General features: G+C 39.8%; 3 protein-coding genes across 8 annotated transcripts; all 3 read right to left on the bottom strand.

Annotated features, from left to right (window-relative positions):
• Positions 1 to 1,255: 1,255 nt before the first annotated feature.
• On the bottom strand, positions 1,256 to 18,863 carry rbbp6 (retinoblastoma binding protein 6). Of its 4 annotated transcripts, none has more exons than XM_055036060.1 (20): positions 18,162 to 18,859; positions 16,202 to 16,307; positions 14,964 to 15,012; positions 13,075 to 13,119; positions 12,883 to 12,971; positions 12,643 to 12,739; positions 11,404 to 11,543; positions 11,089 to 11,261; positions 10,840 to 10,943; positions 10,548 to 10,706; positions 10,250 to 10,404; positions 9,595 to 9,697; positions 9,447 to 9,513; positions 9,293 to 9,335; positions 8,899 to 9,216; positions 7,390 to 7,506; positions 6,670 to 7,005; positions 4,975 to 6,585; positions 4,061 to 4,199; positions 1,256 to 2,855 (listed from the first exon to the last, which is right to left on the bottom strand). In XM_055036060.1, the coding sequence occupies exons 1-20, from the start codon at positions 18,325 to 18,327 to the stop codon at positions 2,028 to 2,030; spliced, it is 4,845 nt and encodes a 1,614-aa protein (XP_054892035.1). In that variant the 5' UTR covers positions 18,328 to 18,859; the 3' UTR covers positions 1,256 to 2,027. The 4 variants fall into 4 exon arrangements, with proteins under 4 accessions (XP_054892035.1, XP_054892031.1, XP_054892034.1 ...); XM_055036061.1 differs by adding an exon at positions 3,587 to 3,681 and having other exon boundaries at positions 2,697 to 2,855; positions 4,975 to 7,005; positions 18,162 to 18,863; XM_055036056.1 differs by having other exon boundaries at positions 4,975 to 7,005.
• A 4,661-nt stretch (positions 18,864 to 23,524) lies between these two features.
• On the bottom strand, positions 23,525 to 55,076 carry cacng3b (calcium channel, voltage-dependent, gamma subunit 3b). Its single transcript, XM_055035707.1, has 4 exons — positions 54,017 to 55,076; positions 38,711 to 38,794; positions 35,668 to 35,808; positions 23,525 to 33,973 (listed from the first exon to the last, which is right to left on the bottom strand). The coding sequence occupies exons 1-4, from the start codon at positions 54,231 to 54,233 to the stop codon at positions 33,462 to 33,464; spliced, it is 954 nt and encodes a 317-aa protein (XP_054891682.1). The 5' UTR covers positions 54,234 to 55,076; the 3' UTR covers positions 23,525 to 33,461.
• Positions 55,077 to 58,585: 3,509 nt separating this feature from the next.
• On the bottom strand, positions 58,586 to 138,927 carry prkcbb (protein kinase C, beta b). 3 transcript variants are annotated; one of them, XM_055035176.1, is made up of 18 exons: positions 138,478 to 138,927; positions 136,684 to 136,715; positions 102,171 to 102,253; positions 96,264 to 96,375; positions 95,962 to 96,090; positions 91,092 to 91,248; positions 89,994 to 90,128; positions 88,764 to 88,860; positions 87,083 to 87,226; positions 81,792 to 81,965; positions 79,206 to 79,297; positions 78,267 to 78,329; positions 77,731 to 77,869; positions 77,489 to 77,569; positions 76,971 to 77,078; positions 74,780 to 74,920; positions 61,656 to 61,839; positions 58,586 to 61,546 (listed from the first exon to the last, which is right to left on the bottom strand). In XM_055035176.1, the coding sequence occupies exons 1-17, from the start codon at positions 138,654 to 138,656 to the stop codon at positions 61,687 to 61,689; spliced, it is 2,019 nt and encodes a 672-aa protein (XP_054891151.1). In that variant the 5' UTR covers positions 138,657 to 138,927; the 3' UTR covers positions 58,586 to 61,546; positions 61,656 to 61,686. The 3 variants fall into 3 exon arrangements, with proteins under 3 accessions (XP_054891151.1, XP_054891150.1, XP_054891148.1); XM_055035175.1 differs by lacking the exon at positions 58,586 to 61,546 and having other exon boundaries at positions 61,609 to 61,839; XM_055035173.1 differs by lacking the exons at positions 58,586 to 61,546; positions 61,656 to 61,839 and adding an exon at positions 66,273 to 71,488.
• Between the last annotated feature and the right edge of the window lie 5,252 nt (positions 138,928 to 144,179).

Genomic DNA, 144,179 nt, shown 5'->3' with positions numbered 1-144,179 from the left:
TAGCTGATGCTGAGGATAAAAACAGCAGAGGATACCGTTTTTCTTCAAGATCTGAAGACGCCAGACTGTCCCGACTGTCCTTGCATCTCTCTGTCAAAGGGCTGGACGCCGGCCAAGTCGGGGCATCCCTCACAAGCGATTTCCCCGGTTGGGTCCAAGCGTCCCTTGGCGCTGGTTTCCTCACACAGCAACACGTCGTGGAGCACACGGAAAGGCACACAGGGGCTGGATGTTTGCCATTTTTCACGCTGCGAGTTAATGAGGCACAAAACAATTGGGATGAAATCAGCAGACAGAGGGCAGACATTTGTAAAAAATATTAACGTCCATGCATGCTTATCCTTGTTAAGGTACTAGTTCATGCATGATTTATGTGTGAATTACACACACAAAATGTCTTTAATGAGAATGTGTTTTCCTAGCTTATAGATTACCTGAAGGGCTGCTGAAGATCATTCTTATTTAGTTTTTTGCAATTTTATTATGAGGTCAATAAGTCAGCATCACTTTTCAATGTCACTGAAAGTTTAATTGAACTAAATTCACAAAGTAAAACTGAAAACCATTCATAGGTCGCCATGTTTGATGCATTTTTGTGTTTATGTAGTTATCTCGTCGCCAATGGAAATCCAAAATTCAGTGTCTCGGAAAATCGGTGTGATATGGAAGATCTGTTTCTGATGGAGAAAATAAAGGCAATGAAACCAGCAGGAGTATTAACTTGGTGCAGTCAGTCGTTTCACATGTCTGTTCTGGTTGGAAGCTTCAGGAATTTGACAGCAAGATCCTGCAAAACAAAAAAATGCAGAAAAAACTCCAGTCTTCTCTCAGGCTGTCGTGATGCACCGGTAGGTTGTTCAGGTCATTTTCTTTTACTTTTCTTGTTTTGCAAAACCTAATTTTTTAATAATGTATTTTAATGTTTTAAAGCCTTTAAGTTTTAATGTGTTTGGAATTTGCTAAAGTTGGAAAATGTATTGACCTCCCATAATTTAAGGTTATCATGGGACATTTGTGGGATTTGTTTTAAAATTAAAATGCTAAATAAAGGCTTAAAATGAGCATAATCTGGAAAGCTATTTAGACAGATGTGGACAATAATAATGAATTAACTGTAAAATGCATTTTTATTTTATAATTTTTTGTTTGTTTGATAATTTAGGTTTTAAATGTTTGATTTTGTCAGAAATGTGTTTTTATTAATTTGCTAGACTCACAAATAAAACAGGAAGGAAAAAAAAAAGTTCACCAACAATTCAAATATGGTTTCTTTATTTCCTCCAAACAGGAAATACAAGACTTTTTTTCTTTTAAATAATTAATTCAGCAGCAATTTATAACATTTACAAAATTAAAACGAAACCAAAATAAAAAAAAATAAACAGCACAGAGGGTGGAAATCATAAATATTCACAGTATCAGTTCTGAATCAGTTTCTTTTTAAGAGTCCTCTAGCGACCCCCATGTGAGGCAAATTAAATTCCTGACTCATTTCCTGTCGGAGAGGAAGATCCCCATTTCAGGTGTCACACTGCAGCAACGTAGCTGCTGGTGGTCCTCAGTGTGCCAAGCATGTGCAAATTCAAGCAACTTAAAATTGCTTGCAAACATTGTTGACATTTGATTCTGCACACGGTTTCTTTCGCGTCACGTGTAAAGTGCTTTTCCTTCACAAGCTGCCTGCGAGCGTTTGGCTTGATGCACGTCAGATTTGACAGATCTTAACGTGATACGGAAAGTACCCTGGTTATATAATAATAATAATTAAAAAAACAGTTATTGGAATAAATCCAGGCACCTCTTTGGTCAGGAAAGGAAAACATCATTCAAGTTGTTGTTTTTTTTTTTTCTTTTTTTTTCCTCTAAGAGTAAAGAAAATGTAACGGAGCAGAAACTCTCCTCCTGTTGCCTTGTCGACGTTGTGTTTGAACTTTTTCTCTGCAGCCTGTGGTTTTTCTCTCAGACTATTCGTCCCTGCTGCTCCTGCGGCTTGCTGAGGAATAGACGCTGCTGCCGCTGGACCTGCGTCACTCGTCCAGTCTCTGGGCGCTTTCCTCCCTCCGACTCCATCCTCCTCCTTCATCTCCAGCGGCTTTCCTGGCCTTTCCTGGTTTCTCTGCTTTCTGTATCCTTTCCTCATTTCTGTTTTTGCTTTGCATGAATTCCCAGGAGGTGAAGCCTCTTTGAGAGCCTGCAGGTGGCTCAAAGGAGTGCGTGCCTCTGTCCCTACAGTGGCTGTAAGCAGGTGGCGAGTGTCGAGTCCCAGGAGGTCTGTCTTTATAGCCGCAGCCTGCAGATTGACGGGGATAACTGTAGTCGCAGAAACGGTCTTTGCTTTGACTATTAATATCCGTGGACGCATCTCTGTGTCTTTTAGCTACATTTTGATCAGGCACATAGGTGGATCTGGGAGGTTTTCTGCTATGGCAAGAAGAACTCTGGTCACTCTCTCTCAGCTGGTCTCTCCGCTCCGTATCTTTTGAAACCGAGTTGAACGCGGTTCTCTTTGACGCCGGGCCATCCCCGTCTCTCCTCCTCCTGTCCTCCCTCTCTCGTGGTTTTGACCTCTCGCCCTCTCTTCGTCTTTCATTAGTTCTCTCTCTCTCGCCGCCACAAGAGGGAGCCACACTAGAGCATGACCCAGACGAGGCAGAGTTTCTCTCGTTCTCCTGGTCCCTGCCTCCCACGGTCACCCTGTTCCTGTCTCTCGCTCTCTCCGTTGATCTGAGACTCTTCTGTTCATTGTCTTCCACTGACTCGACGTTGGTCCTCGTCTCTGACGCCCGAGGCAGAGTGGCCTTAACTTCTCCTGTCGTCACATCTTTTTCAGTTTTCTCCCGCTTGGAGTGGGGTACCTGAAAAAAAAAAAAAAGTTCAATGTGACGTTTTTGTAGGTGGAAAATATCCTTATAAAAGAGAATGCAAAGATAAGGAAAGCGCAATAACAAACTGAAGATAGTTTGGCAACAAAAATTCATACAAGACATTTGTCTTCATTGTTTAAGCAGAAATATTAATTTTTAAAAAAAGATCTTGTGCAATTCAAACAAACGGCTTTACTCTCTCAAAACATTTTTCAAAAGCATTAAATAGTGAATGCTTATGGAAGCAGTGGTTTAGTCAAACGCACTAATCACAAATTTTATTCAGCTGATTTCAACCAACTTTTTTTTCTTGTAAACATATATATGCCAATTTCTTTTCCAATTTGAGAAATCAAGAAAGAAACGATCAGCAACAATAATATTAATAAATCAAATTAGCATTTTTTTTCTCATAAGAAAAGCCCTAAGCATCAGTGGAAATCTACAATTACAGTTAATTTCTTCAAGACGTGGGATGCGCAGACAACAAAAATAAAGCATTACTCCTACAGAACATCTTATAGTTACCAAGAAAATGTAATATGCAATATGTAACATGACTGCCACTTTTTTCATAAGAGGAAAAACCACCGATTTACTGTTGTGCTACACACAGCTCTGCAGTCAAACAGGCTTTCAAGAATAAAGATATTCTCACAATTCACAACTTTACATGATGAAAGAAAACAATCTGTAGAGTTTCTAGAAATGTGGACTCTCACCCCTCGCTCTGAGCTTCCCAAAAGACTGTCTGTTGCTGTAAGTTCAACCTTCCTGTTATCTGGTGAGGACTCACTCCATTTTTAAAAGTTGCAACCTGAATGAAGAGCAGACACGCCTCTGTGAAATATACAGTCTCCTGTCTAGAAACTTCTGCCTTCACTTTAAGCCTCAAAGACAGAATAAAAAGTCTAACTTTGAGTCATCTACCGACAGTTGCAGCCTTATCGGAACAACTTAAGTGCGGTGATTTATTCATTAGTGAGAATAGATAGATGCAAACTGAGGTCTGTGAGAATGAATTGATTAGACATATCTGGATGAATACCGAAGCTGTCATTTTTCACAGCTGTTTGTGTTGTAGCCGGTGTCAGGAATCACACGGCCAGATCAAATCGAGTCCTCAAACCATTTGCTGGTGCCACCATACGAACGCATCTTCGTCTGCACAGAAAAATAATAATGAGCTACGTTACCTGTAGATTCAGCTGTGTGGGTTCATTCTGTGTGACTTCGGCTCCGTCGTTTGATTTCTCTTCCGGACGTTTTCCCCCCGCCATCGTCGCTTCCTGGCTGCCTTCAGCACCGCGGCTGCTCGTTAAAGGGGCTTGACTGCTTTTACACGCACACACATAGAAAACAAGTTTTAAAAAAAAATCATGAATAATGTAGTGAAGTAACGTTTTAAAAAAAAATGTAGTGCCTTACTAAACCCTTTGAACATTTCCACATTTTGTCCACATTGTACAATACAGCATATTCCATTGCAGTGTGACAAGAGTCACTCTCAGGCCGAATCGGACTTTAGAAACACAAACCTTACTCTTGGTCCCACATTAAGGACCAAGAGTGGGGAAAAAAAAAAAAAAAAAAAAACAAAAAAAAACAAGAAGTGATTTTCTGAGAAGTGTGGCATGCATTTGAATTTAGTTTAGAAATAAAACCCAGAGAAAGCAAGCGGTGTTGGGCAACATGACCCTAAACATACAGCAACTCCTCACGCCTGAATGGTTGAGAGAAAAACATAACCGCGTGTTAGACTGATCCACTCAACGTTCAGACCAAAATGGATGACAGTAGGATTGTATTGACTGAAGTGGACTGAACAAAAAAACACAACAAACTTTTAGATATTTGGAAAAACTTTGAAAACAAAATTCTGCCATTGTTGTCAAATGACAATGATTTGCTACTTTATGTTAAATCGACGTCAGACTTTAAAATAACACACTGAAGTTTATCAAGTTAATGGGAAAAGTTGAAGGGTGTTACCATTGGTTTGTGGAAAAGCCCGCTGATTATATAACACAATTGAAAGAAAAAGCAAATAAAGCCCCTCATTAACTGTAATTCATCATGAACTTGAAATAACATTCAGAATAACTCTGACCTGCTGTGCTTTAAAGGGTCGTTCTGTCGATGGATTTTTGTTCTGCTTCTCTGAGAGCTCGATCTCACGGCGTCGTCTTCTTTCTGTGCTTTGACTCTGCTTCCTCTGCCTGCACCACCTTTCTCTAGCTGAGGTAGGATACTCTTGTGATCTCCACAGCCATCTTTTTCTCTCCCTGCCTTTTGGTCCTTTCCTGTTTTTCGCTCCCCGTCCTCCACTCCTTCAAGTGCACAGTGCCATAAATCCAAGTCGTCATCCTCTCTCTTCTTCTCCCCCCCGTCCTTTTCTTCCCGATTAGGGATTTTCGTACACACATCCTTCTTGTCAACACTAGAGGTAGCTTTGTTTCCTGACTCTCTAATATCTTTTAAAAGCGATAATATTTTCCCCTGTGACTTAACTCCAGGGCTTGATTCTCTCTTTTCTTTTGCCCCAGTGTTTGTATTGTCTTCTGTAGCCTTCTCCTCTGTAACTCCTGTCGGCTCTGTCCTCTGGCCAGTACAGATCTCCAAACCAGAAGAGTTCTGTTCAGTCTTCTCAGCCCTCCTTTTCCCGTCCAAGTTGATATTGATACTTATCTTCTTCTGAGACATTACCTTTACCCCTCCTTCCCAGATGTCTTGTTTAGCCAGAGGTGATGCTTCCCTTTCTGTCTTCTTCTCCTCAGTAGTTTGCGTTCGTCTGACAGACGACTTCAGGGATTCACTTTCAAGGCTTTTGGGTTCTTCGGCAACTTTCGGTTGGAGGCATTTGCTACTTTTAGTCTTAGTAGGAAGATCCTTGTGTTTTTTATTTCTCTCCTCATCCTGTTTCTGTCTCTTTTTGTCCTGCTCTGATTTTGAGTCAGAAGTCTTGCTGCCTTCCGGGTGCTGGTGCACTTCTGACATATTTGAATCTGTGCTGGGTTTTGTTTTGCGTTTTCGCTCTCTGTTTTGACAAGAGCTCGAACCTTTGTCCTTTCTAGGCTCTTGCTGCGTTTCTAATTTAGTTTTGTCTTTGGGTTTTTCTCTCTTTTCTTTGTATAGAGGTCGATTTGGTTTTAGAAGAGGCTGGATTGGTTTTAAGGCGTCGCTGGCAGTTCCTTTGTGCCCAAGCGGTGAGCCATCCTTGCAGCTGTTCGGTTCAGTTTTGCGCCTCCTCTTGTCTTGCCTGAGAACATTTATGGAGCAAGAAGAGTCAGAAGATGGTGACTTCTTTAGTTTTTTCTTATTCTCCTCATTTCTCAGGGTGCTGCAGTCTTCGACCTTTGTCTTTGTTTGTGGATTGTCTTCGGGTTTCGCTTTTTGTCGACTTGCTTCCTCTTTGCTCTTTGTTATAGAGTCTGGTAGACTGCTATCCCTCTCCAGGCTCTCCTTCACGTTGTCCGTCAGCTGAATCTGGACTTCTGGTGGAGTGGAGGGTCCGTCATTGGAACAACGAGAAGGTGAAGAATGGTCATCATTGACTTTAGGCGATGAACAGCTGTCACTTGAGAGGTGATATATCGGGGAGTGATGGTCATTTGAGGAATTAGAGGGAGGAGAGCCGCTGTAATTAGAGTCCTCAGATGTAGGTAAGCCGTCGCCCTTCCTCAACGTCTCTCCATCTTGTTTTAGGTAGAAAGAGTCCTGACTAAACAGTGGTGGCGGTGGAGGTGGGGGAGGGAAAGGCAGATGGTGAAACTGGCTGATGTAGTTACTGAAGTATTTATCATACCATTCTTGGTACTCCTTCTTCCACTGAAGATAGCACTGCCTCTCCAGCTCCAGGCAACTTGTGTCGCTCAAACCCTTAAGACCTGAAGACTTTCTTGCTTCCCTCATTGAGCGCTCCCCCCGCCTCTTTGAGCCGTGGCTGCTCAAACCCGACCGCTTGCCGTGGTGGCGGTCCTTCTGGCTGTGGTCCGAGGACGACTTGGATCTAGAATGGGAACTGCTTAGAGGTGAAGAAGACGAGGACGGTGTGGGAGAGCGAGGCCGTTTGTAGCCAAAAGACCTGGAGGGGTTGGAGTGGCTGTGGAAGGCTCTGTGACTTGAGTGAGGAGAGCGATGCCTGGAGGGGAAAAAAAAAACAACAAAAAAGAAATAAATGAAGTTGGACACTCTCACTCAAGGCAATACTGATGTTTCTAAATACAAAAACAAAGAACTTGAGACCAGAAGTGAGCTCAAGTCATTATTTTGTAAGTCTCAAGTTAGGCTTAAGACTTTTCTCCCAACTTCAAATCAAATCCCAAGTAAAGAGAGCAATCTACCAAGTCAAGTTCAAGATATGCAAGTTGCGTCAAACACCTAAACTTTAGATTTCAAACAAGTTATTCTGGGTCTGGCATCCTGTGCCAAATGTCCAGAAAACTGCAAGCAGATTCTTACTGCACATGAAGTAGTCTTGAGCCAGAAACAACACCCCTCAGCTAGCAGGAGGAGAAAGAAATACCTTGATCTGGAGCGGGAGCGGGATTCAGAACGACTGGATGATCCAGAGTAAGAGCGGGATGATTTGGATTTGGAGGACTTTGAAACAGAGTGAGAAAAGGACCGCTTGTGAGGCGACCTGTGTAAGAGAGATGAGAGGATGTATCCAGAAAATACTTTTTAGTGTCGATTCTTGGAGTTGATTATGTTTTCTAGAGAAATATTTTTTTTTGAGATCAAAAAAAAAAAAGAAGAAAAAAGAAAAAAAAAAGAACAGACCTGGAAAAGTCACCAATGATACTTTTCTGATGCTCTATGGACAATATTTTAATTTTACATCTCAATGAGACTGGAGACACTAAAATAAATCTTGGGTTTTTCAGCTTTTGTACTTTTTTCCCCCCCTCATGAAAATAAATTACTACAATCCTGATATTGACATAATTTCCCTCCAAATCAACAATCTACTAATTAGTAGTGAAACATTTGTGAAAAAGGTAACTTATCATAGAGGAATTGTGATAAATTATCAGTGTCAGAGGTCAAAGATGAGGTACATGAGCAATACTGCTCGTCTCGTTACAGGACAGAGTTGTAGATCAATAGCCTGATACTTTTCTAAAACGGCAGCAGCTGCTAAAGTCAGATGTCACACTGTCTGAGTTGATCACTCGACCTCTAAACTCTGAAATAAGTTCAAATGCAACCCACAGAAACCAAACGATCCATTACTGATCATTCAAATGGTTGCGGGAACGCCCACAGCCATTTTGTTCAGCCTCTCATAGACTGCAACTTTTGTTATTTTCTGCAGAAATCAAATTTCCATCCACTTTGACCTGGTTTTCAGGTGTTTTTATAGTTGCGAAATTTCCCTAAATCCACACAGCATTCTGCTGCAGTCATACAGTGAAAAAACGTGGAGAAATTTGATAAAAAAAATATATGTAGCTAAGCAAAATAAAAAAACAACAAATAAATAAAATAAAAAAACTAAAATACAATTTACTTCTCAAAATAACTGATAAGCTCACATTAACATTGGATGCTGGTTTTAAAGGGGGATATTGTAGTTAAATTGAAACTATGATTTAAAACAAAATAAAGCAAATACTGACCATGGCACTGCTGGGTAGGGAACAAACTATATCTAAATTTGAACTGATTGATTTTATAGAAAGTTTGTTGTTTTAATGCAAGTCAAAAATACTTGAATTGTTGGGGTTTGCTTTACGAAGATAGCAGACATTAAATCTAAATGGGGTAAATTTACATTTCTTATTTCCAATTCAAAACAACTAAGTTATTATATTCTCCAAGAGCAGCTTATGTTTTTGCATAACAAAGCTATTTCAAGAATTTGGACAACACATGACCCGCTGCTAGACTTTAAAAAGACGCAAAGAAGCTCAAGAAGAATTTATGAAAACTTAGTGAGTCTTAGTACTGCATCACTGAAACGCGTTAGGGATGAAAATGATAAAACCTGGATGCCTGGGATAGATGTCAAACATCTGAATATTTGCTTTACCTCTCTTTTTTCTTCCTCTGAAACCTGTACCACTCCTTCGGGATTAAAACAGGGATAGATGATGTGGTGGAGGAGCAGAGGGAGGGGAGCGGGGCTCCAGGTGGGATTGGAAGCTTCCAGGCGTGTGTGGTCGGCGGGTATCCAGGGAGGTAGCTGCTGAGGGGCTGGTGGGTTGGAACAAATGTGTGAAAGGGTGGCGAGCGAAACAGAGGCGTAGGCGTGGTCTGCAGTGAAGAGTATGATGATGAAGAGGAGCGAGCTCTGTGCTGCTCTGAGTTAGATTCAGTCAGGCTTCCAGCAGGATAAGTGGACATGGGGCTGAGGAGCAGAGCAAAAACCATCTCAGATTCAAAGAGACGCAACTAAAACCAGAAACGTTCTCACACATACATACCTGTCCCTGGAGGTCGATGACCCAGAGTGTCTAGTGGTTGACTCTGTGGATTTAAAAAAAAAAAAAAAGATTTAATCTAATTAGTAATCAAAACAAATATATACCAAAAAACAAACAGAAGAGAATATAAAATTCCAGATTAAGAGTTACTGACCTGAAGACGGTTGGCTTTGTTTGACGCATGTAGACTGAAGCTGTTCTGTTCCCTCCATAGAGTTTACCTGAAGAGACAGAAAGATAAAACAATGATTAAGAACAGACATATTATGGTTGTGTGTTTCACTGACATCGAGTCTCCTCACCAGTGGGATCAGCTGGGAGGGAGCATCAGACAAATCTTTATTAGAAGGCAGGCCAGACGGAGCAGCAGCTTCTAAGTCATCGGGTGTCTTTTCTGGTTCCTCACTGAGGAAGAAACACAAAGAATAAGCACCACATGAATACCTTCATTTTTATTACCATAGTTTATTCCGGTAGCATAACTTGTCAAGGAAAACCTTCCGAAAATCAAACCTTTAATTAGATTACGTTTTATCATTGGAGAAATGAATGACTTCAGTAGATTTCCAGGTGCCACCATTGTTGGTGAGAAAGCAAGGCATTCATGGATGTAATTGAAGAATTTCCTTAACTTATACAAATTGATGAGATTCTTATTTTTCACTGATCCTATTTGCAACTGTGCCACCAGTAAGAACTGTTGATTTGAACAATATAAAATGAACTACAGAATAAATGCAAATCATATACATAACAAAACTTTTGAGAAAAATGAAAAAGAACAAGCACTAAATCAAAACAATAATAATACTAAAGAAAACAGTCAAGTGTGTTGAAACCCTGTCAATGAAGATTGAAGCAGTAAAAATGGAAAATCCTTCACCTCCAACAAGCACTGTAAAATTACAACTCATATTATCCTTTATTGTAGATCTGTGTTTATGTGCGATTAATTACTTGTTGGATGTCACTCCCAGGCTTTGCTCAGGCTGGGTTGACGTGCTCTCTGAGGAGTTCTCAACAGGTGAAGGTTCTGGAGTTACTGGGCGACCCTCGGCGCTTTGTGATAAGAGCGGAGATTTGTCTGGTTTCGGCTTGTTCACCATCGACTCCTGAAAACAAAATAGGACGAGAAAAACTAACTCAATGCAAAAAGCCTCAAGAAAACAAACGCTTTGTATTCTAACAAACGATAATAGCTTCATAAAAGTGCTAGATGCAGACAAGAACCGTCACGTTTCGGTATATTATTTACCTGTTCAGTGTTGGGCGACTGGAGCGGTTTCTTGGTCTTGTTCTGAAGCATGGAAGCGGTCAGAGTGGGGACAGGGCTTGGTTTTGGGGTAGTGTTCTGAGACAAAGGCGTTCTCTGGACTTTGCCCGAGCCTCGTTCTTTTTTAAAGTTATTCACAGCCTGCGTTGGGTGTTATAAAAATAGTCAAATTATTGCAATGTAAGCATTTGCATACAAACGGAGGAAAATATATGGATGGTAAGCCTAGACTAAAAGAGTTGAAGTATTACATGCACAATGTCTGTTCATTTACCTGTCGAAGAAATTTATTGGCAATCAAAGTATCAGGGGAGACGTCTGATTGGCCACATGTCGGGCACACATGGGTCTCCGACTCAAGCAAGGCAGTTCGAATACCTGTACACAACAAAAATGTTCTGCTTTTCAAAACAAAGGTTTAGCAGGATTTTTATAACTTTGGGGAAGGAAACCGGTTCATACACCACGAGTAAATTTAGTCAAGATTTTAAGTGTAGGATGTGTGTGAGAGATGCAAACTCACAATCATCACAGTAGCTATTTCCACAGCAGGGTATGACCACAGCGTCACTCAGCAAGTCATGACAAATTAAACAGAGGAGTTCATCAGGTATGGGTTCTTCCTTTTCTTCACACTTAGGTTGCTCCTGTGGAATAAAAGGAGGCTTCTCCTTCTTACCAACAGCATACGCCTCACTGCAATCAGAAAAGGGGAACGCACCAGTTCTTTATGCAGATCTACTCATTAAATTATTTCATCTGACACAAAAAAAGGACAGAGGTCACATATATAAAACTATTCATACAAAATAATAGATGAACTTTGTTCTACACTCACGCATCTATGGCAGGAATTGCATAACGTCCACAATTGGTCAGCTTGACTCCCTTCATATTAGGATCGTCCACCTCCACCATGAAGGATCGAGGGATTCCTGTGCTTTTCTTTATCCTCGGAGGAGCCTCAAAATTTTTATCCTGCAGTCAAACGCTTTCTTTCAGATTTAGTGCAATACAAACTGCATTGTGAACATCGGGTCCAGTTTATTTAACCAAACTTTGGAAACCACAAAAAGAAAACAGCAGCTTAAACACATTGTTGCCTCAAAGTTGGGTATTTACACTCATTTCCTCAAAAAATCTCCATGACAAGGTGGTGCAGACAAAGAAACAAATGAGGTTTTATGTCAAAGATTCGTCATTTGAAGGACAAGGATACCAGGTAGTTGAATACATGACTCATAACCAAAGCATAATATAACAAGAATAAAGTTGAAATACTACAACAATTATTGTAATAGTACAGCTGCATACTACTAATTTTAGATATTGTTTAATTTTGTTACAGCAGCTCTGATACTCTGTCTTTCAATTCACTGTTACAAATCATATTTATTAAAAATAAACAAAGACAAATAACTACTGGTTAGTTTTAAAATGATCTGCATCTCCAAAGCAAAGTTGTTGGTGGTTGATACGACTTGGTCATTAAGCTGGAGAAGAACTGAAGGTTCACCTTGAATCCAGCGGCCTGGTGCCCTGCAGACAGTCCTCTGGGGTCAGCCTGAAACTGTTTAATTGATCTCAGGAGGTTTGGACATTTTATTGTCAGCTAAGCAACACTGCTGCCAACCGACAGACCCCTCAGGTGACACTGCTAGCCTTTTTATTTCTTCTTATAAATAAAACTAAACTATTCATGCAAATTATCAGCTTTTATAAGTAAGGTATGTTGCTACAAGCTTCATATATTTCCCCTTGACTGACCAGTAAAACTGTTGATAGAATTGTATTACTGTGCAATTTAAAGTGCTTATGATTACTTAGGACTGATTTAAGCAGCAATCCGTTAATTAAATAAAAAAAAACAAAAACATTAAAACACCACAGGTGTGTTGGAGCTGATCTAAAACTACATCAACTCAAATGTTTGCTCAAACAAAAAAGCCTCTAAAATCTCACACAAAAAAGAAACAGAAAAACTCAACATTTACATTTCATTTATCTACAAATCTGCGTGACGTAACCAGAAACTCTTGAGATGCAGGCCTGTTCAGAGAGCACGTCATGCACTTACCCCAGTCCCTGGGCAGTTCCTGATATGGTGTCCACCATTCCCACACCGATGGCAGAAATAGTTTTCTGGAAGGGTCAGGCCAAGCTTTGAGCTCATCCTACAGAATAATAAAAAAAAGGTAAGGAAGAACGTGATTTACTGCAAAGTAAAAAAAAAAAAAAAAAGTAACTTTTGAGCAATTTTCATACATTCAAAAGTGAGTTGATATATATAAAAAAATAAATATCTTGAAACACTCACTTCATCATTTCACAGCTGGACTGATTCATCATAACTCTGATCTTATCCTCCTCTGAGACATCAGCTTCAGCCAAGTTAGCCAACTGCATCTACATGATATAAACGACAAAGTTAGTCAAATTTACTGCAGTTTATTTTAAACTAGTGCAAAGAACCCCCCCTCTAAAATACACAAGATAAAAGTTGGCATACCTTGGAGAAAAATGACAAAGCTCTGGTAGAGCTGGACTCACTGATCTGTTAAAGTTGGGGAGGGGGAAAAACACAACATATAATAAATTCTCTTTAGAATTAATATTGCACTTTTGAGTTGAATGAACTGAATTAAAACCACTCTTATAAAGTGGCAAAGGAATACAACGATGGCACAATCCCCTGCCTGCTTAAGCCTACACACTCATCTCCATGTATAAAACTGTAAACTAACTTTTTTAGAGATTTTGCAGCAGCTACTTAAAGCTAATAGATAATTTCAGTGGCGTTTGCATAGATCCTTATGAAATAATAAATTCTGTGAAATGTAAAAAAAAAAAAATCTAAATTTGTAACCCCCTTTTCTGTGAGCTTTTCTAAATATATAATTCAGTCTAAATGCAAATGTTCCTTGAAGGCCTTAGAGGTTTGCTAAAGGACATTAGTAAAAGATCATCATAGACCAAGGAGTCCATTCAATCTGTAATTGAAAGTGTTTGGCCCAGACTGCTAGATTATGCAAACAGCCAAATAAGAACATTACTAGGAGAATAAGCAATGAGGTAACTGAGGAGGAGCTGCAGAAATCCATAATTCAAGCTCGGTACATTTGGGGTGCATCAATTCTCCAGCTATAGCAAACTATATTGGTGGCAGCATCATGCTTGAAGATTTCAGATTTGTAAACATGTCTGAACCCATATTGTTTTTGTTCCTTTCACATCTCAGTCTTCAATTTGTCAGTCCATCACTTAAAATACTTTGCAAAGTTGTGGATGTAATGTGACAACATGTACTAACATTTAATACGAATACTTCTGAAAGCCACTGCATCTGTACACAGATCACAGTAAAGAATTTGTCAACTTGTCCATATGCAATTTTACAGCAACATTCTTCTTTTATATATATATTTACTCAACAGAACAATGACTTAATGTCCAAAATGTGTCAGGTAATAAAACTGTAAAAAAAACACAAAAAAAAACACAAAAAACATTTCCCATATTTTTTACAAATCACTTTATTGAGAAAGCAAACACAAAAAGGTAAGCAGAGTAAGCAGTCCGTGTGAAACGTAAATTATTAAGAGGGGCAGATGCTTCACCTACTGAAAAACCAGAAAGAATATTAGGTCAGAGATCAATTCATACTGCACCATTAAAAAAAAAGAAAGAAAAAAAGGAGTAGGTTTCCCACCCTCTAATTTAAACAAAAGTGCAACTCTGAAAAGGTCAGCACTGTAATATTAAGGTTGAGTACGGTCAAATCAGACTTTTTTTATTCTTAAAGCTTAAATATTTTTTTATCTTCTTTGATCAGACATATGTTTGTAAAAAGTAAGTTTAGTGAATAATAATTATTGTTGGTTAATAATGTCTGGTAGACTAGTTTAGATGCCCATCATAAAAGCAAGCAGAAAACCCAGCTGAATTAAGAAGAGAGAAAACGTTTTTCAAAAGAAACCCATTGGAAGTGGAGTCATTTTTAAGAGCAGAGGCAGGAGGAGAAACTGCCAGCTGATGGCTGACAGCGGAGCCATTAACTTAAAACAACAGTTGGGTTTATCAGCTGTGAATAGCTGGCAGGCATGATAATGTCTGACCCACCCGTGCTGCTCTCACATCCCAAACAGAAATACTGGAAGAGCTCTGACAATGATTAGTGTCTGGTTTGAATACCAGCTGAGAGTTTAGCAGAAACTTTCCTGCTTTTCAAATTGAGTTTCGTTGCAAATAATAATAAAAAGGGATTTTTCATAGACCTATATGAACCACCCCCAAAAAATAACTTCAAGCAATTTGAAATGAAACTGAACAGTAAGATATAATAATTAGCTTGTTATATTAAAACCTATTTGCCTGTGTGTGTTGTGTTGGGTTACATACTGCTCTATGGGATCCAAAGGCTTTGGGAATCTGGACATCTGATCTTTCTCTGAAACACAGAAAAAAAATTTAACAAAAACTCTCTGAGATGGGAATAAAAAACACACACATATATATATATATATATATATATATATATATATATATATATATATATATATATATATATATATATATATATATATATATATATAGATATATATATATATATATATATATATATAAAGTAAAGAAAACATGCAGTTTCCTTTGCAGGTGGGTGAGCGGCAAGTAAATATATTTTAGGAGGAGTGTTTGTAGAGGGGCCCTGGATGACTTCCAGGGCCCCTCTACAAATACAAAGTCCAGGTAGTTGACAGAATCAAAGAGGGGACATTTGGTAACAAAGTCAACTTGGAAATAACTTTCCCAGTGAAACTGCAGGTAAATTAAAATATAACATTACATCAAACTTACCCATTACCTTTTATGTTTTTTACCCATTACAACCAGGTTTTAAATAAACAAAGTATGTTGCCACATGTGACTTATATACACCTTTGAATCCTTACAGTATTTCCTTTAAAATAACTAAATATAGATGCACAGTCAGCATAAAAACGTATTAGACTAGCCATTATCGCTGACTCAGCCTGTTCCAACTAGAACCTGACCTATGAAAACTATAAAACAGCTAGAGCTCAAAATAGCTTGGAAAAAAATAAAATAAAATCAGAGTTGTTCTATTCACCGATTCAATAACTGGTGTGCTAATTAGTGTTGAAGCAATATCCTGAGTCACTTAAGCAAAGCAGCCTAAAGAGCTGCCTCAGTGTAGTGTATAATTACCGTTTCTGCTGATGCTATCAAACGTAGCTGATCCATAAATCCTAGCAATAATCATTTAATTATCTAACTTTAAGTCTGTCGAAAAACCCCCATTTACTAAGGTGTAACTAACTAAACAAACATCTGTGGAAATCAACCAAGACACTGGAAGAGGATTTTTTTAATGAAAATGTTTAGCACATCACACAGCCTGAAGGTTGTGCTGTTTGAATTCACTCCCGACACGTCGGCTTAACCTCAACTGTTTTTAATCTTTTCTCATTCCATGCCGTCGTAAGCCCTGTTGAATCTGAGTTTTTACAGTCAACCGTTACTCATCTAGAGGCAGGTTTCACACCGCTAATGCTGGGTGTCGTCTTCTACAACAGGCATGTCAACATCAATGAGGAAAACTCAAAAAGCAAACGTACTTGTGGCTGGTCTTGCTATTTGAGCTGGACTTTACTCCAATGAGGGGAATTCTCCTGACTATGACAGAGGAGCCTTTGGGGATGTGACCACCATCTTCAGTGAACTCTAGGGGTGAAAAAGCATCAATATAAAAGGGTTAAAGAGGAAAATTTGCGACATTAAGATTTGCTTTCTGCAATTCCGAGTTTGACGTTAAAACAAATTAATTATGTAAAAACAGAATCGTTGAAAGGCAAAATGTTTCGCCCATTTGTGTTGCCTAGGGTTACTGGCACCCTCCAACCCTCTTGCACTCATTTGGATTAAACTCTAGACATCTAAATATATTAGAATATTATAAAGATAATTTATTCTACTGATTGAAGTAAATGCGAGACTCATACCAGTTCATTAAGAACAGGGATAAATTATCATTTTGATAATTATTGGCAAAAGAGTTATCTAATTTTTGCAACTTACTGAAAAGTATACATGATTGTATGTTACATGTAATCAATACTTGATTGGGTTTCCTTTATGCATGAATTAATGCAGTTTAAGGGCAAAGGAATAGCCTGGACATGTCACCAACTTAGAGTAGTTAATTAAGCTATGAACATTTTTTTTGTACTGTAGGAGAAACCTGGAGTACCCTGACAGGACCCACACATGTGCAGAGGGAGAACATGCAGAAAAGCCTCACGACTTCTTTCTGCAAGGCAGCAACGCATCATGCACTTCAACATGCATCAATATTCCATATAAATGAATTAAACTAGACAAAACAGTGGCTTTCCTTTTCTTTTAAGCGGAAATACACTGCTATTGCTTTTCACTGCCAGGTACAACATTAAACATATTTGTTGCTGTAAATCGTTTGAAATATATATATATATATTTTGAGGGGGTTATAAAATAAACATTTATCACAATTGATTAAAAAAATGAGACTCTGAAGCATTAGAGGGTTATTGTGCAAGAGTACAACTCAGAAAATATGTGGATTTGCAAGATCATGTCCTACCTTATTGTTTCCAAGTGTGTCACAAAAAAAAAGAGACGCAAGAAACACACAGAAACAATATCCCTGACCTGAAGAAACATGGGATAAGGTTTAAATCATGGGACAAAAATAGGTATTTAGGACACAAACACCCTTCATTATTCTGCCCTGCTGATTCTTGAGTGGCTTTCAAAAAGTAATCATGCCCCTTCATCTTTTTCGTAGTTTGCTCATCATAAAGCTTTTCTAAAGATAAACTTTAAAAGTGGAAGGCTGTTTTACAACTGTCACCCATTTCTTTTCCACTTTGCACTATTTTGTGTCAGTCTGTCGCACCAAATCCAAATCAACTCCCAACACTGACGACTGTAGTTGAAGGAAAGAAAATATAAAAACATAAAAGCATGCCAAATACCTCCTTGAGACAATGTGGGTCACTTTTTGTTTCCAGTTCATTTTAAATTCTCAAGTCTCTAGTTCAAGGGTGTGCCTGCCTAGTGTTCAGTCTGCTGCATTGTTTTTTTTTTTTTTAATCTTAAATCATACAGTCTGTGGCTGCAGTTTAAGCCTTATGGCCATGAGTAGTGTCTGGCTTTTCCACCCCTCGACCTTCGCTATTTTTAAACCAACATCTCCTGCAGGATGGCAGCGCTGACACCACTGATCCACCCACGTCAGGCGGTTTAATTAAGGGGCATGAGGCGTGAATGCAACAGGAATGTTTGCCCATTCATTACACCTCTTTTGTCCCGGTACGACTTTTCTGGAGCCCCCCAGTCAACCTGAAAAAGAGGTAACGGGAAGCCAGCTCCCATTAGACAGCTGTCAATGCGGGCCCACGTGTTTTCTTTCAAACTTTAAACCGTCAACCTGCTTTTTAACCGTCAGGGGAAGAGCGAGGTGATCAAAAAAAGCAACAATAAAGCATATCAAGCTTAAAATAACATGCTTTTTTTTTATTCATTTTATTTATTTACCTTCTTTGGTTTGTGCGTTTATGATCTGCAGGTCGCAGTCCCCGGCTCTGAGCTTCTCCCTGCCCATAATCTGCTTCTTCAAGTCAGTCAGCGAGATGTTCGGCCCGTCAAAAACCACCGTGTCATAGCTGAGTTTGGAGGAAAACTTATAGTGAATGTGAGCCATACTGGAAGCAAGCTAAAAGCCTGGTTCTGAGTCGCCAGGAAGCTCGATGGCTAGTGGCTTTTCTCCTCTGACAGAACACCCACCACCCCGCTCGCTTGGAGCTGTTCCGGAGGTGAGGGCGTGGGGGCTAGCCGAGGTTAGCAGCAGCGGCTCGGCAAGCAGCGTCGGTGGTCTGCCGCTAACAAGCTAGGTCGTTAATTGACTCCAACTGCCGGATTTAAAGTGGGTCTCGCAGGATGACAACTCCCGGTTTCACTCGGAACAGGTGCGCGGACTCAGCCCGGACCGCATTCGTTCGGTTTCGAGTCTAATTTGAACTTTTATTCTCGCTAATGTCGCTTTCAATCCCGAGCGGAGTTCTCTGATAGAAACCGCCAGCTGTTTCCACAAGCAACCGCTCGTCAGCAGAGTGCACGCACCAGACCGTGCTGCCTTCACGTAAACTCCGACAGTCAAGGTCTGAAACGCGTTTTCTTTCTGAAAAACGCAGAGCGGAGACCAGGGTAACGCTTACAAATTTAGACAAACATTTCCAAAAATGTTATGCTGATATTAAGTAATTGATTTTAGTTAATATTATTTCCTTAATAACTTTCTCATCATATATTTCTTTAGTTAAAATAGTAACATATCAGTCTGAACTGAAACAATGAAATATGTTGAAGTATAGGTAAAAGTTTGTCATTGTATAAAGAGTGACTGTAATGGTAGATTAACTATTAAATTGTCACAGTGTTTGCAGGCAATCACCTAATTCTATCCAGTTATTCTTTTCGGCATTTCTTAGTAGCCATCTCGACAATTTTTCTTTTTTTTACACTTGAACGCAGCATATTCCCACAACATCCGAGTGCACCTGTTTTCACTCTGGAGACAACAAGCAGCCGTAGCCGAAAAACAAACAAACAAATAAAAAAAAAACAAGACAATGGATAACTATCAAACGTGCGTCGTTAACTTGATTTAATTTGAAACAAAATTATTGGTTGGTTTGATTATTTTTAGTGACGTAAAAATTACCTTTTGGTGCTAACATAGTAGTAATCCAAAAAAAAAAAAAAAAAAAAACTGAACTTTAAAAATTGTAAATAATAATAATAAACATAAATAAAAATTCAAACTGAAAATGTCCATCAACTCCTGTCGTTCAGGGGCCGAACAATGTGCCACCTAAAGAATCCACTAGAGGGAGACAAAGTATCGTTTAGTCAAATTTCTTGATAGTTAAAATGCAGCTAATCATACTTCCTCATTAAGTTATATTCATTAAAAAAGTCTGGCAAAAAACCCTGTTATTATTACTATTGTAATTGATAGCATTTATTTTTTAAATGTTTGATTACATCCACTGTGGATTGAAATGCCATAAAAAAAATTGGGTAAATTTGGGTATAGTTACTCGCTATATTCAAATTAAGTGTACGTTTGAGCTTAAAATCATAAAGAAAGAAGCAAAAATTGTATGAGTCAGAGTTTTACTTACATCACCAGGTTGGTGGTGGAGGGGGGGACACCATATACATACACATAACAACAAAGCATGCAGCCGCTAACGGCAAGCTGGTTGGCTGGAGTGAGATAAATGAAGGGGTAGAAAGGACAGATTTGAGAAGTGTGTTCTGATCTCAGCTCTCTTCCTCCTCCTCGGTCTCTTTTTTTGTGCTTTCCCTCTGTCTTTGCTGCCTGCCTGCTCTGCTCAGAGGAGGGATTTGCCCTATCTTCTCTGGCTTAGTGCACCATCGTGAAAGCAGTGGGTGGATGGGAAGAAGCAGAAAGAAGAAGAAGAAGAAGAGGAGGGAGAGGATGAAAGGGAAACAGCTGCTGCCTTTAAACTGAGGTTCTTCTTATCATGATGTTATAGAGGACATGTTCACTGACTCAGCCATCAAAGAGCAGCTCGGAAACAATTACACCCTCGGTTTTGTGTGTGTTTTCTGAGCATGTGTGTGTGTGTGTGTGTGTGTGTGTGTGTGTGTGGTTTTCAGTCTGTAATCCCAGCAGAACATGTTTGAAGATGGGCACGGTGTTGAAAAAAAAACATTTAAACCTTTATGGATAAGTGTGGAATGACAAAAATATAAAGTTTCTGAGAGGTACGAGGGACAAAAAGGTAATCTTAAGACTTAGTATTGTTGACTTGATAACCATGTGTGGCACTTGTGTGATTGTACAGGAAATGGGTTGTGTGTATTGCAAGGAAATTGACAGTCTAAGCACAACATGACTAGTTGAGTAAAGAGAAACAGATTTGAAAATGTAACTGAAGGATTTTGGGAAAACGTCTTCGTCGATGTGTGCACAATATCAGAGGATATAGAAGCCGTAGCCACAATGTCAATGGTACATAAGTACATTTGCAACCTCAAATCAAAGTGCCACAGTGGATAAATATTGTACTTTGACTTTATTGCAAACAGCTTAGCTATTTCAAGTTGGATAAGTGAAGGAGTCGACTCTTTTCAGTCATCTAATTACAGCATAGGAAAATGAACTCAAATATGTGTTTTATGCTCTTTATCGATCCTCTCTAACTTATCTGGAATTTCCGTCTTTGACCTTTTCTCCTCCTTCCTCTTTCTCTCACTCTTCCATCTTCCCCTCCCTCAATCCCGTCTTTCTGCTTGAGCAACATTCACAGCTCTGAGGCATTTTTTTCTCCCCTTTTTTCACGCTTCAAATGGCCATAGTGTTACTCCACTGCGAGCGCACACAGACAGAGGCACTCTCACATGTGCTCATCCTTCTGAGTTTGCCCTTATCTGGAAGCTGCAGCGTCTGTTTTCCTCTTCTAGACCTATCAGGGTAGACAAAAGCTGATCTAGTGACAGATTTTGAGAAGTGATGCGAGTAATTAGTCAGGGTAAGTCTTGACTGAGTTAATTTCCTGCTTTTCAGAAATGTGCTGTTTGTTCTTGTGCTAATCCCCCGAGTGTCTTTACTGCAGTGGTTCCCCCCCAAAAATAAAATAAAATCAACTGGCGCTTGATGTCGTTCCATCAGACATAAACCTAAACACATACTTTGTTTTCCAACTCCACTGGAGTTTATCTCACACTTCAGGTTGCAACAAAACAAACTACAAACCATCTTTACAGTGAAACTCTTTTGTGTCACTGTTTCTTTTGTTTTTTTGTTTTTTTTCATTCATCCACACCCACCCTGTAATGGCACAATTTCCCCCCAGGGGGCGCGCCCCACACTTTGGGAACCACCGCTCCACTGCGACATGAGGCTATGTTAAAAAATATTAGTTCTTTAAGAAATGCTCATATTGATATCTAGTTCTATTGCACAAAAATAACTTTGTTTTTCCAATGAAGCTAATTAGAAGAAAAAAAAAACATTTTCGCCTAAGTGATAGCAAATCTTTACATCAATTCTATTCAATTCACTCAAAAAATGATTTAATAAATCCAGACAGAATTAAATATTATCAAAGTTTTTTTCTGTTTTAATTATGATTATTTTATTCCGAAGGCCTCAAGATAATATTTGATATTTTAGGGTACTTGGAGACTTCTTTTAGCGTCATACGGCCTGCTCTTGGGGTGAACTCGCTCGGACAGCCAGATGTTTCAAAGGCTCCCCATTTACAGATTCCCTCAAATATATTTACAAACCCATTAAACACACACAGGGATTCATGGGGTGTACTAATTTTCCCACACATTTATGGATCATTCGGGCCCTGCGACAGACACGATCGGTGTGTTTACCGTTTTTATTTTTAGCCTCACACAGCAACACAATGAAATCATCTTTATGTGTGTTTCCTGCTGGGGACGCTCAGTGTCTTTTATGGGCTGATAGCATACGGAAGACATTTCTCTCTCTGTCTCTTTTTTTGTTGTTGTTTTTGGGCCAATGGAGCTGAAGAAAGCAATTACCACAGCACCACGCTGCTTGATGAAAGGTTGGGGCTTCAAACCAGAACATTTTGTGGCAGAGGGGCAAAAAAAAAAGACAGAAAACGGCTAAGAGGATCATAGGGAAGACGAGTGGAAAAACACGGGCCATGACCACTGCTCAGTTGTGTGAAGGAGAGAGGAGGTGAAGGACGTGACGGATAGAGAGAACCGGCACAATCAGTTTAGAAGAACAAAAGGGGAGAGTCGCAGCACAACCAAGACCGATGGGAAGACTCCTGAAATGCCTTCCTACACCTTCATTTCCATATTCAAACGCGAGACGCTCCATCTGTGACGTCAGATTTGGGATTATTCATACGGTGAATCTGAACGCTCAGTTAAATCTTCCCACTCACGCGGCACTCTTTATGTGCCTTTCCGTGTTGGTATTTTCAGAGGATTTATATAAGGCCCAAATGTTAGCGGGGTAATTATGCAACATGTGAGGCTAAACCCAAAGCACTCTTTCAGTGTTGACACGAAATAAGAATGAGCAACTGCCTGCCAAGGCAACGTTGCTCGATTAAATCACTTGACGATTCAACAGGAACTCTGCAGAAGAATAACTAGCATGTGTCTATTTGTCACAGCGTCCTGTGTTCATAACCTCTTGACCTCTCCACATTTGAGCAGCTCACAGCCGCAAACTTTGATGTGCATTGTTGGAATCAGCCTACATAAAGGAGCGCACAAATGTGAAGTGGATGGAAAAGGACATGTGGTTTTAATCTGACCATTTTAAATGATATTCATTGCTAGGTCCCCTAAGTGGCAAATGCAAACGGCAATTCATCTGTGTGTGACTTAGTCTCATCCAAGAGCCTTTCGGTAATTCTCTAGAAGCCGCAGAGACGAACGGCTCAGGTGAGATAATCTGGTGACCGGACAACAGCTGGTCTCACACTCCACTTAAATCTTCCAAAGTATTTTTGGTCTTTTTTTCCAGTTCAAATATCTTAGAAAAGATATTTTCTAAGATATCTTTAGAAAATATCTTTTCTAAGATATCTTAGAAAAGATATCTTTTCTAAGATAAGACAAAAACTAACTCACAAGTGACTTCTCGGTAAGATATAGGATCTTGCTTTAGGTAAACAATTCCTTAATATAGATTCTGGACTCTATATTAAGGAATTATAGTTATTATTAGTTTCACTGGCAGTTTATTTCATTTATAACATTGCCAACACAACCTCGTTATAAGTGACATAATCTGTCAGTAGAACTGATACTTTTCATCCATATTAAGAAATGATTGACTTAAAATTGTGGAAAGAAAACCATAAAAACACATTTTTCAGGATTTATTTTGCGAAAACATTGGAAAACCACATGCCATTGTGATTCCGATTTACAATTGTGTGCTACGTTAAGGAGGCCGTCACATAAAGTTTCAGTAAATACCTAATGTGACAAAGCATTAGTCCTCCATTATGCGGTTGCATTTTCTCAACTTTGAGCATATCTGCTTCTCCCCTCAGCTGCCCCTCTCCTCGCTCAGCTCTCCCCTTCCACCCATCCTCTCTCTCTCTTCCTCTCTCTCCATTTTTCAGGGACCTGCGCCGGAGCTGTGGAGATAAGCAGACGTTTTTATCCATCAGATAGCTAAAGCAGAATGATACACATCTGTCTGCGATTGCAGGTTTAGTTGGAAGCGTGTGAACTCAGTGCACTTACTTCCTCCCCGTTAAAGCCCTGCATTTTGTTTCTGATGAAGACTCACCCAAAAAAGATTATTTTATGTAATTTCTATATATATAAATATATCAGACATGAGACATCAGACATGTTTTACAATAAATAGAAATCCACAACAGACATTTTGGAAAAGAGGTTTCTTTATTTTCTAATTATTATTCTGTATTCATATAGGTATTCATATTAATATAATGTAAGTAAAAGTGTGCTTTTGTTTTTACAGCATGTGTCCATGTCAGACCGCTGTTTGTTGGAGGTTCACATTGTAAAGTATACAGTGAAAGTGGCTAAGAGTTGTGTGTGTGTGGGTGTGTGTGTGTATAAGAGCCAGCATGTTTGTGCATGCATGTGTGTGCATTATATATGTTTGCAGAGGGCTACCTGTTTCTCATCAGGGCTCAGAGGTGTGAAGCAGGAATAAAAAGCTGCCCAAATATCCAACCAGACGTCTGTCACCCGTCAAAAGCGCTTTTTGGCGCATGCTTGAAAAATTTCACCCGCGTTTTTCTTATGCATTTTAAAATGGCTACTCGGGGTTTCAGCTGCACATATGACTTGAGGCTTTCATTTTCGCTGAAAGGAAACACGATGCCCAATGCGCCCCGCCCCAAAAGAAAACACGAGTAACAGTTGTTTCCTGTTTCTTCTCCTCACATTCGTCTGAGAACTGTCTGATCATCCAGCCACCTGCTACATTTCCTGCCAACACATTCTTTCCCAAAAAAAACAACACAAAACAAAACTCACAAGAGTGATGCTACTCACTAATATGCTACACTTTATCTCACACCAAAGAGCCTTCAGTCAGTAACTGTGATTTCCTGTACTCACAAAGAAAACCCCAATCTAGTTGAATAATTAATGCAAATGTCACTGAGCCTTCCCCTGAGTTTGCTCTGGCGTTTGTTTTCTAACAGTCCTCAGGTCCTTTTGAGGTGGACAGAGTCAGGTTACAGTCGTTAGCCATTTGACATGCTGAAGCTCTTATTAATGCTTGGTTAGCTACATGTGAGAAACCAGAAAACTTTTCAGGGAATACCCAGAAAGCCTGTAGAGGTAAGTCCAGATAACCTGTCATCGAGTCGGTGCAGATTTACCCCTATAAACTGGGGCAGTGTTCTTTTGAAGATCGTGCTTTAAAAACCTGCAAATACCAGTCACGTGTTTGCGGTGTGACTTCTGAAAGCTTGATTTTGTGTCTCGACCAAACAATAAGCATCTTTCCGTTTGCTACTTGTGACCAATGAGCTGTCAAAAGGTTTGATCCTACATCTGGAATGTGTTGTTTAACTCCATCCATATCATAACATGTACAACTTCACAGTTTTGGTGAGTTGACTGTTCCCTATGTGCCCAGAAGTGGAATTTCCCGAGTTCCCAGTTGGAAATAACCCAAAAAACACCACTTGAAGTTGCAATTCCAACCTGGAAAGTCAGAGGACAATAAGAGAGTCACAATCCAACATGGGCGTAAACATGGCTCTAGCAGTAGGAGGGATTACATTTAGTCACATATCTGTTTGTAGCTCAGTAAATCAGTAGCACACATAGTACTGCAAAACTTCTATTTACCAGCATACTACTATTTTGTTTGGTAACTTTACTTGACATAATACTGTTATGACACTGTCATAAACATGACATAACACCTGTTATGAACACGAAGGAGTTTTATGAATGTCTATGATTGTTGTCATAAAGTGTTGTTAGGTAAATAACAACAAGGTTGCTCTAAAAGTTGCATTGGAAGTCCATTGAAAGTGCCAACTTTGCATTAAAAGCGACATTATTTACAAAATAATACAAAGTCTGCACTTCTAGTGGATTTTTAATGCAACTTTTAAAGCAACTTTGCATCAAAAGAGTCGTTATTTACAGAATTACTTCATGATAACACTCAGACATTCATAAAGTCTCCTTCATGTTCAGGTGTTATGTCATGTTTATGACAGTCAGTCTTATGCACACCCTGTCAAATAAAGTGTTACCAAATGTTGGAATGAAAACAAAATAATAGTAATAATAATAATAATAATAATAATAATAATAATAATGATAATGAAGAAGACAAATTCATTGTTAGAAACTTGGGTTGCTAAAAGTCCCACTAATCATCCTAATTTTCAAGGTCTGAGGCAAATTGATTGCTGCATATTTATGTCACACTGATTTATACCATTTTTGCCATAAAGGTAAAGTGGAAAATGTCTGTAACAGATTCTGAGGATAGTCGCAGCCCTTTAAGGCTATCGCTAGTGGGTTTATTCCTCGCGCGCAGTGCAACTGCTAGCGAAACTCAAAGTTAGCTCTTATTGAATATTACAGACAGAGCCGTGCAGCTGCAGTTATGGAACAGAATCCTGAAACATCAATCAACTATGTCTGTGATATTCCTCATAATTAGTTGGCTGGACTTTGACATGGCCACACACAGCGAGGTAAACATGTTGGCGCCTAGTAGCAGTAAATCTTTTTGACCCGTCATGTCTCAGAAATTACATTTTTATATCGCAAGCCTGGTGAACTTGGAAATCCAGCTGAGGTAGTACTGAAAATATTTCAGAATTATTTTCATCATTAGAACCGCAACCACTAAAATTAGCTAGACTGGACGTGTCACATGTTGGAAACCATGAGGTCTGGAGTCCATATTGCAATTTCTGTGCAAGAACTTTGTGTGTCTGGCCACAAAGTAAACAAATACAAAACTCTGCAAGACACTTCAATTTTGAATTTGACTAAATTGAAATTCAACAGAGTTATCACGTTAACAGCTCCATCGCCATTTCAATCATAAATGTATTAGGTCGAAGCAGCGTTAACAGCAGAGAGGGAATCTGTTGGCTGATGAACTGAAAATGAGCAAGGAAATATAAATGCAAGCTTTCAATCAACAAGACCAAAATACGTTTTTAAATATTGGCTGCTGTATTATTGGGGACTTACGTCTCCAAAAATGTAAATCCCTACAACTGTAGAAAAAGCTAAAATGTCTTAAAATCGTTGAGCAGGTAAATCTATCATATAAAACTGCTAAAATCCCTTAAGCAGGAAGGTGTTTGTTTTATCTGGGGAGAAGTTTTGGTTACTGTAAGTTAAACCAGGTTGTTCTAATTTGATACTATGAGCATCTATCTATCAATTAATGTTGGTTTTGCATTGCTAAGGTTGAGAGCAGCCACCGCACCGCTCATTTCAGGTGGCAGAATATGGGATCTTGAGAGTCTTGATCTCTAATTAGTGACAATGGCCAAGAGTTGGAACATGGACTGACCAGTAAAATAAACAGCTTTGGCATTCAGCTTGTTTCTTCATGATAGCCGGGACACTACTGCAACCTCGCCACCTATTGCTATATTTCTTATCCCTCACGATGATAGAGCTACATCATTTTCAAGAATCAAAGACAAACATCGTCCTCTCAACCACAGTACCAAGACATGGCGTCTTCTAACACCAGAAACAAAATAAGTAACATGGAGCGGCCCTGCAAACACACTTGACTTTATGTTGAAAACCCACTGAGGTCAGCAAATATGAGAGGGTAAAGTTTGTGTCCATTATTCTACAAAATTAGTAAAAGCTCCATTGCTCCTTTTGGGCCTACGTTTTAGTAACATTGACAGTCATCAGACTTTTCCCTTTCCTGCAAGGAGCTTTCTGCTTTAATACAATTGAACAGACAGACTGAAATTTGGAAGAAAAAAACCCGTCAGGTCTGAGAAGAAGGCTGCTGCTACGAAGTCCCGTCAAACCCGGAGGGTAAAACAAAAGCTCAGACCACCAGAACTCACTGAAATCAAAGCAGCCAAATCAACTCGTATGGCTACGACTGCCTAGGAATGAGTGGGGCATTTAGCTCTGAACCAGTGTAACCATACTGTGTCATGGGAATGCAGAAAACGGTTGTCCTGGGAGCCCCGTAGCTGATGTCGGAGCTGTTTGAAGGCAGGGTAGGCAGGCACTGGGTGCATGGGTGAGGAGAGGCTAACTCCACACGTACACACAAATAAACGTCAACACACACACACGCACGTACACGCGCACAAAAACATGCACACACAAACATGCAGGCACATAAAACCACCTGGAGGCCCTCCTCACTCTGTAACCATATTCGTGTCAGTGTTTTGTGAGAGTGTGTGCTGGTAGTGAGTGTCAGTTGTGGAGTGCACATAGCGAGTCTTTTTGTATCGGAGCTACACCGTTGAATTCACATTTCAGTTCATCCGGTTGTCCATGTGTGATTAGCTGGCTCGGTTTACTCAACGCTCCACCTATCGGGTCGTTGGGAACAGTTTGTCGTTTTTTTTCCTCCCAAAGGACCACTAAACGTGACACAGTGATTTCTCATAGAGCAGTACGCACTTCTGTCCTGCACCGCACTGGGCAAAGCTGGAGTGGGTGCTGTCTCAGTGTGGGCGTCTGTGCATGTCTCTTTTCATGGTGGAATGTCTGCGTGTATGCAATTGTGATCATATATGTGTATTTATTCTCTTGCGGTTCTGTTTCTGTACTAATGAGGACAAGGATTTCAACACAATGCCTGTACCCTTTGGTTTCAGTAATATTTTTAGAGAACTAGCTACTAGGTGAGGGATTGGCCTGTGTGAGATTGGCATTGACTTTAACGGAACATTTTTTTTCTCCAACAATTTGAATGTATCTTTCTTGTAAGCAAGGGAAAAGTGTAGTAGCCATCTATCTCCCAGCTTACTGATGATGTGCAGCAACAGATAACACTGGTAACATGTTAGTACTCACACATAGCATGTTAAAACTCACAAGAATATCGGTTTGTTGTAAAAGCTTTGGTGATAATGGATGGCGTATTGTCTTCTTCAGGGGGTGTCCCATATTTTCACTTTTAGACCATATTACGCCTTTCCAAACACATTGCTGTGTCCTGTCAGTTGTCGGATGAGGATACTAGTCCAGGTTGAAAAAGGATTGCTGGGCACTGTTTCGTAGTGTCCTTGTTCTATACAAGGACACCGGCAGTTTAAGCCAGACCTCGGGCGAAGGGAAGTGTTTATAGAATCAAAATAAAGCGATGGCCTCAACTCGATTCCGGAAACATAAATGAATTAAGCCAGCTTTCCTGCAAAATTGTTTCTCCATTTGCCACAGTGTCAAATAAAGCACTAAGAAGAGCTTGACAGGCTGAGTATCCTGTTTCACTCCCTTCTGCTTTAAACATCTAGCTTGAGGATGGATATATTGTCCTCAGAAGTACAGAAACTTGTAGGTGCAGGAATCTGAAGTTTGCGTGTTAGTGTCTGCGTGTGCTGCAAGTCTCGCTGGGTAACGCAGTCTCTGGCACCAGTGAGGCGAGGTCAACGTCCACAAGCAGTCCGCCGGCTCCTCGCTCGTCTCTCCCGTCGGAGGCGTCCGATATGATTGAAACAACAAAACCTCACTGCCACGACGAAGTAGAAAAGGAAACTATAGAATAATATAATAGAAAGACTACGACTCCTGCTTCCCAACTCTGCACCCCATAATGAACCCCGCTCCCCTCAAATGAATATATTCATTATAAGTATATAGTGTGACAGAGTTGGTTCTCCTCTGCACAGTGGCACCTTTAGAATAATTCTTTACTAATAATACAATTACTTGTTGATATCAGAGTATCAAAGCTGAATGGTGGCAGGAAGAGAGTCTCAAAGAGCCCCCCGCGCTCCGTCGGGGTAAACATCCGCAGAGATTAGGCCTCGGGCGAAGCGTCCTTGACGTACCCACCGAGCGTCCCGACCGGGTGCAGAGGTCAGGGTGCTGTTTGAGGCCCGATTTAAGATACAGCATCTATAAGCACTGGAAGCGAATGGATATGGGCATGCATGGGGTTGAATGGTCGATGCTGACATGGATGGCAGTACTAAACATGGCGCCTAGCAGACCCTAAGGATCTAAGGGGCCCCTCATTATGCTGAGCTACGTAGCTACGACTGCTGAGTCTGTAAATCCTACACAGAAAACGGTTATATACAGCAGTGACTCTATGACCTAAAGCTAACCCGGACGCCGAGACACACGGGAGACATTTTGACTAATATTTGGCACTGTTTCTGAGCAGTTAGCTAGTACTCTGAATCTTAACTCCAATAACTTAGAATCATCCTATATTTCTTTAAGGCAGTATTTATTTTCTCTAGCTACTGAAAAAAGAAAAGAAAAAAAAAAGCTGGGTGGAAGAGGAACGTCTTCTACCTCTCTTTTGCTCACAGCATGTTATATTACCACTAAGCTATTCAGCTGGTTTTAAAACAGTTGTTTCTGTGCAAATGTCTTTTGCTTTTCCCACATCTCCCTTCAAGATTACACCCCTAAAAGCGACATTGCTGCAGTGCTGAGCATAAAAAACCCTTGTGTGCTCCTGTTCTTTAAAAATTAAAAGCCCTTGCTTAGAGAGAAGTGTTTTTTCCCCCTCTCTCCTCCTCATCTCGCAGCCCACAGCAGCGGCTGATTTTGCGGTTAGCTTGCAAAATTAATATTCGCAGGTGGCGGGGCAGCACGCACAGGTGCCCGTCTGTTCCCTTTATGGCGTGAAAGATGGGAGACCGAACAGCAGCTTTGTGAGTTAAGGAGTTTGACTGCGGCTCGAAGATCTTTAATCGTTGGTGACTGTCAGAGCAGAGTGCGTCGGCTCGTCTTTTAATTTGTACAAAAAGAGTGCAATGATGGCTTTGGGAGGCAAGAAACACATTTGGAAATATTTTTTGTCATAAACGAAATTAAAAAAACAAAAACAAAAAAAAAAAACCCCAACAACAACCAAGAGACTGCTGTGAAACGTTCTACTTTATGAAAAAATATTTTACCTCCTTACAGATTTCTTCTGTTTTTTCTTTTTGTTTCCAATCACTCATCGAGTTTTATTTCTAAACGATATCCCGCTTTTCCAACATATTCTTTCATTCGTTACTATGATTCATTAAGTTACAACAGCTGCCATCAAAACCTCAGAAGAGCCGTAAATCAGTCGCACTGCGGTGTGTTTAGAAATGAACGGCCTGCATAAGCATCTCAACAGGTTGTAAGTCTGAACTTTGACTAGGACAGTGCAAACCCTCTCTTTTTAGTGAGTGATTTATAAGTGGATCTGTTTCGGGTCGGTTCAGAGGAAGCAACAGGTCCAGCAGTCCCAGACCGTCACACTACCACCAATAGGGGGTCATCTGAAAACAGCATTTTGTATTTACTCAGGTGAATTTGTCAGACATAAAATATTAATAAATAAATAAATAAAACAAACAAAAAACCCCCATCAGAAATCAGTGCGTGGGATACTATTTTAACACAGCGCTGTTTGACCAAAACAAGTCTTCCCAGATTCTTCCCTATTTTTTATGGCTTCTTTTTCTTTTCACTGCTATCAGCAATAACTCTACAGACAAATCAGTAAATGCTAGAAGACAAAGAGGCAATATAAATATTGTTGTTCTTTTTAAGGACTTGAGAAAGTCTCACTGGCACAGACACGTTTTTTTTTGTTTTGTTTTTTTTTTAAAATAAGTTAGTCGCCATTATTAAACATTTTATTGACACAATCCTCCCACGGCTGCTGATCACTGAGCACACTGACATATCTGGATGAAATCAGGTAGCGGTCTTTGCATTTTCTATCACGAAAATGGTCAAATTTGCCTTTAGATGCTATTTATAGATTCTCTCTTTGGGAATGATTCAAAAACACGATTCCCAAAATGCTGGGATGTAGAATAATTTCAGTCCTTTGCAAACATTATTACTAAAACAGCCTGTTTACACGGGAGGCAGCGGGGCGACGCGTTTAAATGACAGCAGTGCGTTTTTGGACGTTGCGATGCATTACATCTGTTCGATGGGCATCCCCGGCAAAAGTATTTAAAAAAAACAAACCTTAAAATAAAATTCATCTCTAATCGCAGTAGCATAATCTAGTAACATTTAATGTTGGGCAGATTTTTCTGTTCATGATGCTCTTATGAGATGCGCAGGTTGTTGGGAAGAAAAATTGACCCAAGTCATCACAGATACTGTGGAGAGCAATTAATAATTTTATCAAAACAATAATAACAATAACATAATTTCCCCCCCCAACTGAATAAATATGCAAAAATTAAAGGTTTGGTTTTCCAAAATTTTGCAGCATGAGATTGTGCTGCTGGAATTACAGATAGATACATTTTAACTCCTTTTATATAAGACACTCCATTGGATTCAATTAAAGGAGCATTTCTGTCTCTTTTCACTTATGCAGCAGTTTTTTTTTTTTTTTTTTTGCAGTTGCTTTAGCAGAAACAACGTCGTGTTGAATTAAAGATGCTGACAGGAGAGGTAGAGGGCAGACACAAAAGGTCCTTTTCTAGTTCGGTAAGTGCATTTTTTTTTTGTTTTGTTTGTTTTTGTTTTGGCACTGCCTTAATGTATACTTCACAGCTCAGCGGTCTCCCTTACACTGACGCCATCCCTTACTCTACCCTGAAACAATAACATCCAGAAAACCTAACTACTCTACGAGGAAGACGAAAGCTAAATCTACCGTCGCTTTAAGTACAGGGAAAGCAGAGTGCGGGGAGGGTGTCAGCGAGGTGAAGTATGGGGCCACACGCAAAGACATGGAAGGCGAAAGGTGATTTGTGAAGGCAGACAGACAAATATCTGGTCGTCTGGAGTTTTTTTTTTAGGTACAGAAAACTCAAGAAGTGGCAGAAAAAACACAGCTGAGAGGAAGCACCAAACGATCGAATGTTAAGATTTGTTGAGTCAACTTTTCTGCTCACTCTCCAGCAGCTGATCTGAAGTCAGCCTCGGGCAGATCTAGGAATCATGGAATCGGCTCAATTCAGTTTCAGCTCAGTTTGAAGTCAGTTCATATGAAACGAGTAAACAAATGTAGAAATAATCACTTCAACAAATGTCAATGGCACAGATTTTCTGTTCTCTTCTGAACTCGGCCGATCCAAAACTGAATTAAGCCTTGTGAGTTTAACTTTCTCACTATTTAATATCACATTTAGAAAGTTAACTGTTCCCCTCCGGCTCTACTGCTACCCAAAAGGACAGGAGGAGAGAGGTGTGAAGATCAAAGATTGCACGTTTTCTCTTCTCTCACAACTAATTTCACATCAGTTGTGATTTGTCAGGAGAAGTTGTTCCAAACAACAACTCTGTATGTCTTCTTCTCTTCCCCTTAAAAATGTCAGAAAGTCAGTTTATGAACATGAAAATAATGAACCTAAATTGCTACAGTTGTCATTTGTAAGCGGCTACAGATAATCATTTTAAGGTGTTTCAGGCGCACACGAATGTTGGGAAGAACTTCTCCATCAAAACCTGCCCTGCTACACACTAAGAAACTCTCAGAGCGCAAAAGATTCACAGTTCAAAGGCTAAAAATTTCATAGTTCACAGTTAGGGTTAATCAAACCCCTTCCCAATCCCACAACCCTTCGTATTCCCGTTTGTTTGCTTGGAATTCCACTGGATTTCTCCTCCTCCTCTTTGACACTCTGATTGGGTGATATCTACAGCCAGATTCCCTCAGACTGGTGTGGTCCTGCGGTTGGGGTCCTTGTTGTAGTCTTTAGTGAGCGTGCTGCTCTGGAGGAAATCCCTCTCCGAGTTGAGCAGCCCACCCATGCCGCTACCCGCTTTACCGCCCGCGCTGCCCGCTTCTCTCGGGTTCAGCGTGTACATGGGCATCTCGGAGGCGGCCGGCCCCGTGTAGCCGCCCTTCCCCAGCGGCGACGTGTCTCGGCTCGGGGCCTCGGAGGAGCGCATGCTGGAGCGGCGGCGGAATCGGTAGCGGTAGGAGGGGATGCGGCTGAAGGCGGACTTCTTGATGAGCTCGGTGCGGGACTTGGCGCGCAGCTTGCGGTGCTTCTCGATGAACATGTGCACCGCCAGCACACCCACCATTTCCGCCATTATGAAGGAGAGGGCGCCGAAGTAGAAGGACCAGCCATACGAATAGGATTTCTTGCTGTCACTTTGACCTGGATCTCCAGAATTGGCTGAGATGTAGACAATAATTCCAATAATGTTGCTCAGACCTGGAAGAAACACACGGAGACGAAAACGTGCTTACAGGACATTCTTTATTTCACAATAATAAACAGAACTTGGAACTTTATGACGTCAACATGAGTCAAAATGACCTGCATTCGAGGTGCCTGCTCTTCATTAACCATGAGTTTTTAAGAGAATGCAGGAAAGGTGGAAACAGATTCCATCACAGTTGTTTGGCGCACGTTTGACCTAAATAAGTCCCTCATTTCCCGTTTCTCCTCTCAGAGTAAAGCAGGCATTATATCTCAGAATTAAGCAACACACCATGTTCCAAAGTATTATGCAAATTGGATTTAAGTGTCATAAAGATAACATTTTTTGTTGTGCTATTGAATTTATAGATGGTGTTGAGTGTCAGGGCTCTTTGAATCACTATAATTAAAGAGAGAGCTGGTCAGGCCCTTCGGAGACAATGATGGTGTGAAAATGACATCAGCAAAGGTTATGGACTTCCTGACTGATCACTTTCTTTCATGGTTCAAAAAGAAGAGCTGTGCCTTCAGTAGCAAAATCATCCTCATGCATCACAATGCACCATCTCATGCTGCAAGGATACCACAGTATCATTGGCTTCTATGGGCATAAAAGAGGAGAAACTCATGGTGTGGTCAAAATCCTCCTCTGACCTCTGACCCTATTGAGAAGCTTTGGAGTTGCCTCAAGCAGAAGATCTGAGGGTTGAATGCAGTTTATATCAAAGCAGCAGCTCTGGGAAAGTTCAATGGATGCAAGAATTGTGCAGGTGATATTAAAGAAGGGGTTCGATGTTATTATGTGACTCGTCTGTTAAGATGTTTTTGATTGAAATAGCTTTTGATTTTAAAACAAGTGTCCACTTAACGCTGCACATTCAAAGAATGACCATTTGCAGTTCTTTATGATCCATAAAATGTTTAGAAAATCTGCTGTGCATAATAATTTGGAACAGTGCATTTTGAGTTTTATTATTTAAAAAAAAAATACTGTTCTCATGGGGAGCTTTGTTCTGTAAAATTTAATTTATACTGTAATAGTGCATGACTTGAAAATTATACTGACCATCATTTGCATTGACCATTTAGGAAAATCTGAGAAAATATAACTTGCATAATAATTTGGAACACAGTGTAAAAACCTTCTTCAAAAGGCCTTTCACAGACAGACTGTGCTAATAAATGTTAGATATTTGTCATAAAACTTAAATTTACCCTTTAGCAGTAGAATAAAATTACTTGTTATTCGTAAATGGGAACCAGTTTGATTAATATCTTAGGTCTTGATTCTATTTTTTTCTGTGATCTGACCTTGTTCCAGAGAAATATACAAATCTAAGGTTTTCTAATAACAGAGGTAACTCTCGGTTTCAGGCTGTTGAAGAAGTCATTAATGTGGGTCAATTGTTTTATTCTTAGCGCTGTTATCTAAGACGCTTTTCACGTAGCACGTACTGATGAGATCAAGCAGGAAGTGTGAAATTACCTGTCAGAAAGGGCAACATGTCGCATTTATAACCACGGGCATCCTGTGACCGTTGAACAGTGGGGCAGAGTGGGTGAAATGCATCTTTTAACAATGCTGTCCTGCTTTTATCTCTTTGCATGGCGCCACAGACGACAGGTAAATGCCACACTCCTACAGTGAAAGAGGAGCGAGGACGCTGACTGCAGCAAGCAGAGGCAGACGCACAGTGATGACTAACCTGCAGATACGAAGAAGATTCCTGCGCTGAGGATGACATTGTGTCTGCTCCGGTAAAACTCACTGGCAGCCACACAAAGCCCCCCCAGGAACAACAGACCAACACTCATGATGGGGAAGATACTGGAGGCGCGAACGGCACCTGCATGCACAGAGGAAACAGGAAGAAGGATTGACTCACACACAAGAAAATATTTGACTTGAAATAGTGTTTATTTTGACCTGATTTGACCAAATTACAGATCGCTTGTAACGTGTTGGTGTAATGTCAAGATGTTGGAGTTTGTATTTAAATCATACGTCAACATATTCAATCTGCACAATTATTTTTTTAGTAAACTCTTTATTTTAATAATTGATTATTCTGCTTATTATTTTGATCAATTAAACAGTAAAAGAACAAAAACAAAACTGGCACTTTCTGCAATTTTTTTATTTAACATTTTAAGTTTGTTCTATAATATTAGAAGTACATTATAAATGACAAATTAACACCTAATCCAATTTGTTTTTAGAAAAGGAAATAATGCTATTGCCTAGAATGGAATAATGCAGCAAACCTCTAGTGCACTTTTGAACATTTGAAGCAAAAGTAGCATCTGCAGCTAAAAAAACAAACATTGACATTTGGAAAGTTCAGTTCTTTCTGCTTGACTTAACATCAATACAGTGCAGGGCTGATCTGTTGATTTTGTTTGTATTAAATGATTAATAATTGGAGCTTAATTACAGATGCTTAATGGAAGATTTTTTTTCTTTTTACAAAATTTGAACAAGGTGAAGCTAAAACTATGCCACTCTAGGTGAGACATATTTACAGACAAAGAAGCTTTTTTTTAATCTTAAATGTAAAATGTACATATTTTTTGTTTGGCCGTGGCTCTGAATATATTTTTCTTTCATCAAATTGCGTTTTCTTTGAGTCTGTGTACTCTAATTAGTGATTAATCATTTACCAAATTAGTCAACCATTACTTCAATAATAAATTGATCATGATTCATCTGATTAATTGTTGCAGCCCAAGTTTGACAATATGTGATGTAGTCTCTCTTCACCGTGTTTCCGTTTTATTCGTCTTTTGCACAACTGAAAAGAAAAACTTGGGGGAAATTCAATATATATAAATAAATACCCTCCTAGTACAGTACTGTTGAATTTTATTGTTCTGTCCTTTAAGGAGTTGAACTTCCCTCTCAGAACAATGCCACTCAAGTCTGCATTCGAACATGACGGCCATAGAGTTTAAATTCACAGTGCTCGGAAACTGCACCACTTAGAGCATGCACTCAAGACACACATGTTGCAGTATGTGGATGCACGCCCGACTGCGCCTGAATTCAGAACATGTTGATGTATTCGGAGGCCTCGCAACCAGAGACGAGGCGAGAGAGAGACAAAGAGAGAGAGAGATGGGGAGGGAAAAGATAGCCAAAAACTCAGACAGATGGAGAGTCACACTGACATATGCACACAGAAATAATGAACAGAGAAGATGAATATGAAAGTCAGGCTGCAGCAGGGGTGAAAATTTAGAGTCCCCATATGTGCGCTCGACGTGATCACAGTGAAGGACGGCAGCAGACAATTTGTTATGTGGGAATCGTTCAGAAGTGTACGTGTGTCTCCTGCATACTTGTGTTGGAGTCGTCGAGTTTCAAAGAACATTTAGGTTTTTAAAAATGTATTTAAAAGATTTTATCATTATTTTCAGCATTATTGACCTCTGGAATAACAGCAACCAAGCCCCGCCTATGTGGCCCACAACCCTGGGCTGTATGTAATGCTGGTCACTAGGTCCCAGCTTCTCATTGGCTAATCCACCCAGAGTCCTGTGGGCTAATTGGCCGCCTCGGGGGGATGTTGCTCTTTGCTTAGTGGAGCATTGAAAACAAGACTCGGGCTGAATCCCTTTTTTTTTCTCTTCTTTTGTTTGTGCTTTCTGCTACTTTATGATAACTGTGAAACACATCACATGCTTACCCATCACTACATAGATCCTGGTTCTCTAATGTAAAGACTGAGTCTCTATTTTAGTGAAAGTTGCACATCTCATTTGGTGTTTTAAAAATGGACATGGAGAATCTCCAGTAGATATTTAGGGGTTGATTCTGGGGGAATGTTTGACTATTTTTCTGTTAAGTTTTATAAATGTAAAGGTAAATGACTTAGAAAAGCATTTTGTTTCCCTCAAAAAGTCTCATATCTGTCATATTTTACTCTACAGGCATGAAGGAGACGAGAAGCAGGAGGCACACGGTTACACCTGGTATAGGCAAGATTCAAATCATTTAGAGTCCTGGTTTAATAGGATTTAGGGTGTGGAAAAAAAAACTCAGAAGAAGGTTGAATTTGTGTTATAGCTTAAAAATGATCAGTCTGCTGACTGGTCCTAGAGTCTCTTTACTTCTAGAGTCGAAACGATTTTAATTTAAGATATGCTTAAGAGTTAATGGTGCCATATAGTTTGTCGAGGTTCCCAAAGCCTTTGGAAGACAAACAGGCTCTCAACCTTATTGATCATGAAGTGCTTTTCAACATAATAATCCATAAAAACCTCAAGAATAAATAAAATAAATGACTTTATTTTCCCATTATTTGTTGGTGTTTCAATAACTGTGCCACCATTTCATGTGTTAATATGAATTATTTCTGATCTAGGAATTCTCCTCCTCTAAATAAGCATATCCTAATCAAACGTTGCTCATTTCTAGAATTGTCGGCGTTAAATCACACTACTCTTTAAAACGTGTCTGCATCTTGTCTGCATTTCTTGAGAAGAGGCATGTTTTACTTTCTGTCAAAAGGCAAACACTTGCGCACAGCGGTCACCAGTGATCAGAGTGTTACTGATACACATACAGAATCCAGAGATAAATCCTTTTAGTCAGGGATGATGTGAAAAACTGGTGCAAAATGATTTTGCAAAATGAGTTCCTGTATTGTCGTGGTTTGATCTAAATCCTTCTCAGTTTTTGTTTCACGTCTGAGAAAACAAGCGCAAGAAAGTAAGTGAGTTCCAGTGAAGTCAGGGGTGGTTACTCACGTAGGAGGTATTCAGCGGCATCCGCCTCGTAGTCTGCGTCCTCTGGAAAGTGATCAATCTTCTTACATACACCTCTGAATGTTCCTGCAGAAAACAACACGAGTCAGTTCGGATCGAGGTTTTTTCATTAAACAGTGACGGCTTTCTTGATTGCAAGCACAAGTACTAGATCAGCTTTGGTGAGTGTGTGACGTGGAATTTATTGATTTTTTTTTCTTTTTAGCTAATTGTGAAAGTAAATTGTTGATGAATCCTTTGTCAAACAAATGACAAATAAAAAATGAGCTCCAGCTAAATGCAGTCTGAATATGATTCCTCATCATCAGGTTTTTACACATTAAAAACACGTCTGCTGGCCTTTAGCAGCAACGCAAGAGTCTCAATCTGTACATACAATTTGCTATGAGGTTCACTTTGCGTTACTGTGCATGGTCACGTGGTGATGTCAGACAAAACTGGTCAGAATATGAAATGAAGCAAACAACCTCTCACTTTATGCAGGCCAAATTTCAAGCAGAAAAAGGATCCTCATTAATCTTTAAGCCCAAAAATAAAGTCTCCCTTTTGAGATGCGCAACATATCATACATTTATTGTCTTTGTAATATTGCATATTCCAAACAACTGTTTGGACTGCAAGCACCATCCATTTGGGCTCTCTAAGCCTGTAATATTTGGTGTGACATAAAAGTTTTAGAGAGTAAAGAGGAAGCAAAGTCATGAAGGGTTAGGTTACAAAAACTGTTCCAAGCTGTCCAAGAAATGGTTGTCCACCTAAGCTGCCAGGCTGCAAAAGGGGACGATGAATCAGAAAAACCAACAAACTTCTTTTGATCAGATGAGATCAAAATTAAACTTACAGACACAGCACACTGAGCACAGCCCTATGATGAAACATGGTGGTGGCCGGATTATGTTTTTCTCGAGTTATTAGAAGAGTGCAGGTAAAAGTAAATAGGAAGATGGATGGAGCTAAATACTGGACAATACTGGAAGAAAATTGAGAGTCTTTGGGAAGACTTGAAAATTGCTGTTTGGAAACACGCTACTTCCAGTCCTCCTTCTTCCTTTGGGGTGCCACTCAATCAAACTAAGTTCTGATCAAATACACTGACGTTTATAGCACCTTATACACTAATTTAGTCTTATATATGTTGGTGCTGGCATGACTTAAGAATTAGTTTAAATTTGGGCTTCAACCTCACAAAATACATTCTACTAGAGAGGAGCAGCTCATATAATTATGTCTTAATTTATGGTTTGGTGAGGGTACAGCGTGTGTAGAGATGGAGCTAAAAATGATTAAAAGCATGACCTGACAGTCATCGTCAAAAGAAAATTGTGAGGTCAGCCAGAATTGTCATCTCTAATAAAAACTAGAGGAAAAACACACACACACACACAACACGGGACAATCGAGGCAGAGAAACCGCAGATGACAGAAGACAAAGCTGGAGAAATCAGGCTGTTTACAGGAAACACTAATGAAAAGCCTTATCAGACCAAGAATGCTGGCACACTCACACTCACGCACACACGCAAACACAAAGTCACCACATTAAGGACAAAACATACAGTCACTTAACAGACGTCAGGAATGGAAAACCAAGCTCGTTAACATGATGCATGACCGTCATCAATCACGCGTGTAAGCTAAAGTCTTCCGCGGCTACATTTCCCTCTTTCTCTCTGTGTGTGTTTGTTTGTGTCATATTAAATCGGATGCAGCCTCCTGCGAGCTCGCCATGTGTCGCGCGGAGTGACTCATCCTCATCCCCAGCCCTTTGCACGCATCCACCAGCGTTCCTGGTGTGTGTGTGTGTGTGTGTGTGTGTGTGTGTGCCTCTGAATGTGTGTTTGTATGTGCCGTGCAGATGTGTAACTACCTCTGGCGTCCATCCTCCCACCCATCATTCAGCCCCATTCACACATGGTCAACACTACAGGGGCACTGAAAGAGAGTGGGATGGAGGAAGGATGAAGCCGACAGAGATGGAGAGAGAGAAAGAGGAAGGGCTGGCTGAAAGAGGCTTGATGGTGAAATGGCACAGGGGAATCAGAGAGGGAATAGAGGCTGACGATGAACAAATGAATGTCTAAACCTAATGGCTTTTTTGCACTTGAAGAGGACCTCGTACCCACCCTCAGAAAAAAAAAATATTCACAAATCGATTCATCCCAGCTATCGCTCTTAAGGATTAGAAAATAACCTTTCAAAACTCGATTTGAAGAGAAATAACTTTTCTTTACAGGAATCAAGGTCTGTTTAGCTAGACATTAATGGATGCGCCATTCACTCCAGCATCTGAATACAAGCGTATGCGAAGTACCGCTCCTAATTCACGGCTTTCATCTTTTCATTAACGTTCCCCCCCCCCCACCTTCTCTTCTGTTTAACGTGCAGCGACCCACGATCTCAGAGGAACGTTTAAAACGATATTCATATCTGGAGACTAAAGGTCTTGCTGTACACTTACACGCCAAATGAAGTGGTTGCCATGGCTACATATACTTAAAGCTGATTTCAGTCCCTCCTTCTCTCTTCTTTGCTCTCTGTTCTCTATGATGGCGATCCGGTACGAGGAGAAGAAGATTTTCAGTTTCCTAAGTATACTAGAAAAAAAAAACAAAAAAAACACCCCCACTGTTTTAGGGCAGATAGTGAGAGTGGTGATTTAGTTGAAACAGCAGAAAATAATTAGACTGATAAAGAATTATCTATTTAAAAAAATGGAAATCGCTTTTAATAGAGAGTAAGTTCATCACTCGAGAGTCAGCTAACTTTAACATAACTTCAGGGGAGTAATAATGAAAAACATAAGGAAAGATTTGACCAGAAAAAAAAAAAAAGGATTTTTGTGCAAAAGTTGGCATATTGAGAAATCTGGTAATTTGCAGACATTCATACACCTATTGGCTGAGGTCAGGTCACAGCAGTTGGAGGTCACGGAGGAAAACCCTGGAAACTCCAAGTCCAAAAATTATTAGCGTTAGCGTGCTGCTTGGCATTTTAACCAGATTGAGTTCTGAATTACGGAACAATCAGTCAGGGAATCAGAAACCAAGATGATGGATAAAATATTAAATTCAAGATGTGGTGCATTAAATCAAAGACTAATTAAAAGTTCCTGGACACTGAAAGCACAAACTAAGACGTGGCTCCACTTATTACTATAAAATAAGTGGAGCCACGTCTTAGTTTGTGCTTGTGAGCGCCTTCTGGTAACTAATAGAGTATATAAATTTTTTCCAAGGGGAGATTTTGCTTGTGGATCAAAAGATCAATTTATTTTAAGTAGCTTTGCACATTATCAACAATAAATCTGGAGGCTGAGAAAATCATAAAACTGTGGTGCATAGGAATATTGCAGACCATGCAACCACTAAAAAGGTGTGCGACTTTAAACTGACACGAGAAGCACGTTTGTCCTTCAGAATAAAGGTCTGCTCCTTTACCAGCAACTTTATTTTACAAAATAAGAAATATGTTACTTTTAAAGAATAATGTCTCACATTACATTTTTTAACATTTTCACAATAAAAGCACTGGACTCCTGCTCAGCTGAAAGAGTAAAGTGTATCGATGGTCCTCAAAGTCTGGATATGTTAATCCTGAATATCTGGAGCTATTTGTCTAACAGATGATTGCCAACGTTTTTTTCTTTGGTGGTGGTTGCAAGTTTACAATTAAAACAATACTAAATTAAATTGGACTGGTGGATGATTTTTTTACTGTGTCTAACCAACTTCTGTTACAGCAAAGAAGTGAAAAATATCCAGTGAATGTCGGTGCTCTGGAGAGGAGGTGAAAGAATGGCCAGACTGACCTTAGTTACCCATTCAGAGCACATAACTGGGGTTTTGGGTTGGTAGTTAATAAATAATGACATAATGGAGTCAGTGGAGTGTGGTTTAATACATCTGAGGTGAGCAATAATTTCACAAGAGAAGAACTGATTCTTTACACATTAAATGACAAACTGCATTTCAAGTAACCACTGGGTTGAACATAAATACCGTTTATCTATCATATGGCTGTATGAATATCCAATTGGTAGTAGTAGGGTGGAAGAACTGAACTATTCCCTCAGATGGTAAGATTAGTTTCATCTGAGTACAAAGCATCATCAGTCAGACAAAGCATCCTTCCCTGTCAGAAACAAAAAAAAAGACAGATTGGAGAAACATTGCTTAGTACAAATTTTAGCAGCAGCATTCATTTTGCTCTGAATTTGTAGTAAATCATAACAGAATTCATCCACAGTGTCACACTGGGCCCCTTAGCATAAATGGAGCATCGTTTAAATGTGGCATCCTTCTTGCTGACCATGTCTTTTCCTTCTTTCAGCTTGCTTCTTTCAACAGGATAACGCACCATATCACAAAGCTCAAATCATCTAAAACTGATTTCTGTTCTTCAGTGAGAGTCGACGAATCTCAATCCAACAGCTGACCTGCAGCTAATTGTAAGTCAACATCTACGAAGGGCTAAGGAAAATGATCAATATGTAATGAAACCCCAATGTGAGCATAAACACTGAGCACATTGCACTGGTCAAGTATCATTCAACCTTGATCCTCCACAACCCATTGATTTTCAGTTTATTGAAAGTTTATAAGTTCATCCAACTCTGGCTTGGTGAAAGGTTCATTTGTTTTGTGCTAGGTATGTTATGCCACAAACATCCCAACAAGAACAAAATGTTAAAGACAGAAAAAGAAAACAGCATTGCTGTCTGTCAAATCCCTTCCTCTCTTGTTGCGAAAGCAAGACCTGCGTAGGTACATATGAGTCACGTATTTGTCGGCTCCCTGATGTGTTTTTGTTGAGCAATCTCCAAATGCTTTATCAGCAATTGAGTCAGCTGTTGTCACATAGATTTATGTCAAGTGTCATAACCTGTCAAATACCTTGTGACCACTAAACAGTTCTGCATGCACACACAGACAGCAGGAGCCCGTAAAACTGGCAGATAAAACCGGATGAAATGTGTTAGGAAAGATTAAAGCGTTTCAACATCTCTCATCTAATTTGTCATGCTTTTCTAAGAAATATATCAAGATCAAATCAGTTATTTGGAAGTCTGAAAAAACTGTGAGGCACTTAAATTGGCTTGGTAAAGTAAAACCTTTCAGTTCGGACTTACTTAGTGTGTGAGGTTTAGATATTAAAATCAGCATTCAACTTTTCTCTGAAGGGCAATCTCCATTTTACTTTCAATAGATGAATAAAATCATTAAACTGGTGCACAAATTTGCCCTTTTCAGGAGAGATGAGTGGACTACTTTATATTTTTTGCCTTCCATGTCATTTCTTGCTATGACTTTGCATTTTCTCCCTTTCAGGCTCATTTCCTGTGCTTTCTGCAGCCGTTTGCTACATGCACACGTACCAGTTTGTGAACTCACACTCAAAGCTCTTAGGTCTCTCAAGTTGTCAAACCCAGTTGGCTAAGATTCCCTCCCTTGCTCTTCAGGAAGTTGTGATAGACTATTTAAAACCAGATCCAAAAACCATTAAGGCTCTTCAAAGTTTTCTGGCTTTTCCTACACAAGTGACCCAGATTTTCTATTTCTATGTTTCCCAAGTTCTGGCTCTCAGATTGATAGACTCTTTCTTCAGAGATCAGCTGGCCGGTATTGTGAAGCGCTCATAAAGTCATCTGCAGTTTTTTTTAATGTGTCAGTAAATTAAGCTAATGATAACAGGGCTTCCGTTTGGAGGGATACTGAGATCAAATGTAATCTGTAAAGTTAAACTGTCTCCCTGAACAGCCGTCCTCCACAATAATTCACAGATAAACAGCCGGAGGGTCTAAATGTTTGCTGGATGAGATGTTTACACGGACTTAATGTTTACTTGGGTTGTGGAAAAGTGAAATGGACATTTCTGCTGAGACTGACATTACTTTAGTCTCAGCCACTTCCATCCAGACGTGCTCACATCCACACACTGATATGCAGGCGAGTAAGCAACTTGAACTTTTTGGGAAATCGACTTGCAACATGTAGAATCTAACCAATAGCGTTTTGTCGTCACTCCTCACTTGTTCATGTGTACTTTCATTTCTCTCTGCAACCTTTGGCATCTGTGTTATCCAAGTAATCTCCCAAAAATGATTTGATTGTACACCATTGCATACCAAGATCAGGATAACTTGATGGCTTCCTTAAATGACCAGTGGAAAAAACTGCAAAGACCTCGAGCTTCTCGTTACTCATCAGAGTAGTAGACTGATGGTATCCAGTGACAATCTTCATAAGTTCAATCTATGTCAATCAAGAACACGTGCTACTAGAAAAACCTCTGCAGAATGTCAGAATGGGCTAAGAAGGCAATTCAGACATTTCACTTACATCTAAAACATACAAGACACCAAGACCTCATGGTCGGATTTGGACACCATTGTTGTTGACAATACAGGGTGGGCCATAAGTTTCCATACATAGAAAAAATTTACATTTTATATAACAGTTCAACATAATTACTCTGTGTAATTGCTGCATGTCTTGAACCACTTTGTGGTTGATCTGCAACATTTCCAGTTTTCTGAAACTTGCAAACAAGTTTTGCCACAGAGATGCGTGTGATGCTTGTTCCATGTCTTCTGTTAAAGTTTTGTGCAACCATGCGACCGCTTCCCGATCCAGCCGTCAGTATAATTTCAATTCTTTGCTCTTTTGTCAAACGCATCTTCTTGGGTATGTGAAATAGAAAAGAAATATGCATTTTACATTCTCCAATGTTTGGAAATGTAGGGCCCACCCTGTATATAAAGGATAAAGTCCACTAATCTAAATGATAGTAGCCTCCAAACAGCACTATACAGTTTCCACTTTACAAAAAAAAATAAAATTCACCAAAGTACATCTGTCAGATGTGTCACAAACTTAAATTCGAGTATACTCAGCTGCAGGCATCAAAAGGCAGATTTGTCTAGTCCCTTACGCTCATTAACTGTATTTAGTAATTAATAATATTAGTTGTTTTTAGTCATTTAATAGTGTTTACTAATCAATAGTCCAGATTTTACAGTGCAGAACATCAAAGTTCCTCTGTTTTCATTTTTCTCTCCTAAATCAAGAATGTTGCATTAATATTCTTAAAATTAAACGAGGACGCAGCTGTTGACTGACAAATCCATTTTATTAAAAACTTTAAGAACTTTTATGTATTTTTTGTAGAGGCTAAGCATTTTTTAAATTTATTTTACCAGCTATGACTCTAAGTCTTTTTGTGATGTAACAAACACTCAAAATAACTCATAAAATAGTGCCTTGAAACAAGGTTAAAAAGGAGACAAACAAAAACAGCACCCCCATGACCAACTGGCCAAGAGGTGCCAGATGTTCGTCCTTGATCTATCTCGCTCTCACAAACAAGCAGCGTGCGTGCAGAATAGTCAGATTGTTGGGATGGCCGCTGACTAAATTGCCACAAGTCACCATCTGAACTGCCTTACAGGGCAGCGCAAGCTTATCTGCGAATCCATACAGCCATCACTGAAATATCTGAAAATGTTAAAAGGCTGTTCTGGTTTCAGATTTCTTCAATACATTAAATGGAGAATAAAAGATGGCAGAAAAATCAATGGAGAAATTGTGCATACAGTCAGATTGAGCTGGTCAGTGAAGTGGTCAGAAACACGGTGAGAGCCGGTGCCTTTTTAAACTCATACAGCTGCTTGTTTGAAAGCCTTTAAGGGCTTCTGACATCTGATGGGAGACTGTTCAGTCCGGCCCATGGAAACCCAAAGGCTGGAAACAGTGCAAACCCACAAAGACATTTCCATCTGGCCTTCATGGAGCAATTGCAAAAATAAAGCAACCGTTTATTGAAAGACATAAAAGGCCCTCCACACTCTGCAACACGGTGGTGGCAGCATCATTCTTTAGGGATGAATGCCACACCCATTTGGATTTTCACTTTTTAAAATGTTGAAACCTTTATGCTTTTCACTCCATAGCACAACTTTTTACTAGTTTGTTTTGATCTGTGACATAAGATTGTAATTAGATGCATTCTAGTTTCCAATAGTTGTGTTGGAAATTGATAAAAAGTTAAATGGGTGTAAATGCTTTTGTTTACTCTTGGTTTCTGCAAAGCAAATTAAGATTTAAAAGCCTCAAAATCTGACAAATGTATACAACTTCTTATGTGTGCGGAAGTCTGCAGCCCAAAACAGAATGAGCTCTTATTGAGAGATCGTTAATATACAAATGGCGATTGTTGTGTTTTTTTTGTGAGTAGGACAACCTTCCCCACTCGGGCTGCCCTCAATCAGTTGACTTGTTTTACAAAAGCTGGAAGCGTGTGGCCACATGCACTCAAAATTGAAATGGCTTTACGAGCCAGATAAGAGACGAGAAGGGAGTGAGCAAGCGACAGGAAAGAAAGTCGAAAAGCAGAGCAAATTGGACCGCTTGTTTCCTCAGAGTGCCTCTGACAGCTCAGTCTGGGTGACTGTGCCACTTTCTCTCTGCTCCTCTACCTCTCTCGCTCTCCCTGATTACCTCTTTGCGGGTGAAGGAGAATGGGGGCGAAGGAGGGAGGGGGGGAAGGCACTAGTTTCCACAGTGATGCCTGATGAAAGAGAACGAGGAAGGTTCTGCTCAGCTGTGCACCTCTTCCTTTTCTCTCTCCTTTCCCCCTTTTTCATTCTCAAACAGCAGGTCCTCCCTCTCTTCGTCTTCCTCAAAAACCTCTCTCTGTTCGTGTTTCGGTTCTTCTCATTAGCTCTTCTCCTAACATTCAGAAAACATCCTCTCAAGTCCCCCGCCTCATCTCTTCTGAGTTGCGATCAGTTTAATAAACGCTTGTTCCAGTTGTTAAGAAAACTGGAGACCTTACGACACATTACGCTGCTGTACAGTGTCACATTTCCGAACGGTGGGAATGAGCCCACATTCTTTAGGGAGTCCAGAGTTGGGAAGCTGTCCGCTGTTTCATCCAGCAGCCGGGGGCACTGTCATGAGGCACACTGACTAAAATGCTAATCGAGAATTAGAATGCTATTAAACCAAACCACGATGCCACAAATACAAAAAATATCCTGAGGCTATGAGTAGATGAAATCCCTCTGCAGTGGTGTACTTTGTTCCCCAGTGCTTGACCTTCACTGTGCTGAATGATTAATGTTCATAGTGTAGCACTGAATCATAGTTTTCAGATAATTCCTTTGAATCATAATTTGCACTGACATTTTTCAATGTATTTGAAGTTTAAATTAGCATTCAAACATCCCAGCCTGACCTGATTATAACTAATTATAATTAATCTCATGCAACATTGTGCAAATGCTCTGTCTGCACTGATGAAGATTCACCTTGACATTGCATGATATTGGAAATCAAAACTGCCCTACTCTCTGATCAAATTGGCAAGTAATGATGTGACCTCTTGAATGCACACACAAATATGAAATTTAATTGGCAGACACTCAGTTGATTAAAAAGACAAAACAATGCAAAGCAATGTATTTCCCAGCTACATTCATGGAAATAGCAACACACTCTGAAACTGACACAGTTGATCACTTTGAATTTCACAACTTTGATCCCAGTGTGTAAATACTTTTCAACATGGGAGAACATCAGAAGCAACATACAGACTCCAAAGACATCACAGATCCTTATATTACAATAAATATAGATCAATTTATTGATTTTAAATCCAGATCATATGTTTTTCAGCAACATTACAACACTGCAATATGAGAAACTTGACTTAAATTGACCAAAACTATTAAAAAGACGGTGCTACCGTGGTTAGAATTAATATTTTCTTTTAATATCGGTATCTATTTTCAGTCCCTCGTCTTCTTTAGTTTGTTTCGACGTGGTGTTCCCCAGAGGTCGCTCTCAAGCCCTCTGTAATTGACTCCAGATTCAGTTGAAACAATATATTTTTAATGAAGTTTTACATTCATTAGGACAATAAAAAAAATATGTATGTTTATTAGGTGATAATAGAGGAAGGCACATTATTTTTACTTTCTTCTAAGGAAGCAGAGTTTTTGAGCTGCTATCATGAGATGCATCCAATCATTTGCCTCACATTAAAATGTTGTTAGTTACTCTAATAGAGGCTGTCGACACCTGACTTTGAAGGTAGAGGAAAAAGATACTCTCTTAGCATTCTGGCAGTTTGCTAGTACAAATACTTCTTGGTAATATTAACGGAGTGTTTGCTCTACTTTATGGTCGGACAATAAGAAAAAAAAAATTCTTTTTACTATATAAATGTAAAAATCTTCCTTTCAGGCATTATCATGAGTCTGGTCACCATTTAAAACTTTTGTTTTCTATTGGTCCTAAAACATTCTTGCTTCTTTACTTTGACTCTTCCGCTGTTTCCACATCTTCCTCCACCTCCTACCAGCATCTGATGAATATTCGCCAGTCTACCCCTGCAGCACCACACAAAGCTTAAAGAGCTATTATCTATCTCTCACTAAACCATCCATGCACCTCTTCTATCTTCATGCCAGAGCCCCTTGCTGTCAGGTGACACTGAAACACTCCATTTCTTTAATCGTTTCTTTATGTTGTTTTTCTTTTCGCTGGGGATGCCGTTCATTGGATCCATTTCGTTCCTTTTAGAGCTCTTCTTAATCTCTATCACAAGAAAACGTTAGGTTAGGAACAGTGTGGCCCCTGGAGATTCACTAGAAACTGAGGGCACGCATGCCTCATCCATCACTTTTCACCCACTTTCCTTCTTCACCCCCTTTCTCCCCTGCTTCATTCATGAACATTCCAGTTTCTCTTCATTCATTTTCCCGCCCCTCCCAACGATGTCTCCCTTGCCCTGGTTTTTTTTCACAACGCCTCAGCACACCTGCAGAGACAACCATTTACTGCTGCAAGAGATTTCATAATGACCACATGCTGTTTCCTGGCAAAACAGTGGCACAGATTTACAGGCCATTAAACACAACAAATACAGATAAATAATTTCTGCAAGCCTAAGTGATTATCTAGACATTTTTGTTGTTCGTGTGTATAAAAATACTTATACCTGTAATACGTCTTTGCAGATTTAGAAAATGCTTATTTTATAAAGCTGCTAAGCCAAAAAAAAAAAAAAGAATAATTAGTGCATATGTAATTATCTGTCAGCTGGAAGTAAATTATGTGACCTCAACTGATGCAATTAGTAGCTTCTCATCTCTTAAACAGCCAAGTCAAAAGACACATCCCTGGTTGTGGGAAAGATGTTAGTTTATTTTAAAAGAGTCAAATCATTGGCACCAGGCAGAGGAAACATCTAAGGAGATTGCCGAAACCACTAAAACTGAGTTAAGAACTGTCTAATGTAATATTAAAAACAGGAAACCATCCTGTTCTAACCGAAACCATCGTCTTTTAAGAAATGCAGATGAATGTTTGGGAGTGAATAGCTGGTCAGCCATAAGAGAGCCGCGAATCAGGCAGGCAAACCAGATAAAAAGACTATTTTGTCAAAGATTAAACTCTTATTTTATTCACTTTGTTTAATTTGCTGATCCTAAAAACAAAATCAAATAAATCAAAACAGAAGGCGTAGAAACCCCCCCAGTGATGATCCAATTTAAATTTTCTGGTTATTGAAAATGCTGCATTTTTAAGACTTTAATACAAATTCAACATCACTGAACCTCCACCATACCTACCAGTGGTCATGATGTGTTTTAACTACATATTGATCATTTGTTTCAAAATGCGGAGCGTAAGTCCAATGTTCTCAATCTCTTAAAATGTAAGGTAAGTAGAGTTAAATTTATATCTATTTATATATTGAAAAAAAGGGATGTGTGGCCCCCATGGGTAGAAAGCCTAAAGATATAACAGGGCATGATCCATCTTCTGCAGCTAGTTGTGTAAACGTGAGCAAATGTACATCTACATGTCTCTCTGCATTTCTCTGGTGCGTCTGTGCATGTGTGTGCATGACATTGTGCTGACATTGAATTAACTTTCCGCACAGCTCTAACTCAGCGATGCTTATATAGTGGCTTGGGGATATACCAAAATTTCCCAATTTATTCATGCAGATACAAGGATGTGCATTTGAATTTATGCATGTGTGTGTATAGGTGTGTGTCAGTGTGAATGTAAATGACTATGTTCCTGTAAAGCTCTGTACCTGCACCATCTGGCCATATAATAGCCTTCTTTGCCCCCCAGAATGAGGCGGTTATGCTTGGCAGTGACTTTCATGCTGATCCATGCATGCACGCATTAATAAGAAAGGGATGGCACTGAAGAAGCATGCCAAATATTAAAATCAAACATTTAGCAGACGAGCAGCAGAACTGAAATTTTTTTTTAAATCATTTTAGCTGTGAGTCTCATAAAGTGACAAATAACTACATCTGTTTGTAAAGGAAGTTTATTAAAGTTTCATTTGTTTGCTCTAAAATGTAACAATAAAGCAATCACTTCATCTTTTGCTCTTATTTTAATTCAGTTCGGTTTATTTAAATGGCATGCTAAGATCTAAATGTTAGTTGGTGTTAACGGCATTGTAAAGTTGAACTGGAGCAGAGCAAATTTAAAAATGAGACTCATGTCAGACGTGTAAAATAAAAGAAAGGTTTCAAACCCCCATCACCTGAAAGAAAGTCACGTGTCTCCAAGAAGAACGTAAAAACAAAAATGCAGTCAACATCTCCTACTGATTACCACCAATATTGTGACTAAATTAGATATAAAAATGTGTTTCTCTGCTGGTTAAAGACTTATACAATTCTTGGTTTGCACACAACACAGAAGCGAAACACCAAGGAGTTGTGAAGTTCAGATTTCTTTTTTGCAAACTTCTAACATCTCAACCTGGTGGGTGGTGCTGTTAATAGAAAAAGTATAATTTAGGCAGTTTGAAAATGCAATACATAAGCATAAATTAAAGACAAAAAAGGTTAAAGTTAAAAGAAAAAACTTGTTTTTTTGTGTGTTTGTTTTTACTCTCATATATTGAAAGAAAACTGTATCTATCCCAGATCAAAGGTGTATAAATACCACGGGTTTAAACATGAGAAAAAAAGTCAGAGTCAAGAGATGCAAACACCAAGAAAACACCACTTCCTTACAAATTAAGCGATGCAATCAGGATGGCTCTGGGGCCTTTGCTAGGGGAAACATATGTCCTTTCATTAGAAAAGCCCTACAATGAGCTGGACAATGTTACTGAAGAGACGTAAGTCAGACTTTCCTTCCTGCACCTGTTACTCTTTCTACAGCTTCAAACCATCAACTCGGTTTATCCTATTCTGACTGTATAATATTCACCAACACAAAACAGAGCATATTTGTGAAGTAAAAGAAAAATTACACAAAGTCTTTGAAATTCTTGGAACCATTCTGCTAAAGAAAAGTAACATAACACTGCCAACACCATGTTTACATTTTGCAAACAGAGCAAAACACTTTTATTTTGGTTTAAATCGACCAGTTACTTTTCCATATGGTTGGTGTGTCTCCTTCATGTTCTTCTCCAAACTCTTTTACAAATATAACATGACTCATAATTGTCCTGTCAACAGAATCCGACAAAAAACAAAGACATGCATAGATTTTAGAAAATGGTCAAGTCCATCGGTTTAACAGAGAAACAGCGGAGCAGGTCCACGTTTTGAAACGGTTCTCATTTTTGTCTCCATTACAAGATTCTGCTGTCTTTCATTACAAAACAAAAAAGAAAATTGCCTGTAAGGTCATTGGCATCAAGCTGCCCGATTTGTCTCAAGTCACTTGTGACATTGTCCGCTCTCCTGAGCAACAACCACTGAACAGAGAAATTTGAGCTGCGACCCTCTGACAGAAGATTCAAATTGCCAAAGGCAAGGACTAAGCGGATTAAAACTCCCTGAAGCTAACGTTTAGTTACACAATAAAATCGTCCTGTTTTCAAATATAACATTGAAGCTTGATGTGCGAAGACAATTTGTGGCGTTATTTCAGTTTGTGACGTTACTGTGATTTAGTGTTTTTACTGGTGAGGCTGTGAATGTGTATTTTCTTCATTTCCCTGCTCACAGCTCATTCCAACTGAGCTATGGCTCTCTGCAGCTCCTCCAGTTACAACAGGCCTCTTGGCAGCTCAGAGCTCACCCCGAACACTTAGCTGCACAGCTATATTTTAATAGGGTTACAGTCCTGTTTCCATGAAGAGATGACAAATGCTATACGATATTTAAAGGTTGGGAAATTGTTTTATAACCTAATAGTGCTTCACCAGTTTCTCTGCTGTGTTTCTTGATTTTCATAACGTTGTTTGTTCACTGACAATTAAATAAATGTAGCTGTCCTTGCCCAGAAACTATTTCATGCTGGATAATGCATCTAGATAATATCTTTAGACAACTGTGCTACCATTTGCAATTGTTTGGTCTAAAAGTGAAAGTTTCTTTGTTGTGTAAATCAGGTTTTTATTCGTCTATAAGCCATTTTAGAACTGTTCACCTGTTGAGCCACACGAGACAGTCCAGTCGCTTTACTGCCCATCCTGTGGAACGCCTTTTTAAGCAACTAAAAATGTATTTTTATTCTTTTCTTCAGCATTGGAGACATCCTGTCAGTGTTACGAGAGTGATATGAGATCTGTTGTCAATATATGAGAGTGAAGTGGTTCTGATTGGAAATCATTCAAGCTCTACCGGAGAAAACAACAACAACAACAAAACAAACTGATACATTTACCAGACTGGCACAATAGTTAGGTTTCTGTTACTATCATTGAACTAAAATTGAAGGCAAGTCAAACCTTTGTGATTTTCTTCTTAAGCATAAAATTATGCAACTGCGTCTACAAATAATAAAAAAAATACATGTAACTATGTGGTTGTGATGAAACAATGGTTCACTTTTAGATATGCAAAATGAAAGGCAATGGGCCGCAACTTCCTGTGTTGCTGTGTTCAACAGTTGTTTGCTCCATTCGCACCAAAGCCATTCAGCCTCCGATCTGACAGGAGGGAAATCTGTCTGACTCCTATTGATTTATCTTAAATAAATAAATAAAAGAAACACGCAGATTCCCCCCTTAGTTATGCTTCTGGCCAATGACATCCTGTCTCAGTCCTGAGGAATGACAGCTTTAACTTCCAAAGCCTGATCACAGGCTGAGCTCGTGTTCGTGAAGACGAAATAAGCCCGACTCTCTTCTGGCATCGCGATGGACGGGGAAAGGCGTCTGCTTGCGTGTTAGAGCTGAGAGCTGCACGTCAACATACCCATGCACACACACACACACATAGAGAGAGAGAGACAGCTTGGACCTCAGGACAGACAGACAGCCAGCCAGCCAGTGAGACTGATCACGTACCTTCCAGACAGCAGGTTCGCCAGAGGCCGGAGTGCGTCATCACCTCCTCGTTCTTGCGGCTCGTGTCGTTGTCGCCGCTGCTCTTCACGCGGCAGACCCCGCGCGAGTACAGCCAGTAGTCCGTGCCGACGGCGATGGTCATGAGGCTGAAGGCGGCGAACGCGCCCACCGTCGTCACGAGCATCTGGACGCCGCGGTCACACATCAGCATCTTCATATAGGCGGCTCCTGGGGTGCCTTTTTCCTTCTCTCCTCCGCTTCTTCTTCTTCTTCTTCTTTTTTTTTTTTTTTTTTTACAGATTCACCCCTTTATTTTCCCAAAGCCGAGACTTGAATTGTCACAGAGAGGAGCAGGGACAGGCACTTGAAAACTGAAAAACGATTCGGTATTTGCCGAGCATATGGAGGAAAATAGCAGCTTCGGGAAGGTGGGAGGGAGGCTGGACGGAGCGACCACCGGTTGTCCCCAACAGCTCGACGCTGCCTGCCCACACTCACTCAGAGCGGAGGGTGATGCCACATCCCGCCTCTCCCGGCCTCATATGTCCCAGTTAACACATATAAATCTATTTTTAAAACCTTCTTTATTCCTGTCGCCCGTCTTCCTGAACGACTCGCCTCTGTCGGACAAAACGCCTGTTTTCCAAACAGTTTTCGCCCCTATCTCACCTCCGGGTTTCCTCCCTCGACCATGTCGCTTTAAGCAGAACAGAACCCCATTCCTTAGACGAGGACGACCTGTGGGCTGTCCACGGCGGCTTTATTGACTCGTCGACACATTTTGTTTGTCCTCTTCCATGTCAAAAGCCACCGCCGGTCGTCCGAACCCGCGCACGCAAAACGTTCCGCGTTAGACGCCGAGAAATCATCGACTGTCCAGGATGCAGGCCACTGAGACGAGAGACGGGCGGAACGCTACTCGAGTTGGACTGGTCTGTAACAAGCCCGAGCCAGCTGTGCCCGTTGGTACAAATGGAAAAAAAAGAGAAAAGAAGAAGAAGAAGAAGAAGAAGGAGAAAGGGGGCAAAAAAAAGATAGCGGTTGCCTCCCCCTTATCCTCCTCCTCCTCTTCATCCCCATCCTCCTCCTCCTCCTCTCTGTCCAACCAACTCAAACTAAAATTGACCGCGCGCGCCTCCAGACTCCGCCCGCGGCAGCTCCGAGCGGCGCGGATTGGGCGCGCGGGCGAGCAGCGCACGCCAGTAGCCAATCGCAAACCTCCGTTCTGCTTTAGGGTCCCGCCCACCACCGCAGCTCCGGCTGTGGAAGAAGCGTGAAGGTCCCGCCTGTTGCAGAGATCAGAAGAGAAGATAGATCTGGACTGTGACACAAACATTTGCACAACACAGCACGAATTGATCACACTCCGTTTTATGTGGAGGTCCCAAAAGGGTGTAAATTAAATAATTATACTTTAAATGTGCCACCAACTGAACGTCAAAATAAATACATCTTCATATTCACATAGAGAACATTATGTTTTCAGGCTGGTGTGTCAGCCAGAAGGAACGCGTTTTCTCCAGCTAGAGGACCAAATGCAGGATGTAAGGGAAATTCAGAGTGGTTATGGAGAGGGACTTTTTGTCAGCCTCAAGGAAACTGGCAAATCATCTGATGACTCAGTAGGAATGCCAGGGGACAGCACTGGGACCGGGGACCTGATCAGGTGGAAAGAGCCCTTCAATGTGGAGGAAGACTCTGGAAGGCAAGGAACCAGCAAGTTCGTCAGCGGGGCAGAGGTTGCCAATGCTTTCGAAACATTTCCCAGCTGAAAACGACAGGAGTAGATAAGACTTTTCCCAAAACTCTGAGAGAATGTGTTCCCTACGCCATTTAGTAAGGGTGCTGCAGGAACACCGGGCATCAGGAATGCTTTCGAGTCCTTGCAGCAGATCTATTATACTGGTTCTACTCAATAATGTGAGTGCAGCAACCAGAGGCCTGTTGCATGAGACAACCTGAGAAAAGTTCTAGTTAGTTTATGATCGAAACTGAGGAAATTTAAATCACTAATTTTACATTTATTGGTTGGATCACTCGTTTAATTATGAACACAACTCTACTACTATAAATAGATGTGTTAACTTATTCATTATGACAACTATGAAACTATTTATTGATTATATTCAGTGAGACCTGGATGCCCATGCTGGATTCAATGCACCGCAGGAGCTGTCCCCGGTGCTGAACGCGGTGCTGTCCTTGGTTCTGATTCTCTCTCGGTCTCTTTCTATTAGGTAAACTATTTAAATATTTATTTATTTTTACTTATAATAAACCTGACCTTAACAGTTATTACATGACTCAAAGTGAAGCGTTTACAAAACCAGTTTGACACACCGCCGCACCCCTCCACAACGCAGCTCCACCAGACTAGCGGCAGCAGCGACTAGCAAACACCTGGTGTACCTGCACGTTGGCTGACGTTTACTGTCATACAAACAGCCTCTCAGTCCAACGCTCCAAAGAAGAGTTGTACGTTTTTATTGTTCTCCATTTTCTTCAAAATATTTACGTAGTTAATTCATTGAGCTATGAGAAGCCACCATGTGCCTGGAACGTACAATAACACCCCTATGAGTAAGTAAAAGTAAAAAACAAACAAAAAATGTACTTGGCAAAAATGTCTACTGAAGTTCTGAGTCGCTGATTATAACATCTGGTGTAATATTTTCAAATGTTGTCATCAGACAGCCAATAATATAAAGTTATGTGCAAATTCTGATATCTCAAAGATTTATACAAAAAAGAAAATGCAGAGGAATGAATGGTTAGGCTTAGAGCCCACAGGTCTGTGTTTGGCGTATTTTTAATTAAATCATACTTTTTTCCTTCAGTCAGTGAAGTTAATCACTGTAGGTTAAAGCAGCTCTATGGACTCTGCATCCCTCAAGCAGACAAGAAGTCTGCAGTCACCTGAAGTGTCCTTTCCTAGCCCTTCCTCTCTTTTTCTCTTCCTCCCCACTACTCTTGTGCACCCAGTTACTCCAAGTTATTCGCAGAAGGAGGAGGACAGACAGACAGAGAGACGAAGGCGGCCGTCGAAGGGAGGAGGAGGAGGAGGAAGACGGCGTGGTTTCTGCTCAGTGAACTGGAACCCTTCCTCGCCTCTGGCCAATCTCGGGGAGACGGAAAGGAGGGGAGGGCGGAGGAGCGAAAGTTAGAGGAGCCTGACAAGCTTGCAGAAATTAGTGGGCAAACAACGAACTATGTCGAAGAGGAAAAAAAAATAAATGAAGAAGAAGAAGAAGAAGAAGTGAAGGGTGTCTGACGGATAGAGGACGTTGACGAATCTGCTGCGAGCATTAAGCGTGTGCAGATGTGTTTGGTTGTTTTGTGTGTCTTTCGGCAGATGGAGCAGTCTTCGGGGCAGAAGGGGACATATGGCGATGTGGAATGATGCTGGCATGATGCTCGTATGTCAGAGAAGTGATTTATGCGGCCTCTGCAGACGGAGAGCCCAAGCAATGGGTCAGGGAGCTTGAGTATTGTATCGGTTTATGTTTGTTACAAAATCCCGCTTCTTTCTCATCGTACGTCTAACAACAACTTCTGGTTGACGGATTCACCGCTGCCTCCTGGTGACCTGGCTCTCACCCCATTTTCACAGGAAAACTCAGCTTTCTTTACATCTTCTGCTATTAAAACTGGTATTTTCATAAGCTATGTCAATAACTTGAAATCCCAATTACCATCCATTGAATTTTCAGGTTTTAAGTGGACAAAGCGTCACGAAATCCAAACCACTGGGATGCTTTAAAAATAATGGTAACACCAGAGAAATGGTTAAGACCTTCAGTGATTGAAATCTTTTTATTTTTATTTTTGCGTGTAATTGAATGAAAAGCAGCGAGACCAGCTCATTAAGAGCGAGGTGAAGTAACGGGTTCATTTGGGTGAAAGTGTGTCTAATATGTTTGCTTAACGGGAGCAACAGTAGAGCTGCACAGGGAGAGAGAGAGAGAGATTGGGAAAGGAGAGGGCAAGCAAATAAGATGGTGTGAAATAAATCCAATAAGCTCCACTGTCATGCTTCCCTCTTGAGCGCTTTTAAGATGCAGTAAATGAAATAAATTAGAGGGCCTTTTAGATCAGCCATACTTGTGTAAGAAAGAAACTCCAATTCAGACATTTTGCTCAGATTTCACCAAAACCCAGATATTTTATTTTTTTTCCCCTGAAAGTGGAATATTTTAGACTTTGCAATGTGATCGTAGTACGAACGGTCACAAATTCTACACCATTGATATTTAGGCAGCGATCACAAAAACTCACAATGTGATCGTAGTACGAACGGTCACAAATTCTACACCATTGATATTTAGGCAGCGATCACAAAAACTCACAATAAGAGTGGAGAATATATGAACCAGCCAGAAATTCTAGATATATGAGCAGGAAAATATTTGCAACCTAATAAATATGGTGTACTATAGATAATTTATTTATTTTTTTTACAGCACTTTCTTTTTCATTCATGTTAATTGCAGAAAGGTCTGTTGCTATATCTTTTATGATGTGAATAAAAACAACAGTGTAAGTACAGTAGAAAAACAAATAGTGAACATTTATTAAATTATCTTTACCAGCAACAAAGCTCAGCTACAATTTTCACACGTTTCTCACTTTGTCTTGTAGAAATTTTGTCCCTTGCGCCGTGTTCTACAATTATCCACTAAAAATTCACTTTATGGATTGAAGAAAACACAGTCAGTGAGGTTTGTTTTTTTTTTCCAATGTAATTTATTATTTTACAACTTCCCCCAACACGACAACACATATTTTCCTATCATTTAACTGCTTCACAAAACACATTCTCTGAAAGTGACTTTCCTGAAAAATCATCTTCAGGTGCAGGACTCAAATGTTGTTAGGAGCGTAACCGAGACTAAAAACCCAAGCAGAATTTAAAACATGGCCGCCAACTTAGCGATACCTAATCAGAAGTGGATTTTAACGGTGAGCAGACTTAATAAGGCGGGTCATGGAGAGGGGAAAAGAAAGATACAACAGAGTGGGTCGAAACCAAAACGAAGAAACCTGCAAATAATAATAATAATAAAAAAAACCTACAGAGTGGGAGAAAGGTCAGGGAAAAGGAGACGAGGCGAAAGCAGGAAGAGAAGAAGGAAGGAGGAATGAAAAAAGGTTGAAACAAACAAACAAAAAGACAGATTGGAAGGTTAGATCAGAGAAAAGGTCTGGAAAACAGAACAGAGAAGGAGATGCAGAGACAATCCAGGCCAAAGCAGCCAATGGACAGAGCTCCTGTGGCTGGGAATCAAACTCATGTTCTGCATAAAAATCCCATGTAAGCGCACCAGTTTCCCCGCACATGAACACAAATTGGGAAATGGAAGACTCTTCCTCCAACGCATTCAGAAGCAGATTATATGTACAAGCACAGCTGGGCATAGTCCTTTTACATCTGTGAATAAGTAGCATAATAATCATATCATAGAGTCAGCAACACAAATTATATCTATTCTTCTTATAAAGCATTTATTGCACACCTACGTCTAATAAAGAATAAATCCATGTTGTATGGAACAAGATAATAGGAAGTTCATCACATGCATGCATAGTGTTCTTCTAGTAATCAAACATCCCCAGGAACTGGTTGATTGTTTCAGCTTTCGGACTCAAGTCTCTTTTTGTTTCATTTGTCCAGTTTTATGCTTTTATTAAAGAAACAAACACAGAGCAACGATCTGATTCGTACTTAACGTCCACTGAGCCGCTGGCATGAATAAATATCACGTTGATGGGGTTGCCGAGGAGAACTTGAGGGATCTTGATGTTGGTAGATATTTACACATTTCCCAAGAACAAAATGTACAGCTGAATGCTTGTGAAAGGTCACTAACACGTGTCTGACGGTATTTTACGTGTAGGGCATCCAGGCGAAACAAATGCAGCCTCAAATCGTCCAAAAGATGAGACACTGTGACGGTGTTTGGACAATAACGGCACGTGATGTTTATAATGGAAAAGGTTTGTGTTGAATTGAAAACATATCTCATTTTGCGGCGTTCTGCTTTCACCAGACAAATACTTTAATCGAGGGTCAGACTCTCTGGTTCCTTTTGTTTTAGTTTGTTAGATGGCATAATGTAAAAAAAAAAAAAAAGAAAAATCTGATTTGCAAGTAGAAATAGGACTTTCTTAAATTTTTAATATGGTTTCTAATGTAATGTTTCTTCTTTCAACAAAGTCAAGCAGTTTGGCAGTAGATTCACACATAGTGCCTTGCAAGTATTTGAATTGGACTTTGCCAACACAAAGGTGCCCATAATTGTGAAGCTGAGAAAAAAAAGAAGAAAAAAGATTGCATGGTTTTCCAACATTTTCAAAAACAAAACATAAAAAATGTGAAAGCATTTAAATTTACTTGAATCTAATACTCCTAAATAAAACCCAAGGTAACCAAAGGGCTTCAGAAAACGTTCAATGTGATTTAATCTGTTTTCGAATTTCTTAGAAGGCCTCGGCGGTTTGCTGGAGAAAGCATGGTGAACAAGGATCACTGATTATCTGGCATTCTTGGAAGAGAAGAGAGGAAGGCATAAGGTTTCCCTTCTCCAGTTTTCCACAATCCATGCAGGAGTTTAAACTACTCAAATATCAGAATAGCCCAGAAGAAGTCCAGACTCAAATCCAATTGAAAATGTGAGGTAGCAACTAAAAGTTGACACTTGCATGAACTCTCTCCATTCAGTCTGAGCAGGCCTCAGTTTTTGAAAAGAGAAGGAGAAACACCTCCATGTGGCTGACCCTCCAAGAATCAGACAATATATCAAAACAACTTGCAGTGGAAATCCACGGCACATTTTTTCTTTTTTTAATCTGTAAAACATTTGAAAAACCACGTGTCCATTTTCTTCCGCCTCACAATAACACACGACTTTGTGCTGGCCTGTCCCACGGAGTCCTGATAAAATAAGCTTGTGTTTCTAACATGACAAAATGTGAAAAAATCTCAATGAACACTTTTGCAAGGCACAGTGTGCTTACGGCGTTCGACAAGGCGAATATGAAACAGGGCGAGTGACACTTGAGTTGTTGCCTGATGGGTAAAATACTGATACATTCATGATGCCAATCTGGATGGACGATTTCAGGGAAAGCCTGGGAACGGCTGCGAAAACGACAGCAACGCTTAGAAACACGGACGAGTCGTTCAGTAGATGTACATTTATTTATACAAAGACTTGAAAACATACAAAACTTTACATAGCTACCTTAACATCATGGCACATTAGTGACGCTGTGGTTGAGACCTGCTAATTTTACGTGAGGAAAACGTGAATGAGGGACTCAAACGAAAGAGCTTTTCACTGTTGTGTTAAAATAATGAGGACCAACTCAAGAGAATCCATTGTTTTTCTCGCAGCGGCGTAAAATGAATACATGAAACGGCGGCAGTCGGCTCATTTTGGGTTTGATCAGATTTCATCTGGAGAGATCGGAATCTCTTCATCTCGTTTCCAAATCTCTGGGATTAGTGATTGACTCAAACCTAAGTAACATCTAAAAGAAAAGAAAAAAAGACATTTGGTGAACACACACGAAATAAGAACAATTTTTGTCGCCTTTCTTTCTTTTTGCCTCAATTTTGTGCTAAGACCTTATTTTCTACCTCTCTTTATTGTCCATCCTAGTGTGTTAAATTAATTAGGAGCCACGTATTCAGGGTTGGTGTAGGAGAATCCGAGGAACTCGTCCTGGTCCAGGTTCATGATGACGAGCTTGTCCGTCGGCGTCAGGTCCACAGCCATCTTGGTGAACTCCTTGTCAAAGTTACAGGTGTCCCGGCGGTTTCTCTGCGAGTGGGGTTTGAAAGTTGCGGATGGTGCAACGATGGAGAGACGACAGGGTGAAAAATGAAATAAGAACGGAAACGTTTTTGGAGAGGGATGGGATGAAATGTATGGGAGGGAGAGAGCAAAGTGCCGTTTAACAACTCAGAGTAGATCATCAACTTATCAGTCAGTCAAGTTTTAATTGTAGAGCAACTTTCAGCAACAAGGTATTTCAAAGTGCTTTGCATCTTTTTTGTGTTGTTGAAAACTTAAATTGTAGAATTATACTTCAGATGGTGACAGCATGTTGCAGTAACTCTTTCAGGTTAGGCTCTTTTTGCATTTTAGTTTATTCGTTTTTCCATTTGAGGCATGCTTGAACAGTCATTCCCTCTGCTTTCGGTTATTTTTCACTTTCCGACAGTAAAGTGAAAAACAACCGTGGCAACGAGGTTGTTTTCATACCCGGGAGCAGATGATTAGCATCTCAAAAGCTTAAATAACACCTGAACTATGACCCCAGAGATGTGGAAAAGGAGGATTTTGGGATGCAGTCCAGGAGGAAATTCAGACTCTTGCATTGATCGTAATAGGATCTGATCATTTCCCCGACTCCAACATATCTCCATCCAGGTTTTTAACCACACAGTCAGGCAGGGATTTAAAAAGGAGCGATTAGCCAACCGAATGCTTCAACCAGTCGACTTAACATTAAAGTGTGTGGCAGGACATATAGGCAACGTAAAGAAATAATTTGTCCTGTTGTGACCAAGTTTCTTGAGATATTTCGCTCTTCTTTTTGCTCCAGAAGAGCAAAAAGAAGAAAACATTTACTGAAAACAGTAAATGTTTCATTTTATCAGATTGTTAATAAAACTGCAGACTTTTTTACATCTTAAATCTAAGTGAGTTTTTTTTTTTTTTTTAGCTGCCACTGCGGCGAAAGCACCATTTTACCACCGGACAAAACAAGATGTTCGTAAAGCGGGATAAGACTCAGACCTCAGGCTATCGATGGGTTTCAGCTGACAAGCGAACACAAATGTATGCGTTTATGTTGTGATGCGCTTTCAGCCAAAACCAAAAAGCCTCACCTCACATGTCTGAGCGGAGTTAGAAAGGTTTCGAAAGCGCGAATCGATGAAGTCGCACACCAAGAGCGAGAAAACAGATCGCCCTGCAGGAGTTTTCTATTGCTTATATTCGTGTGTATGCAAAGGGAAAAGCTGAGAGAAAATGTCTGATTCAAGGTTCTGGTCAGTAGTTCACATCTATAAACGTCTATAAATCAAGAATATGTCATGAACTTAAAATGAGCAAAATTTATGCATTCCCAATATGTCTTGATTGTAGTTGTTTCAGTGGTACCAGCGTAACATTATAACATTATGCATCAACGCAACACAAAGTGCTTCTAAAGAGATTCTCACAATTGCGTGTATTTCCAGGAAAGGCGCTTGCACATTACTTACCTCCATGATGCCTGGTATCTCTCTGTGGAGGCCTTGGAAAACATATGACCAACAACATCAGTGTTGTTGAGATTGTGTGACAAATATTATCATGTTGAGGCACCAAAAAGACGTTCGACGTTCACGCAGATTTGGCGTAAATGCAGTGGTTTGGCGTTTGAACTGGGAACTTGAGAGTTGGAACTTTGGATCCACGACCTCCTTTGTTTATGATAGTAAAACATTATACCAAAAAAAAAATAAAATCCAATCTAATGCAATATGATGCAAAGTTCTCTGGATAAATCTTCAAGTTAAAACTTTTTCATGTGCCATACGAGTAAAAAAGGGGGGAATCCCACGAACAAAAGATCACAAAATGTAAATACTGAGAGCAAAATGAGAACATGAGAGAATTTCCAAGAGAGGAGAGAGAAACACTGGAGAGACTGTGGACAACGGTGACTCAGAGGGAATCGTGTGTGTAGCGATAGTAGCAGACGGGTTCTCCTGGACAGGGAAGTGCCATTGCACATTTCGGCTCAGCAGGCATGTGGTGCAGAAAAAAAAAACAAAACAAGAAAAAGAAAAAGGCTGTTAGAAATGGAAAGCGGAGAAGCAGAGTGTTCTGGATGCAGTAAATAAAAGCTGCCACATTTCCATTCATTTCTAACACACAAGGACCATCATCAGCTTATAGGGGCTTCTTGGGCGTGAGGTAGTGGCGTGGTGGGTCATGGAGGGCAAAAGAGGCAAACAGCAGAATCGTTAGCACTTGTTGCCTGAATGTTTGCTCTGTAGCGAGAAGTTGTCAAATAACTAAGAGTACTGTAATTCCGGACTACAAGCCGCACCTACATTTATTATTATTTTTTGGTTAAATAACAGGAAACGTGCATCGATGCATCTGGGAGCAGATTTTCCGAGTTCCAAAAAGACACAGACAGAGAGAGACACAGAGAGAGAGAGAGAGAGACACAGAGAGAGACACAGACAGAGAGAGACAGAGAGAGAGACAGAGAGAGAGAGACAGAGAGAGAGAGACAGACAGAGAGAGAGAGAGAGAGAGAGAGAGAGACAGAGAGAGAGACACAGAGAGAGAGAGACACACACAGAGAGAGACACAGACAGAGAGAGACAGAGAGAGAGACACAGAGAGTGAGAGAGACACACACACAGAGAGAAAGAGAGACAGAGAGAGACACACAGAGACACAGACAGAGAGAGAGACACAGAGAGTGAGAGAGAGAGACACACAGAGAGAAAGAGAGAGATACAGAGAGAGAGATAGAGAGAGAGACACAGAGAGAGAGAGACAGAGAGAGAGACACACACAGAGAGACACAGAGAGTGAGAGAGAGAGACACACAGAGAGAAATAGAGACAGAGAGAGAGAGAGACAGAGAGAGAGACACACATAGAGAGAGAGAGAGGGACCAAGGAGAGGGGAGGTGAAGTGGGAAGGAATGAAAAAAAAGGCGGTATCGAACGCTGACCTGTTTCGGGCTGATAAGCGGCTGCCGCATTGTGCCGGAGCCACTGGCTTTAATTTGGGAGGCCGCAACATTTGGAATTAATTATCACACTATACAGCAGCTCCGCGCCTCGCAGTGTTCGCCGAATACTCCATCCAGACCCAATGCAAACTTTACACGGCCCGAGTGCTGGAGTTCACTGTTGCAGAGAGAGAGGACTCCCTCCTGCTTTACAGCGACGCTGGATGAAATACAGATGCCAGCAAAAAAAAAAAAAAAAAAAAAAGCAAGCAAATCCACGTTTCATAGTCACATTGACTTTGTGCTTCATATTAATAAGGACTGATGAACACAAGGCATGTCTTTCCTTGACCACTTCTCTTTCTCCACTGGTTCATGTGAGCCGTCGGTCAGCTGTGTATCTGGCCCAAGTTGCCACTAGAGACACAACCTGATCACCAAAGGGAGACAATATTAAGGAGTTTAAGTCTCTGGACGTTGTTGTGTTCAGTGTAACTCCATCTTAAACAATCGATTGGGAACGTATGAGCCTACCCACCGAGTAGACGAGCCAACATGTGATGATGGTGCAAATGTCTGCAAATGTTGCCTCTTTTCACAGGCTGCAGATTAAATGTGTCGGCACACAAGCTTAACCAGAGCAGGCGGGATCGTTTTATTACAAAACACGATAAGCCGTTCACATTTGTTTTCAGCTTTCATAATCAATGAGCCCTTTGCTGCTTCCATCTTCTTATTTAATTCACGTAGCGGAATTTATCTTCTGCTGTGACTGTGAGCAACAATTGTTTTTCTTAAATGTCAAACTATTAACCTAAGGTAAATCGTCTATCATTTCAGACAAAGAAACAAAACACTAAGTCAATGCAAGAAACTTTTCACTTTGTTTCGATCATCAATAAAATTCATATTCAACATCACAGATTCAATCAATATGCATGTATAATTCAGAGACCAGAGCTGAATTATACTGAATTTTAAAGCTGCTGCACTCTTTAAACTATTTCTTGTAAAGCGTGAATTATTTGTAAAACAGATAAAAATGAAAAACAATCCTAACCTAATCCAATGGGTGGGCTGGCAGTCTTAACCAGGGAGGAACCAGCTGATCACACGTTAAATAAAAATGTGGTGCATTCACAGGCAGAAACCGAAAAACAGAGGTGTGAGATTTCCACAGTTTAAAGTTGTTCTACACCAAGTGACGGCATCACTTTTTTCTTACCAATTTTCCAAATTGTCAGTGAGAAACATGAGGCACAACTGGAGCGTGACTATCACCCACTTGGATGCTACAGAGACAAAAGAGCCAAAGATAATACAGACCGAGGCGCCACACAGAGCTGCAAAATTTGTTGCGTCAACTTTAGACAAAACTGGACCAATTATAGATCAGTTGGATATTTTGGCGGAAGAAAAAAAAGTTTTTAAACATGCAGGTTTCTAGAAAAATCTTGTCCTCCTGGAGAACAAGATGTGCTATTATTCTTTTTTTTTTTTGCAAAAATAACTTGTTCTTCCTCAAATCAGACAGCAAACCGTAACTCCCTTAATGCCGTCCAGTCGTTGCTTGACACATTTTTACTCCTAGATCAATGTAGGACCAAATTAGCACCGTTTTTATCTTCAAATGAATGACTTCTACTCCTGGCTTGCCTTTGCCAGCCTTGCATACACCGCAGTGGCAGCGCAGCAGCTTTAGCCTTCCCATTACATTTTACGACAGCCCAGTCAAAAAAATCAGCGCATGTAATTTGTGTCCATGCTTGTTAACACCATAATGTGCTGCGGGTAGTAAATGGTGCGCGGTACAATTATTGAAAAAGGGAACGGTGCAGCCAGTCAGAGCAGCAGCATAACAGCTTGTATGGTGGATTGAGAGCAGCTTTAGAGGCGGCGAGGAGTGCTTGAGTGGCTTAGCGGGGTTGTGTGTATGTAGGCCGTGTTCTGCATGTTATTTCCTTGAAGTCATCAGACCTGCGCTCCCCCATCATGGAAAGGCTCTTATGATAAGTGGCAGCCATGAAATATGCACAGCCTGCCCTCGCTGCCTGACTTGTTTCACAGAGCGTTGCTTTGCATTCCCGTCCGTTCCCTCCATCTTGTCCTCTCCCCCGTCTAACCCCCTTTCCTCCCTCGTTTCCAGGCGTTCATTAGTGAATCTCCCTCCTCTTTTACAAACGTACGCCCGGTGAGCCGACGATCACCCTCTCTTTCACCTCCTGCAACCCCCACCCCCCGATCTCTGCCTCTTGGATTATTTTTCTTTAAGTCGATCCATTCTCCATGTTCTGTTACGAACACATCAGCTTGTTTCTCAGTGGCGCCGACATGGTTTGCGAGTTTTTGTAATGAGTCAAAGCTACGGCAGTGAGGGATGCAGAAGGTACCATCGCCACCCAACAGATGCGCACCGAAGGACAATAAAATGCACAAAGCAAACTTGAAAAGCACGGATTTTGAATTCTTTATTTATGGAACGTCCGCTATTCTAGGAATACCCCAAAAAGAGTAAAAAAAAAAAAAAGAACAAAATGGAAATTTGGCACATGGAAAGCATTGTAAAAAGCACACTCCTTCATTATATGAATCTTCACAGACAAAACACATAATAGTTTAGATCAAAGCTTTGGAGTACTGCTATTATAGAAAACATGGATCGTAATAATATTGGAGTAAATACTAAATGATAAGAATTTCTTTTCATGCACAGTTTGTTTTATCGTCGTCTTTTGAACAAAAAGAATGGGTAGAACCCCCCCACCAATCTATGAGAACTCCTCCTCCTTTACAATACTGACCACATGTGTAATTATAAGCATATAAAGACATTAGACACAGTAATATATTGGTGCACAACATATCTTTATATCTGTCGCGTTGAAATTCAGCAGGAAAAAATGAAACAAGCGAGAGCACAGGCGGTGAACACAAATTTATGAATCTCAGAATAAATATTCTGAGATTCATAATTATATTTAACAAAGCCAAACTTCTTCACTGTTCTTGATAATTGTAGCTCTTACTTTAATGGTTCCTTAATTATCAAAATTCTTACCTTGCAAAACAGAAAAACAAAATAAAACACACACATCGTCTCACTGATCACACAAACAAGAGTTGAATATCTTTGTAAAACCAAACGGCGTTTCAAAAGAGAGCGCCGCATTACAGTAGATGTTACAATGCCTGGTTGGTGGAGAGAATCATGCGTCATGGTTTATTTATAAATTAGCTGTAAGGACCAACGAGGGACCTGAACGGAGGCGGATCTATTTTATGCAAACCTGCTTGTACTCGTACCAGATTTCACTCAAAAACTGTGTCTGATCTGAAGACAAAATTAAAGTCTGACTTACTAAGAACGCAGAAAAACTCGGAGTAAATGTAGACATGCAAAATTTATATACAGGACTGTGTTCAGCTTGTTGTTCAGAAATTGGGATTAAAATCTGGGATTAACAGAAGACGGAAAGCTCATGAAATTGACTTGTTTTTCAGCTTTCAATTTTTTTAGACTTCCAATGTACTGTATGTATTCAAACACTAAGAGAACCAACATGTTCACCAACAGATTTCACAGGCGTTTTTCTGCTTCTGTCTGGACTAAACCAACACGTACATAAACACATAAACTAACAGATCATTAACTTGTTAAAATTACCTCTCATAAGTGTTTAAGTTGTTTGGCAGCCATATTGGGTGATGTACTTGCCGTGACTCACCCAACGCTGAATTTCTATGTTGGAGTTTTGCCTTCAGGGCATTCTGAAATATCTCTCTGGAACTTAAAAAAAAAAAAAAAATCGAGCCTCCAAGTGTGAATCCAACAAGCTATTATCTTTGAAAATAGTCATCTACATCCAGTGTTGCGAATCCAGTCTTGAAATTAGCAGGATTTGATTGAGAACATTTCTTTGAAAACTTTGAACATAATCTAATTCAGACCTATTACAAACACGTCGACTTCTTAATTTTTAGCTATCTAGCAAAGCAAAGAAGGACATTTTAGCCAAACAGAGGAAGTGACATGCAATTTTTGTCTTTAAGTCCTTGCAATAAATTATTTTGTAACTATGATTTATGTTCTTTTCTCTAATTGTCTCCATTTGTTGATGTATGCAAACCGACATGATCAATACTTAGCTGCCTCACCAGTTTATTGAGATACTTGGAATTATGTTTTTTGCATATTTTAAGCAATTAATTAAAGAGAATATTGTTCAATTAAATAAATAAGCATGCCATTTGAGAGGAGAAGCTGCAAAAATACAATCTGTATAGCTTTTGTTTTCAGGGTAAGTTAACATGTTCAATTGACCCTGATGTGATGCGATTCCAACCGTAATGTGTTATGCATCATATAAAAACAGTAAAAAGTGTGCTGTGCAATTTTTTTTTAATTCAGTTTTATCACCTTTTAACCCAACGTTGTTTACATCTGGAAAACACAAAAATGAATCCAAGCTTTCCTTTCCTCCCATTTCTGAATTTTGTGGAAACTATTCTTTTAGACAATAAAGAAAAGTGAAGATCACTTGGTTGTTAAAAACTGTCCCGCAAACATTTCTGCCAATACTTTGGCTTCTGACTAATTACTTCAAAAGAAGCTGGACCGATATGAGGAGGAGGTGGCCATGCCAACACTCCGCAGATGAGAAAATGTAAGCGAGGACAGGCGAAGCTTTCCGTGTTGAGAAAAGAAAAACAAAAAAACCCTCAAATTTTCTGCATACAAGCATCATACACACGTGACAAAACCCACATGCACACACACACACACACACACATTGTAAACAAATGTCAGGGTACAGGAATCATGCATTTGTAACGTAAACAAAAAGTCTTGTTTCCAGGTTAAATACTTAACAATACATCCGATCCAAGTAGAAGAAAGAGCGTTATCTAGATAATGAACTACTTCAAGCCTTCCAGCAACACCAAGTTCCCAACTGCATTTCGCCATACCGATCCAATGGATGGAAAGCAGTAACATGCACTAAGAATTAGATATTTGTGGTGCAAGTGTGACTGTACACGTGGTTGCTTGATAGGGTAAAACAAGGTTTTGTAAAATGACTCACGATAGAACAGGCAGGAACAAAAGTCTAGAGAAACTCCTAATACAGAAACCATGCAAGTATGTGAAGCATTCCAGTTTTAGATAAGGATAAACATACAGACACTCACACAGATATATACCCATTAAAATGCACATATCTAACTAAAATGTTCAAGTTTCAACCCCCCCAAAAAGTAAAGTAAAAATCTCAAAGATCAGAGCTTGTTTACACAGAAAATCTGCATTTGATTTCAATACTTGGCCTTTATTAGCCAAAAAATTTACTAGATTGTCAGTTAAATTATTTCTGTGTGATATAATCGTTTTAAACTGTTTAAATTGACATTTTGTGAAAAATTTAATCATCCAGTTATTTTTCCGTCCTTGTTTTGGTTCTGCGCTGATGATTATTAAGCACAAATCTCTGTTCACATTGCAATAAACACAAGCTAGCAATGATTCTGAAAAACTTGGGGTGAATCAGATTCCCATGCTTTTATCTATAAAAGTTTTCACTGTATCATGCATATCCTTACAATACATTGGTTAATACACTGATGGCATACTTCGTTTGTTTGTTATACTATGCTGTCGCAAAAACTGGACAGCAAAAGCATAAAGAATATATCTGCAGTATCTTGCAAAGTCCCAGTAACAACTAAGATGGTAAAGATATTTTATTGGGAATCAAGCAAAACTGTGGAGCATCCTTTCACAGCTGGAATAGGTGAAAAGTTAATGTTTTAGAAATTAAATCTATAGTTACACTTTCAGAGATTTGAGATCCTGAGCTTTAAGATTTCTGCCAATTTTTCACCAAAATAGCCGAAGTTCTTTTGGAGCATCTATGTATCAACTTTCAAATCTTAAATTTTGATCCCTCTAACAAAAACACCTTCTTCCACATATTGGCTTTCTTCTGACCCAACTCAATGAAAAGCTGGCCTGTCAATTGGACTCTCTCACATGAGCTGTGACTCTCTGCAGCTCCTCCACAGTTATCACTGGTTTGTTCTCTTTGCATGGCCTGCTTTGTTGAACAGCCTTGTCTTGGCAGATTTTATTCACAGATATAATAGGATTGAGTAAAAATCCATGTCACACATTTCAGATTTCTATTAAGAAAAATGTTATGTAATGATTATTTCCCTCGCATACCATAACTATGAACTACTTTGTATAAATCTATCGAGAAAACCAGATATAATACATTTAAAATGAGTTTTCTTTTGTAATATGAAAAAAATTATTTTGCAAGATACTGTAGTTATTTTAAATATGCTTTTTATACTTCCAGAGCGCTACAGTTCATGCAGTTATGTTTTGAACCTCAGATTGGGGTTAACACAAGATGTGAAAGTCTGAACAACAAATCTGCGCTCAGAGCGTCATTGTGTCCATTCATGGCCTGGTATTGGTATCTGTGTGTGTGTGCCGTGGAGTTTTCTGCGTGTGAGTCCATGTTCCGGTGCGTGGAGCGGAAATCAAGCCTGCTCGGCAGTGGCGGCGGTAGCAGCACTTGCTGGGAACGCCGGGTTGATAAAGGAGAATCCCTGGAACTCGTCCTGGTCCAAGTTCTGAATCACCTCCTCGTCAGGGGGGGTCAGCACCGGCGGGTGGCGCGTGAAAAAGCGGTCAAAGTTCTCGGCCTCCCGTCCGCACTGTCAAGGAGGGCGGGAGAGGGGATGGATTGGGAAGAGGAGGAGTGGGGATGGACAGGAATGGATGGAGTGGGTGAGGGTAGAAGGAGAGGAAAAACAAAAGAAAAGGGAATGGAACCAAGGTGTGAGATGACATCACTTGGAAATGGTTTCAAATATCAGAACAAGCAAAGTAAGGGTGGTGCGCTCGATTTTGTGCCCCGGGCGGGAGACAATAACTGAAGCACACCTCACTTTTGCTTTCCTTTTTCAAATATTTGAAGCGTATTCTCAAATTTCAAACAGAAAAAGAAAATGTCTCAAACATCCTGGAGCAGTGCACTACATTGAACCGACAACCATGCATGTGGACACCAAGCATTCGGTGTCCAAAACGTCGTCTTCTTTTATTACTGTTGGAGCTGGAGTCGGTTTTCTATTTACACATGAGCAGCCTCAGAGCTACGAGATTTGAATAATTGTGGGTTAATTGCAGGTTAATTTGATGTTACAGCTGTTGAGACCTGCTGATATAAACTAAATCAGCACAGATACAAAGGACCACTTTAACAAACTTAAATTCCCACATTTGTTTTGGTTTCATAAACAATCATTTGCAACTGAAAAGATTAACATTTATGATTTCCTTTCAGCAAGAATTTAGATTTTACAATTTTCTCCCTTCTTGGCAATTAAGTTTTGAGAGAAAAAGTTATGACCAACGAATACACAAAAAGGGAAGTCTCTAAAACCTAGTTTTCCCCATGAAAGTGCTTCAGAGGAACTTATTTCCTCCCGTCTCCATCATTATCCAAAGCTTCAAATAACACACCAATGATCCTGTACTCTCTGACAACATCGCCCAGAGGACAACTAGAACGTTATTAAATCTAACACCAGGGGAAATTTAACTGACTGCTGTGAGACTTGGGACAATTTACAAAGTGAGAACCAAAATTGGAGTGGATGTTTAGAAGTACCTGGATGAATTACGGACCGGTTAACGGTATTGAGGTAGAAAGATGGGCTTCCAAAAACCGCAAAAAATCGCCATCACACGCTGCCGTCTAAAACAAATTCACCCTCGTCTAAATGCCCTGCACTGCTGTCAGTTTAGAGCGTTTCCAAGCTACAAGCAGCAGACTGCAGGCCTGCAAACAGTCAGGCGAGCCAACGAGCTAAGCTAGCTTGTTATAATCCGTAGTTTCTCTGTAAGAAGAGCAGCAAAAAATAATTCAACTGAAAAGTAATTTAGCAAGTGTTTATATCTTTATGCCATCTAATATCTAGAATATTTTATTACTTTTTTTTGACAAGGATGAGTGTGTACATTTAAGATGTTATACGCTTGGCTAATTTGCAATGTTAACAAATGTATTATAACTAAAAATCATCATTTTAGCAGCTGTATGAATAACCATTGCTGCTCTTTGGTAATCTTATTTATAATTTGTGTCAGACCAATATGAGAAACTTTTTAAATCCTTCATATACTTTGGTACCGTTAACTGATCCGTACCTGATTGAGACAAAAGACTTTGAAATAGTGAACAAGCTAATGGACGCAGCAGTTAATTTAGATTAAAATGCTTCTTTCAAAGGCTTGTTAGTGTTTTATTAAGCAAACGGGTCCCTAATGCACACTACACCTGGTCTGATGTTTCTGGAAAAAAATTGGACACGGTTTCAAGTGACTTCTTTTGTGTTTCTCTTTTCTTTTCTAGTGCACTCCATGACAGGTTTAATTTGAGACTGAACCCCAGAGCATGCAAATCAAACAGAAATACCCAGACAGCTTTGAAACACTGAGAGGACAAATAAAATGTGCAGATGAAATGAAGCTGATGGGTTTGTGCGTGGCAGATGTGAACAGATGGAGAGGCGATGAAGGAGAAATGAGCTGACAATCGATCGCTGAGAGGACAGATGAATGAAGACGGGCGCACAGCGATACCTTCAAATGAAACTTCAGAGTGACGGCGTGAACATGTTTATGTGCTGGGTAAATGCATGAACCAGCCGTTCAGCTGGTCTGCGTCTCGGTGTGCGAGGCCTTCGCACTTTCACAAGTTAATGCGGCTTCGCATCGAGCAGATTCTCCAAAGGCATTAACAGCATTTTAAAACCAGAGAAGATGAAAAAAAAACTGTTTTTGATCAGCATCAAATATCCCTAATAACATAATAAGGCATGTTTTTTTTGGTGTTTTTAGTGAAAGAATGTAATTCACTTTATCAAAAATAACACAAATCAAAAACAAACTTCCCTCATTGAAATAGGCTGCTGTCGAGGATCAAAGAGCCTCTGCCGAAAGTGTCCAGAAAAGACTAACGCTGTTTGTTCTTATTAATAGAAAAGATAAAAAGAGAGGAGGAGTTTGAGATGAGGCAAAGACCTGGGAGACGATAGGTGCCTGAAAGTCGAGATCCAACAGAAAGAGGAGACAGATATAGACAGAAAAGAGATCAGACAGCTTCTGTCTGCACTTGCACTACAGGAATTTACTCTCTAGCCGCCTGTGTTGCAACTGCCAGGTCCTCGGCATGACCTCTACTTTTAAAATAAAAATCCTCATGCACACGCATGCATGCCTACACGCAGCCGCATTAGTGATCAAACACACAGTCCACCAAGAAATAAAACATAAAAACAAAACCCCTGCAGGCAGAGAAAGATGCATAAAAAGCTCAACTCAGAGAAATTAAAAAAAGAAACTCTTAAGCAGCAGAAGGGCCCAAGGCTGTGAGAGCGTCTGTATGTATTGTGTGTGTGTGTGAGCATTAGGTGACATCATTCTGACTACAGTTATGATCAAACCCATCTTGTAAGAGAAAGAGAGAAAAAAAAAATAGAAGAAACACACAAACAGAGTTATTTTCAAGACTTTTCTCTTTTTTTGCAGAAACTTTAAGGACGTGCACCTACTCCCTGGAGGTTTATTCCAAAGCGAAAAACAAAAACCCCCTCTGAGCTCATGCAGAGCACATCTGCACTGCAAACTGCAAAGCACCGATCTTGTGCATGCACGGTACTGCCACAGTGGTGTTACCATCACCATCGTCGTTATACCCAATGCTACCCCCATCCCAGCCACACATCCTTCAGGAAGCCCCACTATGTTCAGACTTACCTGTGCACAACGTGCCACAGAGGAGAGATAGAGTGTAACATTACAGGCAGTAACAGATAAAGACGCGATGTGAGAGTAAAGGAAAGGCAAGAGTAGAGATCTGGCACAAGGAGCGTTGCTCTCTGCTTAAGTTGATGAGTGTCTTTTGAACATCTCGTGTTTGATCTGCGCGACAGACTTACGGCTCTGGGTTTGAACGGCGGCTGCACTTCCTTGTTCTCCAGTTTCTCCCAGTCCATGTAGCGGAAGAAGCTGTGCTCTCGGATGTCGCGCTCGCCCTCCGGACCGCAGCCCAGTCGTTTGGCGGGATGCTTCGTCATCAGCTGCACAGAAACGGACAAGAGAGAAGCAGGTTTGATGAGCATTGCGCCACCTTTTCCCGCCTACGCTCTCCGCCGACGCTCCGGCCTGCTGGACCAGTGACCTTTTCCCTCTCTGTCTCATTGTTCCTTCACCATCTCCTTCCACCAAATTAATTATTTCTGAACTGCAACTCATCTGCAGTTGTTCGTGTTGAACAAAGAACACGTCTGTCAACAGGGGTGCTGCTTCATTTTCGCTGTCCCATTTGTGCTAAAGCCGCTGCGTGAACATTGTTAGTATCGCCTATGTCCGATGTTAATGTCACAGCGAATGAAGATGTACAACACAACCCACAGCAGTCATAAAACATGCAACAAAGAAGTCGGCACTTTCAACTTGCAAAATGCACTAGAGTTGCTCTCTCAACTGTATATCTAACATGTTTTAAAGAGTACAATTAAAGTAGAGGAGCTAACGATTGAAGCAATTTGTTAAATCTATGATCAAAGTAAAACTTCTGACTCATAGTAAAAGATACGCAGCACTAAAGTTTACAAAACTTTTTCAGCTTTTTACAAACTACACTGCAAAAATTGAAAGACATCAACACAGAGGTTTACAGGGATGTCAATCTATGGGAATGTTTGTTTTTATTTTTAAGAATTAGAAAAAAAACATCTGAAACCTGACAGCTTATTTTAATTAAAATATTACACATCCTTTTAAATGAAATGATACTGGTAGTCCTGGAGTTAAGATGTTTCACATGCTGATCCTTTTTATGCAGCGCCACCTTATAATTCACATTATGCATCATTTTCAACAGAATAATCGTCTGTACCGTCCTTAAATATTCTAAAGGTTTCATTTATTGTTCTTAAGAAATAAAAAGAATAATCTGGCATAGTCAGGACCAACAGAATTGGTCAGTGTTCCTGGCTGACATGATGTCTGTCTCTGCATTTGTTCTCTGTGCACACACCTGAAAGTCAGCTCTACTTTTCCTCTAATGGAAATTACTTGTAGTGTTTAAAAGCCAGGGCTCGTCCAGTCAGATGCACAGACACAAAATGACTTAACCCAGGCAGCGCTGGCAGGGAGCAGAGAAACCTGGGGGTGGACACGGGCGAGCTTTCATGCTCCGTTGAAGATTCGCTGTCGGAGCACTACAGCACTGTAATCATAACTAATATATAACATACAGCCTGCGTGTCACTGACAGACTATGAGTGAGTGTGTGTATGTATCTAAGAGACATGAATGACGTTGCCTTTAAATTTAGGAGGAGGGAGTGTGACAAGTATCGGGCCAGAATAAGTGCAGTTCAGCGTTCATTGATTTTAAAAAAGGCTCAAATAAAAACATACGACTTCTTTTGAATCAGTGACGCCTGTTTCATGCGAGATCAGGTTTAATGCGTGAATATCTTTTAGGTTTTTGTTAAGCTTTCTTAGATCTATAACATGAGCGAAGCTGCTGTAGAGAGACAACATGATCAGAATAAAAAGGATATGTTACCATCCATCCATTAGCCAGTACTGTGTGTGTGTGTGTGTGTGTGTGTGTGTGTGTGTGTGTGTGTGTGTGTGTGTGTGTGTGTGTGTGTGTGTGTTTGTGTAGTCTGCTGTGGTCAGTGAAGCTTCGAGGCAGCAGATGAGACAGAGGTTTAATAGAGAGAACCAACTCCATTTGTTATAGTAATCAGCCTACCTCCCCTATCCCACACACACACACACACGCGCACACACACACACACACACACACACACACACACACACACACACACACACACACGCACGCACACACCCCCACACACACACGCACGCACGCACACACACACCAGTCCCGCGCAGCTGGGAGTTGTGAGAGCATCATTTTGGTAAAGGCTGAGCAAACCACACACACTTATGCTACCTGATCCCAGTAGTCGATGCATGCGACAATTATGAAGAATATTTTAATGTTTTCTGTCCTTCTGTCTTCTCCCTTTTCTTTCTAAATTGACTGAAGGTCCCTCTGTTACAGGATGACTGTTTGATAAAGCAGCCTTGTGTGCGTGTGAATACTTACTCCTTTACATATGGCCACAGCTTCCTTAGACATCGATTTGGGATAGGAGACGTGATGCTCCATTATGGATTGAAACAACTCGTCCTCGTCCTCACCATCGAATGGTGGCTGCAGAAGAGAGGGATGAGTTGAGGAGGAAAAGGAGAAATGTAACACAGGACAGACAGAGGGTGTGCTAAACACAATTATGATCATATTTTTGTATTAATTTTTGAATGTTTTATTTTTTTTTTCTCAAAAAAAAAAACATTCAAAACTGAACAAATTTGATCAGTTTAAAAGTAAAAGTCTTTCTAATTTTCAGTTTAATGCCATGCATATCTGAGTTTCATACAAACATACACATGATGCTGGTATTAATGGAGAGGGAAAAGATGTTCAATAATGAAATATTTTAATACCTTAAAACTAATTCATAAAATCAAAATTTCAATCATTTATCAGGAGCTGATAATGTAATACTTTTCTTTTCAATAAAAAAAAAAAAAGTTCTAGTTTTCGTAAAGCTGCAGACCAACCTGTCCAGCCAACATTTCGTAAAGCAATACTCCAAACGCCCACCAGTCCACAGATTTCCCATAAGGTTGATAGGCAATAATCTGAAATCAAACGAGAACAGTTGTATTAATCAACAAGACTTAATAATCCCAAACACTTAGCAAATAGCCAGATTGTAAAATGAACACGTTCTCTAATTTTGACCAAATTGTTTGAATTTGAGTTTTCCCGACTGACGAATCTTGCGAGGCGGGCTGAGTACCTCCGGAGCGATGTAGTCTGGTGTTCCACAGAAGGTCTTGGTCGTGATTCCATCAAGCATATTTTCTTTGCACATACCGAAGTCTGCGATCTTAATGTGGCCTTCACAGTCCAGCATCACATTATCCAGCTTCAGATCCCTAAAATTGGTCAAGAAATTGAATTTTGTTTGGCACAACTCTCAACAGCTGCTTGTCAATTTTTTTTAAAGTAGATACTAAATGAGCAAAATCAAGATGATGTGTGTAATGTTGAACATTACTTAAAAACTCACCATCCTGAAACGTTTATCTGTTGTTTTAAACTTTGACCAAATTGTCCAGCTAAAGTGAATTATTGAGATCATCTCATTCTTCTGAGAGGTTTTATGTGACGCAGGTGGACAAAATACATGCACTGTTGTGTGAACACAGCTCCTTCTGCTTTCCAACAACTAGACAGGCTGATATTTATGGGAGTTGCTATGTTTATTTTAGCATAATTTTGCTCCATTTGCTGCCTTTGTACTTTAGTCAGTCAGTTCTTTGTGGACGTTACCTGTAGATGATGCCCTTTTGATGCAGGAAAAATAAGCCAATAGCTATCTCAGCAGCGTAGAACCTACAAAAGAAACGCAGGAAGAGAGAAACAGCAGCACCAATTACAGTGAGGTTGAGAGACGGTGGGTAAACAGGGGAGTTAATTTGCGCACGTCTACTCTGCATAAAGGTCAGAGCTGTCTCTTGAAGGCCACAGAAAAGCTGATAAGATCAACAGGAAGGGCCTTTAGCAGACTGACCACGCAGGCGGCCATGTTTGGACGACGTGGTTTGTTCAGGAATATACGAGACGACAATCTGAAGGTGGGCAGGCAGGTTAGAACAAGGAAACTCAGCCTGTTTATTTGAACTTGAAATGAGTGTTTGTTAGTGAACACAACGCAGGGCAAAAAGTCAGAGTCATTATCAATTTTCTACTACTTTAATGGCACAAATAAACAATGTTTCTACTGAGAAGCACAGTGTTGGTGGCATTATGTTTTGGGAAGCTTAACAGGTCAAATTTTTCAAAGTAACTCTTTAGTTGTGACAATGATGAGATGTTTCAAGGACTTACCAGAGGTGAAAACACATTGGACGTAACAAAGATTACAACGACAAGCCTCAGTTCGTTCACACTGGTATTCAGGGGACTGCGCTTGTCGCAGACTTGTGGGATACTTGCATACGTGTCGAGTAGCTACGTTCTATTGTGAGCATGCTATTCCACTCACCAACACTCCCCTGAGCAGAAAACGTACCCAGAGAAACACACACGTCTTATGTCACACACCTAGTTCTGGCAGCTGCAGACTATAAAACTAATTAACCCCAAGCTGGTAGCTTCTTTACAGAGAGAGAAACAGCATCACTGAGCTGTGAAACATCTATAGTATCTGCCGAGGATTGAGATTTTTACCCTGGTAGCAGAAATGCGGTGCATGTTCTGTGTACTCACACAGCATGGGGCTCTTTGAACTTGCCAGCCTGCTGTATCTGATACATGAGGTCTCCGCCGTTTATGTACTCCATGACGAAATACAAACGGTCCTACGGAGAGAAACAGAAGGGCGGGTGACGAGAGAAGGGTCAGGAAGGAAAACGGACAGAGTCGTGATCTTTAATTATGATGCTTCATCAGAATGTTCACAAAAGGTGACATGAAGTAATTCTGATATAAGAAGTATATTATAATTAAGATTTCATAAAAAAGAACACCAAAATACAGTTTAGACTGAATATATATATATATATATATATATATATATATATATATATATATATATATATATATATATATATATATATATATATATATATATATATATATATCATCCATGTTTCTAATCTATTTCAGACAGATGAGACTTGTGGCAAATAAAACCAAAGAGGTCAGGTGCAGTGTGATGTCATCATAGGGAGAGCATGTTTTTCTACAGGTGGTTCACATTTAAAAAATGACTAAAACACAAGAACTGAGACCAGACAAAATAAAATAAATCAGAATTAAGGTAGAGACAAAGTCATGAGTGTATTTTTGCAAGAGCATCAGTCTCAGGATTAACAACCAATACCTCTGCTTTTCCTGGTTTAGATGTAGAAAATATGTTAGCATTGTATTGATATCGATGGCAGACATCAAGGTACAGTCAAAGCTCTTGTGTCACCAGAAAACCCAGCAGAGTATCGTCTGTGGAAACTGTGGACATTTTCACTACGTTTCTTTCCAATTTTCCACAGACTAAAACTGAGCCATGTGGAACACCACAATTTACCTAAATCACTAAAAGGTTTGAAACCTCTGATGCTAAACTGTTTCAGAACCGGGGTCAGTGCATGACAGTCTACCTCCTGGTGCTGAACGGACCACAATATCAAATGCAGCACTAAGATTGAGCAGGACAAGAACTGAAAATGGTGAAGTACTGTAGCCCGAAAAATGTCTGCCCACGGCTGGACTGCTTATGTGAAACAAATGACACTAGAAGTGAAAAGAGTAGTCGTAAGGGGACGAAAGAGGAAGGGGACAGAGAGACGGAGGTGACTGGGCCTTAACTACAGCCAGTCAGTCTTGAAGGGACATCAATTTAAGAACCTATTGTCTTCACTTATCTACAGAAATTGCCAATATGGTTCAGTGTTTCAGAAAATCATGGAGGGATTTGGTTTGGGTTTGTGTGTGTATATATATGCGTGTATGTGTGTGTGTGCGTTCTGGAGAAGTCTGTGTGTGTGTTAGGGTCTGTACTGTCTGATAAGCCTCATAAACTGACTTTTTGAGAGCAATATGTTGAACTTGTGTGTCTTCCGATTATAAATGCACTTGCATGTGTGCACCACAAGTCATGTACAGCAACTTAATTTTATGGCCAAAGTCCTCCTTTGCTGAGAGAATCACTGCTAAACTGGATTAGCACATCCACTCTCAGTTGTGCGTGTGTGTTGGTGCGAGTGTGTGTGTGTGTGTGTGCGTGTGTGTTGGTGTGAGTGCGCGCACGTGTGTGTGTGTGTGTTGGTGTGTGTATGTGTGTGTGTGTGCGTGTGTGTGTCAGGCCAGCCGAGTTTGTGGCATCTCTCCACCAAGTGACAACGCATCACTAATAACAGTGTGCGTTTATGGCTTGTGAAATGAAATGTCATGCACTGAGGGCTACGCATAAAACCACCAGGCTATATTTACTCCCCTGTTGACTCATCTTTGGTGTAATACGGATTATACATCACAAGTTGAGCATGAATCAAGCATGAATTCAGGCTGTGTGTTCCAGCTGGGAGCTGGTGACGGCAGTCGAGGTAGCTGCTGTTAAGACCACAGCGCTCCCTGCGCGCCCTGCAGCAGCATGCTGCTCCTACAATTGTTCCCACGTAACCTGACAGTGTGGAGATCAACAAAGGCGGCTCGGTTTTGTTTTGTTATCGGTGCCTCTCCTGCATGTATGAATCTGCACATTTTCCCCTTTAAACATCGAGAGCCTTGATGTTTCTTTAGCTGCCGTCCTCAAAAAACTTATAAATTGCATCAAGAAATATTTTTCATGAAAGATTACCGGTGTCCCTACTGTTGGTGAACCCATTACCTATTCAATAAATGCAATTTGCAACCAATGAATAAAAGTTTTTATGCACAAAATTTGATTTCCTTGACTTTAAAATGTGAAACGATGCCACTGATTGTTTGTTACATATCCTTACCAGGAGTTGCAAAGAATAGCGCTGAGAACGTCAAACTATTATTTTATGTGTATCAAGCTGGTCGTAAAAGTCTAATTTCATTTCTGTTAAAAAATATGTACTATGAAAATAATTTTAAGCGTTTCATCTTCAGTGAATATGAGCCTGTAGCAGAATTAATGTTATGTTAAATTGAAGAAAATAGAACATCATTTCACTTTATGTTTGCAACTGTTGCTGTAATTAGAAGACGGTCTTTGGAAAAAGGCAGCGTTTATCATTTAAATAATCAAAAGCCTGACTCCACTTCGCAATGCGAGAAGTTTACATCAGTGTCAACAAAGCAGTCGCAGGAAGAAGCCAGTCGACCCACCATGGTCTGGAAGGTGGAGTGCAGCTGTGTTAAGAACGGAGGCTTTCCGGTCAGAGCCAACACCCTCTTCTCCACCATGGTGCACTCAACGTCGTCGTCCTGAATGACCACGTCCTTCTTCAGGATCTTTATTGCGTACAGTTCCTCCGTTCCTTTACGCTCCGCCAGCATCACCTAGAGAGGAAGAGGAGAGAAACAAAGGGTTGAAGAGACAAGGATAAAACAATTTTACACACACTTCATGGTCCAGAGAGAAGAAGTAAAAAAAAAAAAAATGGAGAAAAGGGGGAAAGTGATAATGGAGGCATGGAAAGGATCCACATAGTAGATCGACTGTTTCCATTTTGGGGAAATATAAAGAGCTAAGTGACAAAAGAAGAAATAAAAACATGACATTTTGAGATGTCACAGGTGGAAAAGAGAAACCACGGGGAAACCTTCTGACACGCCGAGATATTTATGAGCAGAGATTGTGTTGCACAATTCCTTTCTGAAAAGATAAATACTGATAATAACAAAATATGAGTCACAAAATCTAAATATTAGCTTGAATTGTGCACTATACAGCTTGAAAACACAGAAAAATACTGAATCCGTCTTCTTTGTCTCAGCTTAGTGCTTAAACTAAGGTAAAGGATCTACTGAGGTAAAATGTGTCAAAGTGTCCAAACCAAAGATGGAAAGTCTCCATCTCAGATGTTTGTTTTGTCGATCTGAAATTAACGATTGAGACATTTTACCATAGCTTCAGCACTGTATGCGTTTCATTCTGTCAGGTGTCAGTATTTCCTGCACGGGCTTCACTCTGAGAGAATAAAATTTGGTTTACATGAGCTGTAGCAATCTGAAAGTCACCAAGATTTAGTGCTTCTCTAAGATCTCATGGGGATTTTCTTTGCCCTTCAGAATATCTGAGAAGGACACTGAGAAGAAAAGAAACATCACACAGAAAAAATGAGAACAAGAATAAAGGGATTTTTAACTTTTTTTTTCTTTTTACCCAAAAACTTCAGTAAGGTCGGTGAGCTGAGATCAAGGACAGTTGAAGTATGAAAAAACTGGGATTAAAAAGTAAGAAGTAGGTCAGAAAAATGTGGCGGGACCCGAAGAATAAAAGAAACAGCTGCTCTTGTTTTAAATGATAAAGTCCAGGAACACCTGAGTAAGATCATGACCCAGAAACCAGTAAGTTAAAGAAACTTTGTAATCAAATCTTCAGTTCATGTTGTTCAAGACCGGGCACTTCTTCATGTACACACAGAGATTGTCTAAACCGAGTTTTCTATAGACAAATGTCAATATTTAAATAATTTTTAAAACTAAATGTCACGGGCCCGACTTAACCTATGCCTGTTATCACTTTCTAGGCTTAAGAAACCTAAAACACTTGGATTTGGACAGTTATCCTTCGTTGTTCTGACGCCATCAAACTTTAAATGTGAGGCCACAAAAAAAAAAAAAGAAAAAAGAGAAAAGTAATGACTAAGACAATGTGGTTCATGATATGGTTTATCCAAGCTTTGAATGCTCTCCCCCTTTTTTTTGTTTTTGCTCTTATGTAAGATTTAGATTTTCAGAAAAAAACTCATTTTGGGTTTCAAATGAACTGTTGCAACAAATCAACGTAACGTGTTGATCTGCTTTAGAAAATTTACAGTATAAAATTAACTGTGATGTTTCAGGTTCTTTTCAAATTTTTCTAATCCTGCATAGAGTCTCAAATAACAAACATTGATCAACTTATTTCATTTCCAAATACACCAGAAATTCTGATGTGTCTTTTGCAGATGACCTAACTTTTGTTTTTGTTTTTTTTTTAACAAACGCAGCATGTATTTTAGAGGTTAATGCGCATTTTTCAAATTGAACAACAGAAAATTAGCATCTTAAGCGCATTATCATACTTGCATATGCAAGTATGATAATGTAGTCAAATTATTGAGACCGATATTCTATTTGAAGTGCGGCACAAATGGATCCACTGTGTGTGAAGATGTGCCAGTGTGTGTATTCGCCCTTCTGATGATGTGCAATTTGTGATTCTGAACAGTCGCCTGACACCGATTAAAATATTTCGACATTGAAATTATTGGAGACCTCGAGCAAGAAATATCTGCCTGCGCATGTGTGTGGGTGCATGAACTCGCCGTATGGCGCAGCGTAACTATATGTAAAGAACAAAAAAAAAAAAAAACGCTTTAAGAATGAAACAGAGACACCAAAGGATGCCATCTGGCCCAAAGTTCATTCGCAGAACTGCAAGGACACATTCAGAGAAAGAGAACAAACGATGATGGGGAAACCAGAGAAGCGTATCAGAAATGAAAACATTTCATTAAGCTAAACATGCGCAGTACGGAGCGATGAACCGGACCGAGTCAAATACAGAAGTGCGTTTCTCAAGGTGAATCCAGCTCCAAAGTTATGCATAGTCTTGAGAGAGCAGCAGGAACTGCGGCGTGTGTAAGTGGTTCATTCATAAAAAGTTGTTCGGGGTCAATTGCCAATAAGCAGCCCAGAGGATATCAGCCGGCGTGTGACGTAAACAACGCTGAACACTGCGTGTTTTCTCTGATGACCTTGGAGAGCGACTCTATCAAGGCTAAATTAACTAACCAACACTCCTCAAGCACTGGGTGAAACCGCAAGGCCTTTGCCATCATTCTTATAATATATGCAGCAAATTTTCAGTCCACTGAGCTGCATATAATTAAGAAGAGAAAAAAAACTGAGGTGAAAACAGGCTCTTTTCATCCTGCAGAATAATGCAGCACCTTTAGAAAAATACTAATTTATATGCTTAGAAGCAACCTGGAGATGTATCATTTACATATTTATTTATTCGCCGATGGTTACTTCCAGCAAGATAAGACCCAATGTAACAAAGTTCAAATAATTTCAAACTGGTTTGTTAAACTTGATTGGGAGCTCACTGTAATCCGATGGTATAAAGAGTCACCGGGTCTCAACCTACACGGCGCCGATGCGATGCTGGAACATTCCCTTTTGCGGCTTGTTTCCAACATTTTATCAACTGATTCAAATAAACAAAGAAACGCAGACTCCTCTCTTTGGCATTTGCCGCCTCTCCCTCACTGTTTGACACTCACAGGGCAGACAGCAAATTGTGGTCAGTGACCTTAGATGAAAAAAAAGAAGAGAAAAAGCAAGGTAGGAACCCATTAGTCCTTTATCACACCAGGTGCTAAAAAAGTTCAGCCGCTGCAGTGTTGTTCTCCAACACGGCACGCTCGCCAGACTAATGTGAATTGCCATGGCAGCATGAAACCTTGCAATAAGAAAACTCTGACCTTACGCGTTCACCTCATCCTCTCAGTGTAATGTCTAATCTAGCAAAATGGCAAACATGTGTGACTGAAACTCTATATTGAGGGCTAGTCTGAGAGAAAGCAGTGAAAGACTTTTAAATGGCTGAATGTATAGGAACAGCAGACCTACAAGCAAGATGGAAACAATTTATTATGTAACTTGCTGACAAAAAATTCCTTGAGGCTTTTTGCCTTTAATTCAATGCTTCATTTTTAATTCTATGTGATTGCGTGCTGCTTAGTTGTCATACTGTGTCACAATGACGTTTATCCCTGTCAAGAGAGGAAGATGGAAATGAAAACGTACAAAAAGACAAAAGAGTATTTCCAAAATATAATAAAATACTTTTCCACAACAAGACATTTCTGCCCTCTGGCATTTAAAGTGCTTCTATCAAACAGATGCATGCTCTGAATTACTGTGCGCAAATTCAGGTAGAGTTAAGATGTCAAATATGCACCTGCATGGATTTCCCAACACTATTCCTATTCTCGGATTCTGTATAATTCATAGCAAACAGGGCTTTGCAGCAAATACAGCAAATCTTTGTAAACCAGAGAGGGTTCCTGCTGCAAAAGAAAAGCCTGCGTTGCTCGATTTCAATGTTTTCCTCTCAGACATTGCCTTTACTTATATCCTCCGTGTTTGCACAAAACACATCAGAGACGTCGGGCATTTATTTTCCTCTGACTCAATAGTCAAAAAAATAAGAAAATCAAAGGAGAAGCTAACAGGTAGTCTGCATGAGACTGTCTACTGTCAGTGGGCTAACAAATACATGTATTTCGACATGGGAAACATCTGTTAATATGCGTTTTATTCGTAAAGCGTATAACACTTTTTTTTGGTTCTAAGCTTAAACTTCAAACAGAGCAACAGTCATCTGGCCACGTAAAAAACAAGCAAAAAAAAACAAAAAAACTCAGCTCTGAGGGATTCATCCTCAGCCTCCCACACAGACGCTGGAGAAACCCTTAAAGTGCGCCGCGTCACATGAGCGTCCGCTTCTGCATTTTGCGAACGCGTTCCCCGTAGAGAAAAGACGCCCGCGTTCGGGAATGTGCTCTTTTGTTTTTTTATTTATTTACGCGCTTAAGCATGTGAGTCAGGTACCCCGCTACAGACGACTCCGATAATGAAGGAGGCTCTCCGCGGTGACACGTCAGTGTAGCTTTAAATCCCTGTTACCATGGAAACAGGCAGGTCTGACACAGACAATGGTCTTTTTTCCCCCCTCCCTCTCTCTCTGTCGTGCTCTTTATGTCACTTTCGGTCCTTCTCCACCCCACTGCTCCGTTCATCTTTCCGTTCATCCCCCCCTCTTTCTTTCTCTCATGTCGCATCTTCCTATTTTCCCCGTTTGTTTGTTTTTTTTCTCGTCTCACAAATTTCCATTCATTCTTTCCCAGCACCACTCCCCTCCCCCTCCACATCTCCGAGGACCCCTCACACCTATCTCGCTGACTCGCTTTTCATTCATCCTGACGTTCTTACCTCTCTCCCTCAATTCATTCATGTCAGCCTTGTCGCCTCGGATCTCGTCGCCTTCTCCCTCTCCTTTCATCACTTTCGCCACTTGCCATGTCCTCCTCTATGCCTCCTTCCCTTCATCCGTTTCTATCTACCTGTGCTTACTCTTTCTGTGTAAATTTTTCATCCTTCCATCCCTTGTTTAAGCTCAGTTCAAGTCCTCTGAGTCGGTCACTGCACCACACTGTTAAAATAGTGGTTTTGCATATGCATGATGGCTGCTCTGCATATGCTGCATTCTTCAGAAACTCAGTAGCTGAAACCAATGCCTTTCTAATATTACAGCATTTTATTTTAATTTATTTTACTTTGGGAACTGCAAAGATCGTGTGAAAACAAAAGAATGCATGAACCACAGCGGACAGGTAATCAGGAGCCAGTCGTTTAAGTGACAAAGACAAGGTGAACACACAAAGACACGTTGTTCTCACCTTGCCAAAGCTGCCCTTGCCCAGCACCATCAGGAAGTTAAAGTCGGACAGCCTTATGCGATCTTGGTTGCCGTTGGAGTCAAACCGGGAGGCTGCGTTTGCTGACTTTCCCTCCGTGTTTTTGCCCACTCCGATTTTAGCCCTCTAGATGGACAAGAAATACAGAAATTGAACTGTAAATATAATAAAGGGAAAGAAAAACAGGCATATTCTATTCTTTTGCTTCAGTTTTTCCTGTATGTGTGTGTTTGTAATCTTTAAGGTTTTCCGTTTCTCAACAGAGAAAAAGTTCTGCTTGTTCACAAGCACATCTACACTCACAAGAGGATTCATTTTAAAAGTGTTTTTGCTTTGTTGCACTCTGAAATGACAAAGATTACAAGTGGAGAAATGGCTTAACGATGCACTTGCATCCATAACATATTAGACAATCCTCCATCGAAATACTTCAGAATTTAAGAAGCTAATCAAATGCTCCAGTCCAGCATCTTTTGATTTTCCAGTGACGTAAAAGGAACTGGATTGACGATGCAGATGAATTTAGCTGAAGTGTGAAAGCCTTGGGGTTGACTTCTACTTACAAAGTTAATACACAAAGTCTAACGGTTTAAATTTGTTTTGATTGTCGTCTTTAGAACATTTGAAACATGAAACTGCCTTCATCACCTCCTTTACCTCAAGCCACCAATGTTCATGTCCAGGCTGATTCAAGCAGGCTAGCTTCTTTAAGGCAGGTTAAGATGGTGAAGCTAAGCAGTCAATAAGCTTAAATCAGTAAGATTTAATAACGTTTAATAAATTAAAGCAAAATTAGTTTACAAAAATATGGAATAAAGCCATTCATGTTTTTCTATATTATAGTATTTGACTGGAACTTTTTATAAATTAGCTCTTGTTTTGCCAAATCCACATATATAGACCTTTATGAGTGTGTGGCTGTGGTTGGTGTCACCAACGCGACCTTTCAAACTCTCTGTCTTTGTCTGTGTCTTCTCGGCTCTTTGCTTTCCTCCTGGGAGCTTTCCCCTGAGAGCTATCACAAGAGCTGGTGTATTTGTTTATTAATGTGTGCCGCCAAGCCCAGCCACCCAGAACCACGACCTTAAGGAAAAGCGGAGGCAACAATAGATAACGGGTGAGCAACGCACAAGACAGTCCAGAATCAGAGGACAAAAGACAAATAAGAGGAGGAGAGAAAAAAGTAACATGAGGACAATAAAGGGGAACGATTCGAATAGGCAACTGCATCACCACATTTAAGGAATATTATTATGTTCTATTTTTCCCAGTGCTGTTGCAAACTGCAACTTAACACATTTTCAGAAGAAGACTCCTGTTTGCAGCTTGCAGTCAGTGTCACAAATGGAGAAAAGAGGAAGGAAGGACGAAGGAAAAGGGAAAATCACGGAGTGGGGTGAACCTCATCACAGCCAAATGTGTTAATGAATGGGCCTACTGGTCAGGCCCCCCCCAGCATCCCCTCACACCCACACGCGCACAAACACGTCTGGACCTGCCGTGTGCCAGACCGGATGGTGCTGTAAGTGTGCCTGCCAACTGCTAACAGCTCTCCCAGAGTGGCTCTCACTCAGACACACACACGCAGGGTGGCCAAAGCCAACTGCTCACACACATTTCCCAAACACACAATGCATTTAAACGCACGCAGGCGCACACAAACCTCAAATTTCTGCCGTAGCTCCTCGTTGCCCTCCTCTCCCTCTGGAGCGACGGGAACGTTGAAGTACTCGCCTTCTTCCTGAGAAAGAAGCTTAAACCTAAAATGAAGAGATATTCACTCTTACATGATTGATGATTGACTTACATACATAACCAGGGGGAATGTTTTTTTTTTTTTTATAGAAGTGAAAGGGGAACATTTTGCCCATAATAATAAGAACTTCTCTTGGCTGAAGCACAAACCACACGGCTTCACCAGTGCAGAGCTTTTTAGAGAATTGATTTATTGTCACAGATCCTCCCGGTTTCACCTTCAGCAACCTCAAATCAGATAAACGCTCCCTGAGGTGACAGCCTACATTGAATGTTGCGTTTGTTTCTTTAACAAAAATATGTGAGAGCAAAATATGTTTACGTTCCAATCCAAACCAATTTGCAATTAGAAATGATGTATCCCAGCTACAAGACGTCTGCAAAAGTGTTCTATCGGTTTGATGAATCCCCATTATGCATTATGAGAAATGTTATGGTACAGAATGGCACAAAATGGTGTATAATTGTAAATTAAAACAAAAGTGATGTGTGGTTCTACACTTTTTGCAGGGAATTTTAAAACGCATGGCATGCATTAATATTCAGCTCCCCCAAGTCAAGACTTTGTAGATTCACATTTTGCTACTTTTGCAGGACACTAACAAATCCAATAAAATATCTTTTAGTCTCTCTTAGTCGGTCCCCGTCCCTTTCCTGTCATGCCAGTAAGTGTGTGGAGCTGCACAGAGGTGGATTAGAGGAAAACCTGCATCTTAAAAGGCTCACTCTGAATACCAGGTGTAGTGAGGCATCCTCCCACCTCCCACTCTCACCTCAAAAGCTGGCATCTCATTAAAAACCCTGACAGAGCAGTGTCAGCAAAAAAAAAAAAAAAAAGAGGAAGATTTAGAGAGATAGTGATTGGGCTGCAGACACAGAGGGAGAGGGATGGAGGAAGGGGTGCGCGAGGGTGGAGGAGAGGAGAGATAAAGAAGCAGAGATAAAAGACGGGGGAAGAGCTACTCTGGCACTAAATATAACCAGATTAGGAAGAAGAGCTCCAAAAAGAAGAAAAAATTTTTTTTCTCCTATGTACTGAACAAGGTCACCTTCACTCTCCCTCCTGCTCTGTTGTGTTTGCCGCCTCAAATGTTTCCACACTCCTACTCCACTCATTCGTCCAGCCTCCGTGTCTTACCAGCCGTCCACCCCTTGCTTTTGGAGCTCTGAGATGCCGAAGGACAGTGATCCCATGAAGTCGTTGCGGCTGGTCAAGTCCCAGTCCCACACCTCCACCGACAGGCGGCGGTCCTTGTCATACTCCTTCAGGTGGCTGGAGGAGACACAGGGGGGAAGTTTTTGTAAGTGGCGATATTCTCCAGGATACACAACTGGTGACGTTGCATCGTCTTAAAGTACGAAATGAAATTAAATTCACTGCTCATTGTGTGAATTGGCAAAGCTTTCAAAAAGAGATATTTGAATCAGAAATTATCAACTTAAATCCTTGCTGGGATTTAAATCCTTAAATCCTTATGTTTTGGTTCAACAGAACATAAGGTTCTGGTGAACCAAAGTTCAATGTGCCTAAACAAACCATATTTTTGATTTTATAAATGCGTTTTTGAATAGACTTGTAACATATACACCAAGATCTCACAAAACAGCAAGTGACATGAAAGGAGTCCACCGAAAAGTTAAATACTGAAAATCCTTCCAGTATTAATTACCACTACAGTATTAATCACTGGTACTTTAAGCGGCTGCGTCTGATCAACTAAATGTGAAACGAACTTTCAGAGAACAGGAAATAAAGCAGGACTGGCTAAAAACTAGCGCTCACGAGGGGCGATGGACAGAGATGAAGGAGAGCTAAGATGATTACAAAACGCAGCAAAAGAATGCACAAAAAGCAAAAGCCGCACGACAACTTTTTTTTTTTTTTTTGTCTTCACAAACTTGTTCACTAAAGCGCAATGCTCTCTTATTTCTTATTTTGGTGGCTTGAAAGATGCACAAAGTTCCTCTAAGCCTTAACATCTGCACTGAAACGCCTGGAGTTATCAGTCTTCCCCTGAACTAATCGTCGTGAGGATTATCAAGGATGCAGCAGCAGCAAAACAACCCCAACAGCAAGGTTTTACAAGCTACAGGAAGCCAGATGTTCTCATCCGAGCGCCGGCGGTCACTCGAGCATGGGAAGAGCGGCATAATGCAGCGGGCTGAAAGTAGCTCTTTCATTAAGAAGAAGACATGATATCAATGAGAGCAGTCAGAAGCCGTTAAACTTTCTTACAATTTGAAGGTCTCGTTCCATGTGGGGTTTAGGCAGCACTTTATAGTCTTGGTCTTCTGTTTGCTTTCGCTGCGTGGGTCTGGGATCAGCTTCAGCTTCACGTACGGGTCCGACAGGCCGTTGGGGTCCATAGGAATCAGATTCCTAGCCTCTTTAACTGAAGAATGCAAAGGAAATAAAAAACAAAACAAAACAGCAGGTCAAAGTCAGCAATAATTTAACTCTTTCAATTCTCACTGTGTTTTTGAAACACGTGGTGGTCCAAGGTCGCAGCATCTAAAAGGTACTGAAATGATTGGATTAAAAAGAAAGAAGTTCAAGTTGAAGATGCTAACTGTTCGGATTGAAGTAGAAAACTGAATTTGGATAGAAATAAAATAACAGCACAGATCACAAGGACAGGAGATTAGAGAAGTAGAGGCATATTTTTGCTATTTGAGTCAGATTGATGGAGAATTTATGAGGAAAGTGCAATTTTTTTGTTCTCAACATAAGCGTTACTCAGAACCTTTGTGACAAAATGTGGCTGCAGCGTTCATGGACGTTGATGCAGACAAAGGGAAAAACCCTTCACAGGGTTGGAAGATCTGACTGAAATGACCGTGGAACGTTGCCAACTTCAATACTAATCCTTTCGTTGAGACAACCCGTCATTGAGAGGCAATTGTACTCCATTAATGTAATAAAAATGTGTCTCTTATTTCTGTGTGTTTGTGTTCGTCAAATGTTGTGGGTCAACCTGCAAGATCACATCGATCACCAGAGGAAATGCTGGTGGATGTGGGGTGGGATGCAGGGGCAGCAAGTTTTTCCAGTTATGATCCACAGTAGCACTATAAGTACGTATTAGTACATTTAATTTTGGTTCGTTGAAATCCCCCCAGAAAATAGAAGACCAAGGAAAGCGATGTAAGAAGAAACACAAAAGAAAGATTATTTATTAAAATGTATACATTTGTTAAAAATGTGGTTTCTTCTTGATGATGCAAAACCCTACATATGTTACTTAACAGGTCAAATGTTTTCCAATACAATCTCTTTAGTCATTCATTAAATCCTAAATTAATTTAAAAAAAACTATTACTAACTACTACTATTACAAGCTAAAACTTGCAAATTTTGTTTCACCAAATTTAGATGTTTATTGTAGCCTTTTCACATTTACAGGTTTAAAAACTGTTTCTTTTCACACTGATCTGGAGAGGAGTTGGCTGCTTTTATCTGACCTGGCCATTGTCTTCTTATGCAATTCTGCTTGATTCTCATCGCTCTTCCCTGCTTTGTCTGGAATTTCTCCCATTGAGTTGAATTTCTCTGGTAGAATTTCAAATGGGCCAATCAGAGATCAGAAAGAGACATTGTGAACCATTGTGTTGATTGCCTATGTACCATTTTTTTTCACCAGACTAGCTTTTTTTTATGTTTTTAGCATGATAAGAGAAAAATGACAATCTACTAACTACTGTAGATAGTTGCCATGCTTCCCCTCCCCATATTTCAGTGAAAGAAAGTCATGTACTTGTCCCATAAAAATTTAAAGGGCCCAATATGGTGGCGTGTAAGTTTCCTTTGAACCAAGACAGAAAGGGGAGCTTCCCAGGAGATCAGAAAAAATGCCGCCGCTAAAGCATTACTCTCCACTAACCTCCAATAGCTCAACCGCAGCGAAGACCCCAGCATTAAACTCTCAGCAGAGTGGGCCAATAAATATTAGATGATGCCAGTTAAAGTGACCATCAAATAGTAGTGGAGGAGAGCTGTAAAGAGGGTAGAATGCCAAATAGTCCCAGAGGACTCAGAGTAAACAGCAAAGATCTGTTATTGTGAGCAAATGAACGCATCTGCTCGAGCGTTCATATCAATGGAAGCAAACAGAACAGCAAATTGCTTTACAATGCCACCTTGGATGTTTTATTTTTGCAATTGTTTGAGTTAATCGATTGTGAAAGAAAAGAAACAGAAAAGAATAAAAAACCAATGGTCTGCTGTACACTGCATTTGCCATGCTGGAGTTTCTTTACAGGAGAGGCTTGGCCTCTCTCTCCTCCCACGAGCTTCGCATCGGCGTGAACTTTGATCTGCCTATGACAAGAGAAAGGCTGTGAAGAATTGCTTTACAGCAGCAGCAACAGCTTCATAAAATCCAAAATCGGAGTCAACGCAAACGCGTCTCTCAGAGGAGCAGCCATATTTTGTTTACCAGATCCTGCTTTGTTAAGCTTGAGGGAAGATGCTTGCACTTTCTGCTTCTTATTCACCACAAATGTCACACAGGGCTCCACACTGATCCCTGTCGGCAAAAAACTGGAACTGCCTCTTCCTACGACCGTTAAAGAGTTATCTCATAAAACCAAGAAGGAAATGACTAAATGTTGAACAAAACCTTTAACAAATTCCGGATAATTTTTACCTGGACATTTACATACTTGAATTAGTTCGCCGTTCTGGTCTGCTAAGTGGATTCAGTGCTGTCCTGGCAGTGTGTGTGATAAGTGCACTCTCTTATCGTTCCCCACGTTAACGAGCGGTTAATGATCCCGAGCTGGAGCGTGGGAACCAGAACCAAAGACGAGACTAAAACACTCTGAGCAACAGGGACGGAGAATTCAGCATCTTGGTTCAAGCACTAAAATAATATTAATTTCCCATAACACAGAATAAGACAAATATTTACTGCACATGCATATTGTGCTTTATACACTAAACTCGAGACATGTTAACGATGTTTAAGTGAAATGAATTTAAACATTTAGTTTAACTTATTTCTATTCCTGCTTTTCAGGTTTTCAACTCTTAAGTCAGCCATTTAGAGGTAATATTACTGGAAAGAAAATTTATAATTATATTATGGTAATAATAGTTAAAGGGACACAGTACCAGTGAGAAAAAAAAAAAGAGCACGCGGGTCTGTAAGCTTCTAAAATGGCAACTCAAATACTCAACATTTATATAGTTAAAAACACGACAGAGAGAAACAAATATCAATATGTGTGTCTGCAGTTAGACGTCAAAAAATTCTGGGTGTCCAGCAATTTCCATACAATTTCAATTCTGCCTGTGGTGATTTGTGGTTGTCAGTGTTTAAACACAATCAGTGATTTTCTCTTCTTAAACGCAGCTCTAAAAGGTTTACATCTTTGCAGAAAGTAATGAACACGGATTCGGTTTATGGCGCTGCGGTGATGACACAGAAGGGTCCCAGTTAGATTTTTACCAGTTAAAAGTTTATTATGCATCAAGTTGTATTTCAGCTTGATGGATGTACTGTGCAAATTACGCTCGTTATAGTCCTCTGCTGCCTCCTTCAGGTGAAAATAGTTGCTACATGTAAAAATAAATTCTTGAATTAAACCAACTCTGCTTTTTATTTTGGGCTCCTTTTAAATGTAATAGATTAAAAGAAAAACAGTTTCTGTTCCAAGTTAAATTAAGTCAAAAAAATTAAGGTCGTTTTGTTCTTTGACAACAAAGGGACACATTTTTGCAGGTTTATATTTGTCATTAGAAAATTTAGAGAACAACAAAGAGTATAAATACATGAATAAATTCAGAAGTCATAACAATTACAATTTTTGCCTGATTACCTAATAAAAGTCAGAGTGAAACCACAACTACAAGACTTATTTTATAGATATTACTTTGTTAAGAAATAAAATTTTCCTGCTTGGTTGGCAAGCCCATAGTTGATGTTGGCAGATTTCAGCCGAATTATTATCCACAACAGTAACATGATTGTCCAGTTAATTATTCATTTGGTAATTTTTTAATTGTTCTTTAGAAGTTCCAGAACGTTCAGCTGGTGTATTGTGAATATTTTTGCAGATTTACTTTGGCAGAGTCTGAACAAGCAAAACGGGTCCAGAATTACTAAAAGTACATTTATACCATGTTCAGCATTGCAATTATTTCCAAATATACAAAAAGAAAGATGATAACTTAACTAAATAAAAGCTTAATCTTATCATAAAGAAGTATTATGTTAAAATTGCAAATTAATTTTAATAGAGATGCACATTATATTGGCACTAACACTGATATTGACTCATATTAGTCATATTTTATGATATGATGAGTAAAACCGCACCACTATTTACCACCGATATTTCTTCTCATCTTGTTGCCGTTTGTTTCTGTTGGGGAAGTGGACGAGGTTGGTCAAGTCGTATTTGTTTTGTTTTGGGAATTATTTTATTTCCCCAAAACATTTTCTGAATGTCTAATATTTAATATTAAATCTACAGTCTTATTTAAGAAAATTATTGCAGGGAGCCTCTTAAATTGAGGCTGCAAGTTCAAGTTACGGTCTATTTCAAAAACTAAATGTACGCCAAATTTAAACATGCTAAAAGACGAGGGTTTGGGATCATTGTTGTGCTTTGTTCAACCTTGTTCGACAGCCGGTGTTTGGATCAGGCGCCTTTTGTGTGTTCAAACAGAAAAATGAACCCCAAACACACACAGCCGAATATATTTTGAAAGGCCTCAAACCTCAGATATGGCCCTGGCCTCAACTCCATTCAAATGTTGAGCAATATAGTAAAAAAGAAAAAAAAAACAGATCAAAGGATATGGTTTCTGAAAGTTTTTTTAAAAAGCATCTGGTTCCTCTGTAGCTTGATGAGGGCTTGAAATACATCAAATAAATCACTAACAGGCCTAAAATATTTATTTTAACGGCGAGTCTCATGGCAAAAATATTATGAACCAAAAAACAAAAGCTCAATCCTTAAATCATGAAGCAGGTATCCGCGTCTTCATCTCTGCCATCCTTACAGCAGAGGGAGACAAAAACCTGCCTTCCTAAACACTTCCCCGTCGATGTGTTTGTGCTCTGCATCTGCATCTGTGCGTTTTCCTGAAATACACTCACTGGTGACGGTGAGAACGTTAGTCTTGACCTCGGCGGTGATCTCGATGCGGCCTCTCCTCTCGGTGTGGTCCGTCCCGCACAGGTTCGGCACGTTGGGCACGCAGCGCTTGTGGATGTTCATCATACAGTCTGAAAAGCACATGCAAGATCACATCCAGGAATAAACTGTTTGTGTTTGGGTACGTCTGAAGGAAGCCATATAGTAATCCACATGCAAATCAAAGGAATTAGTCAGTATTTTCAAGTAGATATGAACAAAAATGATCAGGTTTGAGAGGTTGTGTGTAGTTTGGAGCACGTACGGTCGCATCTCATCCCCTGGTGGATGAGGCCGTAGAGTAGGGAGCCGCAGTGGTCGCAGAAGGTGGGGCTGGAGTAGGTGTGGATCTTAAATTTATGCTTTGCCCTGGGGTCCTGATGAGGAACATTAAGAGAAACATTAAAAACTTGATAAAAAACATTAAAACTATCCTTTTTATCGGAGCAAACGTTTCACAATACACAATTAAAGAAGGGGAAGTTTGCAGAATCAAAGAACAAATAAACGAGCTTCCATCTCTTTCACCACAAGCCATTCATCTCAGACTTTAAACTGCCGTGAACATTTACAGGAAGTTTAAATGGGGGTAGGTGAATGTAGAGGGGGGTTGACTGTATAATCTGATGATAGCTTTCCTTAGAATTGCTTTGATTCTCATCGGTTTTCCAGCCAACAAAAGCGTCTCCCTTCAGGGCCTGAGTGCGTGTTTGTGTGCAGGTGAGCGTGCGCGCAGTTCTGTTGGCACAACTGTCTTTAATAGAAAGTCAGCCATCTGTAAAGTCTGATACTCGTATGGTGAACAATCACGAACATGCATGCAGCTGCTGGAATGACACGACAGGTGACTAAGCCAGTTTTTTTCAAGCCCTGAAGATTTAGACCTGGAAATTTTAATGCTTTGAAGAGAGATGAAGTTAGCTTTTAGGGGCAAAATGCATTCGAGTAAAATATCTGTTTGGTTGAATTTTGCATCAAAGATTAGTTCTTCCCAATCAATTTTAAGCAAACAGGCCAAGAACTGAACTGTTTCAGCTGCTGACTGCTGCAGATTTTGGTGGTTCTGTAAGAAAAGCAATTTGACAAGAAGATTTTGAAAGTATTCATAAAATTCTCGCCTGTCCTCCTCTAAAATGTTGCTAAATTGTTAGCTTTTGATCTATTCGAGCAGAAATTCTGTCATTTTTTTCTGGTTTTGCTGTATGTCTCAACCATCTTAGCGTATTTGGAGACTTTTTATAACTCAAGCTCGGTTAGATTAGGTGAAGAGCACCAATTTTCAAGATCTCACAGCTCACAACCGAAGTTAGGTATGAACTTTGACTGGGCCATTCTGACATGGATTTCCTTTGCGTAACCATTGTATGATGATGAAGTTCTTGACCTCTGTGCTGAGTTGCATGGTGCTGTGGTGTTTCTTTTTTTCCAGTAATTTTCTTAAACAAACCACTAAGGCTTCAATTATTGATATAGTGACATTCTTAAGACTAATGGCAACAGAGGAATTTCCTTAGAGGTGTCAGAGTGAAGGGGCATGAATTTAATTCACTTAAGTTAAATAAGTGAGTTAATATAAAATTCTGCTAACATTGAAGTTTGTGATAAAATGAGGATGAGTTCAATGGATATTAATACTTTCATTGTGCTGTCATTCTCAAATAACATCTAAGAAATGCAAAACTAAAAGTGATAAATTTCTGACTAAAGTAATTTGGTTTATTCATCCCATGTAGATAAATCATTGTAAACTGTTAAACTGCGTACTGTGAGTGCTTGATGGAGCATTTTTATGTTATGGTCTGCAGTCATTACAGTGAGATTTCTGCAGAGAAGAGAAAATACCACCTGCACATATGAACAACACCCTTTGTCTTCCTATTGTCTGTGACTAAATCACTTCTGCACATTAACATTCATAAGCTGCTTTTAACCGTACATTAGAGGTTTTACGTGGGAGTGTGGAGGGCGGGCTATATCTCCAGGTGGACTGTGATTTCTAAGGGGAACGCTGCCTTCAGGTTTCTGCATCATTTTACTCTGAATCTTATGACCTGATTTCTTAATAAAACCCCTAATATCCTCCCCCTCAATTCTCAAAACAACAAAAAAGCGATTTTAGTTAATTTGACGTTTTGTCGAGACTGATATTGGTTACGTTCTTTTGAGGTGAAAATTGTACAACAAATCCTGTTTATGAAAATAGATTTAAATGTGCAGCCAGGGAGAGGGGGATTGTGGGGGGGACACAGTCTATTTTTGTCTGATGTCTATCAAGCGCCCATGTGAGTTCATGCATGTGTGAAACCTGCGACCGCAGTGGAGAGAATACACACCTGCATCTGAGCTCTGTGGTGGTACAGATGTCCAGAGGGAAGCTACATATTCTCAGTTCTTGTGAATGCTCAGAACTTTCAAATCGAAAGCCAGAAAAAAATTATATGCCTGAATTGTTACTCTAGTCTACATTTGTCCTGGGACTTAATGTAGCATTTTGACCGTTGTCTGTTATACTCAACATCTTCATACTATAGGAACGTCTTCGTATGTTGTCATGTTTGAATAATTTTCGGATCTTAATTTTTCTTTTCCCGTCTTTCAGAAGAAGAAACGAGCAGCGAGGCGGAGCAGTTACATTCAGTTCAATTTATCGTCCAACAAAATGGCGTAATTGTAAATTGCCTCATAACCCTTCTGAGACTGACGGGCAGCAACACTTGCATCTCTAAGGTCAAAGCTTTTCCTGTGTGTAAACAATCATCTCTATGCTCCAGTGCAGCAAACAGCTAAAACTCCTAGATTTACAAAAGTAGCTGTTTTGATAGTTATGAAAATGTTCATACAACCATATATTTACAGTATGCATAATAAGGTCCATATATATATGTATATATATTATTATTTTTTTTTTACTTATTTCCATGTCAATGTCTATCCTTTCCCCTTCTCTCCATTCCTTTGTTTTAGCACTCTCCTGTGCAATTATATTTCCTGCCAACGGCATTAGTCATCTCCCACCAACACACAAATCAAACGCATGCTGTCATGTTATTGGAAAAACTTTGTGATAGACAGGCTTCAGAGTCACTTAGTTGGTGAAGCAAAAATGTATTTTCTTCCTTGAAATTATCTACGCAGAAAACTTTTAAAACATGCCCATGCCCATTTTTAGTCATATTTAAAATAAATGTTAACTTTGCAGTGCGTTAATGATGGTAATAATAATAATACATTTTATTTAAATGTGTTTTTCAAAACACTCAAAGGTATTTTGAAAAATACCTTTGAGTGTATATGAGATAAATAAAATATCTAAGTCTCTGTTCTTCTCTGTAAAGTAATGCTGATTAACTGACAATGTGATGTTAGCTTGTAAATTAGCTGCATTACAAGCAATGGTATTTATTGGTCCTGCAGACGTGCTCACTTTTGCAGTATGTTTGTTTCAAAACAGAGTAATAATTTTTTCCCTCCATCACTGGTAAAAGTTTAAGCAAATTCCTCGATCCAGCCACACAACACAACTCTTTGACAGATTGATGCAACAGGTGGCAAAGGGCAAATATTCCTTTACATTTAAAATGCAAAAACTGTTATATCCCATGTTGGGTTTTTCCTGCAGTTTGGAAACCACAGTTTTGACGCCTGAACCATGAAATCATAAATCAGTTCATGTCCGACATGAAGTCTGTAAAACGTGCATAGATGTGGCCCTTCAACCTCCGAGTTCTATACCATTAGCAAGCTGTGGGCCTGAAATGTAGGTTTCATTAGAGGACATCGTCCCTCGACTTCTTCCACAGGGAACCCATTCTATTAACCCAGATCTATAATTGAATTCTTCTTTTATACATACATAGCTGACAGAAGGGAAGAAAAATGAGTGGTAGTATGGGAATTCAGGAACTACAGACAGAGAGATGATCTTGCATACACCAGTGTAATTAACTGTTTTTTAGATCTGACTGCATCACTCTAAATAACAACATTAAACATCTGTTTCTAAACTGATGTAGGTCTTGGTTATTTTCCTTCCTCCCGGTAGGAGCTCTTATGGACAGATATAAGTCCTCCGCTCCATCTCTAATAATAAAGTAAGCAACTACTTTGGAGCAGAGCTAGCCTACATTCCCAGGGACGGAGGTCATAAGGTCATGAACTTATTAAAGAAACAATATGATGATGGTGACATGGCCCCATAATTAAGAGCAGAAGACCCCTGGGTGGATGAGCTTTTAAAATAGACAACGCACACAGGTTTGGTTTAAAGGGAGACAACTGGGAGATATTTTCATACAGTACATGTCTACTAAATATAGACATGTTCAAGAGTCAGAAATGAAGCTGGTGGAAAATAGAAAGAAGAAGATGGTGAGATTTGAAGTGAGAAATGGAAAAAAAAACAAAACAGAAGCTTAATGCTGACTTAAAAATAAAGAGATGCCCAAGAGAACATTTTTAGATTAGTTCTTTAATCAGTTAAAAAATTTTTTAAAAAAAGCAAATGAATAATGATTTATTTTTTATTTGAATAATATAGCAATTTAAATGTCATTTATTTATATTACCAAAAGTTGACATTTACCTGGGATGTGTAGGCTTTTAACTTCTTTGTATTTTCTGCAACTTGTGATTTTCTTTAGCAGTTTTGTCTTTAACCTGATCCAACCCAACATGACTTTAGATCAGTGTGATTACAAACACGGTGCACAAGTAGGTTTGTCAAAAACAATGACTTTTTTCTGGATTGTGTTCTGCAATACCGAAGTAGAAGGTTTTATGATTTTGTGATGGAAACAGAGGCATTAGAGACAAACATAACAAACATGTTTTTTTTTACCATGAATGTTAGGAAAGAACATGAAAAAAGCCTTGCATAAAGACTTTGGTGAATACGCTTACATAAAATGGACTTTTGCAATATTTAATACAGAAAAAGTTTACAATTTTGAGCTTCTAAAAGAACATAAAGTAGCAAAGAGACGATAAAGAAGAAATGTTGGAGAAATAGCTCGGCCCTTTGTGAGCTTCTGAAACTAAAATGACAAAAGAGAAATTCTTTGAATCAAGACACCAAGAAATAAATGCTAAAGCAGTCAGGTGAAACACAGGGGAAAATAACTGAGGTGGGTTTTAGACACAAATAAAGCCTCATCAGTCAGAAAACCAACAGGCAAACACAAGTGCTTCCTCTGGAGGCGACTACGCTCGTCTGGCTGAAAGGCCAGACCAGAGGGAGGTGAAAACAGGTGGAACTTGAGAAGGGTTTTTCCAGCCCACGAACGAGAAAAGGCCAAATCATTCACTTCCCTGAGATGAGAAAATTTTCTTTCTTGAAGATCCGTGACTGATTCTTAGAATGACAACAGAACTGTATGTATTAAGCTTAACTTCAGTGATGAAATTATAGACTCACTTCCTTACATAGCTTCTTACTATAGCATATTTACAGCAGAGTCAAACATTTTTAAATTAGTCATATGACTGGAATAAAGTGAAACTACTTCTCTTCAAAACCATCTAATTAGTTCATAGAACTGAGAAGTTTGTTAGAAAACACAAGTAAACAAACTGCATTGTGAAGATCAGACAGCAGACAGGATAGGAATAAAGTTGTGGAGAAGAAATGAAGAAGGACAAGCAACAAATACAATATTTTAAACTTTGAACTTTGCACAGAGCACAGTTCAATCCACTACCTGGAGGTAAAAAGAGTATGATGCAGATGAAAACCTACCAAACATATCCATGTAACAGGTGTGACTCAAGAAGGTCATTAATCAGAAACGCAGCCTTCTCAGGTAACTCTCGAGGAATTGAAGAGACATTTGGTTCTGGTTGAAGAACCTGCTTATAGGTTCACAAATCCAGCCTTTATGGAAAAGTGGCAAAACACTTTAGACTGGGGTGTAATTTCACCTTTGAGCAGGTCATGAACCCCAACCACACAGTTACCATACCGTGGTTTAGATCAGAGATTTTCCATGTGTTGCAATGGTCTAGTCCAATTCCAGACCTAAGCTTACTCGACAATATTTAATTTTTCACCTGTTGATTTGTTGTTGTTTTTTAAAATCACACATCTTTCCATTCCAGTTTACATTTTTGCATTAGCTCTTGGCGGAACGTTGAAAATCTGAGGGACGTATAATTTTAATAATCTGACTGTACTCACGTCTGAGGCAGGTCCTTTGTCCGCGCCTGGACAGGAGAAAGTGACAAACTCATGGCAGCGCTTGTGAACCACGAAGCAGCACACTGTGAACAGAGTTTGAGAGAGAGAAAAAAATGCATGAAAATTTAAAGTGAAAATCTCACATTTATCAAATCTGTCCCACAACAGTTGTCAGCAATATCCAACATGATAAATTCTCCCAAAACGAGCCTCAACACTGCAACCTGAAGCTGAAATGGAAACCAAAACATATCAAGAGAGGAAGAAAAAAAACGATTTAGATTATACTGACCAGTGAGACTGTGATTAACCAATCACAGTCTCACTGAGAATGGACAGCTCTATTTCCCCTTTTTTTCAGATGAAATTACTTAGAGCTTAAAAAAGGCAAAAAGGAAAAACAGGTATATCTGTACACCATCATTTACATACAAGACAGCTTAAAGTGTTTTACTACAAATGGAAATGCAGTGAAAAAACTTGAGGCATGAAACAAAATCAAAGTCATTGAAATGAACAGAGAGCATTTATTCTTAAGTAGAAAGTGTCCAAAGCCTTACTGATTATTAAAAACACTCATTGAGTTCCAAACTCTCAGGAAATAGATAATGCTGGATGGATGTTCCTGCAGAAAAGGTTTTCACACTTTTTCACAGCATTTTCTTGGAATTCTGGGGATTAAAACCGTAAAGTTAAAACTTGTGCAACTTTTAGAAACCAGAAGAACTACAACAAATGTTGCATGTGATTAGTCTCTCTGTATCACAGACTCAGACTAAGATTACTTCTCCTTTCAGTGGGGCGAAGGACTTGAATCACAGATTCTGTATTTTCTGTAGAAAAATACATGCATTAAATGGCGGAGGAGACCTGCTGATGTTCATCCTCTCTAAAATGGCCTCTCCTTCGCTAAGTTTCATTTCAAAGGGCACGTGTAATCTAATACAGCTATAAAGTGCAAAATGGCGCTCAACTTCAATTCTTCTTTGCAGCTACTCAAATAGTGATCCAGAAATAAATCGGAGCTTGTCAGCTACAGCAAAATGGTCACGCATGATCAAATTTAAGGAGGCGTCCCCCTTCCTCTTTTGAAAATAAAAAAATGCAAACAAAGAGGAATAACTGCAGCTAAAATAAGCTACATTTGCGGGCAACAAGTCTACAATGTAGTAAGACTTACATAAAATTGTGCTCAGAGTAGAAAACGATTCGCTTAGCATCGCCTCACTGTGCTGTGTTACATTGTTGCAGCTCTTTGACGACGAACTTTGAAGGGTCCAATTACAGATTTTCTGCCTTTTAATGACTTCCTTCCAGGAGAAATGAGACTAAAAAGCTCTTGATGTGGAAGCACTTCTGACTTGACACAAATGTTTTTTATTGAAATGAAAGTAAATTACAGATGCTCTTAGGGAGACTTCTTGACTGTAGTGACTTCGCTCTTGGGAGCAGCACTTATATCAGAGTATTTAAAAGCTTAAGTAGTGGAACAAAAGGATTCTGGAACTGTCTTAACACCTACACTGTCTTTTTGTAACTCCTGCAGCATTGTCATTTCGTCAGACAGCCTATTGGACGCACAATGGGCACCGTCTCCTTCTCACAAGATTCCTTTCTGGGTTTATGGGTTCTCAACAGCTAAGCAAGCATTACACTTTTTTTTTCTGGGCTCTTCCGCTTAGCAGAAAAAGCAACAAGGATCTACGTCAAAGAAATCTTATGCAATCTGCAGCCAAATAAGATGAAAAGCGTGACACGGTTCCACTTTCCAGGTTGGTAACAATCAGCGGAGCGCCGACGTGGAAGCGCTGATGCACAACGAGCCTGTCATCTCCAGCCCGATCAGAGTCAGCTCCACTCGACAGCCAAGACAAACACAGAAGGGTAACGATATCACAGACACATAGAGAAACGGTTCATGCCAAAATGCCCAGGAGTCCGCACCAGAAATGACAGATAGGCCCAAAGAGATGCACTGAATGTGCAAACAGGAGGTTTCACAAAAGCTCAAGTCAATAAAAATTATTTAAATACCAAAAATAACTTAACAGAAACTTGACTTTGCATTGTAGCCATGAAATGGGCCTCTGTCTCTTTAAGAACCTCCTACTCTTGCATTCAATACGTCATCAGAACAATTCTTCTCCGTGATGACATTTACAATCATTCTTAAGAGAACTGAACTGAGAGGTAATTTGTATGATGAGCTCAGCAGACGCGCAGTTCCACCAGGTTTTATTTAATTGCTGCTGCCGGTGTGTTCTTCATGAGAGAATAACATAAGAACATGATATAAAAACTCAAAAATGTTGATTTTGCTTAATACCAAAACTTAAAAAAAATCCTTTGATCCAGATTTATCTTTACTACTTGGTTAGGATTATTAATTTAATAATTGGTAATGATGTGAAAGAGACTGTAGGCTGTTTGGGATATCATAAAAAATAAAAAATTAACATTTGTGGCATAATTAATAGTTTGTAAGCTGGTGTTTACCATCACAAAGTTGTTAGTTTCAACTAGAAGAAGCTTGGCAGAGAGTCATACAATTTTTTATTTATTTATTGGAGACAGGTTGTCAAAATTAGTTTTGAATAAAAAATAAAAATACGTACAACACCTTCTGTCAGGGCGAAACTGTAACAGCGTCAAACACTGTTTGTCATTTACATGTGATTGTGCACACTGCCGAAATATTTTCAAAAGCCCATCAACCGTATACAAACAGTTGACTGACAGATATGTGATTATTATATCACTCCTTATGGACATATTTACTGTCAATAATGAGTTCAGACAGCAGATGCAGAGGCAGATTAAAATGTGGACAAATTAGATGAAAGAACTGGGAGGAGGGAAAAAAAAAGCCCACCGCATATCTACACAGAAAGCGAGTTTGAGGACACCAGGCGTGCAACTTTATGCACCAGTTTGCACCATGCAGATCGAAGCTAATTTTAATCATGTTAACATTTACTTCCAAAGAAGATAATTGGTGTGTTGGACCTGCGTATTTTCAGCCCGAGGGAGAGAAAGCAGCTGGCCACATTGGCTGTGAAGTTGAACTTGCCTGCCTACAAGATGATTCAATGTTGGTAAACTATGTTTGGGAAAATGTGCTCAAAATGCTTCCCACTGTCAACAGATACTTACAAATCAAGATAGCGTGCAGTTTCTTGATGACTAGGGCATAAGTCTCAGCATGTTCAGGACATTAAATCAACAACAAAAAAAAAACATCTAGGATGTCACAACATGTGCAGTCCTCAGCTGGCAGGAGGAGACATAAAGGTGCGCCGAGGATTTAACGAGGTTTCACTGAAACCAGAAAGCTAGATCGTATCAAACCCGTTTCAAAGTCCCTACCTTTGGCTCCCTGAAGCTCAAACAACAGACTTTAAGATACTGTCGCTAGTTTATAAGTCACTGAGTGGTTGTGGCACCACAATACATTAAAGACTTGCTGTTGTTGTTCTATCTTCTGGTTCTGGTTCTGCTTTGCATCCCCAGAACCAGAACCACACATGGAGAAGCAGCATTCAGCTTCTATGAATTACAAATCTGGGACAAACTTGCAGAAAACTGCAAAACAGCTGAGACACTGAGTTCCTTTACGTCAAGCCTAAAAACATCCCTGCTTAGAGCCGCCATTGATTCATAACTGGAACATTGATTAAAATATTTGATGTGTATTTGTGCTTTATGATTTTGGCTTTTGATGAAATGTAGTGTTCATTGCAGTTTGATAATTGGTTACTGCATTGTTTTTAATGGTGCAAACTTGATTTGACTTATGAAAGTGGCTGTGCAATATTTTTTTTTTGAGTACTTCCAAAAATATTATGTAAACATAGACATACTGGATATCAATAGTGCTTACATTAATTTTCTAGTCGCAAAAAAATTTCTTTTGTGATTTATGACATGGCCTATCCTTAATGAAACATCATCATGTTAGTATAAATGAGCAGAAATCGCTGTTTTAATGTACTTTTGTGTGATTCAATAATTGACATAATATATATATGTATATATTAAAAATAATAGTAGCTGCTTTCATTTTTCTCCTTGAATAAATTTACCTTAGAGGCCAGTTACCACATCATATCTAAGTGAATTCTTCTCGGAGAATAATTAACAGAACACGTTCTGCACTCTTACACACTACAACACACATGTGCACCTGAATGGTACTTCACTCCCACGCAATATTCACTCTCTGGTTACACCACCTACACACAGCAATGATACTGTACTGCACACATACACACAGAAAACCTCCCCCTCGCTCAAACGACATGAGACTGAAAACGGAACGTGCAGGTGGAGGGATGCGAGTACATCTAGGACTGGTGTGAGCTGTTCGCACAGATTGCTTCAAGGCGACTGCTCTTTTTGTTCCACTGCTACTGCCAAATGCTTCCACAAAGCACACAGTCACACACACACACACACACACATGCGGATAATGATGGTACTAAAACTGTGCTACGCGTTCTCCGTGGTTCGATTCGGAGGCCAAAACAAACAGCACATCTGAGCAAAAATAGCGCCGGCTCTGAAATGCGACCGGATTTTCTGTAACCGGAATGATTACTGATCACTTAATCTAATATTTACAACAAAAAAAAAGATCCAATTGTCTGACCCCATGTTTCTAAAAAAATTTATGGTGAAATGGATCTAATTGCATGAATACAGAGTAGCAGTTTGAATATATGCAACCTGCTACTCTAATCATTCCTTCTTCCTGGCTAAGAAGGAATGATTAAGAAAAATCTTGCGGATTTGAAGGGAGTCGTTCAATCTTCCGGTGGAAAATGGCTTTATTTTTAAAGTATTGAACGCAAAGAAGGATGTTTATGTTTCCTTTTTTGATGATGAAATTTGATGTCGTTCCAGTAGACACAATGTAACCCAGTATTTACAGCTGCAATATAAGAATAGAAATAACTTTTTGATTTCATTGCCGGACATAAAATCTGACTAAACTTTTGCTATTTTAGGTCAGAAAGGGCCCTGGAGCAGAAGGACTGCTAGACCAGGATCAGTCAGGCTGCACAGCTGAGTTGGCCAAAATCTTTTCCTCCAGGAACAACTTGTTACTACCTCCAATACGGACTAACACTAAGCGACATTCACTAACTCCAAGCGCTCCACAGCTGTGTCAAGCTCACGACTCTACACTTTTTTCACACCATTCCTCCCGCTACTTTATAATTTGAATGTCACTGTGAAATTCGCTGAAATGACTACACACCATACAGGGCCGAGGCAGCCGCATCGTGTGACGACAGTAACATCAAGAGGACAACAAAACTCTCTCCACTGGAACCGAGATGGACGGTGGAGAGCTTTACTAACTTGAAATAGCAGGGAGGAACTATTTCGGAGGACCTGACCTGGAGCAAAACATTGCCTCAGATGTGGGGAAAATAAAGCATCGCCTAGGCTGTACTCCTTGTTGAAGTTGAGAAGTATGCTAATCCCAAAAGCAGCTGACGGTAAATATTTTGTAACTTTGCCATCAACATTATTTTAATTTATGGATTTTTAGTGCGTTTTGCCAGTTGCCCCAAGGTTATCAGCAGGCTCTCCAGGAGGTCGTAAAAACAGCAACGATTTTTTTCCCAGAAATCAGAAATATCCCTCCGTTTTCTCGAAAGAATCCACAAAAGTGATGCACAGTCAACTCCACCGAGTGAATCATCTGTTCCATCTGATACCCTCAGGTAGTAGGTACAGGCCCATACGTGCCTGAACCTCCTTCAGGCAGTGACAGTAGAAACTTTAACTTCCTCTTCATATTTACATTGTCTTTGATACAGCATAAGTGAATATCTGGTTTCAATTGGTCTTCATTTGAAAAATGAGCGTTCCAACTCAACTCTCCTGCCATTTTCTATAGAGCTAATAATAGCGATCGGACTTTTAACAGCTCTTACGAATTTCCATTTTTTGTTTATTTTAACATCTGAACTGGTTCTAGTTTTAGCTGTTTGCTCGTTGCTGTGATTTTAAAAAATATTCCACATTTAAGAATTAGATTTGATTTGGGATAAAGTGAGGGGGTTACAGGATTATTTCCATTCAGGCATCAAAATAATAATGCCTATGTCCATTTCTTAGAGCTCTGTTCTGTATTCTCTTCACTAAATTTCTGCTCTCTCCCACGCAAATTCTAGTTTCACACATCAACATTCTCTGTCCTGCATATTTTTTGCATATTTCAACACTTCATTTAGCTCAACAATGTGAGTGCCTGAGTTCATGCAACATTCATGTTGATTAGAGAAACAATGATTCTTGCTCCCCACAGTTAGGAGGAATCAGCAAATACTTGCAGACGGCAACTTTTTGTATAACATAATGATGTCTTGTTTGCTGCTCTTTCGACATGAGTTTTAACGTTTTAATTTTGTTGAGAAATTGGTCTCTGTGCAAAGAGAGAGCTTGTTCAGCCATCACCACCATTTACCGAGCAGATTCCGGCTTCTGCAGAAAATAATTTATTATTATCACCCCTATGCTGGTCAGTGGCTTATACAATGAGCTCAGTCGATGTGCAGTCCCACCAGGTGACTGTTAATTGCTGCTGGCTAGTCTGAAGGTGCAGAGTGAGGGAGTTGCGGGGAACGACTGCTCTGTGAGGCGGAAACTCGAAAGATTTGAAACCGCAGCTTGAAGGCGGCGCTCAGGCCGTCCAGGGGCTTTGCACAGCTGAATGATTGCCACAGAAGATAAGATTCCTCAAATGGAAGAATCAAAGCAAGACTACAGGTATGTTTTTGATGAGGGAATAACATTATAACATGATTTAAATATTTTATGTAATACTGTCCCTTTAAATCTTCCTCCATTTGTCTTTTCAGTGGGACAACAGGAAACATGGCGAATGTGGGATTGTGATAATGTACATTTTCGATATATAAAAGACATCAGTAGAGCGGGTGTGTGCAGCATTTAAATACAAAGCGTGGCATGTGGATGGGGGAATTATGTAATCTCAGTTGCCACATCCATCTTCTTTATTGTACATTTTCTGGATCACACTTCAGCTACAGATCACCACAAGCGCTGCCTCACTTGTTGTGTTTGGATTTCTAACACTGGCTCTTATAAGACACACAAAATGAACCCAGGAGATAAACAGAAACTTCCAGACTTATGTGTCTGCAAATTTAACATCAAGAATAAATAGCTCTTGTGTAAATGTACACATAATGTTCATAGAGAACAATTTTTGCAAGCCATTGTTGAAGAAAAGCCAAAGAGTTTGCAACAAGTCGTGTCGGGGGCATGAATGTAATGTAATGCAAAAAGCCCCATCTTAAAACAGCACATAATAAACAGTCTCTGAATGTAAAAAGCTAGTAGAAAGTCCCAGATTTCCATCTGTAACTGTGTTGAAATTCGAATCTATCAAGTATCAACTCAGGGGTGAAGTAGTAAAACTGGATGCCACAATTTTCAGATTTGTATTTGTGTCAATAGTTTTCTGTTTACTGCTGCACGTTTACAAGCAAGCACAGCTGACCGACACGCTTGCAGTCACAAAAGCACTGAGCTTGTGGCTTGAAATATTCAGTTTTGCATGTTTTCTCAATGAGCGTCAGTCGCCCGGCGTTATTACGCAACAACTTGTAATCAATCGATATCAACTCCCCATCACGTTCCCTGTATTAGTATGCTGTGAACAAACTGCTGGTTGAACCTCCTCTGGTTGAAGAGTCTGCTTTACTGTCCGAGCCAACAAGCTAATTATTGTTTGGTTTACACCGTCTTGAGAAAAGATAAATATATTAAGTCTTTAGCCTTGAATAAACAGGATGTGACATTTCAGTCATTTCCTTTGTGCCATATTTATCAGCATCATCTATCTTTAACCTCTTCTTTCCACTATTTGTGATCTCCTGCTCCTTTTGTTACTTATTTTCAATTGCATGATTTTCCACCAATCTCCTCTCCTCTGCTCTCGTTGCGCCAGTATGAAATGTTGAAACGTTGGCAGATAACAGCTGCTGTACGCGGCGTTTCCCTCTAATGAACTGCCAACATGTGTGTATCTGTGTGTGCTTGCGACACATAGTGACAAGCTGTACGACGATGTCCCAGATTTAAATGCTGTCGGATTCTGCAGCCATGTTTCGTGTGACAGAGATTTCTATTTTCTGGAGTCTCTCAACATATACCCTTGATAATGCGTCATAAATAAGTTTTTATATAAGCGTAGGCAAACACACGGTGTTCCCCGGTTTTCAGTTTGTGATCATGATCTAAACATTTGATTGGACATGCATTAAAAAATATATATATACCACACAAGAGTATTCATACCCTTAAAACAGCATGATGATGCCAATGCCATATTTCAATGTTCTTCTCCAGATTTGATTTGTTCTTTTACAGTTTTGACTTTAGAAATAAATACCGTATTTTTCGTACTGAGTCGCTATTTTTTTTTCCACGCTTTGAACCAGGCGGCTTATAATATGTACGTTTCCTTTTTTTTTCTTTTTTTTATTCTAGGTGTGGCTTATGGTATGGTAAGCTCTATAGTTCAGAAAATACGGTAAGTGAAAAGTGTTAAAACAAATACATGCATTTAGGATGTTAATTATACATAAGTTAAAATCAGAGTTAATTTTTGGGAGCACTTTACTTGAAGGGGTGTACATAATACAGATTTAATGCAGACATAATACAGACGTAATATAGACATAATACTTGTCATAAGCATGGGAGAGTCTTCATGAATGTTTATGACTGTTTTCATAAAGTGTGATTTGGTAAATATTGACACTTTTAATGCAAAGTTGACACTTTCAATGGACTTTTAATGCAAGTTTTCGAAGAATATCAAATTAAAAGTGGATTAATTTACCAATAATGCAAAATTGACACATTTGATGGACTTCTAATGCAACTTGTAGTGCAACTTTGTATTAAAAGTGTAATTATTTACCTAATGACAATTCATGAAGCCCTTGGCGAAGGCTCCTTCATACCTGTGTTTTGTCATGTTTTTGACCCCTTCAAATAAAATTACCTAATTTTTTTCCCCATCACAATTACTACTTTGAGTTGATCTATGCTTATATGGACAATGGATGGATGGATGGATGGATGGATGGATGGATGGATGGATGGATGGATGGATGGATGGATGGATGGATGGATGGATGGATGGATGGATGGATGGATGGATGGATGGATGGATGGATGGATGGATGGAAGTTAATGACTATAACATTTCAGACTTATTATAAAGTCATAAACTGCCTTTCTTTTATCTGTTTAACTGCATTGTTTTAAAAGGAAGTCGCTTTCATTTATTCGTGGCACAAAGAAAGTAATTGTGCCACATTTGACATTTGAAACCACAGGGGCAAAAGCACAACAACTGAGCTTGTTCACTTCTCCATCTGAGGAATATCACTAGCATTTTGACTATAATATTGTCCCTTTGTTTATGGAATGCTGCTTAACCAAACGACGTCGTTTCTTCGCCAGAAGAAAATATGTCAGCAGTCCTGTCATCAAGAACAATCTGAACTGCAAGAGGAAGATTACGTGAGTGGCAGGACTGGGTGGCAAAACATCGAACAAAGCAGCTCAGATTACAAACGCACAATAGGAAAGTTACTTCAGCTTCTGTCGTTTCCCAAACTACAACTAAACGAACGCACCATGTTACTGGCAAAATAGCCCACATACTGAAGATTTAACGTTCACAAGAGTCTATTGGGCTCATCCTCACACACCTGCATTAGGTCTTGTTGCCTCATTGCAGCCAGGCAGATCTGGCACAGGCTTTAAACAGCGTGGTCTTGGCGAGCTAGACTCTTGTTGCCATTTTTGTGTCTTGCTCTCTTCCTACTGACTCAGGAAAGGAAACATCCTTGTGAGTGGGGTGGAAGACACAAAGACAAAGTAAGAAGACGAGCGCAAGACGACGAAAGAATCGAAGGCAGAGTAAAGTCAATGATCAACACAAAATGCATCAGTCACCCTGGGCGCCTCCCCACGTGTCTGTGCGAGGACATATGTGTGTACGGGCTTATATAAGGGGGTGAACAGCCTACGCCAATGTATAAATACCCACAATGCCACTGGTGGAGAAGGGTCACAGTGAGTCAGCATACCCATATCACTCCTCCTCCTTCTGCCTCCTATCAACACATCCTCTTTTGTCCTCCTCCGGCTCAACATCTACAATTTTTTTTTGGCGCAGTTTTTACAAAAGCACAAAGGATTTCACTTGGCAGGCGAACGCTGACCTCCAGTTTGTGATGACTGCATGATAAGCAACGCTGCAAACAAACTTTCTTAGTTTTGTCACGTGAAAGTCAAGCTTTCCAAAAGAAAGCAGTAAATTATTATGAAGAGGAGGCTTTTAATTTGAGGGTGCTGCTATAATACAATGATTGTGGCGCTGTATACACGCAGATTCTTTTTTTTGATTACCCAGGTGTAAAAGGTTTGGGCCTGGGGAAGAAGAAGAATAAGTTACCAGGATTGTTGAACTTTAAATTCCTTTGCCAGATTTGATAATGGAAAATAAAGCACAAATACAGTTCTTGTAGTTATTTCAACCAGATTCCACAGAAACTGCCGTCACGACTGGAGCTGACGGTGTGGAGCTTAGAGTAACGCGGTGCTTTCGAACTCTTTTCACTACATTATAAAACTAAAGCACCTCCATCCACCACTTTTAATGAGTAAAGTGAAACAGCTGTGAATCTACAAACAGCATGTCTGTTAAGTAGCCGAGTGCATGCCAGCTACCTGAGCGGATAGCCTCACTATCAATGACAGCAATATTAACATTAGTATTTGCATCACTTTGTTAAAGGTTTTGGCTTTACTACAGATAGTGAAATCAAAATCTGTAATAACAAAGAATAAGTGTTGTATTTCTATGCTGTTTTAGTTCAGCTATATGTTTGCTAAGCTATGTCTGTTTAAATGTCCTTGGCAACATGTTTGTTGTTTACAAACGTGTTTATACTGTTTTAGATTTCTCTATTTTTAACGTTTTCTTTTCCAGCCTCTTATTCTCTGTTTCACAGAATGATTTTCTGTACATCAAATAACATTAAGGTGTTTTTACTCAAGGTTATGAGAATCTGATGCTTTTCCATGCCTAGAATTTAAAGTTTATACATTCATAATATTGTGAGAAGTATAAGGCATTATTTATTTGTTTGCTTCTTGTAGGTGATCACATATCAGCCCCTGTTTCTACCTGAAGCACAAGTTTGAAAAGTGTTACAAAGTTCACAGTTAAGACCAAAATTATTCATAGATGTTGCAGGCGTAGCTGAGTAATTTAGCAAACGCTGCCAAATAGTTTGATTGACCATGATACTGCACTGATGTTTAAGGGTTTTTGCATCATTACAGAAAAAAACTCTGCAGAAATTAACATTCTGGATATTATTTTTACCCTTTTAGGTGATCAATAAAAACATTTATTGACAAATAATGTCTTCTTGTAGTTGCTGAGAAGCTTTTTAAGTGTTTCCAACGGCATTTTTCGCCATTTATCAATAACATCCAAGTCTGTGTGGCTGGAAGGCCTCCTTGCCACCACCCTAATCTTTAGTTTCCTCCACAGATTCTCTGTTGGACTGAAGTCTGTCTCCCAAAACTAATATTTATTGACAGAAGAATTTAAGCCTTAAACAATCATTAAGTAAAGACCATTAGGGTAATAGGGAAGTCAATATATAACGTGATTTAGAGCAAGGCTTTTGCCCAATTCTGTAAAATCTGCCAATCTGTGGACTCATCTGCAAGCTTTAAGGCTGCCAGCAAAACCAACAGAAGAATGATCCTGTGGGATAATCAAACACATGGAGCGCAGTCTGACTGTCTAGCTGTCTGTCATTCCTCCACATTCAGCTTTGAATGAGCCTTTCAACAGAAGCTAGGAGAAACAGATGACTTCGATGGTCAAATTTGCTTGAATTTGAATTTGCAAAAAGGGAGTTTCGAGTTGTAGAACCAGGATAAATCTCATAAAACCAGAAGAGCAACTATCGCGGTATTGAGCAACTCTTCGAAAGTCCCCCCCTCACAGGTTTTGTGTTTGTTTGTTTTTGCAACAGATTAAATTGTAATTGTGACTGAGAATGTCATAGTTTTTAAATTAGCAGAACTGCAGTGTGAAAAGCAACTGAAAACCCTCACTGTGAATATAATTCAATAATGTGTTACACCTTCAACTGAAGGGAAGGACAAGACAATCAATTTCTTGCTTTTTCAGGAGTCTGGCCAGCTTCATGCTTGGTTTTATATCTGTTTCAGCTCTGTGCCAGCTCTGTGAAAGTTCTGGCACGTCCTGATTTCATCTGCTCCAGCAAACACCTCCATCCTTATTCTCTCTGCCTCTCTTCCTCTCAAGTCATCCATCTCTCTCTTTACCTCTCATTCACTGTCTTGTCTGACTTTATATCCATCAGACCCTGAGCAGACAAGACACATGGAAGTCTGCCATGATTCACACTGAAATGCCTTTACTGGCAAGCAAAAAGACTACAAACCAATTACATGCCAATGCTCAGCAAAATGGATGCAAAATGAGGTATTAGCATAGCGACCAGCGCGCTGGCAAACAGCTTGCATACCATGTGCATCCCCAGAATTCTCATTTCATGAAAATAAATGCCCTCAAGCTTTTTTTTCCCTTTCAAATAGTCATCAGATAAGTGCAGAATCACTCCAGAGGTGAAAGTGGCTCAATAAATAAATAAGGAAAAAAAAATTTTCAAATACACTAAAACATAAACTGTGAACTTGTTGCTTCTCAACACTCTTGTACTGTAACTTGCTGCCCCATCCTCGGCCATTTTCTGTTTCTCCTCATATGTGGGAGCAGAAATTCAGCAAAGCATCTCCCATGACATTTGCGTCCATTAAATGTCTGATTAGCCTCCATAAAACTTGTAACTGTGGTCTAAGTCTCAACAGTAAAATATACAAAGATCTGCAATGATTCTTCCTCACTAAGATAAACCACAAAATCGATTGTTTGAAACTAGACAAAAAAAACAACAACTTTTTATCACTGAGGCGATGCTAACGTAGATCACTCCTAATTAGAACAGCTGGCAAACTGTGCAGAAGGTCTACCAATAAATTTTGCGCAAATTTGGGGTATAGATTATTTTTCAAATTTAAAATAACACAGAAAAGCTGTAAATAATATTAGAACTCTAGAAATCACTATTTTAGTTTGCGGTAGCTGGAACAAATGTGTTTTTCTGATTTAAATCAAAGCAATTTAATTATGGATGTTTTTTGGGGGGTGTTGGGGTTTTCATAAAAACTGTCCTTTACTTAATTTTAACTCACATTCACATTTAGGTGCAATTTGTTTTCTAAATACTTAAATGTTTAATACAGCAAGCAGATGTTTAACATCGCCACAAAGTCCGACAGAAGTATAAAAACAAATATTTCAGAATAAATTATCGATGGCGATTTTGAAAAACACTGCGTTTGAATGAGAAAATGTGTTTTTAACAGCCCCATCATGTCTGAGAAGCCGAACTAATTGTAAACCAGTGTGGCATTTATTCTGTTAGCCTTTGCACTAACAATAATTGATGTGTGTGCCAGTGTGTGTGCTTGCTGTGTGCGTGTGTGTGTCTAAGTGTCTGGAGGGCTTTTTATGTACTCTTACTGCAGAAGTACATCTACCTCCGCAATCGCTGAACATGTGCAGCCAACTCATAAACACACACAGCAGCACACATAATCCTGTAACCCTTCTGTATTTTACATCAACTTTCGCTTTTGTCTCCATCCCTCACATTTCCCTCCCTCCGCCCTTCACTGCCACTTCCTTTCAGCTTCTCTTAACTCCCCCGCAAACAGAACCTGCTGTTTTGGGCCAGACTGCAAGAAAAATACAGAGGATAAGGACAACAGATTTGAGGAACGGAAAGCATAAGTGAGTGCAGTAGGTGTGTGTGTGTTTTTAACATTCCTGTTTCCTGCATTTAATTTGCAGAGAAGCACTCATTATCCTCATTGTGATGCTTTATCTGGTGATTTCCTCATTAACTCAGGGAGAGGGAGAGGCGGTATGAAGAGGACGAGGGAGAAAGAGTGGGAGAGAGGACGCGGAGGTGAGAGTGGAGAGCTGCAGATAACGAAGGAGCTGATGAGATGTTTGAATACAGAATAATGGACAAAGTACATCTTACAAAGATGCCAGGATTCACTGAAAAATAAAATGCATAAAAACAACACTTATCAGATTATTGCTATTAACAAAAGCATCTTGAATTCCCAAACAGGCGCCCCTTCAAGGATCCTGCTCTTCAGTTCTGGATCTTCTTTAAACAAACGTTTTGCATTAATTTATCTGCATCTCCCAGCTCACGCTTCACCCCCCTTGCAAACACTAGCACAGTTTCCTTATTGAACATGCATAATGATGGTATCTCAGTTCTCTAATGTGAGTTTAAAAACGGAAGTGCACTGATCTTTTTTTTTTTAAAGACGACACCAACATATCATTTTCCTAAGATCTTCTCTTTTATTTCAAAGCACTAGAGCATGTGAAAATCTATTTGTTTATACTGAGTTGAAATTCAACAATTAAATGCAGCAAAGTTAAGATGAAGCAAAACAAATAGATGGAGGTACGAAAAACGACAAGCAGAGATGGCAATATTGCATAATTTACTCAGTCATCAATTTCCATTTATGCTCAATGATAAACGCACAAACATATGGGGCCATCTGTTTGTCCTCGCCATTGGATTTTGTGTATATTAGTGGACGAGAGCCCAAATGTAGCAAATCACTGGGTTTTTCTGGCCTGGATGTTCCAGTCTTTGCCTTGAATACATTCAGCTTCGTCGACGTTCAAAACTCACCAACGCTGCATCACATCTAGAGAACGCCAAATTGTCTCAGATGAACCAAGTGCTCATGTGACACAGAAGCTGCGCTTTACTCAACAAGTTAAGTAGCACAACTCAGAACAATGCTAACCACTATTATTTTTGTTGTTATCTGTCCATGTATGCACAGAACAAAACCTGCAGTCGTACAGTCTTTGAATGTGCACGTTCACCTCAATGGAGTACTTCACATCTCCACTGGGGGTGCTACTAAAACGTTTCACCCTGAGACCTGGTTTTAAAATGTGCTGTGTCAGATACGCCGATCACCGGAGTTGCGCAAACGAGCGGCTGGATTGACTGATCGACAACCCAGAACTCGACTGTCTCTCTGTCAGAGCTCCGGTGTTCCTCTGTGGAGACAGGAGAACCTTCCACACGGACAACCGTCTCTGAAGAAATCAGACCTGTGTGTTAAAGCGACCAGATGAAAGCCACTGCCTGGAGTTTGTTGAAAAGCACCCGACCAACTTTCCGACCAGGAGAATCAAGGATTGAACTCTTTTATGTAAATGCTGGGCGTCACGTTTGGAGAAAACCAGAGATATCTGAGAATGGCTGCACAAACATCTTTCATCCACCTGGACGGAGCTCGAGAAGTTCTACAAAGAAATACTGCCTAAAGAGAGATGTGCTAAACTTGTGACATCACATTCAAAAAGACACTAGACTGTAATTGCTGCCAAAGGTGGATCAACAAAGTATTAAGCCAAGGCTGTGAATGCTTATTTAGCTGTGATTTCTTGGTCTTCTATTTTTAATAAACAAATAAAGAGGGCTGAATCCATGTTTTTTTTATTTCCAGAAAAATGTGCAAACCACTTTTATTCTTTTAAAATTCTCAAATATATTTGAGGGCCCTTCTCCACAGATTAACTAAATATCCTAAAGGGTATGAATACTTTTGCTCTGTATCTACATGGCTGACATAAACTTTAGAGCAAAGTTTGGCACTCAAAGAAATGCACTCTTAACCTGAGACATGATATTACCTTATTGCATTCAGAGACGACATGGTTGAGGGATTAAGTGGCTGCTCTACAAGGAGACTGGCTAAAAAAAAAGGATGTAAAAATGGAAGTAAAGACAGAAAAAGAGGTCTGAGATGCCTGTACTTCTGTCAGCCCGTGCCCCTGTTGCTAGGTTACCATCAAGCGATGAAAGGGTTAAAGTATCTCAGGAGCAACAGTGACACAGTTAGCTGGTCTGCATCAGAGAACGCACACACAAGTTTGAAACATACACAAAAACGGAGTGAGTCACAACAGCGTCTGGATCCCATTTGGCCGTTGCAGAACTGCACCGCGACGATCGCTCGGACAGTTTGGGAGGGATTTCTTCTCATCGTCCTCACATGTTTCAGATCATCAAATGAGTGTTAATATCAGACAAATACAACCTGAGTGAGCACAAAACAGCAGGTGTTCCAACCTGACCCCATGTGAATATGTGATCCTCCCAAAAACCTGAAAACTGGTTGATGGTTTTCGAAATAGCAGATTGTGAGACACTTTTTATTTATCCTTTAGTCTGCTTTACGTTCCCAGACAAGTTGCTGATCTACGGATAGGATATTAATTTAGACAAGGTGTAATAATTGAAAATGAAAATTACAGTTAATCTCAGTGCAGCTTTTGACACTGTTGACCATGACATATTACTGAATCGACTTGAAAGTTGGGTTGGACTCTCTGGTTCGGTGCTCGACTGGTTTGAATCTTACATAAAGAACAGGGATTTCTTTGTTTCAATTGGAAACTTCTCATCAAAGAGGTCAAAGGTCACATGTGGGGTACCCCAAGGTTCAATCCTAGGACCCCTCTTATTAATATTTATATTCTCCCACTAGCTCAGGTCATAACAGGAAATAATATTAGCTACCACAACTATGCGGATGACACACAGCTCTACATTACGATGTCACCAGGTGACTCTGAACCCATCCAATCACTGAATAAATGCTTAGAGCAGATAAATGTGTGGATGTGCCAAAACTTTCTCCAACTGAACAAAAATAAAACTGAAGTCATTATTTTTGGACCTAAAGAGGAACGATCTAGAGTCAATGCACAGCTTCAGTTATCACAACTAAAAACTAGCGATCAGGCTCGAAACCTGGGAGTAGTGATGGACTCGGACTTGAACCTCCAGAGCCACATAAAGACAGTAACAAAATCGGCCTTCTATCACCTGAAGAACATCTCCAGGATTAGAGGACTAATGTCTCAGCCAGATCTAGAGAAACTCATTCATGCGTTTGTCTTTAGTCGCATTGATTATTGCAACAGCATCTTCACAGGCCTGTCCAACAAATCAATCAAACAGCTGCAACTGATCCAGAATGCTGCTGCTCGCGTTCTCACTAGAACCAGGAAGATAGATCACATAACACCAGTTTTAAAGTCCCTCCACTGGCTCCCTGTAGCTCAAAGAATAGATTTTAAAATACTCTTGTTGGTTTACAAATCACTGAACGGTTTAGCACCACAATACATCAAAGATCTGCTGTTGTTGTATCAACCTTCCAGACTCTCAGGTCTTCTGGTTCTGGTCTGCTCTGCATCCCCAGAACCAGAACCAAGAGAGGAGAAGCAGCTTTCAGCATCTATGCACCAAAACTTTGGAACAAACTTCCAGAAAACTGTAAAACAGCGGAAACCCTGACTTCTTTTAAATCGCAATTAAAAACGCACCTGTTTAGAGTTGCATTTGAAATGTAATATGTATGGATTTGATTTTGTGGATATGTATGTAATTTTTTTTTTTTTTTTTTTTTTTTTTTTTTTTTTTTTTTTTTTCCTGTTGTGGGCAACGGGGCCCGGCGAATACCCGTGGTTAAACGGACGGCGGAGTCCGGCGGTAACAGGCGCTTAAATTCCGTGTCAAAGGGAAGGGGGAAGAAAGGAAAAAAAGAGGGAAAAAAGAAAAAAAAAAAAAAAAAAAAAAAAAAAAAAAAAAAAACCTTGGTATTTATTCTATGTTGCATGCCTTCGTGTTTTGTGTTTATGATGTAAAGCACTTTGAAATGCCTTGTAGCTGAAATGTGCTATACAAATAAAATTTGATTGATTGATTGATTGATTATTTAACAAAACACTGGTTATGTTTCACAGATAGTTTTTATTTCGTACTAAAATAAATAAAATAATCATTTGAGTACAAAAAAATATGTCAAATTTTACTTGATCAGCAGATAAGCTAAACACACTGTAAATTTATGTAAACATACCATCAAATGGATTTGTACTTGTTTTACAGTATTTACATATAACAGACATGCTGGCTGATTTACCAATTTAACACCAAGGGCCGTTGCTGAGACATCATGGCTAACTATAAAAGGACGAAGCATCATTGTAACAGGACGCTGTGAAATCGTACAAACCAAAAAATTAAAAAAGAGGAATTCTATAACCCCATTTTCTCGGTTTGTAATCTAATTTGCCATGAAATTGTAGTCAGTTTCAAAGAACACTTTTAAACCAAGAACAGCAGCTTTTTCTTTCCCCTCTCCCCTCAGCAGTTAGTAATCCAGGTGGGCCATCACACCTACACATCATGACTCAAGTTTTAGACATTTAGCTCATCTCATCATGCGCACCAATTTGCCCCGACTGCGATGGACAATGGATGGAGTTCAATCCGCTCACCTACGCTGCAGACATCCAAAACTGAGCGGGGCAGAGGTCCTGTGATAATGCAGGAGCCAAGTGTTGGAATAGTGAATAATTAAAGAAAAAAATGAGCAAAGGTGGCAATTGATTTTTGTGGTGAGAGTGGAGTGGGAGGAATGCAGCCCGAAACACCCAGAGAGTACAGTTACACAAACAGAACAAGGAGCCAATACTTCACTTAATATTTTGAGAAGAAAACATGATGCAGAGTAATAGAAACGTTGCATCACTCCAACACAGAGGTTAGGAGTTTTTTAAAAGGACCAAAGCAATAGGAAGGTCATAAAATACGTGTGGTATGGAGCCTTAAAATAAATTCAGCTTTTATGGCTGTGGCATAATCTGAAAACTTTTATAAGCTTTTACTTGTTTTAACAAAAAAATTTACCAATGACAGTAATTGTCACTAATCTCAATAGTTTAGCAAATGTACAAATATTAAAGGCTTGATTTTTCTTAATTTATTTTAGCGTGAGATTGATCCACTGGACAATGAATTTAAGATTTAAGACTAACCACTTCCTGGCATTATCACATACAATTAATTAATAGAAGATACAAAATATTGTCCAGTTCATTTGTTCTGCAAATGAAAAGTACACAACTCAGAAAAGAGTGAAAGAATTAGAGATTCAGAGTAAATATTTGTGTTGAGTAATAACACAAAGGAAGATGTTATTATAAATTAATCTACCAGGATTATTCCTGCACAGGAATATTCTTGCTACCAATAATCACAACAGAAGTGACTCTGTGGCAGCTCAGCAGAGTCAGTTCTCCCAATTAGCATAAAAAGGGAGATTCGGCACCTACCACTAATAAGCATTTAGGAGAATTTGGTGCAATTTACGTATCGTATATATAAACATATTAAAAAATGGTTTCCAAAGTTTAAACGATCTTAAAACTCTTCTTGATGAGTATACATGAAGAATGAACGCCCGGCGATAATTAAACACCATGACTAGATGTCAGCTTGTCCATTATCACTGTCTGCTTTTGGAAATTACAGCAGCCTTTATTGCTTTTTTCCCCTCTTTGTCTCACTTTGTCCTGAGTCTGTTTCTGTTACACTTCAAATTTGAGCCCAAGATGTTTTTAACAGAGAGAAAAGACTGAAGAGATTATGAACCACAGCTGCTTTAGGGGAATCTTTCGCCTTGAACTGTTGTCGATATAATCATGGTTTCCTTTTGAATTTTATTTGGGTTAATGTCAATGTTATGACCCCGTACTGGTATCGCATATATTAAGTCAATTTTGACTGGAATCCTTTTAAAACAAAGCAAAAAATTCACCTTGTAGAAAATATTTAGAGTATAGTTTGAGCTTGATCAGATGAAAGGAATGTGGAAAAATAAATAAAATCAGTTTGAAATCCATATTTTTCTAACATAGTTCTTCAAAATGTTTAGTTCATAGCAATGTAGAAAATACATCGTCATTCTGTATATTTTTTTTTCCACTCATTTGATCAGAAATCCTAATTTGGTCAATGAGCGTTTCGTGAACAGGCAACGAAGGGCAGAGCAAAAAGTGAAACGCATCTGCAAGTGGTTGCACCAGCAAGAGGAAGTGAAACAAAATCTATAAAAAACAAGAGGACCATAAGCCTAAAAATATAATGGGAAGGTAATTTACAAAAAAAAAGTAGACAACTTAAGATAGCAAGATGAACTGACAACATAGCAAAAAGAAAAATAAAGTTTCCTTTTTACCTGCATTATGAAAAAAGGTAAGCTGAAAAGTTGACAACCAATCTTGTTTTTTGCTGTCAAAATCATCAATAACTGTGGCATTAACCTTACCAGCAAACACACAACCTGATATAATAAGCCAGAGCAAATAATTGATGTGGTAACATTTGATAGGACCAATAAAAAGGCAGATATTTGCCCTGCTGTCTATGGGGAATTATTACAGGGATCTGATAAGATGGAAAACTCATATCCTTTCCAGAGAGGCTGTAAAGACTGCTTGGTTACCTGCTGGATGACCACAACAAACTGCAGTCAGGAGTCAATGAGGTGGAAAAGCAATGGTGGACAATAAAAGCAGGAATTTAAGACCTTTAAATAAAGCTTAGTCAACACTGACAAAAACAGATAGCAGAAAACCAAGCTGCGATCTCAAAACCTCAAGCTAAATATTTAATTTTCTTTTGATAATATGTTGCAAGAATTGTGCAGTTGTTGAAGTATTTAGGGTGTGATTAAATTTAGCTCAGGAGGTCAGACAATGCCTAGTATTTGTTTCACACGAATCTGTTTCTCTTCAAAACTGTAACAAATGGAATGATATAAGTTATAAATACATTTATTTATATTTAACCAGTTTGTATATGGAGATTTTGGAACTGGTGTTGATTTAGGTTTGTCTAAATGGGAATATTTGGCTAATTCCCACACATTAAAAATGCTCTTTTATGAGTTTCTACAAATGAAAAATAGTTTTCGTAAACGTGTCAATTTAGTTATAGGGAAGTTTCTCTTCGTTGTGACATTATTCAAATCAGATTAGGGCAGGAAAGCTTTGCATACACTTGACATTCAGATAATCAAATGCAGTCAATATTCCTCTGAAAACAGTTCTAGATGTCAAAATACTAAGAAATCATTGGTGTTCTTCTCTGGCCATCATTTTCTTCCCACAGTATCAAAATGTGTTGGGCTGTTTTCAAAGTTACTCATAAAGAATATTCATCAAATATGTATATTTCATAGAAATTTGAATTTAATGGCATTGTCTCCTCTGAGGACCTTTGCTGAAGGATTAGTTTTCAAAAATGGCTCACATTCGCTCTCATACTGTTTCAGCCAACATTTTCTCTTTGCAGGGTTGCTGGAGGGCTGGACAGTGTTCATTGGGCAAGAACAACCATCACAGACACAGGAACATGGAGGAAATTAATGACAGGCAACACAAGGCAAAACTCCAATCCAAGAAGATGGAGACATAAATATCCAATAATTGGCAAAAACAAAGAGAAACAGCAAGGAGAACTGCCCGAAATGATGAACTCCAATCAGCTCTTTCACAAGCAAAAGAGGAACAGGGATTAGGATTAGATGCCATTATGGCTGATAGGTAAAAATAGAATGATTAGGAAGCTATGCTAAAAGTTTTTATTTATGAGATAAAACAAGCGAGAGAAATCACATGATTTGGACGCTTGTGTGCTTGGCCATTATCATGCCATACCAACTTGACCCACATTAACTGTTTGACCCATGCTGACATGTCTCCAAGGTGTCGCTGTAGCAATGGAAATGCGGTTGCCTCAAATGTGAGCAGCAAGGACGCCCAGGCCTTGCAGGATTGTCTGTCAATCTGCATCTCAAAGCATGGCACACACGCACAAACAGACTGCTGACATTGATCAGTCTTCAAATGTGTGAAAGTGGATCAGCGCAAGAGGAGCTGGTCCTCAGTGACAAGTAAAATTAGACTTTATCTCACAAACTTTCTTTTACGCACCTGTGGAACATCAAAGACACGCGCTCACACACCAGGCAGCGAGCACCGATGTTCTGATTTAAAAAAACAACCCAGAGAGATTCTCTGTTTTCCCCTCTGCAACTTACAGGAGAAAGTTATTATAGACACAAAGGCAGTGGGTGATACTGAGCAAGTGTTCGATTCACATTTTAACCATAAATACAGTCACTGCTTTGTCTCAGTAAAATGCAATTTCGTTGCAAATTCTCTGTTTACAATATTTGCCTTCCCTCAGACTTTTTTGAAGTACAAATTATATGCACTAACTTAACATGCATTGTGACTAGAAATCCACGAAGGAATTGGGTGGTGACCACATTATTTTTTACATTTTTTTTTTTATTGTCATGTAGGTCAGAAACTCAAAAATCCTATCTACTTTTTACAAGTGAACACACCACTTCTAAGCGTTACTACGTTAACGCTCTTCAGTTACAGTTTCCACACTGTCAGTGAATGAATTGAAAGGAAGGGTGTAAGAATCTATTTAAAATGAAAGTGGATTTCTTTGTTAAAGATTGCTCAAGATGTTTTTTTAGATCTCTCTTCTTGTTAAGTCGTTAATGATAATAGTTCCTTATAATTGAAGTATGATGTAAATTTACCTTGAGGATGTAGGAAGCGCAAATTCTTCACAAACAAACTAGTCATGACATGAATCTTCCAAATACCTCATGTCACGTTAACAAGGTTAAAACAACAGTTTGAGGTCGGAGGTTCAGGCTGCAACAACAGACACCAAGTCTTCATTAAGAACATTGCAACAATTCTTTTTGTACCGTTTATATATTTATTCATTTTTGTGTCATTTTCTTATGCCTGTTTTTGTTGTCAACTCTATTCCCCATTCATTTCTCTAACTGTTTTGGCAGTTAGCGTCCTTAATAAGCTAACGTTAGCTTGGGAGGCTCCCAATGTACCTTCAGGAAACTGACTGGCAATCTGTAACACTGTTGTGTACATTTTAAACATAAAATATCTTGATAGCTTTTATGCCCCTTCTCTGTGTGCCTGGTAACAGAATAATTACTGTTCCCTACTTTGATTTGAGTAATATTTCATAGTCGACTAAATCATAAAATGCATTTTTTTTTTACATTTTTAAATATCATAATACTATGTAATATCTGTACTTTACTTTATCATGAACTCAGAACTCAACTGCTCATTTGCAATAACAGTAGCATACATTGTAACGTCACATCAATCTGGAGGAAAAAAAACCTCAGCATTTGCTCCACAACGTCTAATCAGAGCGGCTTTTCACCTACACTCTTCGATTCACAGTATTTCGCTGTGCGCCGTGGTCACTAACTCTTTCGGGTGAAAGCTCTTTGTGTCTGAAAAGCACCGGGGAATGATGGAGAAATCAATGCACTGTAATGCTGCAATATTTTTGGCACTGTCAATAAGTTGACTGAGGCTCACTGTAAAGACTGCAGCAGTAAGTCGCCAATAACTGCAGAGTGCTGTTGTATAACCAGAACCTTTACAAAACGCCGCAAAAAAAGTGCTTGAAAAGCCCGATGGGTCGGGTCAGACCTGGAATGACAAGTTTTGGTATACAGACTCACAGAATTCATGCAGAGCATTGACTGTATGCCCTGCAAGGTGCAGGATTTTGGAAGTAAAATGTCTGCAAAAGAACCAATCCAGTTCATGGTGATACGTAAAGAAAACATATCCGTCCTCATTTATGACAATCTAAGTGATAATAAGCTAAACGCACTAAAGAAGAGACAAAAAGAAAAACATACACACATATAATGTGGTGAATTAGAAACACGTGGTTGGCATTTGGTAGCAAAATCTGGGTGCAATGGTAACAGCAAGAAAAACGACACTCAGAAACCAGAAGGTATGTTTCACAAAAAATGTATCAGGAAATTAGAGGGAAAAAAATATGGAAAGTTAATAAAAAACCAAGCAAAAAGAGCATCAGAACAAAGCACTAAAAACAGCTTACAGGGATTGGATAAACTTATCCAATAACCTGAAAATCTTGGTGTAAATGAGTCCTTTTATTCGTTCTTCACAATGTCTCAACATTGTGAAAATTATGATTGTCATTTAAAAAAATGACTAAAATTCAAGCTTTCTGGATGAAGATAAAAGTTCTGACAAGCTTTTCTGTGGTGCATGGCAATAATCATCTGAGTGGGAAACTGCCTGGGACAATAGAAATTTGATGAGTTTTTTCACCTCAAAATACCTCAGTAATAAGTTATTTAACTGCAGATAACTAAGATAACGGCTCCCACACAGACCGTGCATGGGAGAGATTGAAGCTTTTTCTACCAGATTGATACACTGGGATGATTCCTCCAAGTATAAGTAAGGATATTGGACACGCTGCCAATAGTAGGATCAACATGGGTTGCTGATGGTCTCAGTACATCCACCACATCCTTACTGTCCTACTATCTTCATATGAATAACCCATAATAATGCACTATGTTATTATTAGATCATTTTTATTTATATTGAGCTGAGTAACCCTACCTTGTAGATAGGTAATTTCCTGCTATCAAGACAGCTGAACACCAAGACAATTGTAAAAACAATGGAATTGTCAAAAAAAAAACAAAAAAAAAAAAAAAACATTTTTAAATGTATTTTCAATTTAGGAAATTCTTTCTTCTTTCTAGTTTGTAATGTTTCCTGAATGATGTGCACTTCAATTTGACTCTCACCTACGAGAGTCAAATTGAGCAAAGATGGCAAAAAGAGGAAAAGAAAAGCAGCAGAATCGACATCGTTTCACAGCACAACTTGCTGTGAAACATTTTGCGATCCCCTCAACCTTTTCATCGCTGAAAAAGTGAGGAGCGCAACAATAGAAACTGCAAGATGAAAAACAGCAAGAGGGGCGCTGACCAATACCGGCAGTGTTTGGCAAATGAAGAAATGTCACACCTACGTGGGGGAAACACTTCAGGTTTTGAAGATGTCGTGTTTTTAATATTGGCTAAAATAATGATTCATTTTTATGTTTCCATGAACAAACAGCAGAAAAGGTATCAGGAAAAAAGGTGACCAGTGACTTTCAATCTGTCCCTTCAACACAGCTCACCGGCGTAAAGATTTTTGAACATGTGCCTCAGTGAATACCGACATGTTCTCAAGCAAAAGAGGGAAAACAAACAAGAAAAATATCCTTTCAGGGCCTGGTACAACCTTAACTTATGCCAAGCATTCTCCTGAGACTCTCAGTGCTAAAATGATCCATAAATTTTGCTCCGTAATAAATACTTCCCACTGTCGATAATTAGTCTTTGCCTTCTTCTTGGTGTACTGCTCTCCCATCACACCTACACACATCAAGTCTGGCCTTCTCCTCTTTCTCCCATATATTCATCCATCCATCCATCCAGCTGGTGCTCTCAGTGAAACAATCTATTTATAAAAGCATCAAAGTCCACGAATAGCACACAGGCACTTGTGGGTAAACGAGGAGGACAAGAAAAGTGGAGGTAGAATTGAGGAGTTAGAGGGAAAGCAGGAAGAGAGAAAATGAAAAGAAATGAACAGATAGCAGGAGAGAAACGGGAAACAAATGCAGAGCTCAGAAGAAAGGTTCAAATGTAGCATGAGAGTTCAAACCAGAGGAAAGATACGGAGTCGGAAAGGAGAGATCAGAGATGTTAAGAACATAAAAGAAGCGGAAAAACAAAACAAAAAAAAACTGGATGGCAGTCAAATGCTTTAACCTTTTTGTTTTGGATTGAGGACCTCAGTGATAAACCTCAATATGTGCTCCGGGCATGTCAATGCATGAAAACTCCTTTCGTTTTGCTGTACACGTTTTTATTTGTGTGCACGCGTGCTTGTGCATGCGTGTTTGTGTGCGTGTGTGGGAGGCGGGCTTTGGATCCTTCGGCCTCACACCCACGAAGGTTGGAGTTGCAGAGGCACCTGAGCAGCGATCAGACGTGCAATGTTAGCAAATTTCCACCAGCTGATTTGAAGCTTGTACCCAAGCATGAAAAAGCAAAAAGAAACCTTTTGTTTACATCCAGGAGAGCTGCCCTCGGAGTCCAGAGAGCTGCTGGATGACTCCCAGTTAGGCAACATTCAAGTAAGCTTCAACAAACCTCTTAAATGGGGCTTTTTATAACCAAGTATTATCTGCTCTGAAAAGCACTAATAGCTGCCCCATGCAATAGCTTCATGGGCTTGTTTTAGGTGCAATCTCCTCTTATGCACGCCTACACCATTTTATCTTCCCTCTTTTCTACCTCATCTTCTCTATCCATTATCTTCTGTGCCTGGCAACAAAAAAAAAGGCTCTCCAGCCAACTCTCTGCTCGAGTATCATTCCCGCACACCTTTTTTTCCCCACTCGGTTTTAACCATCTGTCTTGTTTTATTTACAGTGGATTACTCTTGAGCCGCCGGCAGCATCATATGTAAATGAAAATATCTAGTGAGATTTACATGCAGCATATTAGAAAATGGGTTATATTTAGGACTCTAAAGAGGACATGTAGTCACTATTATTCATCAGTGCAGCTTAATCTCCTAATGCAGAGAAACAACAGATAACAATCAATGATGCAATTATTCCCAATGGTTCAGCAAAACAACATTCAAACATCATGCATGAAAAAATTGAGGAGTTTATGAAAGAAATGCGTCGTGGAGTCGCAAGAAGGCCTGTTTACAGGGGCACAGCATAAGCGAGAGAAGGTGCAATAAAACACGGTGGCAGTGGCATCATGCTGTGGGGACGCTTTTCTTCAACAGGGACAGAGAAGCTAATCAGAGTTGAAGATAGAGCTTAATACAGGAAGAATCTGTGACAGAGGCAGGAATAAAATTGAAACAGAGGCGCAGGTTGATCCTCAAGCAGGACAACGATCACAGAGCCAGATCAAATTACACAAATGTGTTAGAATGGCCCAGTCAAAGTCCAGAAAACAGTGTAAAGATAATTTAAATGGTTTTATTCAAAGGGAGATATTTTGCTTCAATTACAAATAAGCCATCTCAGCAGCCTCAATGTAATTCAGATACACTGAACAAAAACAATGAGTCATTTTTCTTTCACTTCAAAAATGTAATGAAAAGTTACATAAAATCCTAAAAAAAAACATTAAAGTTAGGAGATATAATCTGGATATGACTGCAGCACACAGTATAAATAGTGTAGAGATTGTTTAGTGCTTGTAGATCACTTCACATCGTGTTACAGCTCTAAAAGCTGTTTCCTTCCTGCACTTGACATGAACGTCTTTTAATTTTCAGGAAAATTTCACGTAGGCCTCCTCCCCGTTCTACGCCCTTCCCACTCACATTCCCAACCTCTCTCCCTGTGCGCTCAATGGATTCCTCCCCCAATTAGTCAGCGAGTCTTCCTCTGCTGCTGCCTCCACCTCCTGTCTTGCCTTTAAAATCTTTTTATGCATCTTTTCTATTTGTTTTTGCTCCTCCAATTCTCCCTCTTTCCCCTCGTCGTAGACACAAGCGTAGACACAGAACGTGTCTATGCTTGGAAACGGAAGCAAATGGAGTGCATGCAGCTTTGCACAGGCAGCCAGTAAAGAAATAGGCACTCATTAACAGAAACACGAAGCACATGCATGTGCACGCCATCTCACAAGTGTTGAATATACACAAAACTGAAAGAAGAAAAGAAAAAAAAAAAACGTCTGAAATAAAGTTGAGATAATAAAAAAATGTTATTTTTCAGTATTACAGTATTTCAAGGTTAGAAAATAAAACAGCTGAATCCCATTGAGTCGTTCCAGGTTATTGTTTAGAGCAACAACACTGCAGGAGTCAGCTGCTTGTACCCGCAACGTCTTACACAACTTTGCACCGTGCGCAAATATCAGCCGGCTTTACAGCTTGTGAACACCCAAACAAATAAACAACTGTGTTCACCCAAGAATAATTATTTTTTATTATTTGACAATTTTTTTTTCTATAATCTGTGTAAAACGACAAATCTGTGGAGTCAGAAGAGTATACATTAAAATACGCATTTCTGATTCTCACTTTGAAATTATTTTAATGAATCGACAAAGTCTTAACGGCAAGATACTGCAGCAAATGGTTTGCTGATGGGAAAACAATTATTTTAAATTCATATTTATGAAATAGATATGAATCAGATTTTTAACATGATGTCCAGCATTATCCCCAAACAGCATCTCGTACTCGGTATGACTCATGGTGGGATTTATTTGCAGCCTGCGTTTAGGGTGAACTTGCATGGACGGCCACATGTGGATATTTTGGCAATTAGTACTAATTTATTAGGTCTTATGTTGGTTTTTGGTGCATATATCGTGTATTTAGCAGGTGATTAGAGTGCAGGTGTCATGCAATGAAGCTCTGGGTGTCAGTAATGCATTTTGGCCTCTTGGATGAACTACTGTATACTCACAGTATACAGTAGTCACTTTGCAGAGCATTCCTAACACTGTTGAGTTCAAATGATATATTAAATTATAAAACAATATATTTGTAAAAAGGCCACAATATCTTTGCTTTATGAAATCAGGTTCAAGCCGAGCACAATGCCTTTAACATTACTTGCAATGTGAAAGAAAAACTAGCAGGTAGAAATAGCATGACAGCCTTTCTGTCTCTGCTCTCCCCACATGAGAGGGGAGAGAGATAAAAGCTGCTTTAACTTTGCAGATTTCTTGGATCACATATTACAATACTTTCCACTTGTGCACACCATACGCCGCTGATATACTGACATTCACACTTCATATTGAAAACTTTGATTGTAACCTCAAAAGCAACGGCCAAACATCCTGAGGCCACCTCAGTGTTCTTGCCACACGTTCAAACAGGATGAAATATTTATCCACATCCAATTCGGTAAACGGTGGAACCAAGCGAATACATTTGTTGATATCAAACTCTGCCCCTGCAGAACTGCCATCTTGATCAACTGAAACGTGCGCCGAGTCGCGCCTCGCAGCTGCCTCCAATTCTAATTTGCGCATCTCCACCTGATGCTGCAGCTCTTTCTCTCGGAGCTCCAAACGACGCATCTCTAACTCCAATTCCATTTTGCGCACCTCACTGGGAGACGCCCCAACATCACCCTGGGTGGTTGATTCGGGAGGTGGCAAAACGTTTTGCTCAATCAATGCGACATACAGTCGCCTTCTAATAACCTCCTTTTTCTCTTGTTTAATCACAGGTATTTCAAACTGAGCAGCAATGGCTACGAGATCACTTTTACGAGCAGCATGAAACTTCTCCAAAGAAGGTTTAGCTACAAAGTCGTCCAGATCAAACTCCATATTTTTAAGAAAAACCGCAATCATACACTACAAGAAAAAAAACACAAACTAAACGGCAAATACAGCGTAAAGTGAAAGAGTGCGTAACGGTTCCAAAGCAATCATGTCCCCACTATACTTTACCTGCCTGTCAGAACTCACCTGCTTAACTGATTCCTAGCTCTTCACGTGGATCGGCGGCGGGTTTATTAAGCACCAAACCAGTGAGAAATTAATCTCACGGATTGCCCCCGAGATCACTGCTTGCACAGTGAACGCCAATCGCAAACCCCCACGACACTACTAAAACAACAAAGAGGTGAAGTCTAAAGCGACAACACCTCTTAGCCTATCAGGAGACACAATCACAAAAAGAGAACCACACTGACGCACAAACCCCAAAATATTTCACTCACCTGTCTTTTAGACCAACCAACAAAACGTGCCACAGCTGCCTACAACAAACAAACTGGTTAACGAAGCCGTGTCCCACCCCCAACGGTGTTGTCACTGCTCACTCCTACAAACAGGAAAAAGGTGAATGAAAACGTCACACACTCAAACCAACAATTTTCCAAATTGCAAAAGTCTTGTGTTTGACGAGCCCCCATTTGTTACGGCCCGACTCAGAAAGCCGCAACAAAATTAGGGGGACACGGCAACCAGTGATGTTAAGCCCATGAAAGGCGTTTATTATTAAAAGAATTGAATTGTCTAGGAGACATCACTCCGGGCCCCTTCAGCCTGGTCTCAGCCTGGAACTCCGGGTCGTCTGCGCGTGGTGGCTTCTGCAGTCACCCCCATGAATGGAACGGCGCTCCTTATATACCATCCAGGTGATGTAAGCGCCTTCCACATTGCGGACCTTAACTGATAGTTAGTAAATCACATGACACACAAGACTGTGACAGCAGGGCCGTCACACTGTGTCACAAGTCTTCTCGTTTGGTTGTGGTCTGTGAGCCAGGCCATAACAGCTGGAGGCTTGTTGATTAATCAAGACTCTTTGGTTGCCAGTGGGAAAATGTTTTTGCGCGAGCTGATTAGCTGATGAACTTCGACTAAAATGGAAGTTAGTGCAAAGACTGCATTAGTTAGCGTTAGCAAAATGTGTTTACATGTGTTTTCATTTGTTGTGTTGATTCATTTGTTGGATCTCCACATTTGGTTGGTCACTTGTGTCGTAATGGACGATTTTGTGTGTGGGCATTTTTGCTGCAGTGACAACAGTTCATGTTTGGCTCAGATAACTTGTTGCTACCATTGGTATATGTAGTAGCCTGTGCAAATATTCAATTGGGTGTGATTTATTTATGTTTTATTTTGGCTATTACTACTTTTGTTGCTATCAATCTAATTTTACCAACTGAAAAGTATGCAGTTTTGTTGTCAAAAAACTGCATACACTGCAAAAGTCATTCGATTGATTTAAATCTCAAAGTTTATTGTTCGGTACTTGATACTGTACCAGTTAGAATACAGCAGTAAAGGAGTGAAAGGACCTCATTTTGGTGATTCCTTTGGGATGCCGTCTTAAAGAGGGACGTTGTAACGCCCCCTAAAGCACATTTACTTTATGCAACAATGACGTTAATCCAGTGACACGCTGTCAACGTTTGCTTTGTAAGTTGGCATGTGATGATTGCACATTACAAGACTTTCAGATGTATCCTCCACTTGTTTAACAGACTTTGACATTTCCTATTGAAAACTTTGACCTTTGCGTCAATTTGTGCTGAATTAACATGAACTGATTGTAGATTTTGAACCAGCTGTTATGAACTTTACCACAAGATGGCAATAATGCAGAAAGTCGCTTTCCCCTTGGTGATCAACAAACGCGAGAATTGTGTTTGTTGATCTCCACACCCGCATCTTCACAACACCGCACAGGGATTGGAAGAAAATCGGCCTGACATTCTACACCTCTATGTGCTGCAGGGCCCTGCAGAGGTTGGTGACGGAGCTGGATGGCTCATTGGAGAACCTCTATAATCCATTCACAGTCTTTTTCACCGCTGCTGCAGACAGAAGCTCTTCCCATGAACATTTTAAACTGCTGCCATCCAGAAAGCTACACTCCTTTTTGCCTCTAACTGTTGAAATACTAAACTGCTCTTAAGATTATGCTTTTTTTCCATATACCATTTTGCATGGTTTGTTGCACCAATACGTCATGGATCCCAGAGAAATCCCGAAATGACAATGAATTGATCTGACTGGATTTGAAAATAGATGCTTGCAGGGCGTATTTTAAAATTGGCACCAGTCAAAGCTCTAATGCACAACAAGAGGGAACACAGTGATGGTTGTTGCTGCAGGACTGATTGAAAACAGAATGTGATCTCTGCACAGCATGTTCTCTCACAGGTCACTATTATTTCATTTTCATATGCGGTGTCACTTTCTCTGTGCACTGCAACAAATGCATGCTGCTCTATTGTAACTACAATGTTTTTAATTCGCATGATGTTCAGTAAGGTAAGAAAGCTGCATGTGTGTCTTTTCAAGCATATACACTGTTTTAAATAAAAGCCTGGTGCCGGAAAACATTTCATGCCACACAGACTTTCAACAGATCTAAACAACATCAGATCAGGGCAGTGAAAAGGAAGCTCAACAGGCCACATCCTTGTTAATTATATGCAGTGTTACATGTGGCTGCTGGTTGTCTCCGCTGCCTTCTGAGAGCTGGCACAAACCAACGTTTAGGATCCGTCAGCATACCATGAACTACGGACCCGTTTCATTCAGGAGGAAAGCCATTCCAAATTGAAGGAAGCAACCTCTTTTACTCCTGTTCTGTTTAAAGTACAAGCATTAGCGTTGCAAATGCAAAAACAACTTCCCTTTTTTTTCTCCACTCTGACTGTGCAAAAAATAGCAACGCCATGTGCAGTTAACATAGCTGATTAGCATTTTGCTGAACTTACTGTAAATTCAAACTATTTAGGCCGTGTAGGCAATAAACAACCAAGTGCATATACGTTGGACTACAAATAGAACTAAAGTACATATATGTGAGATATCAGTGGGTAGACACATTCACACACACACACACACACACACACACACACACACACACACACACACACACACACACACACACACACACACACACACACACACACACACATACTATCAGTGTGACTCTGAGAAGAAGTGAAGCACACCCTAACACTGGTGTGTTGCTTCATTCCTTTTGCGTCTACATATGCATCTGTTTGACCTTGTGGAGAAATTCCCCGAATGATACTCTGTTCCAGGCGGAAAACAAGATCACACTTATCTTCACATTCCCGTGAAAACCAGACAGCCGGCTTGTTGCTGGTGCCTAGTGTTTACTCTCACACACATTTTTGTCTTACTGGACAAAAGCTCGAGTTCAGTCAAACAAGTGAGACTTCCCTAAAAGCGTACCACCGACAGCTTACACATCGTATGTACACATGTGCTAATTACCAGCTAACCCACTGCTGTGTTGAAAAGCACCTCCTACATCCCAGAGCCTATAGACGGCTGTGTCTGGATGCTTCGCTGTTGCTAAGGAACGAGAAAATCCTTGAACATCCAACTGGCTGTAAAGACAGTCGGGAGAAAATAAAAGATAAGACTTCAAGCAAACTGAATAAAGATAAAAACCGCCAAAAGCTCCTCCACATTTTTTATAGATTTTTTTGCGACATTCCTGTGGTTGATTAGATCATTTGTCGAGGGAAGACCGGAGAACAGGGATGATGCGTCTGACTCTAAAGGTTTGAGTCCACGGAAGCTAGGCAAGCAAATTTTAAAATGGTCTTGCCACGTATTTCTTTAAATGTTGTTTACCAGGTCAGATACATTATTAACAATGCAGGGTTAAATATTTATACACTTTAATTCTTTTCACATTCTCTCAGATCACTGCCTGTGATTCTGACGGACTGACACGAAGCAGTGCAAAGTGCTGAATTGGAAGGAAAAAAATGAAGCACAATTGCTGAAAATTTTGCAAATGTCAACTGCAAATTGTGATGTGCATTTGAAATTAAACTCTCGAGGAAGTGCTGTTACTCCAATTACACGTACAAGTCCTCAAGGTAGATCACTGCAAGCTTTGCACATTTAATGATTGAAATTTTTAGCCATTTTACTCTGTGAAAATACCTCAAACTCCGTCAGAATGGATGGAGAATATTTTTAGTACGAGTTTCGAAGCCTGACACAGATTCTCATTGGGATGAATTAAGCCTCTGATTCAATCTAGAGTCTTTTGCAGTCCCTTCCCATCACCTGATTACAAATCCCTGCTGCTAATGCATAGCATTATGTGTCAAGAGAGCCAAAGGCAGATCTATGCCACACTTTCCAGATTTAATATTTGCAAGAAATGTTGAAATATGTATAATCTCCCCCACCCCTTCTTTTCGATTGCATTACTTTGTGTTGGTCTGTCACAGAAAATCCAAGTGAAATACTGTGGTGGTATGTTTACATGTTGTATGTAAAACACTTGCAAAATCCCACAATGAGCCTTTAACTCTCTGTTCATCAAGTGTAGTATCACCTTCATGTTACATAACTTGAAGGTAATACTACATCACCTTCACTGAACCGTGCATTAACCAATGACAGGAAATTTGTTTGGGCTTTCAGTGACATTTTTTTTTTTAAGCTTTTGTTTTTGTCGTCTAAATCTAAATGTTTAGATTCAGATTTTACATACGTAACTTCATGAAACAAAGGGCCCAGACACTCTGATTGTGTCAACGTTAATAACAGTGCAAATATTTATTTGCTTCGACTTGAAGGTTTCAAGCTTCAAGCACACTTCACCGTTCCACCCCCCCATTAGTTTTGACAAACAAAACATTCATAAGCATTAATTAATAATCATTGTTATTGTCAGCTCTTTCTTTTCACCGGCATTTATTCTATTCCCAGAGCTTTGTGATGCTGTTCTCTGTGCCAGTCAAAATTAATTGCACACCAGGGATGTTGGGTGGCCTGTTTTAAGTTTAGAACTGAGCGTAGGAAACGGTTTCTTCAAACCAATTACAAGGGCACTTAAAGAACAATGTTTGGCATGCTGTATTTTCGTCCTTTGAGTGAATTTGTGTCTTTTCAAAATCAAGAGAGGTTGGCGAACGTGAGTGAAGCGCACGTGTGTGCAGTGCACTTTCAATTGACCTACCTTGACACTGGAATCCCTGCTTCCCAAATCCCCTGTGGAGAGAAAACGACAGAGGGAAAAATTTACACAAATGCAAAATGTGACTGAGCAAACACATGCATCGATCAACAACGTCCGATTTCTGTATCTAGCAAAATGTTAACCATAGAAAATTAAAAGCACACCAGCAGAGGTGTGTCAGATTTTTTTTCTTGGGGCATGACCTGTTCTGTGTGTGGAGTGAACGCACTGAAAACTTTGCAGCTCAGCTGGGAAGAAGAAAGCAAAATGATCTGACACACCTCCTCCAAAGGTACACGGGCAATGTGGGGATGGCTGCAGGTGCATCCATGAAAACACACACACACACACTCTCTGCCCAGCTCATTTTCATATTGAAGCTACAAATAGATCATCTCCACAGGTGTGACATCTCTCAGTGTGCACATTGTTCTTTTTCATGTTGCTTTTTGACTAGATAGATAGATAGATAGATAGATAGATAGATAGATAGATAGATAGATAGATAGATAGATAGATAGATAGATAGATAGATAGATAGATAGATAGATAGATAGATAGATAGATAGATAGATAGATAGATAGATAGATAGATAGATAGATAGATAGATCTCTCGTTTTTCAGCCAGTGGGATCTAAAGTCCCAAACATAATCTTCTAGGTCAGATCACTTAGTCATTCACAAATTAAAAAGCTTGTCACAGGTCTGGACTAACAGCCATTCTGGGACTGGTGCAGGGATAATAATAAACGGGACAAATTAGGCCAAACTCCAGCACTAGATTAATTTAACGACCTGAGTGCAGATCTGTGCGGCTGTCTAGTAAACCCAGGTGGCCTGCGTGGAATGTGACATGTTTGCACAGGTTACTGACAAGCAGTGGGAGTTTTTGCATGAATAGCTTCCCCAGGGAGCCCCTTCTTTAGGCCTTCACCCCAAAGCCCCCCGACACAACCCCGAAAAAGAAAGGCTGCACTGCTGAAGCCCATCCTGCTTATATACATTGCCCGACTTCATCATTCAATTCATCCCATCTGTTAAATGTTTTCATCTGTTAGACATTAGGCCAAAAGCTAGGGATCAGATGCCAGTGTCAGCCTTGATAGCCACCCGCAGTATACAGCACACTGAAAGGTGTGCTGAACACCAGGGGCGGCTGCTCCCTCCCTGAAGATGCAAAAAGAAGCAAAAGAAATATGGGGTGTAAATAAAAGTTTACCATTATTTCTGTCGCCTTTTGACTGTCTCCCTTGGTAGTGGATCGTATGACCCATAGTAAAATGTTAAACATTTATCACAGATATCACAGTTAAACATGCATGTGATAAAGGACCTTATCAATTATTTTCTCTTAGGTAATTCCAGCTGCCAGGCTTGATCTAAAAAAAATAAATAAATAAAAAAATATATATATATTTTTTTTTCACCCACTCACTTCTTCAGCCTACTTCACTCCATCAAATGTTGGTCTGCAGCTATTCTTTCTTTTTTAACACTACAGCCCACATATTTCTTGGTCTTCCCTTTTCGCCTTGGCGTACAGTTATAGCATCAACAAGTGTGACGAAAGCTGAAGTAGTCGGTTATTTTAAGAAGACGGCGGCCGCCGTCTTTCTCTATTTCTTAAGGGCAAGTCAGTATCTGTTTCACTTCTCTGTGAACCTTTATCTACAGCTGTGAAAGGTAATCCTATCATAATAATAATGATAATAAAGGATGGCGGCAGCATCATGATGTGGAGCGACAACTGTTTAAAAAGCCCCGCGGAAACAGACCACCAACCCGCTCCTCACCAGATGAAGTCGGTGCAGTGGCTGCAGAAGGTGGGCTGCTTGAAGAAGCGCGCGATGAATTTGTGGTCCTTCACCTCGTGCACGTTCTTCTGCCGGAGCGCGCCCTGGCGCGCGAAGCCCCGCATGGGCTGCTGGGGTCCGTCCTCCCCGTCGCTGTTGGCGGCCGCCGAGTCTGCCATTCTCCCGGGTTCAGGGGGCTCCTGCTCCGCGCTGCTCGGTTCAAAGGCGCTCGGCGCGTCGAAATGGTCGGTGCGCAGAAAAAAGCGAAAGGGAGTGAAGGGGTTATAAAAAAAATAAAAAATAAAAAAAACAGAAAGAAAGAAAGAAAAAAAGCGCTTATTGAAGCAGAGCAACAACAACAAGATAAAAGAAAAGTTGTTGGAGTTGTGAGAAGTGGCTGCTTGTCTTGTCCGTCAGCGGAGTGAGCTGCTGTCGCCGCACTGGCTTCGCTTCCTCCTCTTCCTCCTTTTCTTCTGACAGCCGCTGACAGAAAGGAGAGAGAGAGAGGGAGAGAGAGAAGAGAGAGAGAGAGAGAGAGTGGTAAAAAAGCATTTAGCGCTCTTCTCCACAACATTTATGCGTGTTATTTTATCAGTGTAACATTGTTAATGTTGTATAGAATTCCACTTGTGGACTAGCTTGTAAATAAGCCTGTCTGTTTCTCAGCTTTTGTGAAAAAGATGGCAGCTGTAGACTCTCTCACGTGTCAACAACACAATTAAGCAACTCCAATGTCAGGATTTGAAATGCAGGCGTTTGTGTCTTAAATGGTCTCATTAAGTTCCAGGTTTACAAAAATTTTAAAGAGACTGGGTGCTGAATAAAGAAGTGAGCACAGCCGTAGACTTCCCTTTGTTTCCAAAAGGTTTATTGTTAAGGTCCTGAATACATTTAGTTTCACAAAGTTACCTAAGAAACAGCGCTTTACAGAAGCATTCTGTTCTTGCACTTTTTCCACATTTTGTCACAGTACAACCACAAACTTCTATATGTTTGTTGGGTTTTCATGTTCTTGACAAACATAAAATTTCTGCATAAATAGGAAGGAAAATTGCCTCATTCATTTGCATTCAGCCATTAGCTTGTTGGTCTCCAAATGTGCCAAAAATTATGTTCATACGTAAAATCGAACCATCTGTCCGTAATGGAGAAATGGTCTTATGAAACCACATCATGACACATTTGTTTATTGGCAACTGTATTGGTTGCTGCTAATGTGCAGGAATGTGGCAGATCCACTCTAAGATTCGTGTGTGCAGAGGAATGAGACTTCAACAACGACCAAGCAACCTCGTCAGCTGGATGGTCATGATGTGACGAAAACAGTGAAGCTTGCTTACATTTGACTTGATCTGAAGAGTTTATCTTCAATGCTACCATCAAAGTGCACCTTACAAGTGGTGCAGGTGTCCATCTTCTTTGTGATTCAGGCAATGACGTTTGGACTCTATGTCTAATGGGAACGAGCTGAGGCTATTTTCTCAAACGGGGAAACAACTTCTGAATATGGATGTGCCAAGAATTACCCCGAAAGAACTTGAAGGAAAGGAGGGTTTGATATTAAAGCATGGCACACTTTTGTGAAAATAAATAAATAAGTTAAAACATTAACAATTTCACAGGCATTTTTTTTTCTTTTCTGTTGAAACAGATGATTTACAATAAGAAAGTTGTGAGTTTCTCATTGTTTTAGGTCCCAACTGACTGGTTTCTGCCGTCCACACACACACACACACACACACACACACACACACACACACACACACACACACACACACACACACACACACACACACACACACACACACACACACACACACACACACGTGCACACGTATGCGCACGCAGTCGTCTGGTTGTGAGTGACCTAGATGAGATTGATTTAGCTGCAGGACAGATGACAGCGTGCACGGTTCAGCTCGGTCTCATCAAATCAGTGTTTACTGTAGATTTAGCAACCGATTCAAATAGCTCTCTGTTTTTAACCATATTGGTCCCCCATTACCCACCTCACCTCTTATATTAGAGGCACATTTAGCATTATGGTTGCATAACTGTGTCTAGACAGCTATTAAAAGAGCAAGGCAGCTGAAATTGCAATGGTTACAGGCATCTAGAGACTCACGTACCTATGAGTACCTGAAACGTATGCATGTGTGTGTGTGTGTGTGCGTTTAGGCTGTGGCCGCAACTTGTCGTAAAGCCACAATGATCTCTTTTTTAAAATGTCCCATAACCAGGATGGAGTGTAGCTTTTCCTCGAGGCTGCTAAGCTATAAGATCTATAACAGTGAGCCAGCCTCCATGTTCGATATCGTTGGTGATGTCAGACTGCAAACAGTTGCACAGAGACTTGTTCACTCTTATGAATAAATTTTCAGAATCACCTGGGTGATATATGTGACCCGCCAAGGCAAAACCTGGAAAAAAGTCACCGGAGCAAAAAAAAAAAAAACAGAAAGAATTTGGACCATCTGAGAAAAATTATTCTCATTATTATGTTTTCTGAAATAAATAAGCTCAATAGCAGTTTGAGAGGCTTTCAAATGGTAAACTTTGTGTTTGCGTTTTGGTGGTTTACATTATGTGTTAGGGAAACTCACGATTGATTAACAGCTGATTAATCAGCTCTGCTTGGTTATTCACACGCTTACGTTATTGGTTTCGGTCAACGAGATTTAAGTTTGAAAAACTAAAACACATGGCTTCTTAACATCACTGTCAGATCGCATTTGGACCATGTTGGGCTTTCTTCAAGCTTAAAGAAGGCATTGTCTAATACCTTATATTTATCATTATCTTGGGCTGCTGACAGCTTTCCTCTGGAGATGAGGAGTAAATATCTATAAAGGCTGTGAGTGACCAGTGTTGTAAGCAATCAAAACTGTGGCAAATTTGCATTTTCTTGTTGAAAGATCAATTGTTGATGTCCATAAAGGGAAAGAAAGAGTTTTGTGTATCTCAACAGTACAACTTCAGGATAATGCTAAGATGGCTAACAACTCCTGGTCAACTACTGGTCAAAGTTGAATGAAAAGCCAGCTTGAAACTGCACTCAGGATCAACTTTATTGGAGGCAAACGTATTGCTTGAATTCAAATCAGAGTTTAAGGCATGAAAAATGTCAGGCTTATAGCTCTAGCTGTCTGGAAAGTTATTACTGAGGCTTTGGGACACCTGCAATACACAGCACAGGAAGAGCCATTATACACAAATGGGCAAAACTGAGTCAGAACTGATGTAAAATGTATTGATGACTCATCAAGGGAGTCATCAAACAACCCAGAATAGCATCTGCCTTAGTTGTGGAGTTAAGAGATCTGGCAAAAAAGGCAACAGAAAAATGCATTTTAAAAAAATGGCACCGTATTTATAAAAACAGCAAAATTTACTAGCCTTAGCAATAGCTAATCAGATGTTGGATGGTCTGCATTTGTCAGCGTAGGAATATTCTAATAGTGAACCTGGTTACACACTCTCCAGAGCCGGCATGCAGCCATTGTGAATGGCTTTGTCCATCATCTCAAGAGTAGAGTCTCCCTCAGACGTGTTTTAGATCCAACATCTGGAGGACACTAGATACATTGCACCTCAAGGCAATGAGATGCTCATCAGCTGCGGTTCTTACACTTGCAGTGATCACACTGTGTTTTAATGTCCCTTTTCTTCTCACTTCTTTCCCTTTCCTACTTATGTGTGCGATGCTTAAAATGCCTCCCGTTCTCTTTGCTTTTCCACGTCGAAGCAACGCTATGTATTTTCTTGTGATTTCCTTTCACCACTGGACTGTTTGTTACATAAACCTCCATCATTCAGTGACTACAGCAAAGCCGGGTTCTCACACATACACACACACACACACACACACACACACACACACACGCACAACAACCACACGGCCGTATTATCTCCATTTATCGCTCAGAACATTATAGATTTATCTCCCCATGATGTAACTCCTCCATGCCTCTGAAGATGTTTATTTCCCCTTCCCTATCTCTCAGTGGATCTCCATGTTGTATCCCCTTTCTGTGCGCCTCTCATTTCGAGCGCTACTAAAAACAGAGCTCAAACATCATTGATCTGAAACCACAGCAAGCTCATTCTTCTGCTTTCACATCATATTTGCATAACAGCACTTCTCTCGCTCTTTCTCTTTGGCTTCGTGTACGACTGTGTGCATCTGTGTGCGGTTGAACATGTGATTTGCAGCTTGTTGTGCCTGAAATTGTTATTGTGCCTCTGCGTGAGTGCATGCCAGTTTGGTCCTTGATTGATGGCTAAAGCGGCAGGACCCAGAGCTCTCGGGCAGACGGGTTTTTTTTCTTTTTCCCTTTTACATGAAAATCTGTGTAAAAGTCGGCAGTGTAATTGGCTTTTCAGACTGAGTGCTTTTTCCAAAGAGACTGTGGCTAGAGTGGAGGAAATAATTATTTGATCCCCTGCTGATCTTGCATGTTTGCTCACTTACAATTAAAGGAACAGTCTAATTTTTTTTAAGGTGGAACTGCTTTACTGCAGAAAAACAGAATAATAACCAAATACCTAATAAAAACAAAGCACACAAAGGTGTTCAGATGAGAAAACTTGCATTGGAATCTGATGGACAAAACTTTGTTGGAAAGATCACAGGAAGGTTTGTTTTCTTGTAGCTGGACTCCAAGTCTTGAGTTGAACTTTGCTCCATTCATCTGCAACTCAGGAATTTTGGGAAACATTGATGTTTCTGGGATGTTGGCTGGAACAGTCAACAGAACTTCATTGTTGCCTTGGCAGTACGCTTTGGTTGCTGCTCTTCTCCTGGCAACTGCTAACCCCAGAGTCTTCACTGCCAGACAAATAGGCTTGATTTATTACTTCAAAAAGACTCCAATGCAATGAAGTTCAGTTCATCATGGAAACCCATTGTGCGACGCTTTCTGTGCATTGTTATTGCGCTAACATGGACGCAACATGATGCTTGGAGGTTGCCGAGCTCTGCAGCCCTGAGAGCGACACGTTCTTTCACAAGTGTTTCATAAAGATGGGAAAAAAAACAAGTTGGGGTTAAACTTGTCATGAATTGGTTGTTAGGTGGTGAGGTTAGACGTGGTGGAGTCCTGGCTGTGGTGCAAAAATGGATCCATAAAGAGTACAAAGTCCAGGCAGCACAGGTGAGCAAAATCTGGGGACATCCATGTTGACATGGACCATGGTCCACAACATAGACCATGTTGTGGTCCACAGCATGGAACTAAAGTAAAACACAGAAAACCAAATCCTTACAGATAGGACAAGGCTTAGTTTTAGAAATGACAAGATCTGGCTTGTTTACGTACTATAAAATGAATCACCTTTTGCAGAAAGAAAGGCTGTTGACACCTCCCAAGAACATTGCAGTAGTTCATGCAGTTTCTTATTTGCAGTGTGAATATTTTTATCATCAATATTTACATGAACAAAAATAAACACTGAAGCAAAAACAGAAGCAGCTCAGCTGAGCGTTTCTGGGAATTTCGCTGTCTCATCGAGATCGAAGATGGAGCACATTCTGGATGTTCATGATTCAGTAAAACAACATCAATTGTTGTTTACTGATCATGGCTCAGAACACAACAATAGATGCACGTGCTGCTGTGAATTTGTGCGCTTTAAATGGACAACGCATCAAACCGGCAGCTTTTGTGTACGCACGTGTGTGTGTCCTTGCTGTAGCCTATTGC

This window comes from Poeciliopsis prolifica, unplaced genomic scaffold (genome assembly GCF_027474105.1).
Source record: "Poeciliopsis prolifica strain line A6 unplaced genomic scaffold, Auburn_PproV2 SCAFFOLD010, whole genome shotgun sequence".
Classification (NCBI taxonomy): domain Eukaryota; kingdom Metazoa; phylum Chordata; class Actinopteri; order Cyprinodontiformes; family Poeciliidae; genus Poeciliopsis; species Poeciliopsis prolifica.
The sequence above is the reverse complement of the archived record's forward strand: the minus strand, read 5'-3'. Positions and strand labels throughout refer to the sequence as shown.

What these genes read in the sequence shown, in the direction of transcription:
- rbbp6 (XM_055036056.1), bottom strand. Translation starts at nt 18,327, where the DNA reads ATGGCTCACATTCACTATAAGTTTTCCTCCAAACTCAGCTATGACACG. An exon ending in GGAACTGCCCAGGGACTGGG is followed by an intron (nt 11,544 to 12,642) that starts GTAAGTGCATGA and finishes GTTTGACTGCAG; the next exon opens with GATAAAAATTTTGAGGCTCC. An exon ending in ACAAAGCCAACCGTCTTCAG is followed by an intron (nt 9,336 to 9,446) that starts GTCAGTAACTCT and finishes TTAAATCCACAG; the next exon opens with AGTCAACCACTAGACACTCT.
- cacng3b (XM_055035707.1), bottom strand. Translation starts at nt 54,233, where the DNA reads ATGAAGATGCTGATGTGTGACCGCGGCGTCCAGATGCTCGTGACGACG. An exon ending in GCGAACCTGCTGTCTGGAAG is followed by an intron (nt 38,795 to 54,016) that starts GTACGTGATCAG and finishes TGTTTTCTGCAG; the next exon opens with GAACATTCAGAGGTGTATGT. An exon ending in AATCTTCTTCGTATCTGCAG is followed by an intron (nt 33,974 to 35,667) that starts GTTAGTCATCAC and finishes TGTTTCTTCCAG; the next exon opens with GTCTGAGCAACATTATTGGA.
- prkcbb (XM_055035173.1), bottom strand. Translation starts at nt 138,656, where the DNA reads ATGGCAGACTCGGCGGCCGCCAACAGCGACGGGGAGGACGGACCCCAG. An exon ending in GCAAGGGCAGCTTTGGCAAG is followed by an intron (nt 81,966 to 87,082) that starts GTGAGAACAACG and finishes CTTCCTCTCTAG; the next exon opens with GTGATGCTGGCGGAGCGTAA. An exon ending in CGCCGTTCAAACCCAGAGCC is followed by an intron (nt 71,489 to 74,779) that starts GTAAGTCTGTCG and finishes CCTCCTTGACAG; the next exon opens with TGCGGACGGGAGGCCGAGAA.